Source organism: Pseudopipra pipra, chromosome 1 (genome assembly GCF_036250125.1).
Source record: "Pseudopipra pipra isolate bDixPip1 chromosome 1, bDixPip1.hap1, whole genome shotgun sequence".
In the NCBI taxonomy this organism is placed as follows: Eukaryota; Metazoa; Chordata; class Aves; order Passeriformes; family Pipridae; genus Pseudopipra; species Pseudopipra pipra.
The window spans coordinates 71,029,158-71,173,336 of NC_087549.1; the positions used below are offsets into that span (position 1 = coordinate 71,029,158).

The 144,179-nt window shown below is 39.6% G+C and overlaps 1 protein-coding gene across 3 annotated transcripts; it reads right to left on the reverse strand.

Moving 5' to 3' along the window:
- Nucleotides 1-18,895: 18,895 nt before the first annotated feature.
- Nucleotides 18,896-99,550, reverse strand: VWC2 (von Willebrand factor C domain containing 2). Of its 3 annotated transcripts, none has more exons than XM_064660745.1 (4): nucleotides 99,531-99,550; nucleotides 78,080-78,861; nucleotides 71,334-71,463; nucleotides 18,896-19,363 (listed from the first exon to the last, which is right to left on the reverse strand). In XM_064660745.1, exons 2-4 carry the CDS (start codon nucleotides 78,791-78,793, stop codon nucleotides 19,212-19,214), a joined length of 996 nt encoding a protein of 331 aa, XP_064516815.1. In that variant the 5' UTR covers nucleotides 78,794-78,861; nucleotides 99,531-99,550; the 3' UTR covers nucleotides 18,896-19,211. The 3 variants fall into 3 exon arrangements, with proteins under 3 accessions (XP_064516815.1, XP_064516807.1, XP_064516796.1); XM_064660737.1 differs by lacking the exon at nucleotides 99,531-99,550 and adding an exon at nucleotides 79,980-80,087; XM_064660726.1 differs by lacking the exon at nucleotides 99,531-99,550 and adding an exon at nucleotides 79,635-79,742.
- Nucleotides 99,551-144,179: the final 44,629 nt, after the last annotated feature.

Genomic DNA, 144,179 nt, shown 5'->3' on the forward strand with positions numbered 1-144,179 from the left:
ATTCCCTCAGGTGCTGTCACTGATCACCACAGAGAAGAGATCAGTGCCTGTTCCTCTGCTTCCCCTCACAAGGAAGTTGTAGACTGCAATGAGGTCTCCCCTCAGTCTCCTCTTCTCCAGGCTGAACAGACCAAGTGACCTCAGCTGCTCCTCATACGGCTTCCCCTCAAGGTCCTTCACCATCTGTGTTGCCCTCCTTTGGACACTCTCTAAGAGCTTAATATCTTTCTCATACTGTGGTGCCCAAAATTGCACACAATATTCAAGGTGAGGCCGCTCCAGTGCAGAGCAGAACGGGACAATCCCCTCCCTTGACCAGCTGAGGATAACCCCAGGACACAGCTGGCCCTCCTGGCTGCCAGGGCACTGCTGACTCATATTCAGCTTGCCGTCGACCATATTAAATCATAAAAAGTAATTCACATCACAAACCTGCTCACTTGTCTTAGTAAACTGGCTGCAGAGAAATATCATGGAAAAAATACTAGATTTCAGAGAAGGGTGAATAGCTCAGTCACTTTAAAATTTTTGCTTTAAAGCTAACAGTCTGTATGTGAACACAAACTCATCTGAGTAGGCGCTATTCATTTACGTAATCCCATGGAGCAAGGCGTTTTAAGTGTGGTTTCTTTTACAAAACTAGGGGGAAAAAAACACCTAAACCATCAACTTAACAGGCTCTTGATTTCATGATCCAAAAGGAGATTCTTTGCACACAGACGTAACATTGAAATAATTAATGGTTATCATGTAAAAATTCTGTTCTTTTTTGATATATGAAGCATTCATTGTTAAAGGTAGGATAAATCTCCATAATAAAGTCAGTGACTCAGTCCAACAGAAGAACCCTTTTCTGTTGCTGCTGTTGTACTTGGAAGAAATATTTGTCAACAGATCTCTTCACTGGATTTCCAAGCTTTGTCTTCTGCAGAATAGCAAAGTTGTCTGTGATATATCTTAAGGGTGTTCCAGCCATCCAGTCAACTAATAAGTGTAATTGCTTTTGGCCCACACAGAGCATTTGCATATGTCAAAGATCAGAACTACAGTTCTTAAATCTATGCTGTTTTTCTGGCAATATTAATCTATATATTAACTATTCCAGCATACAGTAGAAAAAGACATCTAGTTCACAGACTAAAAACCTTTTCATCATCCAAAAAATGAAAGATAGTGTACCATTAATGTGAGGGCCTAGGCCGATATGGAATCCCAAACCATTCTTGTCAAAGAATTCGTACTTTCAGTCTTTTAATAGTGCTCTTTTTTTAACAGCACTTGAATTATTTTTTTAAACACAGTCATATTTCTGACAAAATTAATTAAAAACTTGAATAGTTTCTTGTAGAACAAAGTTGTCCTATGACCTTCTGCTAAGCACGTAAAAAGATGCACTTCAATCGTGTTATTATCCTCAATATCTTTCTTAAAATCACATACCAGGAAAATCAGTATGCATCTACAGTAATATGTTGGTTTGGATAAGAATGTGACTTTGAAGTGAATTGCTTGATTGTACCCACTTACCACATTTTGTTTGGATCATGGTCTATTTCTTGAGTGCACAAACTGGATTCATTTCGAATGAAGCTGATTTGCTTCCAGAAATACGTGTACAGTCTGTAAAACTAGATTAGAACTGGTTTGAAGTAAAAACCCTAAGATGTGTGTAGTATAGGTCTTTCACTGATTTTTTTCAGTCTAAAAATATGCTACTTTTGCACCACACTAATTGTCTAAGCTTGCACTGTTTACATAAAAGTTATAAATTATTTGGAATATTTAAAGTTCTGATGTTGTGGGGGTTTCTTTTGTCTGAAAATGGAAACAAAAATCCTTTGTCTAAATATTTAATCAAAGTGAGTATTTTACCTTGAAATACATTATAATTGACTCTAATACAGCGATTCCCAAGATTTTCTTAGACAGCAAGATGGGCTGCATATTATTATTTGAGAAACCCACACCTATATTGTTACTGCCTGAAGACTTTTCAGGTCAAGAAGGGACTCATCATGTAACCCACACAGAGATTACATGGAAAGACTGTTTGGCTCATGTTCAGTGCCTAGCTCTGACCTTAAGCAGTGCTTTACTTTCTCTTTAAAAACCTAGCTTAAGAGCCATGCTTATGATTTGTTCTTTGAAGTAGGATCCTACTTCCTCTCTGCCTTGAACTGAGAAGTAATGTTAAGACTTTGGCCACCGTAACAATGCATATCTTTCCATTCAGAAGGGTTATTTTACAGTCTTAAACACATGAGTCTCACTTTGGCATATTATATAATATTTTGAAGGTCCATTATAAAATACTTGCTTAACTTGAACTTCCTGTCTTGCCTAGTTTGATGTTTACTCCATGTTAAAACACAAGTGGCAGCTGATTCATGAAGCAGTTCTGAAGGTTGTTAGTCTGTTTGGCTTTATAAAAGTATAAAAGGATATTATTTGCTCACTTTGACCTTTTTTTCTGGGATTTTTTTTTTTTTTTTGAGTGGAGTCTGCCTTTTCCCCCACTGTTTGCAGTTTCCAGTGCAACCTGATAGAGCCCTCATAATAAAGTATCTTACTTATGGTAAGTTATCAGTCCACAAAAGTGTGGTCTTGTTGCCTTGCAAAGGTTTTATTTCTTAAATACGTGTTGCTATTTTTAAACAGATAGGCTTATTTAGAATTTAATTTGCAGACATAAGGACATTCTGTCTTTCTTGGAAATTGTTTTTAATATTAGTTACTAACAGGCAGGTCATTTAATGTCATTTACAAGGCCTCAAATGAAACTCAGTGGCTGACTGAGAAACTTACGATACAGTTCATTTTATAAAAGGAAGATAAAACATTATTAAATGTAAGAAATTGAATAGGCAGTAATCCTTAATAACATTAAAATAGTATAATTTTAAACAATTATTCTTTATGAGATTAATTTTAGCATAACCATATGGATTTATTTCACACAGTGTTTTTACAGAACATATAATACATGCAGAATTTAATGATATAATATTTGTAGCTTATTCTTTCCAGTTCTGATTACATTTTCTACTGTCAGATGGTAGAAAATCTTTGATAAAGTGAAAGATTGTAAAGGCAACATCATTTATTCATTACTAGGTTTTCTTTTTCCTTTAAAGTCTATTTTGTTCTTGGGGAGATGTAGGCATGAGTTTCCATCACCTTCAGCAGGAACTATGTCTGTTCTTGAACTTAAAATGCACACCAGTGCATTCAGAAACATGGTAAAGTACAATAGCTTAAGTTAACCTCTGACATAAATTAATTTTACTTTGGCATGGTAGCCTTCATTCAGAACAACCATGACTTTTATCAGCTAGCTTCCTTCACAGAACTGGAAAGGAAAAGGTTCTTTTGAAACAATTTTAATGGAAAATTTTCAGCAGAGCAGACTCATGTCCTTCAATAAGGATTAAATTTGGATACTAGCATAAAAAATTCAAGTTTCATACATATATACAAAAAAGTCTGGAATATTCAGCATCGAGGTAGAGGATCTAATGAGATGTCTTAATTGGGTACCATATTCTGGGTGCTCTGCTTCTTCTTTCAGCTAGTTTGGTTTCTGTTCCTTTGTCCTTTCTTCCTTGCTGCCCCTTCTCATTTCTGACACCTGTTCTTCAGTCTTTTACTCCTCTTTTCTATTTAACATTGTGTTCTTTTATCTTCAGCTTTGGATAAATAGAGTGGTTATTATGAATTACTAGAAACATGCACTTCATGGTATATTGGGTTATTTGTAAAGATGCCCAGGTCTGCATTTAGTTTCACAGTAAAGGTGAAATAGCTGATCCATCCATAAAAGCAAATTTCACACCTATATGGAGGCTCTTTCAGTTGCTTCTGCTCAGAGACGGAATTCCTGTTCATCTTCTATTAGTTCATCTTCTATTGATCTCTGGGCAAGTGGATTTGATTTGTAAGCCCTTTAAAATACTTTTTTGGTAGTTGGTTAAAAATACATAACATACTACTGTAATTGGCCATAAAGTGTGAGATGAAATATTGTGTCACATATTAAAGGGTATTTTGTATGCTTCTTAACCTTGGAGTTCATATTCCTGACCCCATTACTGTAATCTTCTGCTGGTTTAAAAATTAAAAAAATACAATAACAAAGAGTAAGACTTACCTATGGATATAAATAAGCATGTTGAATTGTAAAACTCTCCTTAGTGTTTCCAACAGGCCCAACGTGTGCTATTTTATCATTAAAAATTCTCTGTGTGTACAAAGTGTTTTTCTATACATTAAGGATTTAAATTGGCAATTTTATTTTCAAACACACAAATACTTTTCTCCTTTTGACTTCATATATGTTCCTCATCATCTTCCACATTTTTTCTCACACCTTATTCTGATCTTAAAAATTGCTGTAAGTTCCCAACCTGGTATCAAACAGCCCCCTGCAGCAGTTCTCATAAGACTTCTTCTGAGGAAGCACTGCTTTCGACACTAAGGAAAATTGTTTCTGAACTTTGTGAGTGTCTATTACTTAAGTCCATCTGCCATCAGTAAAAATGCAGAGAAGAGGTCTACAGAATTTAAGTTTTCAGGTAAAAATCTGCCTTGTTTTAAAAGAATGATTAGAAATGACCACGAATAATAGTTAATAGTATTTGCTGCTTATATGCAGAAGGTATTGTAAGAGCTTAATAATAAAGTTTCTTGACTGTAAAAGCGATATGTGAAATTCATGACAATAGCAAAAGCATAGTCTACTCAAGAGTTCATATTTGACATTATTTCAAAGAACTTTAGAACATTTTATGGCTGTGGATAGATCAAGATGTTTTTAATTTTGATCGTAAACCATTATAATGTCCCTTGTTGCACAGTAACATAGGAAGGAAAGTGATACAGTGCATTCTTTAATTCCCCTGATAACCTTCATCTAGCCACCTACAACAGGTGTAGAAACCACTCCACAGATGTGCCTTGGTCTTTATACAAAGCTTCTTAATTACAGACTAAGGCTGGATGTCTGATTTTCAAAAAGTTAAATGAGATGAACCTCAATACTTTTCCTTCTTTAAGTGGCAACAGTAGAAGAGGAAGATTTCATAATTTTCCATTTCTTTAAAACAAAAGGAGCCTGAAGGAGACCTGGGTGAAACTGAGTTGCCAGAACTATTGAGTTAACTTGATTTAAAGCAAACAGTTAGGTGGATTGGGAAGAGGTCACCCAATTATGAGATATTTAAGTGTGATTATTTATTGTAATAATTATAAAACTTCATACCTGATTTTAGGTAAATGATTTTATGTTTATACATAAATGAAGACCCTACAGTGTCTTAGGATCTTATCCTCCTTTCATAAAGTTTAGTTATTAAAAAATACATTTTCACCTTAGCATGAATTTGTTTTCATAAAATATTTCCATTCCTAGTTTTTCACTAAAGGCATTAACTGTGGAAGTCAGAAAGCTCAGTGTCATGTTAATCCAAAGGAGATATTTTTTTTCTTGAGACTTGTTCTCAAAACATTCATTCTGAATACTGAGACCATATGAAAAGTCTCAACTCAATTATGTTGTGAGTCCTGAAGGAACCTGTAAAACAGTCCCAATATATATTCAGTTTACTTGAAGTGCTTTGTTATTAAAAGAAATATCTAAAACCCAAAGAGGTGCTATTTATAATTGTTGAGATGAATGTACATAAGAACATCTGCAATATTTTCTTGAACTTTGTTTCTAAATTTGTGAGAAAAGCTCATGATCAAAGTTCATCTTTTCCATACAGACAAGGGGATCAAGTAAAGAGAGGATGAATAAATTTGGTTTTGCCAATTTGTGTGTGTACTGAACCTTGTAGCCTATTAAAGGCTTTTTTTTTGCTTTTTCCTTTTAGCTTTCTCTCTATATAATTAATCCCTTTATACAAAAAAGCACTGTCCGGATATGAAGCACCGGTACCTTTTACTGTTAGACTGTCAGATTGCTAATGAGTCTATTTTTGTTACGTATTTGATGTATTTTAGTCAGCTCAAAGTCACATTTTTAAATTGAACTGTTATGACATAAACCCTTTAATATTCCAGGGGGAGCCACTGTATAAAAAACAGTTGAAAATTCGTGAGAAAATAAAGCATTTCTAAAAACAAACATTGTCTTTGGCTAGGGAGATAGAGCAGATATGATGGAATAGAGCGTCCTAACATTTCTGTGATTCTGTGCTGCAGGTTCTGCACTGATTGAAAGGAATGGTTTTCCTATCTAGGATTGTATTTGCGCAACTCTAAGTAAGGGTATTAGTCTTCCATGATTATATTTGATAAATCATCATCATCATCATCATCCCTGTATTTAGCTTCAGGAGACTTCTGGCATTATTTTTCTATTGAACAGAAATATTTAATATAAATGGAAAGTACATCTGAAATGTAAGTGCACCTAAATAAAAACACCTACAGTAGATGGGAAAGCTGCGAGTCTATTGATGGGGGGCTACAGATGCCTAATGTAGGCAAAATTGCCATGGATTAGTGTTTAAAGTTCTATTTGTATAATCCTGAACACTTTCAGAGTTGATTGCTGCTATCCCAGGAATATCCAGGGAATATCCATGGAGTGAATGCTCTAATATATCCATATTATGGTGGTAAGCGGCAAATTCATTTATCACACAAAGTATTAAATACTGTGACAATGGTTTTTGCTCTGATTGAACTCAGTACTTTGCTATTTAACTTTATAAAACTGTTATGCCAGATGGTTTTGGGACAAGCCTGCCAAGTTAAGAAGTTAAGAAGTACTAGATCAGGTTAGTACCTGCGTAGAACTTTCGTAAGACCTTGCTGATTTAGATTTTAAGCCAGACCCTAAATTTCTATGCCTGATTCAAATTAAAACCAATCAGACTGAGTTCAGATCTTTAGATAGCAGTGGGTGGGTTTTTTTATAATTAGCATAAAAAATCTGTAATCTGACAAGGTATGTTTCAAGTGCTCTTTTGAAGTGTGACAAACAAGACAATTATTTTTGTTCTTAAATTTTTAAAGAAGGGCATGATAATGCAATGCTTTGATCTGATTGCAAGCTCAAATCCTGCATTCCGAATCCGAGTAAAGTAAGAATAATAGATAAAATAGCTCTGCAAAATAAAGCTAAATTTGTAAATATTTGTAACCCATTTAGAATAAAAAAAGGGGGAAGTGAATTCTGGTAATTTTATTTCTTTCAATCCTCATGTTAAAACAAGCCTTAGATGCTAAGGAGTAAATTGGTGTTTTAAAGAGCGGTTTTGCCAGACTGTATGTCATCCAAGAAGAGGTTATTCATACGATTCTCAAATACTGAGCCTGAAATCTCAAAGGAACAATGGAAGACAAGACATGGAGAATAAATCTTTGCTTAAGCTTTTTACAGACATGATTCCCTACAGACCTAAAATAGTCAAAGAAAACACTAAATTACATATTGAACGACAGTTTACAGAATGGAATATGCTATGGGAAGAAATAATACGGAAGAAAATAGAGACAAAAATTGCAGGACATGAAAAATGTTTCCAAATGTGATTTTTTTATTTATTTTGTTGTCTTCACCTGAAGATACTTAAATATTTTGGCCTATGCCTTTCAGCAAAAGTGACAAATATCTGAAAGGGATATATATATAAATAACAACTTTATTATATTTATTTGAATACAGAATACTATTGTAGACGATTTCAAGGAAAGATACATGAAAATCAAGTTTAGAAAAGCAGGCTTTCTTAAGGATGATTTGCTTTGTATGGACTGCAGTTTTATTTTGGGCTTTTCCTCAGAATATTTTACTCCATACTAAACTAATTTGTATTTCTTTTTTCTTCAAAACGCAACTTTCACATCAGCCCTGGTGGCTGTTTAACATAAGCAGTAAAAAATAGTATTGTTTTCTTAGCTTTCATGCTCCATTACCTCCTGCACTAGTCAGGAACACTACATAGCCCTATACCAGTGTCAACCCTAAAAGCTGATTCCTGTTCAGCTGGGATCACAACAGACACCTTGTTGGCATATACAGGGCAAGCTTTCACATCTGAGGCACCCAAGAATCTGAAACTGTCAGTCCTAAAACTTGACTGATGACTACTTCCCATAGTTGATATCATTCCGTCATGACGCTCAAAATTACACTCTTTTTCCTAGTTGACCTCCTGGTAAAAACAGTAATTTCCTTTCCCAGAATTCAAAACGCATTTCTTATCACCCTCTGCTTATCATTTTACCTCAAGGCAAGATTTGAGTTTCAATTATTCCTGACTAATGTACCTTCCGTAATCTTTAAAACCTCAGAAGACTACACAAGACTCCCAAGGAAATAGAACTCTGAACTACATACGCTCACCATTGGAAAGCAAACCTCTATCTTATATGTCCTGCTTTGGTTTTGATATTCCTACACAGGGGTCACTAGAATTTAACATGGTATTTCAGATGAGCCCTTACCAGAGCCTTTTACATCATTAGTGTTTTTCTTTTGGTCCTAAGAACCTCCTTCTCAAGTGATGGAACAGTACATGCTTCCCCTTTCCATTGTGACTGTTCATTCTCACAGCCCTTTTTAATAAACAAATATACAGGCCCTTCTCATTCTTCTGTTTCTACCTGCCTATTTACATGTTGCCCTTATTCACAGCTTCTCACATGTCTATTGTCAGCACAGTTCATTGGGATTTTTTCCTGATAATCTTGTACATGGAAATATTTAGTAAAGTCTGTCTAAAAGCAAGCTCATGAGCAATCCCTTTAGCAAGTTCTCTCTTATTTCCCTTCTAAGCATCATTCGGTACTCTTTTTTAAATTTCATTCTAATCACAGTCTTTTTTACTTTATTAAATTTGGATGTCCTACCATACCAGGTGTTTTCAAATTAATTACTTTTACATAATTTAAAAAACACATCAGATTGTATTACTTTACGCTTCCCTGCATGTTTTCAGCATTCCTTCATTCATGAAATCTTTACATAGTACAGAAGTCTGATAAGCTGTTCTGTGGTTCCTTGGGTTATTTTTTACTTTTCTGAAAATTTATAATGCATTTTTTACCAGTCACAGGCTATCATTACAGATACGTTGCAAACTTCAGATTATCATCTGTGTAACCCTTTCATGGACCAGTTCTATTTTGGAACATGCAAACAGATGTTACTTAGACTTCCTAAAGTACATTAAACTTTGAAAAGTGCATCTGTTTCTAGTCTTTGGGTCTTGATAAGCATATGACAGAATGCAAGAGGTTATGGAGTACGCCCAAGAGCATGGAGAAATAAAAAAACCTATGCATACTGTCTGCAGGTTTCATAAACAAGTTTACTCTTTTTTTTTTTTACTTTTTATACAGCAAATTAGCAGGATGTTCAGTTAGACCTGTTCTCTTTCCTTTATTATTTTTAGAATATCTAGTTTCATTCAGTGTTCTAGCAGTTCTGTTCCTTGATGCTGTTGTGCAGTGCTCTGTGAGCAATGCATCATTCATTTCACACTGCCATCCCACAATATCTGCTCTCTGCACTAGGTATAAGCCTTTACGTACTGCATTATCTGCCAATCTAAATCTCTGTATCACGACTTGCATTCATTTTCTTCCCCACACATCAGTCTCATGCTCTTCTGTATCAAAATCTATCCTGACTTATTTTTCCACCTCTGCCTTTATTTTAAAATGGCAGTAAATACTGAGCTATTGTCTCAACTTCTACTCCCATTTTCTAGTCTAGATCTCTTTCTGAATTAGTCAGTTAAACATGTTATCCTGATTAGTCACTCTGCGCTGTATCTATCTTTTGAAAAATCTTTTTTGCAAGAAACATGGGTGGTAAAACATATCAAAATTTTGTTCATCAGGTACTAGATAAGCCTTGGGCACAACCCTTTACTGAGTGATTTTTTAGAGGCAATGTCTTAAATACATGGAATTACTGATGATTAGTCATTCCATTTAGTCTTTTGCCTCTGTAAAGAAGCCTTGAATAAACAGAATTGATGAGTGCAAACATCTTAGAAATGATTTCATATGAATTCGTATTAACTTAAATGTTTTTTTTGTTTTTAAAGCCCTGTTTTATGTTAAAAGCATGCTATTCCAGAATAAGTTAATTGAATATTTTGGTAACGTGTTTGATCCACCATTAAATTTTACTCAGCACGGGGAATGGAGTCACTGTCAGGTCATCAAAACTTTTAAATATAAATTATATGCTTTATAAATATATATATATATATTTAATCATATGCAGCTGTGAGATTAATACAGTACAAAATGTCATGTTTCTCAGTGCTTCTCTGGAGAGACAATTTGATATTATACCCTATAGTAACTTTCTGAAATATTTTTATTCTGCAGAGCTTGATTTCTGTGGTATTTTTAGTAGACTAGATACTGAATAGTCAGTTCTAATTTGGTTTTCTTCAGTTCTTTCTCACAGTATGGCGATTATTTATATTACAGAAGCATAAAAACTTCAAAGTTCAAAAGGAAATACATTATTCAAAAGAATTTTGAAATAGTCTTAAAAATCATAAGAAAGTGCAAAATACTAGTTATCTTATAGGACACAAGAACAAATTAAGACGTTGCGTCCATTTCAGTTTGTGAGAGTGATATGACAAATATGTAAAACATGTTGTAAAGATAAGAGTATTTTGCTAACATGTTTTTACACTAAAATTGAAGATAGAGAAACAGGAGTTTTCCATTAGTGAAAAGATTGAAACAATTAAAGTTTAACAGTTGAAGAAACTTTCCAGCAGCTGGCTAAATACATTACAGGTCCCTACTTCAGATTCCTTTCTCTTTTTCATTTTTCTGCTAGACAGCAATGCTTCTGACAAATAGACTTTTTATCCCATTTTAAGAGAAGTCTACTGTGCTCCAATGAAATAAACTGAAAATTCTGAATGATTTACTAAAAATGTGTGCCTATAATCTTCAATAAAGAGGGTATAATTATTCCTCTGGTACACAAGACGATGGATTTTCCAAACAGAAATTTTGAAAAATGTCTTTAGGTACCTGTAAAGCTTTCTCTTTCCCATAATGCCATCCTGGTCTGCCTGTACTAATGTACAGAAAAAGGCAAAGTTTTGACATCACCTGCAGAGAATTCCTTCTCTCTTACATTTCACAACCTCTAAAACTTCCTTCAGTCAACAGCAGTGGCAAAAAAATGGTGAGCTAATAACAGCCACTGAGGATCCAGTAACTGTGCCAGCCCCAACAAATGAAGATAAACCAAACCAAATACTGAAAATCCTGCTGAAGATTTGTGCAGCAGTGACTAAGAAGTCATTATTAAGACAGGCAAACCCCAGTAACAAGGTAAATACCGATTCTGCAAAAGGAAGGATGGTCTTAATTACCTTTGCTTACTGAATACTAGTGCTGTTAATTAAAGATCTATCCTAAAGAAAGGCTGTCATTGCCAACTTGAAGTATGATTCAGGATAGTCATAACCAAGTAGCTCAAATCCTGCTTTTTTTCTGCCAAGAGCATAACGCTGCTAGTCTTTTCATCCTGCAAGTGACAGTTCAGACTTCATCAAACGACATAACATGATCCAAGAGGAAACAAGGTATTACATTCAGAACACTTGTTCCGATCATGCACTGGTTTCTGGTTTGGTGTATTATTCTTGCACTACTTCTTAATAATTAACAAAGCTTAGATTTCAGCTTTATTTTGTCTTGTATTACTTATACAAGGAGCCATAGAAGTGTATTTAAAACATTACTGCATATAGGTCATATTAAAATATAACTGATGGACATGTCCCCTGTATGTAAACGGAGTGAAAAGTGTTGAAAAGTATAGTGTACAAAACAGATGATGTAAAAAATATATACAACTTTTTCATCAACTCAGATTGGTGAAAAAATCCTCTTTTTCAAACAGATAAAGATGCATTCTACACATTTCAAATGTAACTTTTTTTGTTAATGTCCCTTATTTTCCACATTTAGTTGTATGCAGTAAAATGGAATTTACCGTATTTGGTGTGACAGCAGTTTCATATATGGAGAAAAAAAGTGCTAACATCTGAGGGATTTGCAATAGCTCTTATGTATGTTCATGTATTAATATTTTTAAAATGTGTACAGTTTGTTTACATAAACAGAATACATATGTTTTTATGTGTTTTATCATCATGTTGGTAAAATGTTTTAGGTCATACCACTTAGGACTACTTAATTCTTAAGGTCTTGAATACCTGCTAGGTTAATACCAACAGACAAGTACTTGAATCACAAAACTATTTGAATACAAAAGTAGAGGCATTTTGCATTCTTAGTCCTTGGCTGATAAATCTCAGCTTCTCTCCACATGGGCTGATGTAAGGTCTATACAGTAATTTTCAGCTACCTGTCCGTTCAGTTGTTAGTTAAGAGGATTATAGTGTAACAGTTTATGATGTACATCCAGCGCTGAAAGGTCATGTAGCCTCAGATGCAAAAACATTCTAAAAACTTTCTTTCAAGATTATTTATCATATCACTACTGACTGGTTGGTAACTTCTTCCCAAAAAATGTTAAATTCCACTTGGGTCAGTCATCTGTCCATCTTTAAGATACACCATATTGAGTATAAGACTTCTGCTCTTACCTGAAGAAAACAAGCAGTCACATAAAATATCATACGATACAATCTTTACTTTCGTAAGACTGCTGAGAATTACTAAGTGGTTGGCTCAATGCATTCCTTGTCATTCACTAACAACTGTATTTAAGTTGGTATTCACTAATGGACTTCTGTTTAAAATCCTATTTGTTTTGTATTTGCAAATTGCTCAGTTTTTAATAAATATTACAGACTTTATACTCTTTTTCCACTGAGCTCTTTTTTTCTATCTAGTTCATGCATAACAAAGACCTAGATGCGAAGGCCATTTTTACCTCTTTGTCGTATCTGGAAAATGAGGGTGGTAGGTATTTGTTTTATCAAGCACAAATATGGACCACAGATGTAAATATGTATGTTCTTCAGAAACTCTACTCTGAAAAAAAAAGACTAAAAATAAATATTTTTATTTAAACACAACTAAGAAATAATTTCTCAGTATGATGTATTATCTTAAGATACTATGCTGTAAGTTTCCCACCAATATCCTGTTAACATAATAGAACCTGAAGCTCCAAATATATTATATTTTGATTTGAAGGACACAAAACTGAAAACAGTACCTTTGAAAGTAAATACTAAGACTGTATTATTTGCCTTTCCAGTTTAAATAAAGTAATTTGTATATAAAACATATGTAACTGAGGCACTTGGAAAAAAATGGAAAGCAAGCATTTTTAGCATTCTACAGAGTGACACTTTATTGCTCATACATTAGTATAAACAGTGTAACTAGCACAATATATAAAGTAGCTCTTTTTACGAAATACCATTTGAAAATAGCTCTTTTTATGAAATGTCATTTGAAAATAAATAGCTGGTAAAGAACATGTTACAAAATGTTTAGCAGTTACAAAATTGAACTCTCTTTTATTGTAATCCTTAGAATGACTAAAGGCCACCTATTCCTTATTTTCTTGTAGTAACTAGAACTGAACAGACCACTGGGGCACTACATCAGGCTGAAGCACTGCATGTCTATGTTATCTCCATGACTTCCCACTCACAACAGCACTAAATAAGTTAGCATTCATTTGAATTATCAATGGCTAAAGAGAGAGCATAGTATGCAGTATTGCTTTTGTGAAAATATAGACTTTGTTCAAAAAATATAATAAATAATATCAGCACATGGACCTTACTGTGGCATGGATAGCAAATTAATTTGAGAACTACCCTCTGAAAGGGATGCAGCTTTTTAAGGAAATAGCCATTTAAGTTAAGCAGCATTTTGACATTTTTATAATTTGCTTTCCTTTATATCATAAATGGAAAGCTCTGGTTGGCAGACAATTTCATCAATTAAAGGCATTTAAGGAATTGTATCTATATTCTGAGGGAGAATAAAGCTGATGTATTTTTCACTGGGGTATTATAAACACCAGAACATTGACTTTCTTCTCCATTTATCCATTTACGGATTTTAGCAGCGTATAGAAACAGTGGGTTTTGGTCCTCTTGATAGGTGAAGTTCACTTTGATTCAGAAAGTTCGCATACCCTCTAAGGCTTACTGGAAAAATTTAAGCGGTTATAAAGGTTTGTCTTTAATTCTGCCTACTACGAACAAAAGCACTTTACACCAGGATTTCACTGACTGCAGTCAAGTACAAAAACTTTATTATACGTGCAATCTGTGGAAGAAATCCTGATTTCAGTCAAAAGTATTAACCTGAGCTTCTGAATTCCTCTTGATTTATGCTGGCTTGGCCAAGAAAAGAATTCTTATTTGTCAATGCGTACATGCTGTATATATACAAATAGACACCTCTTGTTAAAATATTTTAGGTTTACTTCCTCGTATGGTTGGAACTAGAAGAAATAAATTTGTGTACAAAACCACGGATAAAAGTTTTCCTTGTTTATCTATTCCCAGAACAGGGACATGTTAAACTTGCTTTCATTTTGTCATGTTACATTTGGTATGTGTTTGCTGTTTTTCTGCATTGTGTGTGAAGTGATATTTGCATTCCAATTTTCACCACTTTTCATAAATTCACCTCTTCTCCACATGGTAAAATCTATGAAACACTCAGCATACTCCATTTTTGCAGATGGTCCTGCAGTTTGCTTGAAGTCTGCAGCAGGGTTCTAAATCCCGCTGGAAGGAGTATGCTTACCATTTTAGGTGATATTTTCCCCTTTCTGCCAAAGAAATGTGAACTAGGCTATTTTCCTAAGTTCTACTAAACTGACAAGACTACTGACAAATGTAAGTGGTAAATGCAGCATTTACAATCAATAGATTACACATATTCACCAAGATTAACCTGATATTCCATTGATATAGTCTATATTCTACATAACTTGATATACTAGTGGTATAATCTATCTGTTCTTTTCCACAATAACTTTAATTATGCTGTGTATTTGTTAAAAGCGGTGATCTTTTTAAATGCAGGAAACTGTTAAGTGTTACAGAAGGAGCACTACCAGTAGCTCATAGCCCCAAGTGAACCTAACAAGAACAACGTAACAAATATTTCTGGTAAGTTGAGAATTGATTGTTTTCAAACATCAGCTTTTGCGATACTAATTATGTCAGTGTTTTCCTATTACTGGTTAATTAACATTCCATATCAGTATTTCCAGTTCTCTGTAACTGATAATTGACATACTGTTTTTCTTTTTTTGAACATTCCTATTGTAACACTCACTTCATCTGTCTCTAATATATTCTCTTTTTCCTCTTTTCCTTTTTAAATCTCATGTAGGTACTTAAGTGAATATCAGCACTTCCATTTCTGTGGCTTAAATGAGTACTATAAAGAATCCTATTGCATACTAACTGTGCAATTTTATAATGACCTGAAACCATCCAGAACATAATCTCTTCAGGCACCTGCTGACACACCAAGAATTAATTTGTCTTGATTTCAACTGGGAAATACGCAGAAACAAGTGAAGCAGAAGCAGAAATTTCATATTCATGCCAATGTAGCTACATGAGAACATCTGAGAAGAATATGCAATATCCAAGCAACAGACCCTCAAATACAAAATTATTCATGAGCTATCAGTGTGTCTGGAAATACAGCTTTAATAGACACAACCCACCTGCGAAGCTGAAGAAGTCCTCATGTGCAGGATGCATAATCCCGTCTGCACTGAAGCAAAAACCAGCTGAGCACCTAGGCTTCAGCAGGGAAGACAATATTCCCTGGAGTTTGGTTCACTGGAAATGATGCAGATAGCTTTCCTCTTACTTCTGAGGTTACATTTGAACAGGTATATTACAAAACCGAAGTGTGACATTTAGATCAGTACATGTGGCCACCACAGCAGTTCCAGGGTTGTTTTCTGTTTTGAGATTAAATTAATTTAAAGGTGAATGGTTTCCAGCTGCATTCCATAATGGCTAATTTTAAATCTTTTAATTTCCACATTTTCATTATCTACTCCTGTAAAGAAAAAAATTTAAGCCTGTGTATGTGAAGTGACATTACACAGCAGGCCAGAAATCTCAGCTGCCCAGCTCCATTGCCAAAGGCCCACATGGTGCTTGGGGCAGTTACCAGCTGTAGTTTGGCTCTCAGGGTCTTCTGGCATGTTTGCCTCTGTGCTGGGGTCACTGGCAGTACCACTGTGTGATGGGACTCTTTGTAGCAGGCAATACGGTGATATCTGGGGCTTAGATCTGTGACCATGCTGAAACATGCCACTGTTTTGGCTACTGCTGAACAGTGTGTGCTGAACAGTGTCAAGGTCTTCTCTGCTTCTCACTCATCTCCTGTGAGTAGAATGGGGGGTGCGTAAGAGCTTGGGAGGGGACACAGCCCGGCAGGTGACCTGAACCAACTGAACAAAGAGATACTCCATGCCATACAGTCCCTGCTCAGCAGTAAAATGGAGAGGAGTGAGGTTGAGTTAAAGCTGGGAATTGGCTGTCCACTGCTTTGCTCGCAGGAGGTGGTGAGTGATGGCCGTTGTGCCATTTCTTTTGGTTTGTTTTCTCTTTTTTCTTTCACTTCTCTCTTTATTACATTATTTTCACCTTGACCCATGAGCTTTCTTGCTTTTACTCTTCCTTTTTTTTTCCCCGTCCCACTGTGGCTATGGGAGGCTGTATGGTGCTTAGTTCCCTACTAGGGTTATCCCAAAGCACACTGTGTGCCAACTGGGGTTGGTTCCACAACTGGGCAAGGCTAGTGGGATCTGCCCAGGAAGAGTCACTTAGACTCACTCCATTTCAGGGATAACCAAAGAGCTCCTGTGTGGTAAAACTACACCAAAGCTGGATGTGGCCAGTGATCTAAGCATAAAGAAGGTGAAAAGCTTGTTATAACTTCTACTTCACTACATTAAAACAAACAAACAAAAAACCTAAAAAGACATGAAGTTCGTTTCTCCAAAAGAAAGACAATTATATCTCAAAATATAATCTCTCAAAGAAATCACCACAGCACTGGGTGTCAAGATGAACAAGCCCAGGAAGTGTCATACAAAACGGAAAGGAACAACCTATTACTACAGTAAAAATGTAATGTAACAATGTAAAAACAACATAAACATGTTGGTACTAGGACTAAGAGACACAAAAATATTTTGGAAAAAATGTGCAATAGAAAATATTTACAAAAGCTACACCAGAAAACCATACTAAAATACATTCTAAGTTTGCACTCACTATTTCAACAAAGATAGAAGTCTCCAGAAGAACAGAAATTCAAGCCCTAGGTATATGGCTTAACAAGAACCTCCAGTGAAGGAGAAGCAAACTGTGACTAGCCTAAGGTAAGATTTCAATGAACTTGAATATTATGGCCATACACTGAAAAGACAAAAATTCTGAGTTTCTCACAATTTCACTGAAAAAGCATGTGTCGCTTAGACACCAAGCAGCCTATTTGAAAAGGCAATTCCACACGGTCCACCTTCTCTGCTCAAGTTGCACAGCTCCTTCCTGCATGGGTATACTTCCACTTGTCTCAAGGAGTCATGCATGGAAGACCACTGGCACTCATGGCACTTCCTCAGAGCTGCGCAGATACTTGATTTCAGTAAGCAGAGGCCCATGAAGCATGGGCCTGACTGATTTAGGGGCTAGCTTTCTCTTGTATGACTCCTGACTCTTATGAAATAGATAGGTATACTTAAAAATTTATTACGATTTTTAGACAAAACATACTTCCTTTACTCCCAAACAATGCCCAGTGATAGACAGAAACATGCTCAAAATACAGACATGATGTGATAACTGGGATCCACTGATGTCACTGGGAAAAGTCCCATGGTGTTCAGGAGTACTAGAGAACCATACTTTGTATGTATGAAAACCTAGTAACCAGGTTACACCATGGGAATAAGTAGTAAAGGGTAGGTGGGAATTTAAGCAAGTCATCTGATTTTAGATATTGATTCATCAAGTCTTCCCTCCATCAGATGCTTAAAAGTAAAGCTACATTTAAGCATTTTCTTGAGCCATTGCCTTAATGGCTACTCAAAGCAGATGTAACGTTGGAGTTGGTGATAAACTAAACTAAAACCACAATGAATTTCAGCAAAGGCTGTTGGTGGTTTAAGCACGGAGATGTGATTCACCTCACATGTAGTCAGACTCAGATTCCATAATAAAAGTCCTCTGATGGATTCAAAGACCTAATTCTAAACCTTTCTCCTCAGTACAAACCCTTCTCCTACCCACAAATTAACAATGTGGCCACATCAGTGAAGGCTTGTTTGGCTGCTGTAGCCTTTCCAAGCTGCACTTCCCCAAGTCCATTATGCATCACATTAACAATGCTGTGTGGTTACTTACCATCATTTTCACCAGCTATGTGATGCGATATGGTTTATATCACAGAGAGATTTGCCCCGCTGATAAATTCTTTATCTTGAAGTTAATATTAAGAATTGAATTTGTCTGATTAATTTTTTATAACAACTGCTATGAGAGACCAGTTTTGTATTAGCCACTGCTCCAAGTTATCTTGGCTGTGGAGTAGGAGGCAGGAGCATCAGTAGAATTAAGAGATGGAGCTGACCCACCTCTACAATACAACACATTTATATTCATAAATAAACACACTTTCTCAGAAAGCATAGTCTACTCTATTTTTTTTCAAAAGTGCGAATGTCAAAGTCTTGTCATATGCTGGCTCTTTCCTGCCCCACTAAACCCAAAATACGCAACAGCAAAAAAACCCAAAACAAAACCAAAAAAAAAGGCAAGAAAACCCACATATGGTGAAACTAGAATAGAAATGTAATGTTTTAGTCATGGCGCATGTATACAACAGGAGAGGCAATGATACAGTACTTCAATCTCCATTGTCTATATAAAACATTTATTTTTAAGCTCTATAATGATATTATAGAAATACATAGAATATTTTATTGAGTGTATTTTAGTGTACTCACTGTGAAAATAACACATTTAAGACAGGTATTCTTATGTCCAAACATTTTAAATATATGCACTTCTTTGCTTGCAGTATTATGTTACTTTGAAAAACAAAATATTAGTGTTTTATTCTTTGCTCCTTTCCAGAATCTTCTCATTCAGATTTTCCTGGGTCATCTAGGGTGCTCACTGCTGTGAGATATTTTATAAAAACCACGAAAAGTACGTAGACTTGTAGAATTCCTATATTTGCTTGCATTCATGTCTAGTGCACATCGCTTGCCTTTCAATCCTCCACGTGCCTTCTTCGTAAGTACAGTGACATATAGTGCATTCATCAGTTTTCACCTCCCGGCCTGCTGGAATGACAAGGGTTTCTGCAAAGCAGTTTGGGCCTAAAAGAAGGAAAGAGATCATTATGCGATACCAGTAGCACACTGTAATCCAGCCTAGTGCAGTTTTGGCCGGAACACAGAAAACCTAATGCAAAGCGAGGAACACTGGGCACATTAAACAAACACAAGCATCGTGCACAAGGCACAAAAGCAGCAAAGAATGGTAGGACGCTGCCCTTCGAAGTGGCTGGATGTTTTTGGTACAGACCGTCCTGCCCTCCATGGCAAGGTGCAATAAAGCCTTTCTGTGAAACATGCAACTGTGACAGAGACCTGGACAGACACTGACGGCTCAGATCAATACAGGTTTGAGCTACAGAAAATGACAGGTACTGATAATGCAACAGTGCTGCTGTAAGCTACTAGAGAGATGATTATAAATGTTATTAGCTTTTTCCCAGTGGAAACAAGTGCTTTAGTTTGTGTAGTAATCAAAGTATCAGATTAGTTTATTTTCCATTTCATGAGAATATAGTCATTTTCCAACAGAGTGGAATAGCTCCAGCCTCTTCTCAATGAAGACACTTTTCATGTAAAAAAGAAATATTCAATTTTATGTAAGTCACATACAAACACCTATTTTCACAGTACACTGAAATAACTTCATTTCCAACGATGAGGCAGGAGAAAATCCACCAGCGCAATGTTCACAAGACAAATCTGATCCATTTCAATAGACATCCTCAAATCTCTCTCCTGCAGAAAGCTGCAACGGCTGCATTTTCTACATTTCTGTTAAAAAAGAAGTTTATTTCTGCCTTGAAAACCCACACGCACTTGTAGAGCAGCACTAAACCCTCCAACCATCTGTCTAAACACTCTCATGTCCTCAGTGGAACCTGGTCCTTCCACTCAATAAGCACACACAGCAGCTGCTCAGGCAGAGCCTCGCCACTCAACAGCAATTCAGTACCACTGTCCATCAGGGCAGGATGTGTAGCAGGGGCCAGCATACATAGATCTGATACTGTTGAAATTCTTAAAGGCTATGGCCGTGCAAAACACTTACTGACTGCCAACCTGTGTGCCACACAAGTAAATACATGCCACATGGGCTCAGTTTTCCCTTGCTGGGGGTCTGTTCTTAAGACCTATGTCAAAGAGCACGACTACTACTTCTACAGAAATGTATGCTTCACATTTTAAAGCACAAACCAAATAGTTTTAATAAACACCCTGAGAATTAGAAGCCAAATGGGCCATAATGAAGGCCCTTCCTCACTGAAGAGAAACCCTCTAGAAGAGCCCTGCAAGACTTGCAGAAATTTTCTTCCTCAGGTTGCATCCATTAATACCCTGAATATTTAAGCCCATACTTTGTTTTCACAGGAGCACAGCATCATAGAATCATTAAGGTTGGAAAAAACCTCTAAGGTCCCTGAATTCAACTGTTAACCCAGCACCATCATGTTCTCCACTAAACTATGTCCTCAAGTGCCACATTCATGTGCCTTTTGAGCACTTCCAGGGATAGTAATTCCACCATTTCCCTGGCAGCCTATTCCAATTTTAGGATTGACTGTTGACAGTTATCTCTAACATGTGGCTTCTTGCATAGTTTTGGGTGGCTTCTTGCCCATTCAAGGCTTCAGATGCAGAATGGATAGTAAAATACAGCATATCTCATGTAAAATTGACTGCTTTACTACCCTAATGTTGCTGTGATACTTCTGTGTTTTCAGTCACCTCAGTCTGTCCATGCAAAGTAATCTTGGGCTGGACAACACAGGAATAAGGACTTTGGGGTGGAAGCCATGCTCCTGGGTCCCACTGTACACTGGGAGATGCCCCAGCTTTCAGTCAAGATAAAGCAGTGTTAACTATGCTGTCCTCAGTGGAACTTTGTTTAAAACACTTGAATGCTAATCTATATAATTCTGTTTCAGTGAAATATAGTATTCTTCTTACACCTTAAAAAAGTTTCATCCCAAGATAAGTTCACCTACTCTTTAGGTAAAGATACCTGAATGTTTTGCCTGCTGGCCTGTAACGGCCCTATGAATTACAAAGCTATATGATATAAAGAGTTAAAAAAGTTAAAATACTAAAAGCAGAATCTACTTTCCATGGAGAATTTGTACGAAACCTGCAAGACCACTTGAAATTTAAACACTATGTAAAAGGCACCAGAGAAACAAAAGCAATGTCAATCCCCTATGAAGGATTTATTTCATTCTGGAAAAGTAAATGTTACAGGCTATACTTGGTTATAAAAGCCAACCAGGCAATGAAGTAAAAATGGTGCAAAACCCATAATATAATTCACTAGGATTTATAATGCAAATGCCTCCAGTCACAATTAGCAACACCTTAATGCCATGTGTGACGAGTCCTTCTTACATCAGAAAGTTATTAAATGTAAAGATAGAAGTTACAGACCTCAACTGTTAAACTACTTAATATGGGGGAAAGTCATTGCTTGGGTAAACCTACAGAAGAGCAATACCCATTTACTTGAGAAAGGGACCCAACAAAAATAAATGACAACAACAAATGTTTTTTCAGTATCATGAAACTTTTCTGTAGAAAATTGCCTATTTTCTGGTTCTGCATTTGCATCCATACTTACTGCAACTTCAAACCTTATAATACTTAAACTGGCAATAGTCAACCGGCATCCTTGCCCTCACCTTTTTCTTTGCAATATCACGTGTGCACAATATTGTGGTTAATGTTACAGAAAAGGTCATCAATAAAAAGGCTGAACTGACTGTATTACTGCAATATCATGCACATAAATGTCAGTATAATATAGTGTCCAAACACAGGGATATAATTCCACAACTCTGCTTTTATAATTTCTCCAAAGCCTCTGACTTCTAGGGAAAAAACCCTCTGAGCTTCACCCAAAACTCTCATTACTCTCATTCAATTTTCAAGCTGTATGAGCTAGTTCTGGCTCTTGATTTCCTGTGGCTGCCTCCACACCAAGCAGGCAATTCTCATCCCTATCCATTTCCTTTTCCTCTGAGGAGCAGTCACAGAACCCAGACTTACATGGCTGGACTGGCCCAAAGCAACCAGCCTGCAGAGACGGGGTATATGCGGGACAGCAGCAGTGGGCCCTCGGTGCAGGGCTGCCCTGGATGCACTTGAGCCCCCAGCAGCCCTTCCCTGGGGATCTTCTGCCAGGGACAGTGATGATGAAGCCTCTAATGGTCCTCTGCCTGCCTAAAAGGACAGTGGGGAAACTGAGAAATTGAAGATTTTGAGCAGACAGGGGGAGGGTCACGATATACGGCAGACACACAAAAACTGGTGTTGAGAACTCAGGAGTGCCATTTCCTCAGTCTCAGGCTTAGCAGAGGGAGGCAGAAGAACATTTCACAGAATCACAGAATATTCTGAGTCGGAAGGGACCCTCAAGGATGATCTTGTCAACCTCTTAAGTGATTGGCCTGTACAGAGATCGAAACCATGACCTTGGTGTTATTAGCACCATGCTCTAATCAACTGAGTTTCCTCCACATTCAGAGTGGCCAAGCTACCCTGAAGGCATGGCAGTTGCTGAAACTACTGCTTAATGCTGGGCAGTTTATACTGGTTTGGCAAAAATGTCAGATTTCCATCAAAAAAGGTGAGCCATTGTCAAGTTTTTAAGTTTGTGAAATTACCTGACAGCACATGTAAAGCATTTCAAAGTAAATTGGGGCTGTTCTTAATCCCAAAGCAGCGGTGGGCTTTCTTACTAGATGCTGCTGCTGCAGCAGTAGTGAATTTCTTCTCCTTGGTCTACAAAGGAGGCTGCCTGATTTCTAAACTCCTCTTGGCAACACCACTACTCTGCCCAACTTCAGCACCTGGTACTCGTTCAGTGCAGCACTGGCTGTATAGTATAACCCCCCTGGGCCCCATCCCCAACTGTATATACTTATATAGCTTTAAGTCAGTCAATGGCGCTGCATATCTTCACAGCAGATGAAGATTCTGCTATATCACTTAAATCTGGCAGAAAATTCAGTATGACGTATTGTATCAATTCTGAGTGCAGCTTGAAATCAACCACGACATTGTTTGTTTTCCCCAAGTATACAGCTGGTGCTGTCAGACTCCACTTGAGCCGTACCATGCTGGTATCAGCACAGATTTCTTTCCCAGGGTGAAGGCACAGTTGCTGCCATCATAGCGATGTCTCAAAGCAACAAGTTCAGTACAAATCTTCAGTTCTCACACTGAGCACCCAACTGGCATGAAGCTCTTGGCTTCCACGCATCTCAAATGGTGAATCCTAGCTTCCTAGAAATCCTAGAAACATTTATACTGGGATCTAAGAAACTAGGAAGGCAGATTTCGAGGTCTATTCATTGAGAGATTATAATGGGATCCTCATCTCTGAAACAGTAAAAACCTAAAGTTTTCAAAATATTATTGGGTAAATGCTGCTATTGTTTTTTGTTTTTTTAAATCCTTACACTGGTCCTATGAAAAGTTTCCAATTACTTATATTATGCTTCAGTGTTGACAAAGGCAACAATCTAATTAAAATGCAAATTTGGTTCTCTTAGAAGAGAACAGCTAATGCCAATTCTCAGGAGAGAATGCCCAAGCCAGTCACCTGCAGAAGCAACAGCACCTGTAACCTTGACAACCTCGGAAGTGGCTCTCTGAAACTCCTCCCCTTATTCCTTTCCTTCCACAAAACCACAGCTGTACAGCACGGAGCTGTTCCTTTTTCCTCTTCTGCTTGACCTTGCTTTTGTATGGGCACATGTTCCAATCAGTTAAAAAATATGAGATACAGCAATTTTGTAAACCATGATTTAAGCTACTGTTTTCATCGTGTGTTAAACAAAATTACAAAGAAATGGACAAAGAAATCTGTTCAACTGCAAGTTGATGTGTTTGCCCAGAGTCATGACAAGATTTTTGCCAATTAGAACTATAGTGACAACCTCTGTAATACAACACTTTGATGTGAGACTACTTTGGGCTCTGGTTTGCGCTGAAATTCTTCACGGATGCCCTTTTAGCAGCTCCTTGCAGCAGGTGAACAGGCCACTTACTTCTAAGGTACCTTACAGCAGCTCCATCTACCCTAACGGTTTTCTAGCATGCATCACTGTGGTATTGGAGCACTTTATAAATTATATAACTTAGACATTTAGCTTATCCCCCTTTCTTAATTTAGATTTTTTTCAATTTGCATGGAGATATTTCCAATGGTTACAACACGAAAGTTTACAACTTGGAAGCCTTGAGAACCATGACATTACTCTAGAAGCAGCTGTGCTGCATGAGATCAGACATCCACCTGCAGCAGCCAGGAAGTATATGGGGACAGAGCGAGTACACGTATCCAACTTCCAGCACTTTCTGAATCAGACACTTCGTAAATGGCTCCTGCTTGCTGAGTTAATGGAGTTAATGGATGGAGTTAATTGATTTATGATTAACTTCTCCAACATCCTGCTAAACCCAGATAAAGAGCATTTGGTGGCAAGGAAGCCCACGGCTCTTGTGTGCAGGGTAGGACAGTTTTCTGTTGTTGTCCACCCACTACCTAAACCTGGTATTCCCAAATCTTCATAGTGGAAGAGGCAGTAACAACCATCCCCACCTTTATCATGCTGTTTGTGAGCTGACTGTCCTGTAGCATGCTTCCTTTCCCTCCCATCACCTGCAGCCCGAGGAGGCCAGTTCTGTACCCTCTCTGTCCCTGCTACCTCCACAGGTCTCTCCCAGTTCTGCTACCTCCTTTTGGGACTGTGAGGACCAAACCTTGCACACCACACACAAGCTGTAGAAACAGCATGGACTTGTACAGTAGCACAGTGATAGTCCCTGTTTTGTTTCTCATTTTTCTCTTACTTCCTGACATTTGCCTTTCTGTTGTGACCACTGCTGAAAAAGTTGAGCTTATGCTTTCATTCCTTATGAATTTTATACTAGATAGAAATCTTATAGAAACAAACATATCATTGCACTCAAGTAAAATCTGCTGCTGCCTTTCTGTGTTACAGAGAAGTTTTCCTTTTCAGAAATGCTACTTGATAGTCTTCCACGTACAGCAAGAGCGTTTCTGTTGCTCAGTAATTTCAGGAACATCGTGGGGAAAGCAAAGCCTTCCCTTCCACCTCAGATCTTTCTTCTTTCTGCTGTTTTGAGGCTTCCTCCAGATCTATTGTAGACGCCACAGAGACTAATGAAACACTGACTTGGAAGATGCAGAACTAGATACCTGCTTGCATTTCAAGCTGTCTGCTGCTGCAGATGATCCAGTATGCCACAGTACAAAACCAAGGACTCTTCAGAAGAGAGGGAGCTAAGTGCTGAACCATGGATAGATGTTGGCTGTGCGTATCTCCCAGCACACTGGGACATAAAGTCCTTCTCACCTGCTAAGATATTTTATATGAGTTTCAAAACGTGCTAATGCAGCATGATGAGACATTAAAATAAGTCTTTTGTGCCACGCAGCACCGCAGCAGCAATATTTTTGAGACACGGGCATTATCTCCCTCATTCCTCTCAAATATAATCACTTTCTCCAGAGATGGCATCAGTACCTACTTTGTGTCCTTCTGATCTCTAATCTCTTCTAAGGAGTCTGTATCTCCCTTGCTTGATTTTGTTTCACTCTCACGAGGAGATATGTTTTATATATATGTATGTGTGTGTGTGTATATATATATACACATATATATATACACACACATATATATACGCACATTTATAAAAAATACATCTATCTCCCCTGAAACATCAACGCAGAAAATAAAGCACAAAAAGCAGCAGGCAAAAGTAGTCTGTGACCAGGATTACAGCACACTCTCATTCTTTCACAAAAATAAGTTCATCACCCCTGGTGCTGTCATGATTCTGACTACCAATCCAGTGCAACCTTTTACTTGCCTAAGTACCTTCGGATGCTATTGAACCAAGTTCGAAAGAGAGTTTTCAATTACACAAGAAGGATTCAGGTAGATCCAATTTTAAATGCAATCTGAGACCCTGAAAACCCAAGTACTATTTTCATAGTTTATCAATGCTTTAAGATACTGGCAGCCAGAGAACGATGGCAGATACCCTACAGACTTCCAGTAAGTGTGTGTGTGTGTGTGCATGTGCATGTGTGTGTATGTGTGTGTGTATATATATATATATATGACAAGGAGAAGAAAAATCCATTTTGTGATTCTTCCTAGCTGCTATGGGAAGTACAAAAAGGCAGTGTATGCAATGTGCAACCTTTCATCAAAGCACCATTTTTTTTTCATGCTAGACAGAGCTTTGGTGCTTTTAAGAATAATAAAACCTCTCCCTCTAGTAGCGTCACACTTTGTTAGTTGCACAGGTAACGGATAGATTGGAAGAAACAATTAAATCTAATTAATTTTGCCACCTAATTTAGAAGGACGTGTACAGCAGCATCTCCTGTGAGTGGACAGACAGAAGAAAGCCCAGTAAATATCTCCTGTAACTAAATGGGGTGATCATGTCATCAGTGGCACTGCTATGACAAAGTGGGTATCAAAACTCTGGCACTTGCTGTAGTCTTTGTGTGCGCGCACGTGTGTGCACGTGCTTTAATACAGAAGATAAAATCAGCTATAAAATACTTAAGAGCTGGGTTTTAATGTTGTGGTTATGAGACTCACGAGCCCTGTTTAGGATCACATTCTGTTGTCTTACTTTTCCATTTATCATGTGTGACAGCACTGTTGACGAACACTTCATTCTGGCCCCAGTCCTAGAAACTGGAGTAGTGTCCAAAAAGTCCCACAGAACATGAAACAAAGCCAGCACAGCCCCTGGTCTGATCTTTTTCACCACTGCTTCTTATCAGTTCTAATTCTTCATCTACTTTCAGTTTGTGGTGATGTTAGTATCCCTGGAATACAATGCCAAATGCTACCAAAACCAGGGCTGCACAGTTTTGCACAGGTAGAAATGGTTTACAGGAAGGGAACAGTCCATCATCCTACCACTGCTGCTGTCTCCTTAGTTTTTCAGGTGTATTCAGAGAGCAGAATTTAGGTATCTGCTGTTTGTGTACTGAACAAAAAGAAGCAGAGAAACACTGAACACTGCACAATCCAATACTGCAAACAGAAAGCCTTGGAGCATAAAAGTGCCCAATTAAAACATGAGGCTTCAGTGTCATAAAAATAAACTACATCAAACAACTTCCTTTATCGGAGAAAATACAGAAAGACTCGATTAGGCTACTTAAAATGATTTTCAAAGGTCCTACAATTTGTAAGGGACATTGCATTCCATCCAGAAATGGCACCAATTAGACATGAGCTGAACATTGTGTGTATCTTACAGAAAATTATGTAAACACTTAGAAGCCAGCAACCCGTGCATCGATTTTGCGCTCAGCTTGCTTGCAGATCAGTCACCACCCAGATAATTAGGAAATTAGAGACACTGAGCTTGAATGCATTGGGAAAAATCATGTCAGATGCCTCAGATAACACAGAATCACAGAATTGTTTAGGTTGGAAAAGATCTCTAAAATCATGAAGTCTGTATGTTAACCCAGCATTGTCAAGTTCACCGCTAAATCCGTGTCCCTCAGTGCCACATCCACGCACCTACTGAACACTGTCAGGCATGGTGACTCTACCACTTCCCTGGGCAGCCTGTTCCAATGCCTGACCACCCTTCTAGTGAAGAAATTTTTCCTAATATCCAATCTAAATCTCCCCTGACACAACTTGAGGCCATTTCCTCTCATTCTGTCGCTTGTTACTTGGGAGAAGAGTCCATCTTGCACTTGGCTACAACCTCCTTTCTGTTAGAGAGCAGTAAGGTCTCCCCTGAGACTCCTCCAGGCTAAACAACCCCAGCTCCTTCAGCTGCACTTGATCCCCCTGTCAAGGTCATCGATAAAGATACTGAACAGGACTGGCCCCTGAGTCCTGGGGAACACCACAGGTGACCAGTCACCAATTGTATGTAACTCCATTCACCATCATTCTGTGTCCAGCCATCCAGCTTATTTTTTTACTGAGCAAAGAGTGCACTGGTCCAAGCCATCAGCACCCCATTTCTCCAGGACAGTGCTGTGGAAGAAACAGAAATCTTCAAGGGCCGGAGCTCCTCACCCTGCTTACCACTGGCCCTGCCTGCTGGGAGCACGTTTTCATTGATGTTATGCTTACAGAAAGCTGCCTACCTGTGCTCCCCCCAGCTCTCTTTCTGCTCCCCCCTGCACTGTCCAGGCTAGACAGTGAACCAGTCTGGACTAAAGCCAGCCTGGAAGAGAGGTCTGGGACGTGACCTGTGGTGTAGCACCCTGCAGAGATGCTCGCAGTGGAGCAGAGCCCAGGGACTACATGGGAGTCACAGTACACAACAAAAGCATTGGCTACTTGGAAATTACCTCTGAAACCCAGAGAGGGCAGTCACATCTAAGAAAACAAACCAAATCATCGCTTAATTTTCCCTCTGTTACAGAAACTGCAGAAGCATTGCCAGGCATTGTGAGGACTGGCAACAGTGATGGGACATTGTGTGGGTTGCAGCAGGGTAAGATGCCTGTCTGCCCCAGCACTCGTAGCATAGGAGCTTAAAGTCCTGCTGTTGAGGTTAACGGGGCTAATCCTTGCCTTTATCAAGCTGTTTATTCATCCCAGTCACCCTGCTGGGCTTGGCAGGGTTACTGGGAGCCTGGTGAAAGACTTGCTCAGTACTAAGACGTCTTCTTTGCATTGGGAAACATCGGCTTACTCTTCAGACTAAGCCAGCCGCTGAAATGCCTTTGTCGAAAGATCCTCAACAAGTTATCCTAAAAACTGTTAAGCAAATTTAAATAGACTCTGCTCTTCCACAAGCACATGCTACAGGCCGGTAATTTAATGCCTCAGAGATTTGCTGCAAACACTGTAACTAAAAGCATATTTTAATTAGCAAAAACACTGTACACTGGTGGGCTGTAGCATCTATCACGCAGCAGGATTTTATATGTCCTGAAACACAGACTAAATGCAGGATAAATGCATGAAGGAAAAGATTTAGAGAATTATTTTTGGAAAATCCCTAAAAACTTCAACTAAATCAAAAGCTAAAGTGGTACCAAAGTACAGTATAATGCTGCTTTAGCAAAGAAGTGAATCTAAATCAGTATATTTTTCCAGTCACTATAAAACATTGGGTAGTGAGAATATGGTACGTGAGGATGGACAGTGGCTACCTACTACTACAAGAAATCATTCAATCAAACCAACGAAACATTACCAGTCAAGCATCAGCAATTATTTTAGAATAAATACATTGAATACAGTTAAACCAGGGGTTATCTTTCTTATTGAGTACGACTTATATCAAAATTCTGAATGTAGCATCATTCAAGCCCAGACAGACTGTCACAGCAGATAGTGACAACTCTCCCAATTAAACAGCCCTCTTGCTTATGAGGGCTTGGTTTGGCTTTTTTGTTGTTATTTTGGAGTTTGTGTCATCATTACTGATCCTTTGGTTTTTTTTTTTGTTTTAGTTATGATTTTAGGTGCTTGCCTACACAGACAGATTTCTAGCCCCTATTCACTAGAGTTGGTTTGCTCTAGTTGTAGTTGTACAGATGTACCTAACATGTCTCTCTAGGTAATCTGCTGCTGCACCAACCTAGAAAAAGGCATCATCACAGAAGGAGCTGCATTTTGGGGTCTCAGACACCTGTGTAACCCTCTCATACAGACAAGCTGTGAGCAACACTGACAGCTGCGGAAAGAGGGAACAGAGATTAAGATTTTTAAAGGAAATCAAGTTTGTGGAGTAACAGAAAAAATAATAACGTAATAAATGGTCCATCACATCTAAGCTGCTCAGCTTCGTACTTGAACACTTTGGTCCTGTGGCAGTTTCTGGACCGTATCTGTGATTTTGTGCTCATTTTATCCATTTCCTTTAAGTTACAAAAGGTAAGTACCTGGCCAAGACCAATCCCAGCACAACTGTTATTTAAAACATTAAAAAAAAACCCTGTCCCACAAAGGACTTTCTTTAATGTATACTGAAAACTGATCATCTTCCTTCCCCCGTCTACCTTTCTTATTAAGAATGTTTCCAATAACCTTCTTCCTAAAACCAGAACAATGGTACTCTTTTCTTACAGGAATAGAAGTGACAGGGATCTGTGCCAAAGTATGAATTGTAATTTTCAGCATGTCATGCATCGTTTTAAAATACAATGAATTCTAACAACATCCTTTGCTGTGCATTCTTAGCTCCACTGACTGAAGTAAAAAGCTGTCCTTGTAAAAAAACAAGTGTAATGCATGGGAATCATAATGGAAAAATAAAGAACCTGTTTACTCACCAGCCCTAATGAATGATCACTATCTTTACGTGTGAAAATTTACAAAATATACAGTTATAATTGCTAGTTGTTTTAATGTGGTTCTATTATATGTGAATATACCTGTAAAGAACTGAGTTAACTTTTCCTGAGAAAAACACTCCTTAACAGCTTTAAGATGCACCTAAGTTACTCCACAACAGAGAAAAATCACTATTTTTATGAGCAAAAGAGAGGTTATGCTTTGTCCTCCATGCTGCTCAATCAATAATTCTACCTTTTTATCCCCTTTAATGATTTTCCCCTGGTGGTTATGAAACACAGCCCTGAGACAGATTGCTTTAGAGAGACTGTGTTTTGTACCCGTGGAGAAAGAGAAAGCCAAAGAGAAAATAATAGAAAAATGTCGCTGTGAGAGCACGCTCTTCTTGGCCCTGGTACCCCAAGCAGGGTACCCTGAGGAACCCTGTTTCCATGGCCGGCCAGGATGTGACCTTGGATAAGTTTGGCATTGGCCCCTGTTGCAGCACACTCCTCCTGGACAGATACAGTCCTGGGCATAGGACCCAACCCTGACACCTGAAAACAAGGGATCTGGTCCAAGCCAGCCATCTGCGGATCCCATGTAAAGGAGGGAAAGGAAGAGGCACCTCTGGTGTAAGTCCTTGTACATCCTGCAGACAGATGCTGCCACAGTGGCTCACTAGTCTGGTCTGCAGGCTTCTCCCTTCACCAGCACACAGGCACCCTCCTCATGTTTCAACCCCATTTCTGACATTGGCTCATAGTGTAATTTTCTTACCTTATCAGGGTCTTGTGCAGAAATAAAGACTGAGATGCTAAAACAACACAGCCAATTACACCAAAGAAATACTCAGGATAGGAAGGGGTGCATCAAATAATAGTTATTATTCTGTTGATCAGAAACTGTCAACAAGTCAGGGTTGCAAATTTGAGACACCATTCCTGAGGAGACTTCACATACTTCACTTAGGACCATGTCTAAATCCAGCTGTTTAGAAATGAACCGGGTACTATGTAATCTAAATATATTAAGTTGCAACATGAAAATCCATCACTGTCAGAAGTTAATTTCCTCTTGCTTCTGTTTGCATCACCCTCACACAATTTATGAATCAAAAACTGGCCAAGAGAGATGCTTTGGAGTAGGAAGAGTGGGAAATCAGAAGATGGAAGGGTGATTCATTGAGAAGGAAAAAGAGTAGGAAGCCACTGGTGTTAGAAGAAATGAAGTTAGTGGGATTTCAAGCAGAAAAGAAAAAGGCAGGCAATCAGGCACGGTGGCTGGCAAAATTAACTCGAGGAATCATTTTTGTGTAGATGGAAAGGCAGGTGATTTGAAGTGAGAGACATGAATCTTCATTCAATGCAAAGATTGCCTCTGTGAGTTATACAAATTCTTTCATCCAAGAGAACTGAAGCAGCATAGAAATTTCATGTCACTCACAGGGGCAGACACAAAGGATACACACTACCAAAATAAATTTTCCATGTAATATCGCTCAACTTCTTCACTTTTGGTGTCTGAATCAGCATTTATTTTCCCACGTGCTGCAGAGCAAAGACCATCATTTGATAGCACAGTGTGCTTCTCCCATAATGTTATTAGTGCACATGCTTTCTTCCCATTACACAGGCGTGTGAAACTGGGCAGAGCACAGCAAAGAGCACAACCTGCTTAGGGCAGCCAGATCTGCAGGTACATAGATTTATGTTGGCTGGGTCAAGGTCTAGTGAAAGAAAAAAGTAAAGTAAGGATGACAAGCTGAATGTTCCATTCAATATTCTCACTGCAACTTGGTAAGAGGTATCAATGGATATAGTCTGCCTATTTCGTCACCAACCCTAATGACACAGGGTGGGCTGTTTTGGCTAGGAAGATTCCACAGTTCATCCCAGTCAGATGGCAGGATATGAAAAACACCAGGGCTCATGCAGAGACCTCTGTTTTTAGTCAATGCAAACTCACAATCTAAGCAGCCAAAATCTGTATAATGGTTGCCTGCTCATCTAAGAAAGAAGAGACAGGATATTCCGTGTCAGGAGCTGAACTATTTAAATGTCCTACCACTAAGCCAAAGCACTAAGCATGTGAGGAGGCAGGCACTACCAACATCACTGAAGTTCCTCTTCACAGGAGCAGCCATCAAGCTCCTGCAAAGATGCACGAGGAAAAGTAAGAAATCAGATCGGGCCTTTCATTAAATTAATAGTCCAGAAAACTCTGTCCTGAAAAAAGTCAAACTGGCTTCCAGAAATTGCCCCAAGATGGTGAAGGTGGCACCAGGAAACTGGGCTGCTTCCTGGAACTTTCTTATCCTTTTTTTTTGCCCAACACAGACCTCTAGAGCAGTTACTGGAGCATGAAAACTAGTCTTTGTATTTACAGTAATAGAATTATTGTAAACCTATTCTTAAATATTTCCACATATTATATGCTTCTGCTTGTAAAATTATCTCCAAAGGCAATTATTATGGAAATAAAAATTCTGGGGAAAAACAGCTGGTGCTTTTATGTTTATCTGAAAGCTATGTTTGTTTTTTCCTAGGCAAAACCAGAGCCTTATGAAATGGTAAATGATTCCCAGGACACTTTGAACTGATTTTCTTAAAACTCAAATTACTACACTAGAAAAAGTGTAGTAAAATAATACAAAAGTGGCAAAACTAAAAATTAAATTATACTTTTATAATGAAGTTATTACTCCAAAATGTCCTACAACCAACAATTAAACACTTGATGTATGATTACAGTGACACTATTCAATCTGTCTTTGGGGTATTCTTCTACTCTATGGTGATAAAAATGATCACTGCTCACCTGCCACATACATAGCATAAGCATAAAGAAGATCTGGCAAGTTGGTGTTGAATGTAAGTTATTAGGTTAGTTATTAGTTATTGGTTATGTCCCTAGAAGACAAAACTAAATTAAATTGAGAAGCTCTTAATTACAGAGTAAATCAAAGTGTTGTAAAACGTGGGACTCAGAGATGTGGAAATGGGATGTTTCCTGCAGAACTGATGTCCTAGTGAAGGAGGAATATCAGCCCAAGAGGAAGAAACCACCAACTCCTCTAATTCTTTCCCTTTTGCAAGGGGAGGTTCATTCCTGTCTTGTTCTGGGGCTTAATTTGCAAACACTCTCATTGCACTTGATACCAGAACCACTAGTAGCACAATATGTACTTGCAAAGTCTACAACCACTAATGGATTAGTAATTTCTTTTCTCATTCTTTATTCCAAGTCTGTGTGTAATTTATGCACGTGCAATTCAAATCCTTGTATTCATCATGGCTGGGCTTCGCGAACGAAGATTTGGGAAGGCTCTATCCACATTTGCTACAGGCGCGCTGGTGGCTTATGAGGCCAATCCGTGACAGACATATCCGATTGCAAAAGGCACAGCAGAAAGACTCCTTAGATGGTGTATTCTGCAATACACGGTTCTTTCTGCGTTGCCTTTTTTCCTCGAGGGTGATCCTGCGTGCTTTCTCAAAGGCATCAGCTGCGTTATAGATGGTGTGTCTCCAGGCCTCCCGATTTGAGGCCAGAGTAGACCAGTTATGGTGATCAATATGGCCAAGGCTGAGATGTTGTTTCAGGGAGTCCTTGTATCTTTTCTTCGGGGCTCCTCTCATGCGGCAGCCAGTGGCAAGTTCACCGTAAAGCAAGATCTTAGGGAGGCGGTGGTCCTTCATCCTGGAGACATGACCTGCCCAACGCAGCTGTGTTCTCATCAGCATGGCCTCAATACTTGTGATAGCTGCTTGCTCTAGAACAGATGTGTTGGTGACATAGTCTGACCAGTGGATGTTTAGAATTGTACGGAGGCAGCGTTGATGGAAGCGTTCTAAGAGACGCAGGTGGTGGCGGTAGATGACCCATGATTCAGATCCATATAAGAGAGTAGACAACACTATGGCTTTGTAAACACTGATCTTGGTGCTTTTCTTCAAGTGTTTATTACGCCATACTCTTTTATGGAGTTTTCCAAAAGCACTATATGCCTTTGCTAATCTGTTGTCTATCTCTCCGTCAATCTTACCGTCTGAGGAGATGAGGCTACCGAGGTAATTAAACTGTTGGACTGATTTGAGCTCTGATTGACCAATGGTGATGTGGGGATGATGGGGGACATCCTGAGGTGCAGGCTGATGGAGGACCTCTGTCTTCTTTAAGCTGACTTCCAGCCCAAAGAGCTCAGCAGCATCTGCAAAGCAGGATGTTAAACGCTGCAGAGCTGCTTCTGTGTGGGCAACAAGGGCGGCGTCATCAGCATAAAGCAGCTCCCGGACAAGATGGTTTAAGGTCTTAGTGTGGGCCTTCAGTCGCCTTAGATTGAATAGACTTCCATCAGTACGGTATCGAATGTAGATACCGTCCTGATCATTGAGGTCTGCTGTGGCCCTTTGGAGCATCATGCTAAAGAAGACGGTGAATAGGGTAGGAGCGAGAACGCAGCCTTGTTTCACACCATTCTTAATTAAAAAGGGCTCAGAAAGTGTGTTGCCATATCTGACTTGGCCATGCTGATCCTCATGGAGTGAGATGATCATTTTGAGGAATTTAGGGGGACAACCTAAACGTTCCAAAATCTGCCACAGACCTCTTCTGCTCACAGTGTCAAAAGCCTTAGTGAGGTCGACAAAGGTTACATAAAGACCTTTGTTCTGTTCCCTACACTTCTCTTGCAGTTGTCTGAGGACAAATACCATGTCTGTGGTGCTCCTGTTGGCTCTGAAACCACACTGACTTTCAGGAAGGATACCTTCTGCTATAGTGGGTATTAGTCTGTTCAAGAGTATTCTTGCCAGGATTTTGCCAGCAATGGAGAGCAGAGTAATACCACGATAGTTTGAGCAGTCAGATTTAATTCCTTTCTTCTTATACAAGGTGATGATGACTGCATCACGAAGGTCAGATGGTAGTTCGCCGAGTTCCCAACAGCGCACCACGAACTCATGGAATTTGGTGTGGAGTGCAGGGCCCCCATGTTTCCAGATTTCAGGTGGAATTCCATCAATCCCAGCTGCCTTGCCAATTTTCACCTGCTGTATGGCCTTGAGGGTTTCTCCTAAAGTGGGGGCAGTATCCAATTCATACTTTACTGGTTGTTGTGTGATGGACTGAATTGCTGAGTCTTGGACTGTGCGGTTGGCACTGAAAAGAGTCTGAAAGTGTTCAGACCATCGATACAGAATGGAGGTTTTATCTGTCAGAAGTGTTTGACCATCAGCGCTGAGTAGAGGGCTTTGTACCTGGTATGTAGGCCCGTATGCTGTTTTCAAGGCCTCATAGAAGCCTTTGTGATCACCTGTATCTGCGCATAATTGAGTTTTTTCAGCTAGGTCAATCCACCATTTGTTCTGGATGTCACGGAGTTTCTGTTGGAGCTTGCTGCATGCGAGACGAAAGGCTGCTTTTCTTGCGTGACAGGATGGCAGTGCAAGGTGTGCTTGGTGGGCGGTTCTCTTCTTCCTCAACAAGTCTTGGATTTCTTGGTTGTTTTCGTCAAACCAATCCTTGTTCTTCTTGAGGGAGAACCCTAAGGATTCTTCGGAGGATTGCAGGATGCTGTTTTTAATATGATGCCAGATTGTTTCAGGAGAGGAATCTGCAGAATTTTTGGGAATGTTATCGAGCTTAGTTTGAAGGTTTGCCTGGAAACTGTCTCTTACTGTGGCTGATTGGAGATTGTTAACTTGGAGTTTTCTCCTTGGGATGCTGCCCCTTTTTGGTTTGATTTTGATTTTGAAATTGAGTTTACAGCGCACCAGCCGATGGTCTGTTTGGCATTCTGCGCTGGGCATCACGCGGGTATGGTGGACATCGCGGACATCTCTCCGTCGCACCAGGACATAATCGATGAGGTGCCAATGCTTAGAACGGGGGTGCATCCAGGTTGTCTTCAGACTATCTTTCTGCTGAAAGATAGTATTAGTGATGGTGAGTTGTTGCTCTGCACAGAATTCTAGCAGAAGTCGACCATTATCATTGCAGTTTCCAACACCATGCTTGCCTAATACACCTTTCCAAGCTTCAAAATTCTTGCCTACTCTGGCGTTGAAATCACCAAGGATAATGATCTTATCGTCTGCAGGGACCTTTTGGGTAAGGAGGCGCAGGTCAGTGTAAAATTTATCTTTTTCAGCAGGGTCAGCTTGGAGAGTTGGGGCGTATATACTAAAGATGACAACATGTTGCTTGTTGTTTAGTGGAAGGCGTAGGGAGATAATGCGGTCAGAGTGACCTGTCGGCAGATTTTCGAGTTTAGGAACAATAGAGTTTTTGATCATGAAGCCGACTCCTGAGAGGTGTTTTTCGGTTCTGGGCTTGCCTGACCAAAAGAGTGTGTAACCGGCACCATGTTCTCTGAGGCTGCCTTCTTCATGAAGGCGAACTTCACTGAGAGCGGCAATGTCGATGTTGAGACGAGCCAGCTCATGGGCAATTAGGGCAGACCGACGCTCAGGACGTCCGCTATCTGCAGAATCGAGCATGGTTCTGATGTTCCAACATGCTAGAGTTAGTTTAGGTACACCTTTGGAGGCAGGTGCGTGCCTTTGACTTTTCTTTGTGCGACCGCATTGGAGGAAGATGCCCGTTGGTCTGCGGTTAACCAACCGGGTGAAAGTGGAGATGAGCTTTGTTTAGGCCACCTTTTCTAGGCCCCTCTCCGAGTGGAGCAAGCAGTGCTGTCCTTGGAAAGGCTGCTTGGTCGTTCAGGGTGCTGCCTCAAGAGACTGTCATCTCCGGTCAGTCTCAAATGACCAATATCCTGAACCGCCTGCATGCAGGGTTGAGTCTGCGGCTCCCAGTGCATCTTTCACCTGCCGTTTCGACCCTCGCCCGTCGCTACAGGACTTTTTGCATGTGGGTAAAGCCTTCAAGCCTGCGCAATGGATTTTTTAGGTGAGATGCAGTATGCGCGGAACTGAACCCACCCTTTAGTCCTGAGGTTCATCTGCCAGGGCCGAGCGAGCTTGGACGGTGGCAGTGAGGTCCTCAGGATGTAGGTTTGATTAGAGTGACCTTCTCTTAGATGGATGGCCTTACAGGGCTAAGCGAGCTCCATCTGCCCGGGTTTGGGATTAGAGTTGTCCTTCTCCTAGGATGACTGCCAGAAGGCTAATGAGCTCATCCTACCCACAGATTTATTGTATCTGACCCTGTAGTTTTGACCTGTCTGGCATGGGCGACCCTACCAAAGGCATGTACCATCGCCAGCGTAGCTCGCAACCACATAGGGGTATACAGGTTGCATTCTTACTATTAAAAACGATTAGGCCAAGTCTTACACTACCTAGTTTTCTGCCATCTGTCTATATACAATCCCAGGGAAGCACCCGGGATCAGCCCTTTGTCCTGACCAACCTTACAGGATGTAACAGATAAATCCAGGACATACCAAACCTGGGCAGTAGCCACGGGTGAACCAAAAACAAACAAACGAGCGAAACTGTTCTGGCCACCGTACCCATCTAGGGCTCGAGGCCCTCTCTAGGCCCCAGCCCGACCGAGATCTCCAAGCCCCAGAGGAAACTATTATCCACTCTGAACTTGTCCTCCCCCCACCGTGTTTCCTCATATCTTCCCACGCACTACTTACCTGACCACCCTCCAGTCCGAGGACCCCCACAGCCTCCTCGTTACCCCCCCTCCCCAAACCAGACCGGCAAACCTCTGTGTATTCCGAGGCTTCAATTCTCCTTTCTCTCCTTTCGCACGAGGGCACAAGGTCACGCCGGCGAAGCTCCCTCTCTCCTTTCCCGCTGGGGGGGGAGGGGACCGGGTGCGGCCCCGCGCGGGACCCCGGGGCGGCCCCGCGCGGGACCCCGGGGCGGCCCCGCGCGGGACCCCGGGGCGGCCCCGCGCGGGACCCCGGGGCGGCCCCGCGCGGGACCCCGGGGCGGCCCCGCGCGGGACCCCGGGGCGGCCCCGCGCGGGACCCCGGGGCGGCCCCGCGCGGGACCCCGGGGCGGCCCCGCGCGGGACCCCGGGGCGGCCCCGCGCGGGACCCCGGGGCGGCCCCGCGCGGGACCCCGGGGCGGCCCCGCGCGGGACCCCGGGGCGGCCCCGCGCGGGACCCCGGGGCGGCCCCGCGCGGGACCCCGGGGCGGCCCCGCGCGGGACCCCGGGGCGGCCCCGCGCGGGACCCCGGGGCGGCCCCGCGCGGGACCCCGGGGCGGCCCCGCGCGGGACCCCGGGGCGGCCCCGCGCGGGACCCCGGGGCGGCCCCGCGCGGGACCCCGGGGCGGCCCCGCGCGGGACCCCGGGGCGGCCCCGCGCGGGACCCCGGGGCGGCCCCGCGCGGGACCCCGGGGCGGCCCCGCGCGGGACCCCGGGGCGGCCCCGCGCGGGACCCCGGGGCGGCCCCGCGCGGGACCCCGGGGCGGCCCCGCGCGGGACCCCGGGGCGGCCCCGCGCGGGACCCCGGGGCGGCCCCGCGCGGGACCCCGGGGCGGCCCCGCGCGGGACCCCGGGGCGGCCCCGCGCGGGACCCCGGGGCGGCCCCGCGCGGGACCCCGGGGCGGCCCCGCGCGGGACCCCGGGGCGGCCCCGAGGCCGCGCGAGAACCGCGGGAGCGACCCCGAGGCCGCGCGAGAACCGCGGGAGCGACCCCGCGGCCGCGCGAGAACCGCGGGAGCGACCCCGCGGCCGCGCGAGAACCGCGGGAGCGACCCCGCGGCCGCGCGAGAACCGCGGGAGCGACCCCGCGGCCGCGCGAGAACCGCGGGAGCGACCCCGCGGCCGCGCGAGAACCGCGGGAGCGACCCCGCGGCCGCGCGAGAACCGCGGGAGCGACCCCGCGGCCGCGCGAGAACCGCGGGAGCGACCCCGCGGCCGCGCGAGAACCGCGGGAGCGACCCCGCGGCCGCGCGAGAACCGCGGGAGCGACCCCGCGGCCGCGCGAGAACCGCGGGAGCGACCCCGCGGCCGCGCGAGAACCGCGGGAGCGACCCCGCGGCCGCGCGAGAACCGCGGGAGCGACCCCGCGGCCGCGCGAGAACCGCGGGAGCGACCCCGCGGCCGCGCGAGAACCGCGGGAGCGACCCCGCGGCCGCGCGAGAACCGCGGGAGCGACCCCGCGGCCGCGCGAGAACCGCGGGAGCGACCCCGCGGCCGCGCGAGAACCGCGGGAGCGACCCCGCGGCCGCGCGAGAACCGCGGGAGCGACCCCGCGGCCGCGCGAGAACCGCGGGAGCGACCCCGCGGCCGCGCGAGAACCGCGGGAGCGACCCCGCGGCCGCGCGAGAACCGCGGGAGCGACCCCGCGGCCGCGCGAGAACCGCGGGAGCGACCCCGCGGCCCAATCCTTGTATTAACATGCATAAAAATGGATTCTGTAAAGAATCTTAGTAGAACAAAAGCTTTGGATGAGTTTTTAAGAGAGGAGAGAGAACTGGTCAAGATAGGAGTTTTAAGTAGTCTCATTTCCGATAGTAAATGCACAAACACTGGAGGACAAAAGATCCAGTCCACAAACAGCGAACCGCTTAGGAGTCATATGGTATCTTCACTGATTTCCCTTCCTTCCTATTTGTACCTTTTCTTGTTTATTGCATTGTAAACTTTTGAGTGCTGAGGTTGTTTGTTGCAAATTTTTTTGCACAGGACCTTGCAAGTTAGAACCCCAATGCTCATTTATTACGATAATTATGATCAATATTTTTCTTTCTATAGAACCATATAGGGCTTCGCCTGACAGTCCAAATACTAAATGTCAGTTACTTGACATCGCTACTAAACTATAAAGTAACAAACAGCACTGAACAGTAAGGAAAAGATAAACACAAATGAGTTCTCTCAAAGGGGTGTTAGAGATGAAGCAAACAGCATGAAGAGCTTTTAGGGCTGTAACATTAGTAACGCAAACAAACTCACACATGTTACAAGGTGGTTCTGCAACAGAGTTGTGACAGAGTGACAGAGTTGTGCAAGTATCTGTATCCCTCCAACACTCCCTCCAACACTAAAAAGACACTAAAAAGTAAGAGTGGCTGCCTTTCCAGTCTCTTCCCATCAGCAAGCCTCATTCCCTCCAGCAGGTCAGCTGCTCCTCTCTGCACCTTCTCTACGTCCACTGCAGCAGAGCCCAGGTCTTCATAGTGCTCATGTGTGATCGATGGGGAAAAATGGCATTTTCTATCTTATTATCCTTCTTGATTATGGACAGTAGTTCTGATTACAAGTAATACTTCACTGACTTTGTTGTCTGCCACCGCATGTGGAGCTGAGGATTTCGGAGACCTCTCTGTGACCACTCCTGATCTGCAACCACTGCTTCCTGCTCTAGCACAGTGACATTGTCTACACTATTTACTCTTGTGTAGACAAGATTAAATACTCTGTGTGTATCACCATACATGGAATTCCATTTTGCGAGCTAGTTTTGGAGATGTTTGCTACTGGCAGAGCATCTTGACTATCTGAGAGAGCTTCATACCATCCAAAATCATGGAAATCAACTGCATACTCCCTGTTACCAGTTCAGTGATGAAGACGCTGACTCCTCCAAGAATCAACGCGAGAACACCTTGGACCCCACGCTCCTTGCATTTTGTTTTATTGGAATTCTTTTCCATGAATATATCTAACCATTTTTCAAATCCATGCAAACTCTTAACAGCCAGAGGAAACTATGGGAACGCCTTCCAGAGTCACACCTTGCCATGTATGAAAAAGAACCTATGTCCCTTTGCTTGCTTTGAGCCTTCACCTAATAATTTCATTGGTCTAGACTGGTTATTTTAATGTAAGAGACACCAAAGCAGTTATTCAGAAGATGAACAGATGCAGTTCTCAATAATAAGGAACTTCCCCTTTTATGATGCCTTCCAGTCAAGGATTTCAAACAACATTTTGGGAATTACATGCTGTAGGATCAGCCAGGGGTTCACTTTCTTAAGCACAAGATCAGAAAATATTTTTAACACATTTTCACCCACATACTTTGAAAAAGGGAAAATCACCAAAGTCCTTCAGATGAAATTGCAGTACAGAGCTCCTAGCCAATTTTTGAATATACTCTATCTAAAGTATATGTAGAAAGAATGTCCCTGGTATTATTATTTTACAGGCTAAAAAGGGAGAATTTTATTTTTAAACTGCAATCACAAACAAACACCACCCCCCCAAAAAAAAAAAACAAACAAACCCACAAACAAAAAAAAACCCAACCAAAACTCACAGTAGTTTTTAAGGGGAAGTCTTGACCATAACACCATGAATAAGACCATGTAAATGCTTTAAAATAGACTAAAGCACTTTGGAATGGAAACTTTTATATAGAATTTGTATCATTCCAGCCAAATTACATCAAGGAATAACATACATCAAGGAGTCTCTTCCCTCATGCATGATTGTCAGCTGATTTCTACTGTACTAGGAACACACTTACAGGTAAAAACATCCAGTAGTAGGGCAAAATAATCCAGTTGCAAAGACAAGATTCCATGAGGGAATCATAGGCAAATAGAAGCAACATCTCTTCAAAATGCCAGCAATAGAAAACCACAGTAAAAATACATCTTCATCTTTGGCTAGTGCTGCAAACACCAGAACTTTCAAAGGATACTGGAACTAAGTCAAAATACCTTAATTATGGTTAAATAATCAAACTGATAAATTTAGATTCTAGATTTTAAGCCTTGGCATGTTGTGTCATTTCTTCTCTGGGCATGAAGTCTTACCAAATATAACACCTCTACACCTGTAGTTATTAGACTCATATTTCATCTAGTTACGGCATATTTATTCTTATTGAATAAAATCGTGTTCAAAAGTTACAACTGAACGCAGATGCTGAGAAGTCAGAAAGGAGAAAACTCTTAAAATAGGATAAAATGACAGATATAATGGAAGGCAGGAAGAAAAACTTTGCTTTTTATCTCTTTGGCACTTCCCTTCCTTAGATGAAACTTCTAAGAGCTGCACTCAGTCACTTATTTTTTCCCAATAACTAATTTATCGCAAGTTCTTCCTGCAGACGACACTGCTTTTAAAAGACCATTTCTAACACAGGTTTGTGATTAAAAGACAGGTTCCACTTCCAGGCTGTTAAAAAGTGAGAAAAAACACCTAAAGGAGAGGGCTAGCCTGCCTAGCCGTATCTGAGCACATTTGGCTCCCATTATGGTCAGACCTTTTATGTCTTTTTTACTTACTTGTTGTCTTTCTGTTAAAAGAAAGATTTTAAGAAAAGTTTCCACCCTCACCACATTTATTTCCCCCCCTTAAGATGCTCTTCTGCCCTGTGTTCTGTCTTCAAATGTGAGCTCTGTGAAAAGATTGCAGGAAGATTGTGCAGGGCATTCAACCATATACACTTAGGAGAAGAGAGCACCTTGATCACACTGCAACAGAGAAGGAATGGGGATGGTAAATAAAGTGTGGAAAAATAAAGTGAAGAAATGCAAGAAACAAGCAAGCAAGGTTTCTATGCAGGAACGTGCAAGTCAGCATGTTAGGGAAACAAGGCCCAAGGCATTAAAAATATTTCAAAAGAGCTCAAGCAAGTTAAACAGAACTTGAAAGCACACTTTCTTCCTGCAGCTATCAGGGCATAAGCATCTCACATCTAAACGAGTTTTGTCAAATCTATCCTATTGCTAAGTCCATATGTGTAGCAATCCCCATCATCACCCTTAGCACATTACTTTTCTTGTTACCTAAGTCCCTAAGCTTCCACATACACACAAGAAGTAACATCTGTAAGGAATTTTCCTACCTTTTAATATCTGGGTTCTATAAAATAAAATTACTGTAAGCAAAGAGCTCCAAGTTTTCAATCAATTTAATTTTCTGTCTTCACCTCTAGTCTTTCTGTCTCTTCCTGATCCAGTTAGATTTACCTTGTTTTCTTTATTCTCCTTAACCCCTTCTGATTTCTGAGACAGTTGCAGGACCTCATATGTTGTGCAGTAACATCACTTCATGCTGCCTGTTCAAGCACACACAGTAGAACTGACCAGAAAGGTGCACTGTATCATATTCTCACAGACAGGCACTGCAAGTATACTGGGCTGCACATTCACTTCAGGAATACCACCACATCCTGGTGAGGGATGCTTTCTCACTGCTTTCTCATTGTGGATGCTGCAGTTTTCATTTCATCAAAAATTTCCATGTTTCTAATTTAGGCTATATATTGGCTTCATTTGATAGCACTGAGGTAATACAGAGCTTCTTCATATAGTTTCTTTTCTATCATTAACATTTTCTTTTAAAGACTTACCCAATATGTAGCATATTGAATACCTTAAAAAAGTTTTAATCATTCATTTTTCTCCATCCAATATGCTGTGTCACTTCACAGTTGTGGAAGTCCCTCACTGTATGACTTTTTGCCCTAGGTTGCTAATTTAGGCACTAAATGCTGATGACCACCCACATTTTTGCTCACAGGTTTTTCTTCTGCATTTCAAAAGACTTTTCTAAACCCTCCAAAACCTAGAGATTCCCCACAGGTTTTAAGGAAAAAAAGTTGCACATGCAACTCCAAAACAGAACTTTGATGTCACATTGCTGAAAACGGCTGTCTTCATGAACCCATGTGCACACTCATACAAACTCCAAAGAAGTTCAGTGAACTGAGGAGGACTCAAACCTCCTTTCCCAGAAAGAATGACACTGAGGAAACACAGTGAATAATTATGAGTATTTCGGCATTGCTAATCTATGTTCTCAGTATATTATAAATATATTTATTTGGATGTTCCCTAGTTCATGCTTTTAGAGTAAATGATACTTGCAGAAATCATAGACCAAGCAAACTGTAAAGCACTTTTCAGAGGATTAATAGCAGCCTGTGAACTTTTAAGGAGGGGACAGACACCTGTCATCTTCTAATAGATATACTTCAAGTTTCTTTTGGCATAGATTTAATGCCCATAAGAAAGCAAAATGTACAATCAGTACGTCAGTCAGAGATCCAACACCTCATGGCTCAAGCAGCCTGTCCTCCTGCTGACCGTGGTGCAGCATGAGCAGCGCTGACGATTCCAAAGACCAAACAAGATGTCAGACTCAGGATGAATCTGCACATTCAGCCAAATAGGACCCAGGACAGATGGAGGGAAGGGGTTTTTTAACAAATGTGGGAAGAAGGAGAGAACAGAACAAACTGTCTTCCCATCAAAGTTTATTCACTAAAATGTTATATATGGCTATAATAATTCAAAATCTGATCAACTGCAAATAGGAACACATACTGCTTGGTATAATAATTTCTTTATGCATTTGAGACTTGCATTTGCAATGAACATAGCAAGTCAACAAAATTCTACCAGGGCTTTGCATTGGTAAGAACATACTGGAGTCATATTCAAACATGCCACTCAGAAGAAAGATTACTCTCCTCCCCTCTAACTTCTGTTTAATAAATCTAACTAAACTAAATTACTTTTAGATAGTACACATAACTTCTATTGTTCATTCTGTGTTCAGGTGGCATGCAGACAGACACATATGCTCAAATTACTCGGAAATTTAATACTACTTATCTGTGCAATACAAAATGAAGCACCTATGCACACAAACACAGACAGAGGACCAGCATGGACAGCCACTGAAAAGCAAGAACAGCTGCTTAAATGAAAATCATACAAAATATAATCCATCTATCGGAGACCCTAATCATGATACAATGTACTACTGTATAATAAAACTTTTTCTCCTATAATTCACATTCAAGTAAGAAAAAACAGATGAGGGAAGAGATTTTCATTCTCACAATTTTAAACTTAAGAAAGTTTTAAAATCTTTATTCCAAAGTCATGAGAAAACTCTGTGGCAAAGCAGAAGTTTGTATGAGCATGTTTACCAGTGTTCCCAGCATGTGAAAAATGAGCCAGATCCATGGTTGTTATACACCAGATTATCTTGATGGACTCTGAAGTACAAGCTTGAATGACTTGCATTAACAGGGCCTTGCTGAGAATGCAGACCAGTGCTCTTTTGCTGCATAGTAGTTAACAATATGATTATTAATGAGGGCAAGAATTTAAGTATTTTCTTTTGAAGGCAAGTTTAAACTTTCAGCATGTAGCCAGTACCTTTGCAAATGGAAAAGAAGCAAAGCTAACTGTGTCCAGCCTGAGGGAGATAAAACTACTAGGTGCAGAGATGCCTAACTGGTACAGGGAGTGCATCACAGACACACAGCCTGGCACAGCAGGAAATGTCCAATGCAGAGATACTTCTTCTGTGTTATGAGATAATTTGGGGAGAACAATTGAATCAGGATTTGAAATGGATCGGTGTGAGAGACACTGTGGCCAGGTCGGTGATAAAAAACACTTCTGGAACACCTCCTGAAATGGACTCTAACGTAAGTCTGCATGAGATCCAGCTTCAAACTCTTTAGGGACCCACATGCATCAAGAATGTTTTCCACTCCTTCCCAGTGACTACTGCCCCTGAAAAGAAAGAGCCAGACTGGGACTCACGGTACGCACATGACAAGATGAATCTGAATTAAAAAATGGAAACATGCAGGAGCCCCAGATACCTCTCCCAGAGCAAAGGGGTAGTTGATGACACAGAGACTACACATACACCAGCTTCTGCACTTCTCTCATCTTTCTGCACAGCCCAGAAGAACAGCACAGGACAAACACTGAGCCTTCAAAATCATCGTAGTCTTGGTGAAGCTTTCTGACAATTTGGACAATCCACAGAAACAAGCACAGCTTGCAAGTTGACTAACCTCAGCCCTGACCTCAGTAGCTGCAGACAGGATTTGCAAAGAATTCTTCCACCATCTACAGCTGACAATTCTCATCATGTAATCATCTGAGATGTTTGTCTCACTAGTACTTATAAGTTTGAAGATAGTAAACCTCTGAGACCCTGCTTTTATTATTAATTTTCTGCAAAAAAAAAAAAAATATTTTTTTAAGAAACTTCCCAAAAATCACTCTCCTCTTCCTATCAAAGCTTTACACTGCCTGCAGAAATAACATTAATTCTATAAAGACGAATGGAAGTTTAGGGGAAAAGCAGTCATCACTCAGAACTTAATCACTGGACATGGTGGCCTAGCATTCCTTTCTCAGTTCCTGTTCTCTCCGTAGGTGATGCAAGTAGGCACAGATGCCAAATCATTTTAGCAGCTGACTATAAACAAAGTCTTTTGAAAATATGTTTGTTTGAAGGATTAAAAGAGAAAGATTCTTTGAAGGATTAGAAGATGAACAGTAGGAAATCTGAAACAGTGTCACATCCCTTAAGCTGCATGAGTCCAGGTACGGGCCAGGGACTTTTAAAACTTGAGGGAAGTTTTACCCAGCTAGAGGTGTAATTAAACACAGCTGGAGAGCACACTTAAAAAGTGCCTCAAGGACTGCTCTTGGATGTGTGAGTTTTGTCCATCTTGATCACAACATGGAGCTCGTCCAAGCACTTTCAGGAAAACACAACCAGGGATCAGTCTGCTCCTCAGGCCCAGCTGGCACTCTTCGGTCTCCCCAGCGTGCCAGCTTGTAACTGCTCAAATTGCTGCTCTGTGTTGGATCGTGCTCTCACAACAGCAATAGACAGAACAGACAGATGAAGTTCCTTGCAAAAACAAAAAATCAGTCACAGAATTATTTAGTTCCCATCTGGTATTTCAACACTATCATCCACAGATACTTATATTAAACTTTTTTTATAATTGATTTTAATAAGACTGTCTCTAGTATGCATATATATATATATATGTCATATATATATGAGATAGATAGATAGATATATACAGGTGTGTGCCATCAGTAAGAATGTATTCATCACTCCTAGGTTAGCACTGTGAGGTGGTCATCAAGGCCAAACCAGAACCTACAAACAGGCACAATCCAGAAAACAAACGAAGCATTTATGTTCACAGGCTGTAACAAGTTGAAATTTCTGATTACAGCTCAATGGCTAAAACAGACTGGTGGAGGACACCTACCCTATTGGAAGCACAGACTGAAATATATTTACCATGTATTATGGCAGCCTTGCAGTGGCATTTTCTGTTCAGGAAAGCTAGAAGAGAGACCAATTAAAGCAATTACAGAATATGTACCAGGGGACATCTACTAATGGGACTAAGTTGTGATCCTGCCATTAACTTGTTGTAAGTAGATGATTTTATACACAACTTTCACCTTCTTCTGGTCAATGAGGTACTGTAATTACACCAAAACCCACTACCCCTGGAGGAGTACGTTTTTCAAAACTATGTGTATGCACACATATACGTGTGTATACACACACAGACATATAAAACTGTATGTTGTGTGTAGTATATAGTACATTATTGTAGAATGTACTGTACATATAATTATTATATATTATGCCATATCTATACACTGTAGAAAGTGTAAAGAGAAAGACAGTATTCTACTTCATATTATAAATCAGAGAAAAAATTATACGCATATGGATAAATATTAGAATATAATGGCAAACAGAAGATTGCCAATGACAATAATTTCTGCTTTTACAAGACCTGGATTTCCTCTACCATGCTGCTTTAGAAACAACTCATTTTTTTTTCTAACTTTAAAGAGGCATTCAGGTTGCAGGGACATGCACATGCTCTAGTTGCCCTTTAACTACCTGCAGAAGAGCAACACCAGACTCTGTGGGAAGGGTGCTCTGGCCATCAGCTCAGCTTGGTTCACTTAAAAGCCGTCTTGAAGAGAGCTCAGCTCTGTCACCATTCACCTGTCCACTGTGCAAGCTAGGAGTAAACAGCTTTGGTTCATCTGGCATGAAAACTCAGTGCAAAGGAAAGCACAAAAAGACTGACAAAGTCTTTGTTCTGCAAGATGAAATTTAAAGCAATAGCCTTAATCATGAATCATTGTTTGTTTCTTTTAAAAAACCAACACTATGCTATCCAGAAAACACCACAACAGAGCTCAGCCTCCCTTGCTAAACAAAATGAATGAGTGCACAAGCACAGACTTCTTTTCCCACATAGCTAGTATAGTCCTCTCTCACCCACACTGTGACAGGTACCTCTGTTTTGACAGTAGAACAAAATAACTGGAAAAAAATACTGGAACAAAAAACAACTGCACACAAGGGACCAGGATGACAATTCAGATTAGCTCGTTCTTAGTTCTTTAGCCACTTCTCTTGAACCTTTGCCTAAAACAGAAACTGCAGCTGTTTAAAGGAGTAGCAAATCTACTGGTTCAAGAGAATATCTTAAAGGCCTGATTGAGGCTCAGGACTTTCTTAGGCTGTCATGCCAGGAAGTCAGGAGCAGCAGTGGAATCTGATGCCTGCAATGAATAGAGCCACTTGCTCCTCAAAACTCAAAACCAGGGATAAACTACTTCAGAGTATTATTAATATTGGGCACGTAATTATGGGCAATTATTACAGAGATGATATCTGTAATATCATCTGTCCAGAATCACTATCATCCCCAAAAGATTATTAGCAGAGTCCGTGTTCATCTTACACTAATTATATAATATCCATTTTAATTCCCTCCTCCACTTTTAAGAAAGTAACTAGAAACTCTAATAATCAAATTAAGAAAATAAAAAGTAGTGCAACTGTGACAGCATACTGTATAGCAAAACATCAGTGTGTGGTTCCTGACCTCTGAAAGACTCAAAACTATTCACTGATGTTGAAAACACCTTAAATACGACCTTCATGCAGGATTTGAACATAATAATGCCATTCAAAGAAAACTGCAATGAAAGACATAATTACTCACAGGCTTCCAATTTTAATGCTTTGTATTGTAACAGGAATAGGGTATGATTAAAGGGTGCCTGGCCAATGGAATTTCATATGCTGTGCCTATTTCTTACATTAGCTTTTACCAAATTGTAGAACTGAAATCATTAATTTAAAACCCTAAAATATCGACATGATATGTTTACTACCAAGTCTTAAAAATAATTGGATCATTATCATTAAAAGCTCCTTAACTGACTGCAACTTGAAAGTGCTGGCAATGGTGGAGATACGATGTATAAAATGAGCATGTTTTTAATCTCATTTTTAATGCTATGTGATCTAAACAACCAAGACATCAAAGACTGCACACTTTCTAATGGGGGGGGTTCAGTTTAATGACATCCAGTTTTCCATTGCACTTTCCTTTTTTTGTCCTACTCCTTTCAATTTTCCCATTTATTTTAAATTACATTAAACCTACAGCAAAGAACACAGGTACAATCCTAAATGCCTGGTTGCATGATTCCCACAGTGGCAACCCTCAGTTCAGCGCAGCCAGCACCACCTCTCTCAGAGGTCACTTTATTTCCTTTTCAAATAATCATCAGCTTCACAGCACAGGCAAACGAATCAACATATCTTCTAATTATCAGTAATCCAAAGACGACTTGTAGAGTAAACGAACTACAACTCTGATGAACCAACTCTCCACTGCTGGTTTTGTCCTTATTTCCACTGCTTAGCAGAGCTGTCACTGACTGTATGATGGCACATCTGACTATCACACTGGCTCATACTAATATATATCCTTTAAACAGCATAGATGATCCACTTCTATCATGTACCCTCTGCAGTCACATTAGATAATCTCTCCATTTCTCCACTGCCAGTTGTTTCACGCTACATGAGCTGCTGAGACTGAGGTTTACCCTGTTTTGCTTGCTGGGACATCTGGAAGCCAGAAGAGGAGGTAGCACCAATCCACATGTGAGGAGCTTAAGGGAAAGGGGTTTCTGCCCCTTTGTGGATGAGCAGGAGCCTGAAAAGTCCAGAAAACTGCTGGTCAAACATAGGAAAAACACAGAGAGGCCTGAATGTCTTGGAGAAGACTGGGCAGCACCACAGATAACCTGAAGCACTGCTGGAAGGAAAGGTGGAGGGAACTCTCCCCAGTTAAACCTTTCCAAGCCATACACATCTCATCTTGGGAGACACAGAGACACTGTGGACATCTCCTACGGTCGGACACACTCCAAATCAGCTGTTGACACAGAGGTCAACAGCTCAGTAGAGAGTTAAACTCACAAGCTGCAGAGGGGAAAAAGATTCTGAATAGCTCAGCATCTTGAACACCTTCTGCACTGAGAAGTACTGGGTTACAGAGCATCTTCACACCATGATGGTGCGTGCACAAACTCACCCTCTTCCTTCTCCTGTTCTCCTTATGCTTGCACAATTATTTATTTAAGATCTGAGTTGTTCAAAGCAGGGACCATCTGCTTTCTCACCTCACAGCTGCTTTTCAGTTAAAAAAACCCTATAAAATAACCCAACTCTGTCTTTACTGTTAAGCAGATGTAACATAGTTACATGGGTTACTTCATTTTTTTTTCTGTGGTGAAATTCAACTGTTGATGTTTATTACAGGTAGCAACAGAAGACCTTGTCCTAGATCAGGATCCTGCTGAAATGCTGTTGTCTGATCTGTCTTGGTGTTTTCTTCTTTGGTTTTTTGTGTTAAGTTTGCTTGTTTGTTTCCTTTTTCTCCAGAGATACAGTTAGAAAACAGTGTATACTAATTTCAATCTGTTAGGACTGCATGACCACAAGCCGTGCAACACAGCCAAATGAGACTGGGTAACTCAAAGAGCTCTGCCATTGTACCTATGTGTCTATATCCAGGACAAGGAATTCCTTCCTTGTAGTTGTGCTAAATAAAATCTGTAAAATTGTTGCAATGGCAATCTGAATTCTCCCGTCCTGCACAACTGCATGTAGCAGAAGCCCATAGGAAACATTTGTAAGAGAAGACACAAATCAACGCCTGCACTGTCTATTTTGAAAACCCTATAAACAGGCAATGACCCAAATGTAACTTGGCTACGGTACAAACCAGTGAGTCTGAAGGTTGGCAATTAAAATTATCCTAACCCAAGAAAACCACCAGAGAGACACTTCACCTTCATTCAGATGTAAATCCTTATCTAAAAATGCATCTTATGCTTTTTTTTTCAAATGAACTAGGCAACATGGCAATCTATTCATGGCACTAATAAATGCCTGTACACATATTCTTAATAAACAGATTGAACATGGAAGTGAAAAGCTCCCCATTTACTTAAACATTTACACCTTCTTTGTGGTTTAATGAAAGCAATTAAAGAAACTGAAGTCAGGGTTAAAAAAGTAACCTTATTAAACTGGAACAAACATGCTTATGAATAATAATTAATTACTTTTAAAGGTGTTCTGAAGGTTCCTTGCTTCCTTCAATGGCCAGCCTTCCAGATTAACGACTGACACTATTTTCTATCTTTTCAATACTTTCAAACTTCACTTTGGCACTGGATTATCAACAAAGTGTACTGAATTGTTCCATTCGCAAATAATAATAATGATCAGATTTTTTTCCATCCATACTTGATACACATCCTTCAGTGCTAGCCAAATTCCCTATGTTTTGTGCATATATAAAAGATGTGTCACAGTGAGAAAACCACCCTGTGTACAGAATAGGCAATTGATAGTTTCAGAAGTGATAGTTTGGGGACTGTGGCATTAAGAGTTGTATTAATGAAAATAACAACACACTCCTTATAAGAAATGTGCATTTAGACTGCATACTTGTAAAGCAGAGATTTAATTTTTATTCTCCACTCATATATTACTTACTAACTAATGTAGTCCTGGTTCACAGATTCAGACTCTACAGTGCTATTGCCAACATAAGCCAATTGCTAAAGTAGTGAAAGCCGTCCCAAGACTAGGAGTTTCCCTAAGTAAGAGATTTTTTTTTGATCATGTGGTTTGAGGACGGTGGCACTGAGAGGCTGAGGTACACTGCTTCATCTGGTCAAGAAACCTATGCTAGAAATCCTTTTTGAGTTACTTAGGCAAGTAAACATAAAAACACCCAAAGGCAGCTGAGAGGGAGTCATTTTATCCAAGCAACGAATTCATTACCACTGCCAAAAAAGTCCCATGAGCTACAGGTATCACCAGACATTGGAAATACTTGTTTCAGAACCTCCTGTTTGAAACAGAAGGCATGTCCTTAAAATGAAAGTGGAAGAAAAAGCAAATCATTCCCCAAACCTCAACTGTTTTTCCAGCTGACACCAGCTTTGATGATAAAAAACAGAACTGGGCATCATGGTCTTCCCTCAAACAACAAAGCACACTGATTTCATGGACTTATAGAGGATGCGATGCCCTTGGGTCCCCATTCCCTGAGTTACTCATGCTCAGGATGCTTATCCTAGACACTGAAAATCTGAGAGTCCCTAAAGTACATAACACAGAATTTGTGTATGATGCTGACCTTAGAACAAAGGAGAACCTTCTCCTCTTTCCTTCCCTTTCTGAAAAAACTAAAAACAATTTCCTTGTGATTTTTGTGCTTGCAAAAGACGAAATGGTATCTTTACAACCTAAAGCAGTGAAGTCTTTTGCCAACAATGAAAAGCATCTTATCTGTTCACCCAGAGAAAACTCAGAAGTAAAATCATTCAACCTTTCCTTAAGTTCCTCTGTTGTTCACAATTAATTCCAAGGTCATGAAAAACCATTATGACTAAAGGCAATAACTAATTAAAAAAACCAAACCAACAACAAAAAAACCTTATGAGTTTTCAGTGCCTCTACTGACTATACTGACTACAGATCTCTACCACCACATTCCCCCTTTTTTTTAATTAGCATTTAGCTGTGCCAAGGTCCCTCTTTGCTTCATATATTAAAAAAAATAAAAATAAAAATAAAAAAAATCTCCTGCCAAAGCAACAGAACCGTGCTTTGATGAAAGCCACACTGTCAGACGCACCTAAAATCTCAATGAGCTCATCAGTAAAATGGCTGCTTAGCTCCTACTGTAGGAGGAAAGTATTAAGACGCTGATGGATGACTTTGTTGAGGATGATTAAAACAATGAAATAAATCTGATGCTTGCAGGAGTGCAGAATGGACTCAGGGAAGACAGAGACCCATGTACCACACAGTTTGCTCCCGTCTGCCTTGCAGGGTTATAGCCAGTCAAGCAGGTGCAGGCAGGGTCTGTGCAGAATATATGGCCACCATGGCTCTGCTTTCCATGTCTCACACTCCCTAATTCTTCACTTGACAAACATTTGGACTTGACCATGCGGCTGGGTATATTCTTCTCCCCCAAACACAGATAACAACATACATCAGACTGCAGTAAAAGTGCATCTTGCCTACCCTGCTATGGGTGCATAACCTTTTTTTAACTGTGTGTGTCTGATTCTCCTTCTCTTATCTTCCTTGACTCCTTTTCCACTTTCTTCCCCTTTATTCTTCTCTCTCATTTTTTTCTCATTCCCATACCATCCATCTCCTTTCCTTAAATCACTTAAGTGGTATTTGAACTAAGACACTGGCAAAATTAAAGACCAGCTTAGATGATCAAGAAATATCCACAAGAGACCAATGTACCAAAGCAAATTTATCAGGAAAGGAAACAGTATTGCTTTGTTCCATATTGCCAAGGTATCACACACTTTTTCTATCTATTTTCCAACAAATGAATGGTAAGTTTTTTGTTGAAACATTTCACTTTTCAATGATATCAGAAAAAGTGCCCATGTTTTCACTGCAGCACCAGAAGGGAGGGGTTTACTCTCTCTACAAGTCTGCATGTTTAAGAGGACATAACAAGGGCCGGCACACTTTTATTTTATTCATTTATGAAATTGTTCTAAACAGAGGTGGGAAAAAGAAAAAAGAGGTAACATTTTTTCTTTGAGATTTCCCTCCTTTATTACAGAGTTTCAAAACCTCTACATATCAGCACATTCCTGGGAAACAATAATATTTTGTTTCCTTTTATCATTCTAGTGCATGTAATCTTTATCACAGTTTGGCACGGCTTTGCTCTGTGCCTCCCCGAATATGTATAGTTCATACCAGTGGGAAAATGGCTAGTGACAGAATTCAAGCTGCAAACCTGATAGCTACAGACCTATTGCAATAACGCCAGTGGTCTCAAAGCTCAGAGAGAAAATATGCAAACTGCACACCTGTTTGTGGTTAAACAAAGAAAATTGGATTTTTATCAGTTTCACTGCCACCTTCTATATAGCACTGTTTTGTCAAGAGTCACTAATGAAAGAGCTTAGCAGCAGATAAAGAAAATAGTTTTGACTGAATTCTTAGATTTATCTAAAACATTTTCCAGTCAGAATTATATTACATTCTTTTCAGAGCTGAAATAGGATTACGAAGCAAGGAAATGGATGTCTTAAAATATATATCTGTATTATTGCATATGACTGAGTGGTTTTATTAATAAAGAAGTCTCTAAAGATTTCAGTTTTGCACATATTCTTGGTGAAGGTTTAAATATACTGACAGTCAGAATCTATATTAATTTTGGCTGACATTTTAAATGGATGCCCTAGGAAAAACTGAGGGGTTTAGTAGTTCATATGCCAAGACAATACCCAAGACTTAACACGTAATTTCCTTTTTTGGCCATGTCTTGTGTGTACATGACCGATGTGCTTGGTACTTGCTCCACAAGCATTCTTCTCCAACACTAGTTCTATGTGTTACAGAGGCACTGTGTGGCTAAACTGCACTGGAGATGGCTGGGCTGGCTATATATTGTACTTGTGGAGGTCCGTATAAAGACTTAAAACAGACAATGCTAGCTGTAAGGTGTTGCAGCTTGAAGAACTGGGGGTCCTTCTGAGAAGTCCACCGAATGTTTCAGTGGTATGAGAAGAATAAAAGAAACTTCTGAAAAATTGAAAAGAAGTTCTGAACCAACACACAGCTTTTACCCGTGCCCTGAGACCATTAAAAGAATGTGTTAAAAAAAAAAACCAAACAAACCAAAAACGGGATGGAAAAGAGAGTCCCAATAGCAGAGTACTAGATTAAGCTCTCCCCATAAAACTGGAGATGCAAACTCTTTCCCAGAATCACATCTAAGGCTATCCTGGGCAACGCAACTGCCAGCAGATACCTTTCTGTTCATCCGAGGAGTCACAGCTGAATAAATAACGTGCTAACCACATCACTTCTTTGTGTACACAAACTGCAGGAAACTTGTGTGCCTCAAGCGCACTTGCCAGATGGGATAATTAGGTTCAGACAAATCACTGACCTTCCTAATAAAAACAACCCAGAACTAGAGGCTGACTGAATAAATCTATGTCATGTTATCAAATTCCTAAACAATGCATGGAAACCCATCTATACTGACTCATTCAACAGCTTGGTATTCCTGCAGATGCAACTCATTAGGGCAGAAATTACTGGGTTTGGGGTACTCTTAAGTATTTCTTGAATTTTCTTTATGGAAAATGGGCACTGAAATTTCACTGCTGGGAACTACTCAGTTGTCTTTCTATGAAAATGATGAAAGCACATACATATGCATATATGCTAAGCTATTCTCTCTTTAATTATCATTAAGACTGGTTTGTCACACTAAAACAATTCTGGAGATGTCAGGCTTTGAAACAGCACAAAATAAAAATGCCATTTCTTCCATAAATGGAAGGCATGACAGCCATTAAATAACACCATTTTAGCTGGAATTAGAAAGGTAAATATAATAAAAAAATCCAACGGTTGAAAATAAATTCATTATTTTAGAGTTTCAAAGTCCATATGAGACACCACGCTCTCCCTGTAATCTAGGAGGTTTCCATCCCTTCTAATCAATTCTGTTTTTCCTTCCTTGACGTGTACCACAATGTTCAAACCCATACTGATGAACAATCACATTCACACAAGGCTACTGTTATTTTCCAGGTGTTGTCATATCATATAATTCTCTTCCATGTCCTAAACCAGACAGGATTAGACACAGTGCCAATTATTGCTAAGCACAATCTGCTATGAACAAAGCACAGATCACAACTCCAAAGACAAGCAATTTTGCAAGTTCACAAGCAGAAGATAACTGCAACTCCTCAAGCGTCCCATCACACCCATGAAGATTAAGGCTGCCTCAGTGGGCTCCAGCAACTGGCAGCATCTTTTCTTGTAGACCCGTGGCCTGGCATTCTCATGCAGCCAAAAATTTAATTTATGCAGATTTCTATGAGCAAACGTTACATACCTCAACACAGACAGGCAGCTCCACTTGGCCATGCACTGGATGCTCGTGAATGAATAGATCCATCTTTCTGTTTGAGACTTAGATCTACATATGCTACTTCCACAAGGAAAAATTAGGCACCAAAGGCTAGTCCTTATTTTAATAAAACACATATCTTCCAAAAATAAAAATAACTAAATATTCTAATTCAACTCAGAGCAAGATCTGCCTTTTACAAACAGTGCTTCTTTGGCTGGAGTATTCAAAGGTGATTGAAGGGACTTACACCAAAGTTACAGGCAAGGCTTTGGTGAGCAAGTTTTATGTCTCCGATTCCATGCAAGATGCACTCGTACACATGGACACCCCTTCCTATATATTCAGCGGCTGATTTACAAAAAACAGTGAATCACAACAGAATCGTAACAGTATCTGTATATCTAAATTCTGATCCCAACCCTCAACTAAAAATTGTGTTAACAGCTATTCAATATGAACTCTGCTAAAGAAATAACCCACAAATTTGAAAAGAAAATCAGATTTTTAATTATAAAGCAGGCCAGTAAGCAAGGAGGGGAAAACAAGACAACAGATCAAATCATCCTGTCATGTATCTGGAGCTAAATCAGCAGTAAATCTATCAAAACAAGAGGTAACAAGGATGTAACAAGTGACCCAATGCAACTATTTAAGCTCCATATCTTACTCATTGTATGCAAGTCCCACCTGTGTCACAGCCTGAACCTATCAACAATTCACTACATAGTAAGAAGAGATGTGACCTTATAATTACTTTAATGCTAACTTCTAGTGACTGATGTGAATTTACCTTTCTATGGGCCTGCCCATTTGGGAATGCATCTTCAGGCTTCTTTATAATTACAGAGCTTTCTCTTGTATTTTCAATCCACAGCTACCCTCACTGCAACAAGCATGCAGCCAAGGAGGGACCTCCAACTCACGTGGATTAGCTACAGTCATAGGTGAATTATGGGTGATTCACCACAATCTGTAGAAATGTTATGATTAAATCCAAACCTTTGTTTTCACTTATTAAAAAAAGGAAAAGGCAACAAAAAAGAAATACAAATACTAGGTTTCAAGCCTCCTAACTGTAACAAATGCATTACAGTATAAGCTAGGCACATCTAATGACAACTGCCCACATCTTCAGGCAGCCAATCAAAATGTCATCTTTCATCTCAGGGACCGTAATATCAAGGCAACCTCTTATCCTCTAATGCTCTGCAGCAAAAGCTGCCCTGCAGCTTGAGCAGTACTCTTGAAGCTTTCTCTGAAAAACAAGCGTGCAATGATCTGTGGGCCCATGGGAGCAGGTATTTCGCCCACACACACGGTGATATAGTCCAGATGGAAGGATAAGAATGTTACAGAGAGTTACCAACCACCTCAGGAAAGTAGGAAGGAAATTACAGCTGCCAGTCCACTGGCAGCCCACCTTACTGTCTTTGCATGCACAATCATAGAACAGTCTGTGTTGGAAGGGACCTTTAAAGCTCACCTAGCCCAATCCCCCTGCCACGGACACAGGCATCTTCAACTAGAGCAGGCTGCTCACTGCCCCATCCAACCGGACCTTGAATGCTTCCAGTAATGAAGAATCAACAACTTCTCTAGGCAACCTGTTCTAGAGTTTTATCACCTTCACCGCAAAAATTTTTTTCCTTATATCTAGTCTAAAACTATCCTCTTTTAGTTTAAAACCATTACCCCTGTCCTATCACAACAGGCCCTACTAAAAATTTGTCCCCAATGTCTGGGAGGCAAGGTAAGAGGGTGATGGCCACAGCCCACTGCCATGTAAGTGTTTTGAGATAGTCTGAAAAGTGGGAATGGCTTTCACTAAAAATGGTGTTTGATGACCTCTGTACCATATGTATATATATATATACACATGTAAATATATACACACATACTTATGTGTGTGTGTATACGCACACATATTTAAAGAACATGCTTAGCCAGGAGGTTAGAAATCTGCCAGGTGGACCTCAAAGGGTGAGAACCTCCTTTGGAGCTGATCCCAGGTTGGGGTAAACATAAGTGGGCTTTATGTCATCTGAATCCATAAAGTTCCCTTTCGCATTGTCCAGATGTTGCAACCCATGTATGTCATTCCACTGACATGACCAGGGTCAAGGGAGATTTCCACCTACTTTCAACTGTTAGGCCTTGTACTGGCTCTGGCTGAGCTGGAGTTCATTTTGCCACAGCAGCCCTCACAGTGGTAGTTAGAAGGATGTTGATAACACACCAGTGTTTTGGCTACTGCTAAGCTCAGCATCAGCACTGCAATATTCCTTCCTCAATCGAGGGCAAGATTCTGAGAGGGGGACACAAGTAGGCCAGCTGACCCAAACTGACCAAAGGGATATTCCATACCATATGGTGTCAGCTCAGATATAAAAACTAAGGCAAGGAAGGCAGGCATTTACTGTCTCCAATGGCTGCCTGCTGAGGAACCGTCACGTGTGCTGAAGCCCTGCCTCTTGGAGGTGGCCGAAGTAGAACGGGAAGTAGAGAATAAACCTTGTTATCTTTTGCTTTGCTTTTGCACACACAAGCTTTTGCTTTGCCTCTGCTTTAACAAACTGCCCTATCCCAGCCCACGAGCTATTTTCCATCTTACTTGCTCCCCCATCTGGCTGGGAAGGGGAGTGTTAGAGCAGCTGGATGGGCACCTGGCATCCAGCCAAGGTCAACCCACCACAGCCCTGAATATTTTTATCTGGTAGCAGTGCTCAAAACCAGAGTCCAGAAAATTTCTGCCTTCCCCAAATCATGCTTTCAGGTCCATAAAAGTTTCCAGACTGCTTCCCCACTTAGCTGATACCACAGGGATTTTTATGGAAGCGTCTTCTGGTGTACAGCCATAGCCAGGTGACAGCACAGACAACAGTACAGCCAGGGAGAGAGCATCAGAGCCCTGAGGGAGTGTGCACTGCAGAAGACCTCGGAGCCAAAGCCTAATCAGTCATACCTAGGCACAAATACAAACCCCATGTATTTAAAGATAATTGACTTGACTCTCTAGTCATTTTGACTGGAAAGAATCACCTGTCACAACAAACTTAACTAAGAAGGGTGAAGATTAAACACTCAGCTGATGTAAAATTAAAAAGTCCTCTCCTACTGACAAATACATCACCTGCTCATAATGAAAACTGCACAACGGTTAAAACTTCTCTGCTGAACAAGCTGCCAGCAAAAAAATCCAAGGAAGTGTTTATTTTTTCAGCACCACAGGCATATAAACAGTACACTCATTGAACACCTGCTCGCCAGCAAGCCTGGCAGCCTTCGGCAGCAAACCTGGACCTTGCTTCTCCCAACACTTGGACCTGATAATTCTTCCATGTCTTAGCAGCTTATCTAATCACACCAAAACATGACAGCCACGCGAGAAGGAAAACATACCTTATTCAAACACACCGAAATCAAAACCCAACTTGCAGGTTTAATGTTTAGGCTACAAACAAGGTAAATGAGGTTTCCTCATGTATTCCAGGTTATGTATGAGTGCTTAGAGATCTGCATGTATAATTAGATTTAATTATCTAAGGAAGTGGAGGGGGGCAGGAAGAGAGAGAGGAGAGGGGGAGAGAGAGAGAAAGGGGCGAGGGGGGTCAGAGGCTAAATAATGAATGCAGAATTGCCTATAAGCTGTCATCATCACCACCCAGCTTGGACATCAGCATGAAATGTTCTTAAAAACAATCATTCGCTCATGTTAGTAGCTGCCAAACCTCCATCTAATCCGTTCATTAACAATATATCAGGTTAGCATGCTGTCATGGCAGGAAAATAATTAGTTTTCCATTGTGGGGTGGCACATTCTCTATTACATTGACATAACAAATAACTCCATAAACTGCTATAATTTATTTGCTTCTGAGCCTTTTTTTTTTCTCAATTAGTTCTTCAGTAGATTGTATTAAACACACACGAACTACAAATACAGAGTCCTTTGACAATCTCAGAAATCTTAAGATGGCATGGATAGCTACTACACAAGCAGTTTATGAGTGACCTGCCTTTAGGTCATTTAAATAAAGGTTTGATAGAAAAGCTGAAAGCAAACCATGCCAAAAGGCATCCTCATTAGGTCTCATCTCCATCATCTATATGTACTGAGTAATGTGCTATTGTGGCCCAGGACACAACACAGTGATTGTGCAATGGTTGTGTCAGAAAAGGATTGCTGCTGTTTTAAAATCTCTTCATTAGTCTGTCTTCTTGCCTTAAAAAGAAAGTATAAGTACTTCCAGGATGGGTTTGGCTGGACTAAAGTGAACACAGACTAGTTGCTTTTCTGCAAAGGGCTTTAAAAAGAGGCAGTTCAAAAAGTAAACTCTAGGATGTGGACAGTAGAAAACAACAATATTACGTTTCTGCTCTTGTGAAAATGAACAGCTTTCTACAAGGCTCTATGGCATGTCACTCTAGGCTGTTTTGCTGTAGCTAGGTTAAGATAGTTTATTCCTCCTCACAAAGATATGATCTTTATTTTAATCCTAGGAAACTGTGTACCAGCACTATCTTCTGCTATGTGTTCATGGGTTAATTACATGGTGCATTAAAAACGCTATGTATGATGCTTTTTGATTTTCTTGCTGCTCTCTTGACTTTGCAATGTGAGCACAGGGAAGATTTTCATTGGTACTATCCCTCTCCCCTGGTACGACAGTTTATCGCATGATTTTTAATTCATGTCCTATCACTACTAGAGACCTCATCTGTTCTCACAGGGAAACACTGAGCTTTCTTGCTGCTCTTTCTGTACTTCTGCAACCTCCTCTTGCTGAGTGCTCAGCAAATATGGAAGATTATACAAACCAGGTGGGAGGAACCAGTCTTTATATAATAGTGTACTTTTAATAAATGCAAGCCTTTCTTAACGAAGCCTGACAGATGCTTACATACAACATTTCACAGTGATACTTAATTAAACCCACTTAGTAGAAATCTTAACAAAAGGTCATCAAAATACCCAAGCAATTTTCTTCACTACCTGACATACAGTTTTACTGAACTTCATTTACCATTGTGCTGCCTTGTTGCTTGGTTTCATAAGAAATTATTAATGGTCACTACTTCTGCTTCCTCTTCTGTCTTTAACAGGACTCATTAACTGTGTATCTCCCCCAAAACTGCCCAGTTTAACCAGTGATTTCCCTTTTGAATTCAAAATGCTCGAGAAGCATCATATTATCAGAAAGGAATAGAAACTATTTTGGAGCACAGCAAGTAACACCTTTACTTTTTTCTGGAAAAGCAATTAACACCACACTTCAGTGAAACTACCTTTGAGAAAGGAGATAACACTGCAAGTATTTAAAACACAGGAAACACAAAAGCAATTGCTTGGATACAGATCTTCTTTATTCAATGCTATTCACCAAATAAAAAAAAACAAAGAAAAAAATTAAATCACATGTTGGGTGAGCACACAATGAAGATACTTATCCATGGCTAATAAACAGTGTGTGACTTGCTGCTTCAAAGTACTTAAAAGAAAGTGGTCAGTAACCAACGTGCAATAGCAGTGTGTTGCAATGTGAGAAGAAATGATGTAGGAGAAAAACCACTCATCATCTACAAGACTGTAAGGTAAGCTGAATTTATGCATGCAGTTTTTTAATGGGCCTCTATCCAAGGGCTATGGGCACAGAAATAAGCAAACAGAGGTGAAGACTCAGCAAAAGAACAGGGCATTTAGAAGAAAGTGATGTTTACCAGTAGGAAGTCATTCCTCTAATGAAAATTTAATGAGCACTAGTGTAGGCAGCAAAAAAAAAAAAAAAAAAAAAAAAATACAGAGCTTTCCCAAATGAAAACAGCAATCAAAGTTTCTGATTGCCTATCAGCTTTCAAATGTTAATCATTATGGTAACTGTGCTGGGGAAGGTAAGGAATTACTTATACTGTGATATTTTCTATCTGCGGTTGTGTTTTTTGTTGTTTTTTTTAATCACTGATGCTGTACAGCTGAACATGTTCAAGGAAGCAAACCTGCATGGATAATTATCCCCATGGAAGCAATCCAAAGGTTCACAAAGTAAAAGCTCCTTCCACCTTAAAGATCAAGGTTTTAAATTAGGAAAGTACTTAAGTCTCCAGCTGATAAAGATGTTTGACCTGCTGGGCAAAGGTAATCGCCAGGGACTTAATTTGGGACTCTCACAGCACACAATGTAGGGGAGATCCCCACAGCAGTAGTCTGAAACATTAAAATACTACTTAGAGCAAGAAAGACAAGCACTGCAATTTTATGAATATTAATAAAAAATATCAGAAGCTTTTAGCCTCTCCCTTAAGAACCCATCACTGCTTTTCCTCCAGAACCCTTTTCCAAACACTGGCAGAGCCGTCCAAGTCAGCCCATGGTCAAACTGATGTCAGGAAAGGAAACAGGTTTTCCTGTTCTTCATCAGATCTTGACTTATTTACAAATACAGCTCAAACAGGATGAAGAAAACTTCTGAGACTGCTGCCATGCTCATGCAAGACCTACAACAAACTCTAAAAAAAGAGGAGTCACATCAAGACAAACCTTGTATTAGCAATCCCTCACTGCTTGGAAATGCTATTGCGATTGCAAAGCACAACCATAGAAAAGCAAAGTGTTAAGGAAATGAAGTTTAACGAAATCAGCTAATTCCCTGCTTCTATCAATCAGTAAGTCACTCAGACCAATTCACATCTTCCTTAATGCCTAAACCTCAACCTCCTATGAAAAAAATAAGCAGAGAAAATTACACTGCACTTATAAGTAAAAGGAGATTTTGATTATATAATTTATCACCAGAGGGCAACTGTTATTATATCAGAGAGATATAGTAACAACATTTTAATATAAGCCTCCATCTCCCCTCAAAGCCAAGCAAACTCTTGGATGCCTCACTTAACATAATGAAATACTAATGAAAAAATGCAAAAGAATATAAACCAACACACACAAGGTATCTTTCTTTATTGCTCCTTTTGATCACACTGCAAAATACTAATCAGCCATGTAGTCCTATTACTGCATCACTGTAGCACCTAGCTAGTAAATAGTTTCTATTTACAAACAGGATTATCTGCAAAGAACACAACTAAGAGCTCACATGGACATTGACAGTGATCAGCTAACACTGGATAATGAATTAACCTATGGTAATTCAATCTGGAGCAAGACAGAGTTTAAGAATCCAAGAACTCACAATTAATCAAACAGTATAGCATTCTACTGATAGGGAATATTACTCCAAGCATGTAGCACATAGCAAGATGCACACAAGTGTTTCAGACCTTGGAATCCTACCTGCCTCCCAAATGTGTGCTACAATTTCAGCTAGTGACAGATACAAAATTAAAATAGACATCCAATAGCAGAATGAGGGAGCAAAATTAACACTGAAAATATTTTCTGTAATCAACAGCAAAAAAAGAAATACTGTGTGTAGGGAAAAAAGCAACTCCTTTAATGTTTCCTGAACTTTCCTCAAACAGCAAAGAGCAAGTGCTGTGAGCAATGCGTGGAGCAGGAGGGGGCCATAATGTGAGATCTGAGATCCATTTTTTCTTTTAACATCTTAACTATCTCTACACATGTGGGTATATAAATGTGCAATATAAACTCGGAAAATTCTTATATGAAGAACTTAAAAATACAAAACAAACAAGGGAACAAAAACCCAAAACAACTGATGACTTCATTTTGGAGAGCACAGGCTAGCTGCTTCACTAGAAAACAAGCACATCTACAAACGCATCTCTATGTAACAGAGAAGGTGTCAGGAAAGACAAATCAAGCCATAGCACACTGTTTACTCCAATATACTGGTGGATATTAGCACAAAGGCACTTTCCTGTCTGAACCAGAATGAGCATCCTATGCAGGATGGCAAATATGTGAAACTCTTGTGATGAGCGGTACAGGATACATCAGATATTTTTTTTTAAATACATGGAAGCTGCTAGGAAGGTTATTTTTCTCCTCCCATCCCAGGATTTGAGTGTTTCTTTTTTTTATATCAGCACAGTAAGCATATTCATCTTTCTGCTTCTGAGGCTGATGCAAAACATCTTTTAAGAACCCTGGTAGCTGTGACACACACAATCTTTGACCACCATGGGGAACTGGCTGCTTGTTTCCCACACTCACCTGGAACCATCACTATTAAACAACTGTTGGGGCACATCATCATTCAACTTTTGCTTCAACCCACAGTAAGGTAACACCCCCTGCTAGCAGTTGCCATGAAAGTGACCGATACAACAGAATTTAGCTGTGACATATGAGTTGAGCCTGAAGTAGCAGGTAAGAGATGAAAAACTGACTGCTGAAGAAATGCTTTTCAGGCTCACTGTAGCAGTCTGTAATGATAAAATATAGCAAAGTGAGTTCTGAAAACCTTATAGGATACACTGCTTTTTTATTTTAATAGGCTCTTCTACATCTTCCTACTTAAGTATAAAGTACCACTTTAAATACCAAGGTTACTATAACTTCTGATTGTCCTCATGTCTGAGCAAAATCATGGGACATGATAATTCAGGGACACTTACTGCTGCTTTTTGACAGCAGAATTCCCAACTGAGAGCATTCTGGCCTCTTTGTAAAAAAAAATAATTCACACTTTATATACAGGTGTACACACGATAAATATGCATACACTATATAAATTGATTTATCCTTGTAATTGATCTAGGCTCAGTATAACTGGATACTTCTGCCATATCTTCAGACAGATCCTTCTCATCTTCTGATAGGTTTCTATATTGAGGAAAATAATCATATACCCTGAAAGCCCACGTAACTTGTACATTAACTTCTACATTCCCTTAGAGGAAATAACAACACCTACCACCATTTAGCCAGCTGAACATGAAAACACAAACTCAACGGTGGCTTATATATCCATGTGCTTGCATGCACATATATGTTATTATGTTGGAAACAATAAGGCCTCTCTGGTTTTGACACAAGTTTTGCTCAGCCCACTTTGCCGTGGTCATCCATGCACATTTAAACAGGTTCAGATCTAAGTGAAAAAAATGGCACAAGAATAAAATTCTGAGATTTCTGGACAGGAAGCATAGACAAATTATGTAGCAATCAACTTTCCCACAGTAGGGAGAGAAAATGGGAGAGGTGAGCAAAGAGATGAAATGAGTTTAAAGGAATTTCTTGAATTAAGACAACACAGACCAAACTTCCTCTCAACTTCATCAACAGCAGAAATCAAGAACAAAAACTACTGCAACGAGTTTACCAACTTAACCTACCAGATTTGGAAGCCATTTTAAATGTCCAATGCAGCTAAAAAGAAGCAAGTCTGTTATTTGTTTTCAATAAATGGCTGCCAAAATATCTGCTACAGTTTTTCAACCTACCTGCATATTCACTGGGCAATTTTAATCACATACAGCTGTTCATGCAACTTTAATGGTATTTTTCCCCCCTGAAACATTCATTCCCCCTAAAACATTAATATTTCCTGGTTAAGAGTCCCATATTATAAATAATTTTGTGAAATACAGTCTATTACAGTGGGAAATCTATATAGAAGTTTTAGCAAAGCAACTCATGGACACAGAAACATGAAACAAATGTTACCCTGCATACACATGTATTCAAATATCTGAACTACACATTACAAGGAAATAAAAACACGGTGCAGACAGTGTGGGTTGGAAATGGTATCAGTTTGAAATGATTTCTTCTTTATTAGGTTATTGCTTTTTAATGTACATTCTATCAATCTATCTTTTTAATAAATTAAATACTTATCAACTAGAATTTACAATCATTTTATGATACTTACATTTTGTATTACATCATGACCATTTGATTTGATCCCCTCCTTATAATGTAGGCTTAAGAACCACTCTCAGGCTTTAAAACCTCCGAGTCTTCTATATATAAATTAGCTGTCAAAGCATGACTGAAAAAGGCATTTAAAATGAAAAGAGAAAGAGGCACTGATTGCTTAAATTTCAAAGCAGCTACATTCCTGATGTTTGCAACAGTCCTTCCTTGAACATACCTGAACTTGACCTCTACCTAGACAGCATGATGATACTTTCTTTATTGCTGAGATTAACGCATATATTGTCAAGGGAATATCATATTTTATTTAAACACTCTGCAAAAGGACATTAAATTTTACAGGTCAGATTCTCCATGGTGCTTGAGCAAAGCTGGGGCTGCAGGGAAGAGCAAACAGCCAGCTCACATGAGAGCTGCTAAGGTGCTGCTTCCCTTTATCTGTCCAGAATAAACATCCTCATCCTTGTTATGGCAAGAGAGGTCTCTCAGTCCAACACAACGTCTCTCCACACGGATTTTAGAGGAATGACTGTTTAGAGGGCCAACAGTACTGCCTCGACCAGCAACATTTTTTAACAGACCTGAGTTCTACAGTAAGACAAACAATTGTACAAACAGTAGAGAACAGGACAGCTCTGTCAGTGGTTATCAGGGTTCTACCCCCTTGAGAGCTCCTTCCCACAGACACAGGTCTCACTCACTTCTCATTCAGAAGCACTCTCAAGTCACCTTGTGCCTAAACATTGTAACTGTACATAAAGGTACCAAAGTACTAAAGTTTCAGTGAGTCAACCTCACAGCTCAGGTATACAAAACCATGACCACTCACTGTCCCTGGCCACATCACGTTAGACCTGCACCTTACTAGCAGCAGTCATTGCAACCAAATAGTGCATGTATTTCAACCGTAACTATGGACCCAAATATGAAATGAGGTACTGACTCATCCCACCTAAGACACTTGAGATGACTGCAACCAGAGTAAAGTCTCCCTCTTGCACAGACAGTGAGAACAGACAAGACATCTGCAGATGTTACAGCCCTGAGAACACACTAGTGCCCTTGGGCATCGGCGTTTTTATTTTCAACTGCGCAGCTACAAGCCTTTGCTGAAAGGAGAAGCCCAGCTCTCCCTGGTGTAGACAGAGAAGCAACACTGACACACAGATAGATAAATGCTAGAAAGGACACAGGATCCACTTGATCTTATTTGGGGCAATCTTTCAGCCATATAATGAAATAAAAATCTCTTGGGGACCTTAGATCAAAATGTTTTTGGTCTACCAGTGATGTCTCTCCCTCCAGGCTCCATGTGGGTTGCGAGTTTAATCTCATCTTCCTGCAAAAACAAGATTGGGGTCACCCTTGATTCCATCGGCTGCTCCACAGCTGTGGGCTTCAGGTAAAGCAGCATTCAGCTTGTATGTCTATTAGGGCTCTACTGATGGAAACAGAAGTGGAACACACAACCAAGGTAATCTAACCTAGAGCAACGTAATTCGCTACCAGTATTTCCCTCCACCCCCTTCCACTGCTCCAAATGCATGAGTGACAAGAGCCCCGCCTTTTCCCAATGAAAGGGCAATTGTATTCCTATTATCTTTACCCTGAACCCTGTACGAACTGTGGAAATGTCTGTACCTGATTCTAAGCTTATTGATATCTCTGTGAGCAGGGATGGCTTCCAAAGAACAAACTACAATGCTAATACGGTAAAGTAGGATGGAGATCTGAACTGGGCACTTGTTACTTAATGCAATTTTCTGAAGTTAGATTTAACTTCCTGGACGTTTTTTCTGATGGTGCTGATTCAAAAGCATGAAGCTCAACATGTTAATACACATGAGAAGGAAGCCTCTCCTCCATTCCCCTCTGTCCTCACTCTGCTTCCTTGCATGGCATTATATAAGACAAAGACAAAACAGCTCCCTTAATGCAGTGACTTAAGACATAAAAAGCAGGAAAATTCCCCCCATCCCTAGATTTTCCTAGTGGTGTCACCTTTTATCCCTTCTATATACTACTTTTCAGAGCAAATATTTCTTTAAAGTACTCCCTGTCCCTGCCCACGAAGAAGAAAATAACATCTTCAGCTATGGAAGTATCTACCTTCCCTTTTGAGAGTCAGGATGTGATATAGAAGATCATTAAATCCTACATATACAACTATTCTTTACTCCACAAGTTTACCACTCTCTACTTACATTCAAAGTAAGTCGTGTAAGCCTGATGTGCAGTTACATATCTGTCCCTCCTCATAAGGGTTGCCAGTAATTTTGTGAAAACAGGTTGGAGAAGTCAACTACACACCCTCCTTCCCACCAGAGGTAAGGTACCGTGTCTCACACCTGTCAAGACGCTGAATTCAGTTATTTCTAATAATCGCAACCTTTCACTAGATTTCCTCCACAATTCTTAATCAGGCATTTGTATGTGGTCTTACCACTGACAGAGGTAGTTGCTCAGCTCTCACTGTTGGTTCACTGCCAGCAATCCACAGACCAGGCAAGTTGGCAAGGTGGTGTATGTTAAGAAGTGGTAGGAAAGGGACGGAAATCAGAGTTTGACTGTGTGCATTTTTAACATAAAAATGTTAGTAGAGAACCCAAACTTCACCTCCCATCTCTTCTTGCTCTACCAAGGCTGAGATGCAGATCATGACAGCAGTTACCTGACTTGTATGCTTTCCACGGCTCCACCTTTCCCACCATTCATCCCTGAGCTCCCTGTCCATCACCCAAAGCTCTTTTTGGATCACTAACATGATGTCACCACTGCAATGATCAACCCAGAAGCACAGCACGATGATTGTTTCCCCAGTTCACATTCACAGCACAGTTGTTCCAGCAGGCTTGAAAATGAGAGGATGAGGCAAGGTAGGTTACCCTGCTCAGTAGGTTTTTTCTCCAATCTAATTAAAAACATTCAGAAATTCACTGAAGTTCCTTGAGAACTGCACGTCCCATGCTTTAATATTAGCTCTAAAAGCAAACAACCCATTTTTTTTTAAAGGCACTTCCCAGGTGGAGAGGTTTCCACAGAAGTTTCTATACTATACCAAAGCTGCTGAACCAGAAAAATTGATCTGCTTCTGAACTATCTTGGTTTTGTTGTTATTGCTAATGTTTTTTTTTCTTCATCTAAAAGCTAACAAGGAAAGCCACTGTTGGTTCTCTGACATGCAGAGAAGTGACAGTACAGCTCACTGGAAACAGGCAGCTTTGGTCACCTTGGTCTGAAACTGGGTCAGAGATGCCAGCTCATGGTAATACCCGAGGAATATGCAAGTAATATTAGGGATTCAGAGGCTGAGGACAAGACAACCCTTTTCTTGCAGGCAGAATTCAGGTAATACAGCTTTAACAGTCTGAGAAAGGCAGCTTCCTCACAACAAAACATATGTTTTGCGCGCAATTTTTCAAAAAGGTCTTATTTCTGGGAAAAGTGTCAGGGAATCTATGCAAACAGGCAAGCCCCACACTGCTCCACCATCTTAACCCAAAAGCAAGCCACCACCAGGAGATTGCTACTGCTGTGCATTACGTTGATGCTTGTGGGAGAATGTGCACCGATGGAAAGTCAATCCAGCTCCAAATAGCATTAAGACTACTGGACAAACTCAGTAGGAAAGACTACAGACAGCTAATGCTTTATGCTTGTTACTCCGTCCCTGATACTGAAAACAGACCTTTTGCCTGCTGAGAGTCACTTCAACCTGGGGAACTGCAGCAGAGTATGGCACACACAAAAAGCTTGTGAGCATGTCACAAAGATTCTTACCATCAAACATGTGCTAAAGGATCCTTCAGACTGGCTAGCTATCACATCACCAGCCTCCAAATTCAGACTTTCTCAGGAACTGTCCCTAAATGCCTCAAAAAATGCCTGTCCTCATCTCCAAAAACACAGCGCCCTTAAGCTGTACAGCCGAGAACAAATTCCTTCAGGGTTGTAACAACCAATTAAGGGATGCCAAGCAATTACTTTTATATCCATACAAATGACACTCCTCCAATGCAATTAACTATCCCTTATCATCTACTCTTGAATTTGTGGAAATCATATGCCAAACACTCTCTCCTCCCCCAACTTTTCCACAATTTTAATCAGTTTGTTTTAGCCAATGTAATGAAACCTACCTATTCAAGAGAAATAACAGATGTCTGTACATTATCTGAATATTTTTAAATGTCTTTTTTAATTTTAAATATAATTTCATTTGAGATTTTGCAGCTTTCATTTCTATTAATAAATTATCATTTCTTCTTTATAACTGATGAGCTAGTATGTCATGTAATTTTTTTCCTCTAAATAGACCAAGACTTTGATCTAATGCAAGCTCTTGCTGGGAGTAGAGAGACTTTCTGTCTAATTTAGTTATGAAAAATATTCAATTAAACTCGGGAGTTTAATTCATTTAGTTATGAAAATTAAATGAGCTCAATAAGGTACATTTGATTTGCCTTGAGAAAAAAAAAACACAAAAGAAAAAGAAGGAGGGAAGAATCTCCAAAAGGGGAACAAATAAGAATTCTAAACAAAAGTAACTTTTCCTGCTCATGTTGAAAGGTGGATAACATGACGAACCTGAGTTCCATTCTGTGTGCCTACATAAAACATAGCCACAACGAGTTCATGTAAAATTTATATCCACAAGACACATGAATAGATGATATTAACATCCTAATTGTCTCCTGGGTAACAAAAATCCCTTAGGTCATAACTGAGTCCATTCCAGTCAAGGGAAGATCTGAGTCCTCGTATCAGGAAGACACCATCCCCACACAATTCTTCTCCATCTCCATTCAAGGAAAAACATTCAAATTATTTTTCAAAACCAGAACAGAATAACATGGATCTCTCCAACAGAAGCCTCCTTCCAGTTTTCCAGCCATTACTTACCATTTTTGCAGATAGGACAGCACTGATCAGGCTCATACACCGGATCCACGCACTCGGTCTGGGGACAGGCTGAAACAGTGCACAGCACTTCACCATTGGCTTCACAGCGACACTTTTCACACGGAGAAACCTGAAACACAAATCCAGTCACCTTTTAACTCCTTCTCTTAATGCACTCCTCCTCATCTGCGCTGTTTCCTTCACATCTTTTTCCTCCCCACTTTAAAACAAATGGGTTTTGTGGTCTGAATAATGCAAATAGCAAGACTGGGCTCCTGCAAAATTAGAGAACCACAGCAGAAAAAGATCTATGCTCTGAACTTATGCACCAAATGGGAAAGTCAAAGAGATCTTGAAAATAAGAACACTGCAGATTTTTAATACAAATAAAACCAAAATTTCCCGACTGCATTTCTAATGAACCTCCAGAAAATTAAGCTCATAGTCTAGTTTATTTCTATTAGAGGTTCAAAAAATAAATTAGAAAAAATATTATAAAAAAAGTTTTGCTAAATGAAGTACGAAGCTTCTTTTAACAAAAATTAAATCTTTTTTCCAGGTTTTAAAGCATTTTAGTAGGAGGAAGTTGTATTTTATTTAAAATTATATTTTTCAAAGAGAAGGCAGGAAAAAATATCCTTTTTGAATTCAGGTATTTCCCACAGGTTAATTGTATTTGGGCTATTCTAATACTTGTAACTTTCTGAAAAGAAATTGCTATTCAAAGAAAGGGGTGAAGTAAAATACAGGTAATCCTTTTTACCCAGTGAAATGTTACTGGTTTTAAAGAACTCTTACAGCATAGGAATACCACAAGATAATTACTTGAGTGACCTACTTCAAAGAAATTAATTCCAAACAAAACAGTATCAAGGCTCTATTTAGTAAAAAATGGTCTTTCAATTCCCTATATTTGCCACATGTACGATTCCAGCTGTCCTCTTCAGCATTCCTGACCAGGCACAGCATATTGGATTGCTGACGTTCTCATACCACACAAGCAGCTGGAGGCAGAGGGAAGCAAGGATGCTGAAGAGCAATAAATGGTGTACTGTAAACCTCATTGCTGTACTCTGTAAAACCACATGGGCATCCATGCTCAGATGAAACACAGGATGAAAATGCAGCTGAATGTTATTATTAGTGATCCTCTAAATCTATAATCTGTGCAGATTACTGGTTTACTTAAGGAGGAGGTTGTTCTTTTCATAGACCCTTTTTCCTTCCAGATTCCAGCTGATGCAAACAACCACCCATTGCATTTCTCCAATAAAAGCAGAAAAAACTCTTGAATATAAAAAAAAAGGAAAGAAAACAATTATTCTCTGTGAAGAATCACCCAGATGTCTAACTTGCAGATCATCTGCTTCTTCTCCCTAATTTTTAGGCAGCCCATGACATTTTTTCCTCAAATCCATTCTCTGCTTGTTTGCCTCTCACATCCTTCTCACTTCCAAAGTTCAAACATGCTGATGCTTGCACAGCATCATCTCCAACTAAATGCTCATTCATGCTTTGCTACTTCCCTTACCACCTGCCAGGGCTGTCATTTGCTTATGCACTCGCATATCTTTCATGCACTCCCCTCTGCTCAGAAAGCTTAAATAGGGTCTCTTGCTGTGTTGCTTTCTGCTTTTATTACTATTATTTATTTTGGGCTTCCTTTGCTAGCTACTCACTTTGTGTTTTCTCTTTGCTTTACACTCTACCAAGGATGACACCACAACACACATTTATAAAATCCTACAAGGAGTCTGACAGCCCAGTACTGCAGATCTTTACTAAAGACTTCAGGACAAGAACTTTGTCCTGTAATTGTTTGTAAACTGCCACAATCACTTCCAGAGCTAAAGTGTAAACGGATGAGGAGGTTTCTGATCCAGTGCTCAGAGTTGAAAGGTTCAAGTATTCAAGGTAATCAACTGCAGTGCATGTGAAGTTTTGAGTGCCAGCAAACTTGAGCTCCTAAGTATTGCCAAGTCAGTAATAAGAAGCATTCCTTATGGAGTTATATCCAGAAACAATACTTACTAAATTATGAAAACATGCCATTTAGGGAGGATTGATTTTTATTTTTTTGGATTATTTTTAAGGAATCCTACTTGATAAAAGACACCAGACCTCAATTCCAAGGATCTGGGTCAACAAGGCAAACCTGTACTTTCGAACAGTTTTAACGCTTTTTGCCATGACTTGGAAAAGATGCAAATTTGTCAACCTGCAAAGTTCAATGAGACCAGTAACTGCAGCAACAGATATTTCTTCTCCCAGGACACTGCTTAGTAGCTATGCCATTCAGTATTAAAAGTGGTGTAAAAACTAGCGTATCTCATCGGGAAACAAGGCAGCACACAGATGTTATTCCTAAAGTCTCTCATCTGTAAAATTTAAACATATTCTAATTAAATAGCTTTACTAGAATTCCAAATTTGACAGAAGCCTAAAATTCTTAGAAAAAGAAGCAATTAATTGTAGCACTTAAAATATTATTAAATAACAAAACCGATCTAAGCTTTATTTAATAAGGATGACTCATGATACACATTTCTGTCCTACACAGCACATACACCTGAAGACTACATCTTTCACGAACATTGTTCATGTGATACTGCAGTAATGAATACACTTCCAGCCTAACAGATCATGAGATTTCAGGGCAATACTTACAGTATGCCCTTGGTAAGTACTGTAATCTCTACAACCCAGCAATACAAGTAATGGTAGCACCAATAAGGAAGGTCTCCACATGCTTATTTCTACAAAACTCTTTTCAGGCATATAAATAAACAACAGTGGCTGCTAAAATGGTATCAGTGTCAACAGTTATCTGTTCACCTTTGGACAAAACAACAGTGTATTGCTTTTTATACATCATCAGGATGCAGCAGGAACTGTAGAAAACCCCCACTCCTTTCCACACCTTAATGGCAGCTTAATACTTGGAGACAAAATCATCACTAGAGAGAAAGACAGTAAGACAGTGTGTATATGTAACAGCAGCTAAATAAATCAGAATGAGAAGACACATTTGGTCTTTCATTTCCTCTCTTCTACTCATACAACCTAAGTGCATTCCCTGCAGCACAGTTCCTAGTGGCAGTCAATGCAACCAGCATCCCATTTGTTCATCTGGGAAACGACCAGCCTGGCAGCAGTCATGCTCAGCACATATGACACAACCAGGCCAGACTGGATATAATATCACGTATCAACCTCTCTCTGAGGACTAACAATACGACATCTCTGTGGTCTGCAGATTATTAACTCTAAAGCAACTGTAGTTGCAAGAAGACAAGAGGCACAGAAGTCATATGCATTCACCAGGCAGGCAGCCATAAAACCTGTAGATAATAGAGTACAGATGGCAAAAAAAAAAATAACCTCTTAAGAACTGTTTAAAGGGAAGTTTATTAGCAGAGGTATAAACGGAGTTGCATACATTGCAAAAGAGCAAACTATTGTGTAAACTGGTAAATTTCCCACTGGTAGCAGTGAAGAAAACTGTAGCTCAGTAAGGGTAGTAGGTTTATCCAGCAACTCAGTGTAAATTGTCATAATTAAGAAGTGACAAATCATTTTGTACTCATTGAAGTGCTACTGCAAAGTAATTTGAGCTTTCCCCTTTCTTTTTCCACAAGTCTAACTTCAAATAAAAAACCAAAAAGACATCAAAACTAAACCAACAAAAAGGCTGGAAAAAAACATATACAATCTTTACGTGGTTCCTTGAGACTTGAAAATATCTAAATTAGAAAAAAAAAATCATAATCTACAACTTTCTTTTGTGCTAAAATTTTTATTCATACTTTTTTGCCACTTACACAACTCAAGAGAATATGAATGGGGTTACACTGACAATAATAAACATACCAGCCCTTCTTTTACTTCTCTGTGCCTTCTAAATACCACAGATCTTTCAAAATCCATTTGGGTTTGTTGACTTTCAGATTTCCAGGTAACTCACCCACTAAGAAGTACAACTTGTGGAAGCAAGGAAATTCTAAAAGACAAATGAAGCAGCAACTTTCAAATATGTAGGTCTTTCCTAAACATTTCACTTCTGAAGATAATTTACGGCCCTTGTAAGGCCATGACTTTTTACATCAGCCTGCATTTTCAAATCTTACTTTAATAATGAAAAATGTCTAGTGGACAATGTGCTCAGAAACCTTCAGTTTCAAGTGCAGAACTTTATCCTCACTGCATTTCACCAACTAAAGCTTTTGCTACCAGTCCCACTGATTTGGACGCTGTGATTCCTCTGCCATTTTGCCTCACGATATCCACAGGGGACCAGACTGGTGCTGATGGAAACAGCTTTACGAGACCTGATCCTTCCCCCTCACCCAAGCTGTGTTTTCTGCTGATATCCATGTCCTTTTTGAAAACAGAAAAACGCATACATACATGTGCACACAAGCAAAGCCTGTAGGACTGACTGTGAATCAAAGAAATGTATCAAACCTCCCATTCCCTGGCATACTCAGTTTCTGGCTCCAGTCAGGGCAATTTTTTGTCACATCAGGCCATATAGCAATTTTATATAAGCAAACTCCCAAACTTTTATGCATAATTACACATCTATAGAGAAATGCTTTGCAAATAATGTCACTTCAAAGTTAGAAGGTCATCTTTTTCTTCCTTCAGTGATGTCTGGTGTTCTTTGGCACAAACAGTAGGTACAGACACAGAGAAAAATCAGATCACTATCCATTTATGACTCCTTCCGCAACCTTAAGCAAGAGATAGCATATTAGTAACCATCAGCTTTAAATTCACAAAATGACCTCTGAAACTGTGTGCAATTGCTTGCATTTTGCAATTGCTTTCACTGAGCAGCAGCAAACTGACTACATCTGTACCTTATGTCACCAGGCAATCCCTCTGATCGGAGTGGCCTGGGCAAACAGCTGCATTTACAATTTGTGCTCACAATACTGAAACAACACTGAAGCTCAACTAAAAACCAAGATCCTCACACATGAAAATAATCAGGCTGCAGTTCCACTGCCTGTGTCAATAACTTTCCTTGCTCATCCTGACCAGACATCCCTTCTCACTTGTGCTCCCAAAGCTGGCTAAAACAAGCAATAAGGGAATCGATGTGTCATTTGAGGAAGGTATGAAGACAAGGACTGAAAGGTGAATGGGGTTAAAAAGCTAAAAGCCAAAGTATTTTCAGAACATTTCTGTAAATGTTACGTTACTGTTCAGCACTCCCTTCTTACCAAGGCTGCCAGCCATGTCCAAATGTACCAGGGAGCACTAACACAGTATTTTAAGCTTGCTTCACAGTCATTAACACACCACCACAATATAAAAAGGCTAGGAAATGGAACTCTGTAGAAGAGCGTGAATGAAAGGTGGTCAGAAGGCTTTAAAACTCTGACCTACAGAGAATGTGTGAAGAACCTTCATGTTCTGGCCACCCCTCAACAATTAAGTTTGTTGGAAAAGGAAGGATCTCACAACCCATCTCTGAAAAGGTCACACCAACTAGCTGCTGTTAAAGTAGCTGCTCCCTCTTAAGCAGAAAACTGCCACCCTGAAGTTGAATGCAGTCCTTGAGGGTGATATGGAAAAAGGGAGGATGACACAATGTTTTCTGCCATGTTTTGAAATTCACTAGTGCTCTACACATCACTGACTAAAGAGAGCAACGGGAAATACTGTGATTTATTCCAAAGAAAGCAGTTCTGCTCCTTTATTTATTTGTTTTTCCATACGTTGAAGAACATGGGAAAGACATTATGAACCAAATTTAAGTTTCCATGAACATGCAAATACCACAGAGAGCAGAGTGGCAACTTTAAAGCCTTCACAAATACATTTTCTCCATCCTGAAAAGGGGCTCAGCTTCCAGAACCTTGAACTGGATTTTGTAGTCCTCTCAACATATTCAGCACAAAAATCTCTGGTGTGTTCAGAAATGGGGTTTGGACCAGCCCTGTATCTAACAGTCATTCATAAGCAAATTCATGTGTCTGTCTGAGAGTCTGCTCACAGATCTCAATCACAATAAAATGCTAAACGAAAAAAGGTAAGCAATCAGAAAACTGGCCTCAACTCCAGAACTTTCAAGCGCACTGTCATAAGTTGCATTTTCACTGATAATGACCTTGCACAATAATGCTAAAAAGGCCATAGTCTAAGAGGATTTCCCTAAACATAAGGCTTTTCAAGTCCTTTTTTAAACTATCACTGTAATTCAGACTGCAAACCACGCTCTTATTAAAAGAAGGCCCACAGTCATTCTCAGAAAGCAAACATTACACAACCTTGGCAGCACCATTTAAACAGTTAAAAAGGAAAAGACAAATGACTTTTACAAAAAAAAGGCATCATCACAGAATGATTACTAGAAATAGAAGTCAGCCCATAAAACCCTGCTCAATCCCTGCAAGGTAGAAGTTTAACAGTTAACAGTTAAATAAGGAAACAAATGTATTGCCAAAAATTTTCATAAAATTTGTAACAGCACTGAGTAGGATCCTTCCAAGTAGCATTTTTTACTGTAAATACCAAAGGAATTAATAAAGATCAGCCCCCTCATTTAAAAATATTAGTGTCAGAGAGTAGAAAAGGTCATGTTTAAGGGGAATATTTTACAGCACTGCAGAAGTAATATTAACACAAAAATGAAAAAGGGAAGGGGCAGGACCCAGAACACCCTCTGAGAAAGCAGTTAAAGAACATAATATCACTTCAAACAAGAGAAGAATTCATAAAACTACTTTTCACCTTACCATGAACTCCTCTAGGGTCTGATAGTTTTTGCCTCGGAACTCGCAGTAGTTCTTCCTCTCCTTGCACTGCGGGCAGCACTGCGTGGTGTCCACATGGATGCAGCGAGGGTGGAGTCTGGGGCACTCGGGCTGGATACACAGCGGGCCCTCCTCCGTGCAGAGGCAGGGGCAGGCAGAGGGGCCCGGCGCAAACTTCTCCCCAATGGCATAGACGAAGCCGCTCTCGTCCACGCAGCCTTTCCCACGGTAGTCAGGATAGGCGTACTCCTCCGGAGGCTCGGGAGTGACACTCGCAACAGATGCTGGGAGAGACGAGTCTTCAGCCACCTGAGGTTCCTCGGGAGCAGCATCCCTTTGCTCTTGCACTTGAATGCTCCCAGATTTACTGCTTGTCCCCTGGCTGTTCCAAGCCTGCTTTTGCTTAGTCCATGACTCCTTGTTCGAGTAGTTCCTGTTTCCTTTGCTCTTCCAGTCCCTGCTACCCTCCTCCCTCCCGCTCCTGCCGATCTCATTCATTTTCCCTGGGCCTGTCTGGCTGTCCCTGGTAGACGTGTGATCCCTCTTTTCCTGGCTCGCCTTTATCTCCTGTTTGTCTTGAGCCTTGGCTAGTTTTTGTACGGGTATGGTGGAGCTACAGAGGGCAACCATGAGGCAGCAGGTTACAAGAAGAGAACTAGAGAGAGCTCCAATTGCCATTGCAGTAGAGCTGGGCATCACCTACTGCATCCCACAGGGGACACTGCACTCACATCGGAGGGAAGCGCCTCACAGATCCACGGTCCCTAGGAAAAAAAGAATTAGGAATACTTCAGCTTCTGCACTTCTTCCCCCCCCGCACCTCGCCTCCACTGATGCAACATCTCAAACAATATGCAACCTGCCTCGGTAGTTTATGCAAAAGGCAAACAACAGCCTGGTGCTGCATCCCTCCTCCTCCTCCCCCGCTCTGCCGAGTCTTATAAATAGCAGGGCTCTTGGACACGGACCGGGCGTCTTCGGCTCCGAGAGAGCACCACGCAGAACTCTGGAGAGTCAGCATTTGCAAAGGCAGGTGCAGGCAAAACCAGGCGCACTGGGGGGTTATTTTACCTTTCAAATGGCAACACGTGAAGACGACGGACGCCCAATGAATTAAACGGAGCGCCCCATAACTTAGCAGTGTCCGGAACAGAAATTACCCAATTGAGTGCTATTCCCTGACTGCACGCACGATGATTTTCATTAATCTCTTATTCAGCCTGAAGTATCCTGGTTTGGGTTTCGTTTAAATACCTACCACTGAGCACATTTCTCACAGACAACTAAAACCAAGCATACTAAAGCGAGTAGAGACAAAACACCTCCCTTCCGAACTACCCAAACCAGCACACACCCCCCTCTTCCTCCCCGTGTCTGAAAGGCAAGGCAGAGCTGCTCCGAGTTTCCGCAGCACAGGCTCATTTAACCCACATCCTCCAGGAGTTCGGCAGCGCTCCCGACTCCTCTCCCTGAAACGCTGCACGCGAAATCGAAAAAAAAAAAAACCAAAAAAAACAAACCACACCAAAATACATACACTACTCCGGCCACGACCAGCATTGCCGCTCCAGCCTCCCGGCACGGCCCCACCTCCGCGGTACCGCTCCCCAAAGCCATGTCAAAGCCTCCCTCTCTGCCCGCCCGCCCGCCTCCCCGGCCCTCGGCGGCGGCACCGCGGGGCACCGTGCTCCGCCCGCCCGCCAGCGCTGCCCGGCCCGGCCCCCGCAGGGGACCCGGGGTACCGCGACGCTCGCCCAAAGTTTCCGGAGGGCCGGGCAGCGCCGCCCAACCCGCTGCCGGTGGGGCTGGGAGGGAGCCGGGCCAGCCCCGTCCCCAGACCGGCCGCCTCCCCCGTGGCCCGGCGCGGCCCCTGCCTCCCTACCTGCGCTAGCGCCGGGCTCAGCCCCGCCGGCGGCTCGGGGCGGCCAGCCTCGCCCCGCGCCCGGCTCCCATGGCGGGGCCGCGGGCGCGGGCGGGCGGCAGCGGCGGCGGCTTGTTGCTGGCCGCTCGCCTCGGCGGACCTGCCCAGCCCGCAGCGCGGCGCGGCGGCCACAGCCGGTCCGGCCCCGCCGCGCCGGGGACGGGCTCTGCCGCGAGCCCCGCTGCTCTCACATGGCGGCCGTGCGCCCCCGTCCCCGGGGGCGGCGGGGCAGGACGGGGCGCTCCCTGCCTCCCTCCCTCCCTCTCTGCCAGCCGCCAGTGCGGGCCGGGAGCAGTGCGCGGCGCGGGGAGGGCACTCGGCGCTCGCCGGGGGGCGGCAGCGCAGCGCCCCTTCCCGCCCCTGCCGCCGCCGGGGCCCCACCGCGGCTGTCGGGAGGGAAAGCGGGGCAAGGCGGGCTCGTGTGGGGTCGGCCCCGCACGCCGGCGGGCGAAACTTTTGGCGGTGTTAGGGGCGCCAGTTCGGGCTGCGCGGTGCGGCGGGGGTGGGCGCTCTCCTCGCCGTGAGGGGCGAGCCCCCGCTGCCGAGGCCCGGCTGGCGGCGCTGCGCGGGCGGCTGAGCGGAGCTGGGTCGGGACAGGTGAGCTGTGCCCGCCTGTCACCGCCCGCGCCGCCGCATCACCGTCACACAGGACTCTGCTGTAGCGCTGTCCTGCTTAGCCTGTTCTAGTAGCGAAGTGGTACGGGGTTTACTAGTTGAAATACTTACTTACGCTTTCGGATGGCCGATGGACACTTCTGTAATTAATATAGTTGCATTTTTCTCCTTAATACTTTTTGATACCAAAAGAGAAAAAAAAAAAGGGACAGAATGGTCTGTTATGAAGATGGCTCCTGAAACTCTGTTGGGACAGAAACGCAAAAGAATACCTAGAGGTGCTTTTATTCAGGATCTGAGCAAGGGCTTGGAACGCAAAAGGTTATTTATTTATGTAGTTATTTATTTTTAAGCCACATTAGATGACATATCAGTATAATCTTCTCTGAGTTTTGCTTTACAGATGTTCCATAGTAGTCCCAGCTGCGCTAACCCTCTGCTGCAGTAGCTCTTCAGCAGCTGGCTGTGCCCTACTCATGACTACGGCTGGATTTCCCAATGTACTTAGCACTATAACTGAAATTTTTAGCCTAGGTAAAATTTTCAGGGTGTTTTTTGTTTGGTTGGTTGGTTTTGATTTTGGGGGTGTTTTTTTGTGTTTTTTTTTTTTTTTTCTTTAGAATGGTAGCACTGCAATATCAGTACTCAGGAGAGCAATGAAAATCTGCTCGATACTAATGTTTCACTGTTAAGTACCTTCATGAGCGCCTGTTATTTGTGCAAACCCAGACACTTAAATTCCTCCACAGGAGGATGCAGGTGCTAAACTCTTTTGGCTGCTGGGTTGTTGATATTAAAAATTATGAGTCCTGTCTAGTTTTCAAAAATATTTCTATTGACACCACCTCATATCTTCCAGTCAGATGTTCATCAGCTAAATAATGTTTTAATTATCTGAAACTTTAAAATACAAGACTAAAGTTTTGAAGGATATGAAGTAAAACTTTTCTATACGGTGCACTAATAAAATGAAATTCCATATTGCTATGGGATTTCTAGACAAAGTCTTAAGGAGTTAAGATAGACATTTTTCATTACTTAACTGTTAATAATCATTAAGAAGTACTTGCCTTCAAATTATCATCTTGTTACCTCTGAATAAAGAATTGAATCTTTGCCTTGTCTAAATCCAGTAATTTTATGCCTTATATAGCTTAAACCCTGACAGGGGGTGAGCAGCCAGTACACCACATCACTAATTCCAGAAGAACAACTTGAATGACGGACCTTATGCTGAGTTCACAAGCCTGTGAGCTTTGCTGTCAAACAGCAGCTTGTTGTGGCTAGACCAAGGCAGAAGGAAATAGGGACCTCGTGAAGGCAATGCTATGTCTGCGATAAAGAGCAGAGAGAAGCCAATTTATGGTTCTAGCATTTTCATGTGTTCCCAGGTGAAACTCTGGTACCAAATCTGAGACCTTCTGCATCCAGGACCCTCTTTGTAGGAACTCTACATCTCCCATCCGTAGTTACATAGCACACAGATCAGCTGAGGCTGAAGGTTCAAGGTGCTGCTCTGTAACAAGAAGGGCAAAGCCTCAGAGCGTTTTTGTAACCACAAACTGCAGCTCATCCTAGACTGCTGGGCAAAGTAAGAAGTAAATATCCTCATTTAGTTTTCTAAAAGATTTCTTATTGGACTTCAGCCTCTGTTTATTTAGATTTGTAGGTATATTAAGTGATGCATTGTACCTGACATTAAGACCCTTGCAGAACTGACACCTGACCACTTCATTAATATCATAGTATCAAATTGCAATATTTTATAGTCCAAGTGGATAAACAGCAGATAGGTAAAAAATGTTTGATTTTCATCTTCAGTGTGAATTCTGAACTAGAGGGAGAGAGAATAATGAAAATCTGTTACCTGAAGGCAGCTGCTAGTGAGATTATACTTCTCGTGTAATGTGAGGTCCTGAAGTCCTGTTTATGCACAGGGCAAATATGGCATAAAAACACAGCTCCAAGTTTCACCACTCTGCTCTCCCCCTAGTCAATAGTAGAAAGGACAACTGTGTGTCTGAGTGAGAATCAAATTCTGCATCCTGTTCAAGACTCTTTCCCTTCTGCTGGGTCTTATCTGCATGATGAGAACTTTGTATTAGCTAAATAAGAGCTGCTGTGTACACAAAATAGTATACACAGGGTTTAGCTTATTTTTACTAGGAATTAGCCTAATTTTACTAGGAAGCAGTTGAATGGAAAACAAAAAGGAACTCAGTAGCTGAAATAAAAATGGTTCTGGTGAGGAATAGCTTAAGTTGAATTGGCGTGTTGACCATTATTGTCAGGCCAGGCTCAAGACAGTGAGAGTGGACATCCATGCTGAAAATAGCTGGCTATTAGTCAGAAATACTTAATTAAACATCTAGTCCATGAGATTAGGGGGACTAAAGTTTTGATGAATATCTTTTAAGAGTGACCTTGGTGTGAACAACAAGCACTCAAATGTAGGATTTTTTACCACATTAAAATTGATTGTCTGACTGATTGATTACAACATAAACTCAAAACCTCACAGCTAGGCTGACACTTGATCTGGACATCTAAGAGCACTGAAGACAACCACTTTTAGCCTAACATATGGATAAACTGAGTTCTGGGATGCACATACTCTTCTCAGTGTAGGCAGGCAGCCCCCACACACGAGGGAATCACCTAACATGCATCCCTTCCCATGATCTCATGCAGGGATCGTATCCTATCTTTCCTGTTTTATTAAAAGAAGTGTCCCCTGCCTTCAGTGAGGAGACAGGGAGGGAAAAGAGGAGGAAGCCCCATGGGACCCTGCAAAGCTGGGCAGGGCAGGGGGAACAGAAGAGGAGCCGCAGTGCAATTAGGGAGTGGGCAGGGGTATTTAGAAAACCCCGCATAACTAAGATTTGCTTTGGTGTATCTGCCGAGTATCTGCAGAGTCCAGGGACAGGACAGGGTGTGATTAAGGTGAGCAGTGCCGCAGGAGATGTGTGCTGCATGTGCCCATGTTGGTGCATTACCCCTGAAATTCTGTAAGGTGAGGGGGGGAGATGTCCCCAAAGCATGACTCCTCTGGGAAAAGGTGCCTTTTTATTTTGCTTCATGTCATTATTCCTTCTGAAAGGAAGAGAGTTGTTATATGAAAGGTATTTTTATTGTTGTGCTAAAGTGGCAGTTGTTCAGGCAGGTTCATATCACAGCCTTCAAAAGGTAGCAATTTGTGCAGTAGTATTAGTCCAGCCATATAAAATAAGACCTTCAAATAACAGTCAGTCTGAAGACAGAGACAAAGTTGAAGTACATATTACTCTAACAAATCGTGTATTTGAAAGGCTCAATTATAAATAAGCAGTTTAAACAACTCTTAAAAGAAAGGAAAAAATAATAAAAGCAAGCCTCCATAACTATTTTTAAACTAGGTTAGCTTTTATCTTTTTTATTTTTACTTATTTCTTCTGTTTTCTTTATGCCGCTTGTCAAAGGACACTGAAGATGTTTTACAGTTCCCTTTTTTTCACTTATCTGATGCCTCTTTAGTTGACTGATAAGTAATTATTGAAGAAATATTACACAGTATTACACAAGCTGTAGTTACAGTTGTCTTCATTAATTATTTTTAAATTATTTAGTTTTTCACAAATGCTGATATAACATTTTTTTTCCTTTGCATGTGTGAAAACAAAACTTAAAAAACCTTCTGTCATTTAGAGTTTAGGATCTTCAGTACAAGGACTCTCTTTACACTTCTGTAAATCACAGTTTGCATGCTGGGAAATAAAAAATGATTTTTAAGTTTTGCTTATTCCTTGTAATACAAAAAAAGATCTCTGTAGACCAAGGGGAGATTTGAACTTTAGAAGTCATAACGTTGTGAAACATCTTTTAAAACATATATTTGCTGCTACTGATTTATGTTCTAGGAACTCCCCCTTTAGCTTATGATTTGTCTTATTATTAAGCAAAATATAAATATAATGCTGTGCTGCTTTTGACTTCTGGGTGGAGTCAATTTTCTTCACAGTAGCTGCTATGGGACTGTGTTTTGGATTTGTGCTGAAAACAGTGTTGATTATTCAGGGAAGTTTTCCTCCTAGCTGAGCAACGCTTACACAGAGCCAAGACCTTTTCTAGTCCTAACCCCACCCCGCCAGTGAGGAGGCATGGGGTGCACAAGAAGTTGGGAGGGGACACAGTCGGGTCAGCTGATCCCAACTGACCCAAGGGATATTCCATTTTATATGGCATCATGCTCAGCATGTAAAGCTGGGAGAAGAATAAGGTAGGGAGAGGATTTGGAGTGATGACATTTGTCTTCCTCAGTCACCATTATGTGATGGAGTCCTGCTTTTCTGGGGACAGCTGAACACCTGCCTGCCCACTGGAAGTGGTGAATCAAGTCCTTGTTTTGCTTTGCTTGTGCATGCTGCTTTTGCTTTACCTATTGAACTGTCTTTATCTCAACCCATGAGTTTTATCATTTTTACTCTTCTGATTCTTTTCCTCATCCCACCAGGGAAGAGTGAACAAGTGACTGTGTGGGGTTGAACTGACATCTGGAGGTAAATCACGACAAATAGAAATAAAATACTTAATTTAATGTAAAATATCCTAATTAAAGGTATCCATAATGACACTTGTTTCAAAATGTTGGAAAGAAGACTGGGTTTGTTAAAAATAACTCTGAAATAACTCTCTCTTTGACAAGATCAATTTCTCTGTCCTGCAAGCTCTGCAGAGACTCTGATGGACATATTTACCACAGTAACCATTTCCTTCTAGCTCCATGAAAGAGAGAGGGAAGTACAGGTTGCTTTTTTGTATATGAGATGTCTACAATTTCTACCACTTTTAATCACTTTTCTATTCTTACATGCCTGTGGCATCTCTAATGGTGGTTTTGCTAGAAAAATGTTATTACCATCTTAATCATAACGAATAATACTAAAAAGTGCACAGTGAAACCTTTGGAGAGTGAGGAGGATTCAATTCAGGACTTGTACATATGGGCTCATTCTGAGGAAAAAATAATTTTCTATTCACAATGCAGTATTTTGCGTTTGTAATTACAGGACATGAGAGACATTCATAAATGAATTTTGGTGCCCCTATTTTACTACAATTTCAGTAGCCTGGTGAAAATGGATGTTAATCACAGCTTACCAGGTTTTTTGATATTTGTGCCTTTTTGCTCAAAAAGAGGTAAGAAAACATTTTTGCAGGTACATAGACATGGACATGCACAAATAACATGAAACATTTAAATACACAATCTTTTGTGTAAACAAGTCTTAATACTACACCTTGCTCTTCCCTTTTGCAAAGCCAAGGGATGGACTACCAATTTGTTTAGTTTGTCATTGTGATGGAAAAGTGAACAAAGTATTTCTTAAGCTTGTGTTTAGCTCTCTTCACATAGAATCTGAAATTCAGTTGAAAGTACAGATCGGTATTACTTTCTCTTTTATTACTTATAATTACATTTGTGTTTTATATATTTATAATATTTAAGTTCCTCTAGATACATTTTTGCTTACATTAAAATTTTTTAATAAAGGTGATATCAACTATCAAAAGATTTATTAAAAAAATTTGGTTCCTGTGTTGTTCTGCATTTTAAGTTAATAGATCTCATCCTTCCACTGCTCTTTAATATTACTGAAGAAAAAACAACCCCATAAAACCAAAACCCCAGTATTGATCTCTCTTCAGTTCTCACAGGATTTCTTCACTTTTATTGTATTAAAAATTAACCTAAACTTAATGAATAAATGGAATTGAAGAAGAAAAATTCTTGTGTACCTTACAGGAAGATAGGGAAAAGTAAAAGTTATTATTGGCAAAATTGATTCAGCACTATAATTCACAGCAATATTTACTTTCATCCTCTAACTTTCTTTAAAACTTCAATAACAGAAATTGTACTGTTTAGTATTTGTTTTCCTTTAAATTATTTGAAAAACAACATATGTATGTGAAATAAAAGTGTTTTAAACCACATTGTTCTTATTCAAATACCTTGTTAATGTTATTAGTGTGGAGTAAAAACATTTATTGTATGGTTGATAATTATAAACTCTTGTCTTCTACAAAGACAACTCCTTAAAAAATAGTAAAATTAAGTTTGCTACGTCAAGAATGGAAAGGTAAGGAATTCACAGTATCTGTGTAAAAGCCTGTCTTCTTCCCACAATTTATAGAATTAGAGTATAATCCCCAGGCATCTGATCCTGTAATATTAAAAACAAAAAACCCAGACCAAAACCAACTGTCTGCAGACTCAGAGAACCATCTTGCCTCTTAAGAGATATTCTTCAAAAGTTGGTGAGCATAAACCCCTAGATAGAAAGCCCTTAGAGATATGCTCTCCAGAACACATCTTCAAACTTTTCCTATTCTTTACTTTCTTTTTCTCTCATTATTACTATCCAGTTGGTAAAAATTGAAGCTTTTGCAATGACACTTCCTGCATAATGCATGCACATCTGATCCTGCAGCCCTCCCTACTTTTTGAACCTGCTGGCTAAGTTCAACCAAACTTGATGAAGGAATTGAATTCTGAAAGTTTCACAGAAAGAGGTGGATGAATAGTGAAGAGCAACCTCATAGTTGTCCCTGAAGATGTGCCGTGACCTCGTACCTTATTAACCACCAGTGACTCTGCATGAGATAGTACTCATATAAGTGCCCAGGCTACACTAGGCTTGTAGAGTGGGGGTAACAGATTAAAAAAAGCACCGATATATAAGAAAATTCTGCTAATTGTGATGTTCGAATGCTTTTGCTTTCCTGTCATTACCCTTCCCTACACTACTGTAGAAGTCCCTATCCCCCTTATCAGGTGCCTGTGATACAGTACCAGGTAAATGATGTATTATTTTGTTTGTCTTCTTAAAATAAAGGCCCGGTGAGGCCTTTAAAATAATTCATATACGTTTGATAGAGTCATCATTTTAAAAACTGAGCAAATTATGATTTGTAACATATTGAAAGTTTCATGAATTACAGAATCCCAAGTGGTCTGTCTTTAGATCTAATTACTGGAGATGATTACATTCAGGACCTTCTGCAATCACAGAGGCTGATGATAGAGTTTTCTCTCTAATGAAAAAGTTACGTGGCTCAGAAATCATGATTTAGGTTTCAGGCTGTCAGAGCAGAGCAAAAAAAGTCAGAGTAGACAATCTTCAGGCTAGAACTTCCGTTGGGAAACAGAGAAGGATTATTTTGCTGTGTTTGCACACAGGACCGAGACACCACAGATGCAACTGGGGGCCCACTGCACAAATTGGCTGGTATCCCTAGAGATGCATATCCTTCAGTGACCAGGAAAGAAGGGAAAGGAGAGCAGAAACGAGTTGCCTGAAGTCATACAGAAGGTCAGTCACTGGACTGAGAAGTTTGTGTAAACCTCATGATTCTCTCTCACCTTCTCTTTTCAATGCACCATTTACTAGTCCGTGTTGACTCTATTCTCTAGTAGAATATTGGCTGCACTGTTGCATAGCTGGCATACTAAGTCCCTCATATATGTACAAAAATTTAGGTGTTCATTTGTGCAAAACACTTGGAGCCTTGTTCGCTTGTTACCACCAAGTCTTGATGTACTGATGTCCTTAGGTTGACAGTAGCAAGCAGGGTACTCAAGCACCATGGTACAAGGTTTAACATGAAAAAAATAGAGGTATTCTGTAATTGTGATAACAAATGCCAGCTGGTCATGCCAGTTGAGTTTACTGTTTGTTGGAAGAAGAGAAGAGGGAACAACTCAATGTCCCTTGCTACTCACAGTACTAGTTGAGAGTTATTACAGAGAGGGCCTAGTAAGTAATTGACTTTTCAGATTAGGTCCTTGCAAAATCAATGAAGAAAGTGGCAGCCTAGATGCTCACAAAAACTCCCCTGTGACACTAGTGACAGTGAATCAGGGACCAAACACCATACAGAGCTACAAATTTTCTCCCTCTCCTGCCTGAGGACATTTAGCCCCATAGTCCTACCTTCTTTAATCACCAGGCTACTGGCAACTGATGTCTCACTTAATACTGTTTTGCTTTATATGTAGGAAATATTTTCTTGGAGAGGAGACCAAGACTCAGTCTTCACCACTGTCAACGCAAACAACTTCAGCAAGAAAAGGTAAGCAAACCTTACCTAATGCTGGTCTACAGCTTTGCTCAGAGCTTAGAAGCAGATTGGATTCAAGCTGTGATCTTAGAGGTCTTTTCCAAACTTTATGATTCTATGTGTTTTCTTCTAATAGGTCTATGAAATCTAACCATAACCAGAACATATTCTCTAAACACGACCCAAATAAACAGGGCCCTGTGCCCTAAGGTGTCAGTCCCTACTGCTGCAAAGCCTGTTCTTCTGCTTGGTTTTAGAACAAAAACTATAGACCAAGAACTGACAAAAACTCTGGCTAAAAAAAAGAAAAAAAAGAGAAGTTGCATCTTGCTCTAAGGTAAAATGGTTGTTGGAGACATATAAGGATATTAAATTGAATCAGCCATAAATTGGTTTGCCTGAATCAACCATCCTTATCTTGGTAATCCTCACAGTGTTAAACTCTTGCCTTCAAAGGCTTTCAAAATGCATCCTGCCTTCTACCATTATTAAAATTAAAGCAGATTTAACATGATTACTGTTTCCTAAAGCAGATCCAGGCTGCTGAACCAATGTGGTAATTTCATAGGAAGCTAAAAGCTATACCTCAGCTTCTCCCTAAGAGTAGCAGCAGCAGTACTGAAGAAGAAAAATCAGTGTATCTGGTACCTTCAAGTCTCAGGAAGGACTTGGCTAGCTAGGACTTTTCACAGTCCTAACTGGCCAAGCAAATGACTACAATAACAAGGAGCTTGTTTGTCAAAGGTCCTCAGTCTACTCAATCCTCAGAGTGACAGCCTGCTCGTTTCACCAGCTGTTTGATTTCTGAAACTTAGGCAATTACAATTCTTTTTGCCTCATGTCACCTTTTGCCTTCCTTTTCTTACAAGGTTTCACTTAAATTTCTTTTTACAACAGATTCAAAAACAAGTATTTATGTGCACATTTACAGTTTTCATGTACAATTGGAAGGAATTCTTGATGTTTTATTCAAAAAAGTAGCTTCTGTTTTACACCAGTAACTTCCACATAAAAAACATTCAAAGAATTGGGAACCTAAGTAATTCCCTAGTGCTAAAGCTATCATACCATTCATATTGTGCCTTATACTCTGTTTGAGTTTAATTTTCCTTCAGTATCTGTTGGAAATCAATCACTTCCAATTGTGAGGGTTGTTTTGTTTTGTTTGGTTTGGGGCTTGTGTTTTTTGGTTGGTTGTGTTTTTAAATTAAGGAGAGTAACGATTGATATGAGTTGTAGCCACAATAGTAGATGCCCTTGCCACTACTCCATCAAACACTGGCTCGGGCCTTTGGAGAGATCCTTACATAGCAGCTTGCAACCACCCTAAGCAGTCATATTTCTCTCTGTAAATTAAATTTCTTTAAAAAGTCTCATTTTATCCTGAGGCTGAAATTCTGTTCCAGTAAATTCTGATCTACAGAGACATCTACTTCCCATTGAAGCTGATGAGAGCTGCAGGTGACCGGTGCCTCTATAGCTCAGACCCCTAGGCTGGATTTCTCCCAGAGTATGAATATGTTATTAATAAGAGCTAGCTATCTTTAGCTAAAAGCCTGGTGAAAAACACTGTTATGCTTTTCACAAAAGTGAGATGGTTGATTACGGCACAAACTTCCAGCTCTCCTTCTCAAAAGTTTTTGCTTGAGTTTATTTTAAAATTATTTTTTTTTTCAAGCGAAGCCTTAAGTAAGAAGTAAACATAGGAACAGGCTATCAGAACTTTTCTACTTTTTCAATTGAACAGAACTGAATGAGATAAGGGGAAAAAAAACCCCAAAACAAACCTTCTTCAATCTCCAATGCTTTTTTTCTCAGTTGGGATTAATTTTTCTTTAGAAAAATAGAGGTTATAACTGGTTTTGGAAAAAGAAAATATCAAGCACACCTGAGGTTTTAAACAAACAGTTTCTGCTGTTAAACAAATCCATGGTGAATTGTAGATGGAAGAAAAATCCCTGAAGCAGAGGCAAATAATCCAGTAGTAGTTCACCGGATCTGTATCTAGGCTCTTGCTTTGGTACTAATGGGATTTCTTTGATAGGTTGACTCAGGCTTTTGATAGAAGCAAGATTTAGTGAGAATATGTTCACAGCTTCCTTTGCTGCCGTAGCTCATATACTTAGTTTCCAGGTTTCGTGTTTACATTGCTTTTTAGAGTCTCTGCACAGATCACAACTGTAATTTAATTTCTGTGCTCTTTTGTGCTGCAGTGTTCAGATTATCCAAGAAAGAGCATCTCTGCTTTGACGTGTACCTGACAGAGATTAATTTGCCAGGAAGTTGGGTTCAAACTAAAGAATAACTTTTTTCCCTTATTCTTAGCAACTCAAGATTACCAAACACACCATAGGATAAAAGAAGATGTGTGGATATATATGTTACTCTTTTTACTTGCCAGCTGGTGGCTGGATGATCAAGAGTTATTGAATTATTAGAAATGTTTTCTTATTTGGCTGTTGAACTATGGAAAATGGGTTCCCCAATTCTTCTTTATCTTAAATAGAGGTTTCAGTAGGTGATTCAGGAAGAAACCTGCATCACATAATCCATTAAGTTCTTGTCTAGGGGAGAGAAATTGAGTGTCATGCTGGTGTGAGGACCCCTCAGTTCCCAGGGTTAATTGATACAATTGCTGAAAAGGACTGTCAAAGCCAAACAGTCAATTATATCAAGCCTGCAGGAGCCTGATGACAAGCCTCAGGTCAAATCTCCCAGCACAGATACATGCCATATTTTGTCAACTGCGTTGATGCTGCATCAAGGAAAGAAGTAGTAATGCCAGCAAAGCTGGAGTGCTTTGCCCAACTTCCTGGAGCATCACAACTTGGATTTTTCATACTCAGAATAGAACTATCATAAGGAAATAATTAATTATTTCACCTCTAGTGATCTAAGAAGAATTTGGGAAATAGACCTTAAAATATTATCCCAGAATTGCATATTTTAAACATTAGAACAAAACAAAAAACCCCAAACCCCACAAAAACTGAAACAAAAATCCTCTTCTTTCTTCTGATCTCTTCTGTCTTCACACAGTAAAGCCTCACTGGTTTGCTTTCTCTGTTTACAGTTTTGTTTGAGATCATCACAACATGAAAAGTAGAATATGAAAGGATGTGTTCAGGAGGGACAATACATCTGAGAAAGATTTCTGCAGTGTTTCTTTATTGCTGACATATAAAAAGTAAAGTGATTTTCAATTCTTTTTAAGAAATAGTTGGATCGTGATCAAATTAAATAATTCCTATTAAATGTATTCGATGGTGAAGGGCTGAATGACATTCCAGAACATCTGATTTTCATTCCCAAAAGCCATACTTCGATAACACTCTCAGTGCTGCATTTTCATATTGCCCAGACCCGCATCTATAATTTATAGATACCAACATCTCTCTCCAAATCAAGGATTATTTGCTTAGGTGTGGAGAAAGAGATACAAAGATCACCCAATGGGGCTGACTCACTCACAGCTTCTAAGGGCAGTAAAGACTAAACATAAAGATTTCCTGCATCCTGTGCAATTGCCCCAACCCCTATGTAATAGTTATTCTACTACTACCCAAATACCCCATGAAGCAGCTACACTTCCATGACTGCATTCACTCTGACTCAATCAATCAGAACTGTTTGAGAGAAACATCTTGTTAAAAAGTCTCCATCCAGCAGAGTGCAGAACTCGTGTCAGACTTCATTTGTAGCAGAAAAGAATCTCTTCAGTTTCTTGTTTTCACTTCTAGCTCAAGATTGACCTTTTATCCTTCACTGTTCTTCTTTAACTTAGTTGCAATATTGGTTTTATTGAGCTGCTTCAGCAGATTTACTCCTGTGTGTGTATAAAATAAAGTAAGAATAGAATGAATCCTCCCTCTTTTATACCATACACCCTTCTGCACAGTATGCAAAATGTAGGTAACAACCCAAGCGTGCATATATGTTCTTGGTACCGACCATAAGAGGATTATGCAGTGTATTCTATTCCTTGAGTCCTCTCACTGGAGAGTAAAATATTTTAGTTTTGCAAAGGAAATAGAAAGCTAGGCATCTTTTTGGAGCAAAATACATGAGAAGCTCTGGGAGGAAATGAGGCCATAACAGACAAACTAAATGAATTTTTCTTATCTGTTCACTGTGAAAGAATCTTTCTTCACAGGGGTGCATCAGAGGTTGTGTCTTTGTTTCAGAACAAAGTTGATATAAAGTACAGGAAATATTTCTCAGAATTCAGCCAAGAGTTCCAGCCTAATACCTAACTTTAACATCAATGTGCAGTTTCTCTCATCAGCCTTCGTATCAGAAGATTGTAATGTGAACTCTAAGGGTTTCATGGAGTCCCACAGATAGCACTTACCAGAAAAGCCTGACATACTGTGAAAATCTGTAGAAGAAAATCTGACTAATGTACAGGCTAAAACAATACTGAAGAATAAAAGTAGGAGGCATATAAAAAAGTAATATACTATGGGAGAGTCAGGCAGGATATTTATGCCTCACAAATCTGTTAGCATTGTTTGAGGAAACTGAGAAGGGTGTAGATTGATGTGATCCAGCTGATAACAGTAATCTGGAGGGGAGAAGTCTTTTAAAAGTCTTTCCCAAAAGACTTTAACTGCCATGGGTAAAAGGGAAGGCATTTTCATGAACTAATAATGGACTAAAGCATAGGGAAAAAAAAAGGCAATAAAGCATTAGTTTTCACAGTGGAAAGAAATAGATATTTGTGCTGGGATGTGTTCTCTCTATTGCATTCAGAAATGATCTAGAAAAGGGATTGGATAGGAAGAAAGTAGTCAGAAGGGTAAAAACAGAAGCTGATTGAAAGCCATTGGACAGGATGTCTTATAAAGAAAAAAATCACCAATAAAATAGCAGATAAAATTCTGCATCAGTAAAGCAAAGTAAATCATGAGGGAAAAAAAAGAAAAAGAAAAAGAATTCCAGCTAGTCCCTAATCATGAGCTGCAGAGTAACTGCTACCACTTAGGAAACAGATTTTTTAATTATAATAAGTAGATTTAAGACAATATTATCTTGATGCTAATCAAAGAGAGACTAAGATGTTAGGCATTCTTTTGAAAAGTGTAGAGCACTGTCATACCTACAGTTTTGATTCCCATCATCTCCTAATGAATGCAGTTGGCTGAGGAAAGGAACAGAAAAATGTGACAAGGATAAACCAAGAACTCAACCAACAAGGAGAGACTGTATATACCAGGAGTCCTCAACCTATAAAGGAACTTATGAGAACATGGTAGTCCAGAGAGACATGAAGAAGTATCAGCAAAAAAGTCTTTACAACAAATATAAACCATCAGAACAGAGGTCTAAGATTTCTTATTGAATTCTAGGAATTCCAGAAGAATTTAGATATGACATTTGTAGCAGTTAAGTAGTGTTGGCTGTATACCACTTATATTGGCCTTGATGTCTGAGAAATAGAAGATACTTTTAGAATGAAAGTTACCTATTTTTAAAGGGCATCCAAAAGTACTTGTGGATCAGCAATTTTGATATTTCTAACATGAAAATTATATGAGACCATAATAGATACATGATTGTATAAAGAGATGGAAAATGTGTTATAATGAGGAATAAATCATGCCTCACAAATTTCCTAAAATTCTCCAAAAAAAAGTCTATGGAAATATTGGAAAGAATGATCCAGCTAGATAAGTGGACTAAATTGCAGTTTTCCATAAAAATTTAGACAAAGTTCTTCACCAGAAGATACTAAGAAATAACCTAGTGTGATACAGAAGAAAGATCTGCTCATGTGTAGAAAACTAGCTAAAAGGAAGGAAACAGCACAGGCAGACAGGAGTGGCAGCATTCCCTAGGGCCAGATAATTTTTTTTTTCACCATAATATGAGAGATCTGTAGAAGAGGTGAAAAAAGGAGTGACTAAGTTTCATATAATGTGACAAGCAACATTAAAACAAAGGGCAAACAACTGATGGACTCAACATGAGGTATATTATCACTTAGGAAAGACTCCTGAGGCACTGTTAGTAGGTATTCAAAATCTACTCTACAAAACTCACTAGCAGTCAAAAGAAAGAAAAAGAAATGTAAGGAACTGTTAGGATGAAACAGGAAACAAATACAGACTATCATTATGATACAGCATAAATTGATATCCCAAATGTTACTATGGTACCCAAAAGTATCATAAGGACAAAATTGTATTTAGAGTTATTGAATGATTTATATTTCAGATAAAATAAACATCAAAGGCCACAAAAATTTAACAGAGAAATTACTTTTGGGCACAGGGAACAAGGGGAAGCAGAAATCTGTTGGATAACCTGGGCAAATTAAAGGGCTAGGCAATCACCAACCATATGAAGTGCAACAAGGGCAAGTATACTTGGCACGAGACAACCCTGGGTGTACCTACAGACCGGGGAGCAAGAGGCTGGAGAGCAGCGGTACAGAAAGGAACCTGGGAGTCCTGGTCAGTGGCAAGTTGAATATGAGTCAGCAGTGCCCTGGCAGCCACGAGGGCCAACTGTGTCCTGGGGGGGCATCAGGCAAAGCATCATCAGCTGGTTGAGGGAGGGGATTGTTCCACTCTGCTCTGCACTGGAGCAGCCTCACCTTGAATATTGTGTGCAGTTTGGGCATTGCAATATAAGAAAGATATAAAGCTATTGGAGAGCGTCCGAAGGAGGGCAACAAAGATAGTGAAGGGCCTAGAGGGGAAGGTGGCTGAGGTCACTTGGTCTGTTCACCCTGGAGGAGACTGAGGGGAGACCTCATTGCAGTCTTCATCATTCTCACAAGTGGAAGCAGAGGGGCAGAAAATGATCTCTTCACTCTTGTGACCAGTGGCAGTACTTGAGGGAATGGCAGGAAGCTGAGTCAGGGCAGGTTTAGGTTGGATATCAAGAAAAGGTTTTTCACGTAGAGAGTGGTCAGGCACTGGAACAGGCTCCCCAGGGAAGTGGTCACAGCACCAAGCCTGTCTGAGTGCAAGAAGCATTTGGACAACACTTTCAGGCACATGGTGTGATTCTTGGGATGTCCTGTGCAGGGCCAGGATTTGGACTTCGATGATCCTTGTGGGTTCCTTCCAACTCAACATATTGTATGATTCTATGATTCTGTGAACTGTGAAACTATATGAGGAAGGAGTTCAGGGAACAATTTTTCAGCATTTGTTGTGCTATAGAAAGTAGGGGTACCCAATGAAAAGTAAACAAGTTATAATCAAACCAAAACCCCTGATTTTTAATATTATACATACTTAAATGGTGGTTTGTTTTTTTTTTTTTTTTTTGGTCAGAGTATTGACTTCAAAGAAGAGTTAAAATTATGAAAGAAATGTCAAAAACTATTAAATAGGATGGTCCAATGCAACTTCTGGTTTAAAGTGTCTCTAAACTGCAGACTGCCAAGAGCAAGAGTCAACACCATGAAAATTTTATTCCATTTTTGGCCTGTTTTTACACTTTTTCCCTAGCAATCTCTTATATGCTACTATAAGAGAGAATAAAACAAAACTACAAATGGACCTCTGGCAGTTTTGTTAGGTAAACCTATCTTGTGGGTTTGGGGATTACATGTAGCCTCTCATTTGCTATATGTATTTATTTTTAAATTTTATTTATTAACATATTTTCTTCAGTTTTCACAGATTCAATGCAACTGGCTGCCAGTTTAATTTAAAATAAAAAACCAGCAACTTGTCTCTACTTGATATTGCTTCCTTCTCACAACATTGAACTTTAGGATTTTACTCAATTTTTTTACAGAATGATAGCTCTAGACCAACGTTCTCTAAAAGAACACTGGCAACTTATATTAAATAGTTTTAATTCCCTCTAACTATTCCCCATTGTCCAACACATTTTCTGAGATCCCAGAAAACACCATTTCTTTTCTCATTGATTTTTTCTTTAGTATAAAACAAAGCATTGATTTTCTCCCTTCTGTCTTGTGTTTCTAATGATACGTAAATTAACATGGTTCGTTCGTATGCCACCTTACCAGGACTCCTTGTCACACCAGCATCACCAATAATAGAATGTAGGACCCTCCACTTAATCAGCAACCTGATAAATGCTGCAACAGTTGGCAAGAGCAATGGTTGGATTTGTATTCCTCTGTGCCCTTGGGCAAGACACTTAATCTAGCCTACCTTTTAATTCTATGAGTACAGCACAGGGAAACTGTTTATCTATCCCATACATGTTTGAGGATGATTCAGATCCATTAGTGAATGTTACATGTACTCAAATACCTCTCGCAGAGGCACAATACACAGTCCCATTATTTGGATTCAGAAGAATGAACATATCACAGTTTCACTGGCACAACCTGTCTCGTCACTGCAGTAATCAATATGTTCTTGAAGCTGTACTATTCATCCTCTCTGGCACTTTGCAGGAGCTATTCATCACTAAATAAAATTTGATTTTACAGAATAAGCATGATTCTTAAACTCTTGAAAAGAATTTGTTACCACCTGTTTTGCTTCTTACAAATTTCTTGCAGGTTCCTTGCTCTGTAATAGCTGTTAAATAGACCAACATTGCCATTATGCCTTGCAGAATTGTTAGATATACTGATGTAATGCCTCTTTGCCTAACATTTCTGTGACTCCCCAAAACAAAGTAATGCTTAACTAGCATTTATTCAATTGCTCCATTGTCTTTACCTCTTGAGGCACCTTGGGGTTTTTGAAGGGGTTTTTGTTTGTTTTATTTGGCTTTTTTTCCACTTCCATAATGTAAGGTCATGCTGATGTATTCAGATGCAGAGCAGGCCTAAAGAACACAAATGTGAGGGGTTTTGCAACAGTTGTAAAGAGTACCCATGGCTCGGGCATTTGGCAATAAAATAAGGACCTTTTATATCTCAGGACAATGTTCCTCAGACTAACAACTCAGAACTGAGAGGTGAAAGAGGTGTTCCCAATAATCGAAGTGCTATTTCTTCCAATATACACCTTGCCAAAAGAAAACATCTGAAGAGCTGGATTTACCTCCAGCCAGTGCCAGACCCTGAATGAAGACCTAGGGCTATAGTATTTGTTCATTCAGCACAACGCAAAACCACATAGTAAGCGCACTAAGAAATAGAATCTGTTGACCATGGCATTGGAGATCTCCCATTTAAAAAACTAGTTTCCTTGCTGAAGGAAGACAGGTGTAGAACTACATGGTCTAGTTATAACAGCACTTGGAAATACATCAGCAAACAGGACCTCTGTCAAGCACCTGAAACGGTTACTAAGCAAAATGCCAGGACCAGATTTTACAGACCAGGCTCCAATAGGTAACTTACTTGAAATTGTCTGTTCTTAAAGTTAAATGTTTTTAGAGCTGTTTTTTCCTTATGCTTATGTTGTGCTATTCTACTGTGGCTGATGTTCATAAGCGTAGCGGTGAGAAAAGGATCCCATTTGTATGGATGAGATATGAAGAGAATCAAATGCTCTGTGTGATAGAAGAAAGCTTGCTAATGTATTTCTTTCATTGAATTCTGTGTCAATTCAGAAAGGAAAATATTTAAGTGGGTATAAGTAAACCACATCCAGAAGTCAATGTTCGAAGCAGACTGATCCATTCATGCAAAGTTGCAATGCAACACGTTGTACATCCAGGTAGTAGTTTGTTTGTACTGTTCAAGGACAGCTTTGCCAGTAAAATTGAGCATCAGAAGAAATGAACACCACATAGTAGAAAAATACAGCATAAGTGAATCATTCATACTTGTCAGAATGTGCTGATTGTGTGGATTGTCTCCTGAGCCTGAAATGTGTTCTTAAAGAAATGAAAAGAAGTCTTCAATGCTGCACTCTGATTGACAGACAGCCATTATCTTTTTTTTCCAAGCAATAAAAAAAAAAATGCTTAGAGCTCACTAGCCACAAGTACTTTAATTAAACAACTAATGAAAAAGGGCAGGCCTAAAAGTGAAAGAATCTCACTTACAGGCAAGTGTTGCAGAGAGATGTGTGATCTTCAGGGATACCTGCCATGCACAAAGGAGTGAGCAGCATGTAGTGAAATTCTTCTCGGGATGAGAACCATCCAATTGGAAAACTGTTTATTTTTTGAATTGCTTATGGCTGATACTGAACTGGGAAACTTTTACAGACCTCTTAATTTTTCATGAGTTTCTTTTTTTTCAAACCCATGAAAAAAAAAACTATTGATAAACTGTTGTGAAACAGTTTGGAGATTAAATAAACCACCATTCACATAAACCATCACTAACATTAACTGGTCTCTTTAATTATAGTGCTAGAAAAGATAGTAGGGACTCAACTGGCACCAAAAGTGTAACAGCCTTCACATTTTGCACACCTCAGGTTCACCCAGTCAGAAGCACAGGGGGAGCCGTGTAGTGACATGTTGATCTGTTATGCAGATTAAAAAGATTTTTCCATATTAGTCTTAAATGTTGTACCAAGACTAAATTCCTGTCAATATTTAATTAAAGGCAAGCCGTATATGACTGCTTCGTTAATGGGCCATGAAGCACCTCTTACAAGTGACTCTGGCTGCTGTGCATAAGCCTTACATTTCAAATGTTTGTAGCTACATAGAAAGCAGCTGTGTTGATGGAAATCTCTCAGCTATAAGCAGTGAAACTGTTTGAAAATATACCACCTTGTGCCTGCAATGAACAAAGAAACAGATCTTTACCTGTTTGCAGTAGCAAATAAACCATATCTCAGGATAGTAGTGTATAACCTAGGTAGAGAGTTGTGGGTATAATATTACAATGACAGAGGAAAAAATGCAGATGAGTAAAGAAAATAATATTCCACATGTCAGCAAGCTTACCTAGGGAAGTCTCAGTCCTGGGAGTGGAGGCGGTTCAGGCTAAGTGATCTCCTCTGATCTCTCCCAAGCAAGAAGAGTTTTCCCCATTCATACTATGGGTAAACAACACACAATCACAAATTCAGTCTGTTTAAAATTGAAAACAGTCAATTCATTTAAAATGAATGAAATCCACTTGGAACAAACTTCTCAGGCTAAAGTGAGAGAATGATGTAACAGAGAGAAAGGATCAGATTAACATGGTAGAGCTTAGTAATAAAGTGAGGAAGCCAGCTGCTGGGAAGGCAGCCTGTGAAAAAGGAAAGGATCAACACTTTTTCATCTGAAGAAAAAAAAAAAAAAGTTATGTAACACACTGCAGCAGTTTTGATTTTTTCCTCTTCCTGGCCAGAAAATCTCTATGGGGAGAAAAAAAAAAAAAATCATAGTGAGCTTCATTCTGCTGTCCACAGGTAGGCAGACCAACAGGGCTCTGAAACTGAGATCAGGTCATTAAAATAAGGCATAAATACTTGTGCATTTCAGTCTGGCTTGGAGGCTGGGAATGTTTGAAGTCCATTCACCTCCCTGAGGCTGTCCCATCTAAACCAGATTCACCCTAAAACTCTCTATAATCTTTGATACCTGTCTCTCAAGTCCTGCAATTATCATTTCCACGTTTAAGCTTGCAAGAAGTACTCAAAGAGCAATTTCATGACTGCTGTCTGCTGTGCATGGTCAGAAAAGTCCCCCTGTTGCTATTGTCAGGGACTTTTGAACATCTTCATACCTTTTTTCACTTTGATTTTGTGTAAAGAGGTCAGAGCAAAGCTGCAGATTAGCATGGGAGTTCTAACAGAATGGTGTCTCCTTGAATTAGGTAGAGTGCATGTATTTGCATTAATGTTCAGTATAAAAGGCACACATCTTGCTATGTGAATGTGTTTGCAAAATCAAATAACTTCCATCTGACTGACAAACTCTATCCCAAAGAAAGTGCTCTGAATAATCCATTACATAAAAGGAAACAAAAGTGAAGCATATAAAAAGCAATGTAGTTAAAGCTTGTTCATTTAACAGACATTGGAACAAGAGCAGACATCTAATACTCTAGCTTTATATCCAGGCAAAGGCATTTGTGCTTTAATGGCAGTAAACAATTTCGGGATGCTTTTGAAATGTCATTGATCTTGGTTTGTAGTCCTCAGAACTGCAGCTGTCTTTTACTGCCTAGCTGGTGCTGGGAACTTGACTTAATTCATTTACATTTTCATTTCAGGTGCCCACCCTGCAAATTCACTGGGTAGAAATTGTGTTCTATGCGTGGAACAAGAAGTTACAGCCATTTGAAGGCTTGAAGCAGACTAACCAAGTACTAAGTATTTTCCTCCAATACTGGGGTCAAAAATTTGCATAATAGTGGGACTTATCAGTTATTGAGTTTTAGCTTAATGACAATGGATTTTACAATACAGTACTTCCCACTTATGGTAACCTTAGAAGTCCCTTGGGAGGAAATGCTTATTTTCCTGATGTTTGTGATGAGTTTTCAGTCAGAGAGTTTGGAAGAAAAGCAGAAATGAAATAATTACCAAAGTTAATTTAGGTAGACAATAATTTTATTCTCTCTTATTATTTGAAGACTTCTGCTCTCTTAATACAGCATGCAACAGCAGGGCTAGTGATCTTTAATGGATGGTCTGATCTATACTTATTGCAGCAAAAACAAAGCTCCCCTTCACTTCTGCAGTGCACAGGCACATGAAGTAATACTACTTTCTTTACTTAACTTGCTAAAATTTCTAGCTATCAAGTAGAAAATCCCTGGATTTTCAATTGTTTGTCTATACTTCTTGCCTTCTGAAGTCTGAAAATATAACAATTTCAGCCACTGGTGGGTGAGAGGTGGAAAGGCAAGTATTTTCTTATGCTAAAAACAAAAATTGTGCCCTTTTTTTGATCAGTGTCACAGACAAATTGTGGCTTGAAGCCACAATTGTGGCCTCATAAAAGTGAACATTTTTATTTCTACCGAAGACCATTTTTTGCCTTGAGAATTAGGAGTTTGTGAGAATTGCTTGCTAATGTTGCACAACAAATCAATAGAGCATCTTCTGCAGCACATTTTGAAAGCATACGGCTAGCTATGACTTCCAAAAAGATGATGATGGTTTTTAGTACCCAAATCCAAGTGCAGTCTTCCCAAATGGAATATCCAACTCCTTCAGCTTTTTTTGAAGGTACTCTTCCCATGCTAGACTTGCCTGTGTTCTGTGCTGCTCCTCTGCTCATTACAGCTGACATAGCCCAAGAATAAGAATTGGATTTTTCAAAGCCATATGCTCATTTCCTGAAATCTCAGGGAAATGGGAGGACTTGGGGACTGTGTGTGCAAACCAAAACAATGTTGGTCTCCTCCCCATGTCCAAAAAAACCCCCAAACAGCCCAGCACTTCAGGCCGTATGCAGCATATGAGTTGGCATATAATCTTGCTTGGCAAGATTTCTATGGATGCTACCTAAAATAAAACTGAAAAAACAAGCACAGCCTCAGCAGGCAAAGTCTTACACACAGTCTGGTTGCACAATCTGCTGTAGAGGAATATATACCCCAAAGAAATTCTTAAACATGTATTCACTTTCAGCGTTTTTCAGTTCATCTTCCTCTCTGAAACAGAAATTAACCCTGTGTAATCTTGTTCTCTACAGAGAAATTAATCTAGATTTGCTTTTACTCCCCCCCTCCCCAGGAAATTTGCCACACAAAACCTGCAGAAGGATAGCAAAGGAAGCCTTGCTTTGTGGAAAACATTGCTCTCCTGATGTCTAGCCAAAGGTTTGTTAAACTGAAGCACTGACAACTTATTTTGCTTGTCAGCAGGGCTCTGAAGTCACTGATGGAGAAGCTGTGTTTACCTCTTTTTGCTCTGCTGGGCAGAGCACTGCTCTGTGGTGTAGTTCACACAGCTTTTGGTGTAGAGTGCATCTCCCTCTTCCTGCATGTTGCAGGACAGCCTGGCTGCAATGTGTGGCAGAGACCTAAATTTCTCCTCTGCTGTCATCACAGCTGGGTTATCAGACTTGCTCTTCCAGGAATCCCAGTTTGTCTTTATATTTTTAGTTTATCTTTGGTACTAAACAGGCAGACTGGCCAGCATCTCCACAGTGGTCCCTGAGGAGCTGAAAGGTGCCAACAATTTCCTCGTGTGTCTTGGGCCTAGAGGAGCAGAGAAAAGCACTGCTTAGCTCCTGGCTCCCAGCATAGCAAAGAACATGCACAATGAAATCAGAAGACGTGCTTATATAGGGCACATGCAAAAATTCAGTTAACGAAAACACCGTAAGAAGCAAAGTTTTGCCTTTTTTATACAAGGAAAGAAAAAAAATTTTTTTGTAAAAAAATTTACCTTTTCCTTCTCGTAAATCAAAACTTGATCTAATCTGTATGGGTCTTAGTCTAGAGAGAAGTCCTGCCCTCTAGAAAATGTGGCTGTTATCGTTTACTTTGGCTGAACACCAGGTATCCACTGGGCCTGCGCCCAAGTCCCTCCAGAGGAAGAGCGGGGGAGGAAAGGAAAAAAATTACTAGAATCAGAACTGCTAAGAATTTATATTACACGAAGATAGGAAAGACTATAAGCAATATGTATACAAAGAAGAGCTAAAAATAAAGATACTTTCCAAACAACCAATGCTTTCTTCCTGAAACCACCTCGCTTCACAACCGGAAGAGAAAAAAAAGTTGATTTCTTTCCCCTCTGTGTCTTTTAAGGAGTAAATTCTACACCCTATCAGAACTGTTAGTAAAATTACAGGTATCCCCACAAGAACTGGCCAAATTGCCATGTTTTTGTTATATGTTCCTGACTTAGCGAAAACAAACAGATAAGTGAGGCAGTTGTTTTATAAACAATTTTTCTTGGCAGTTTTTCCAGCTGTTTGAATAGCTGGGCTGACATAACATGGTATGGAATATCTTATTGGCAGAATACACATCAAATGACTTATCCTCTTTCTGTTTTTCCCTCTCAGGGAGTATAGCAAACCCATTACAGTGGCTCATTTGGCCAGGGTAAATTAGGCACAAGATGATTTGCATTCTCCAAGTGCTGAAATGCTTTGGCCTCCATTTCACGTAACTAGAATATTCTCTCATGTTTGGAAAACCAAATGCTATGTTTTGCTCTTGTTTGTGCTTTCAAATTTAATATGCTCATGCTATTTGAACTGAAAACACTATGTTATTCCTGAATTTCCATATTAAAAATCTGCACATATAATAGAGTTTTCTACATACATAAATATTATGAATACATGCATTAGAGACACACATATATAAAATTTTTAAGATTAATTATTAAGATCCTTTCTTTAGTCACACAGAACATTCTTTCTCTAGTGAGTGCTTTTGTGGAAAAAAAAGTTTTGAATAACACAAGTGAATAAATATGTCCCAATTTCAGACTAACGTAAGACTTGAAAATTATTTTATTCAAAACTAGCTACGTTGTAGCTGTATTTATGTATGTAGATTGAGATCTGTGTAATCTGTTTTAGAAAACATTAATTGTGATTGTACCTGTATTCCATCAATTACTATCGGCACACTGAGATAGATGACATTTTAGGTGGTGAAAGTAAGCACACTACAGTTACATTTTTCCCCTGGTACAGCATATGGAAGCAAATCTCTTTCAGGACTTCCCAGTCATATTTCACCCAAATCCAAAAGTTTGTTTAAATTTCCTGGAGACAATGGACTTTGCCCAGTTCTACAGCTTGTGCTCTCAGACTTTACTAGAAATTAGGAATAAAGGATTTCTTGCATCTTGGAAGATGCAAGCTCAGAGTACACATATATTTCCCAACTCTGTTCAGCAGTGTTCAGTATATGAATCATAGAATCATTACCGTTGGAAAAGACCTCTAATATCGAGTCCAGGTGTTACAACACCACTGTGTTCACCACTAAACCATGTCCTCAAGTGCCACATCCACAAGACTGGATCCCTTTCAGGGATGGTGATTCCATCATGGCTACTTCCCAGGGTAGCCTGTTCCAGAGCCTGACCACTCTTTTGGTGGAGAAATTTTTCCTAATATCTAATCTAAACCTCCCCTGGTGCATCTTGAGGCTATGTCCTATACCTTGAACATAGTATTCCTTTAACTGTCCCTGACTTACATTTCCCCTTCCCTTCCACAGATTCTTACAGCTGCTCTTGTGGTTCCCAGGCAATAAAGAAATTACAGCTCTGCATCCAAGGAAGGAAGTTTCCTCTCATGGGACTTCCTACTCAGGAAACACAGCTAGCTGATATTTCTATCATTTCTGTCATTAGACATCCCACATATAGCATGCCTCACTGCAAAGGTGTGTACCATAGGTCTTAGGGTTTAGGAAGGCTTAAGTTGAGACTTAAAAATGCTGATAGTTAGCTAGTCCTGCCTGGTGACCTCAGGGAGCAATTTTGCAAGCATTCAAAAGATGAAAAGGACATTTATAGATGTTTGGTCTGTAACTGTCACTGGGGCGATCTGGTGAAGAACACAAAGCTATCAGTTATATTTTTCTTATTTCTTCATTTTGTGATGGCAGTCATATGAACAAATGGTTGATTCTGCATAGCAATTGTGTGTAATAGAAAAAGATACTGATATTAACTGAGGCCACTGATCTGTTAGTTCACCTGGAGGAAACTGATGAAAGCTCATCATATGTCATTATCTATGGCAGTAGTCAATAGTCATTAAATAGTTTCTAATGGCTATTGACAGAAGGAATACAAAGAGAAGACAAATTCAAACACAATAAGCTATTAATTTTCAAGGGCTATGGTATTATCAAGACCTTTAAGTGAATGACAAAAAATAGCTCTAATTGATAACTCCAAATATATAATACTTTATTTATTTGGAGGCTGAGAAGCTTTATATATACACACTAAAAGGGTAACTCAACACTAAAGACCAAAACAAAGGTGGTGAGTTGCTGCGGGATGCACTGGCATAAGGCTGGCAGGGCTCTGTAATTCTGATCTTTATGCATAAGCCTCAGCTCTTGGGGTATGCAGCTTGGATGCTCTGAGCTGCATGAGCTCTTTTTCTGTCATCCCAGGGCTGTATGTCCTTCTTCACCAGCCCCCACCTTGTTCTGTTCCCTCTCTTGTCATTCTTCCTGAGCTGGAAGTGAGCTGTACTGCCATAACACAGAGCAACCTCTTCACTTGGGCCTAGCCTGCAAGGAATGAGGGAAGGAAAGAGATTGATCCTGATAATGCTGCAAATCAGGGAAGCAAGCCAAGGTTTAAAGCAACAGCTGTCATGGCTGACCTGCCAGCCCAGGGCAACCATCTGTGACTGACCAGCTGCCACATACCCTGAGAACATGAACACAAAAACATGCTTCCCTACTTTTGCTATACTGTCTCTTTCTCTTTTGTGTCTGTTTTGTCAAGTAGGAGAAAATTACTTCTGTTCTCACAGAACTCAAAAAGTCAACAATGCAACTTTCTTTTCAGCTTTATTTTACAGCCTAGGAGGCTGTCTGTCAGACCCTTTGGGCCAAAGGGGCTTGTGTAGGCTTCAGTAGTTGGTCTTGCATTACTCCTCAGCCCAGTTTCAGAATTCACTGTGACTTGATTTTGCTTTTGTTTTTCTTGTGATGTACTTTAAATATTTCCAAAAGGGATATGTGTTTTCTAACATCTTCTGATGGAAAAAGTAAATTGAAAAATTTATACTCAAAGGCTGAGTCTTGTTGATTAATATTTTAGAAAAGCAGGATTTCACAATTTTAGGTCTCTACATCTTGTTTTTTGTCTTTGAAATTAATTCCTAATTAGTTTCTAGAGTGTCAAAGAACAATCTGTTATGGAAAATGCAGCCTCAACTTGCAGAAACACAGGAACTACTTATATGAAAAATAAACCACACCACTTACCATAAACAATTTCAGCAGCAATTAACTTCTTCCCTTAATTAGCAGCAATTAACTTTGCAGTTTGACTTTCAATAGGTAAATGTCTTCTTGCCATTTCATTTCTCTTTTGGCTTGTCTGATGATGTCTGCTGACATGTCTCCATCAACAGGTAATTGCTGCACAGCTACTCAGGAAAGGAGAGTTTCTTGCAAAGTTTTTTGCATTAGTATAAAGGAGATGCAAAACCATAGTATGATGTGTGTGCGGGTAGGAAAGGTACGAAACCTTTGATTTCTTACCTCTAAGCAACTTAGCAGTGTGTTCCACTGGCCTCTTGTGTTCTCCAGGACCACAGTAGTCTGTTCTCCAGACTTCAGGTGCTTTCTGGGAAAACAGTCTCCAGGCCCTTGGGAAAAAGATTAGTCCAGCACTCATACTTTCTTTCTTCTTTAGCAGTAGGGAAGACTGTCCCTGAATGTTGGGACAAAGAGGTGATGGTATTGTGTGTTATTGCACAGAGGCATTGGCCTCACATCATTTCTCCCTTAGTGATACAAGACCAAGGCTGGAGTGCAGGAGGAACTGCTGGCAGTATCTTTCCTGCCAGAAATGGGATCCCCGTTTTACACTTCATGTATATGCCTAACTGTCACAGGAGGAATTCTCAGTAGAAACCTTAGGCAAATGAAGGTTTTCATTATTTTTTTTCAAGCTCAGAATTCCTCTTTCCAGTATCAGAGAACACAGTGATTTCCTTCTCTTTGAAGAGTCAGTTTATCTGGAGTTTTAGGTGAATAGTTTAAAGCAGCTGTGTGGTTGCTCTTCCCTTTTTGGCTAACATCAAGCAGCAACAAGTCCTGCATAGAAGGGTTTGCTGAAGCTCAATAGCACATCACTTTATTTCATGGCTTTTGTTCTTCTTTCCCTCTTTTTTTTTTCCCCCCAATAAGCAGAGATAGTATAAAAAATGTGTGAAGAACTGATATCAGTGTAAACTGTGGGGATTAATATATCTTCACTACTGAAAGTATCCATGAAAACTTTTTTTAAATTTTTTGCTAACAGGTGTGTAGTTAGTGCTTGTGTGCTCTTCTGCAGAAAACATGCTATGCTATCAAAAGAAAATCGAAGGGGTTTGCCAGTTGCCTTGCTCCTCTCCAAATGGTGCCAGCCTTTCTCCTGCTGCTGGTCTCAGGGGACCATACCCACAAGGCAGTGCTGTGTCACACAGGTAGGGTGGCAGACACAAGCATCATCCTCCACCCTCAGAGGTCCTGCCCTATACAGTCTCATCCTCATTTTTCCTCCATTAAGCTCCTTCTCAATCAAAAGGCAGTAGGTGTTTAAGAAGTTAAAGGCCTGCAGTATTATCATGGCTGGGCTTCGCGAACAAAGATTTGGGAAAGGTCTCTACCCACGTTTGTCACAAACACGCTGGTGGCTAAAAAGGCCAATACGAGACAGGCACGTCCGATTGCAAAAGGCACAGCAGAAAGACTCCTTAGGTGGTAAATTCTGCAAGGCACGATTCTTTCTGCGTTGTCTTTTCTCCTCAAGAGTGATCCTGCGTGCTTTCTCAAAGGCATCAGCTGCGTTATAGATGGTGTGTCTCCAGACCTCCCGGTTGGAGGCCAGAGTAGAACAGTTATGATGATCAATATGGCCAAGGCTGAGATGTTGTTTCAGGGAGTCCTTGTATCTCCTCTTTGAGGCTCCTCTCATGCGGCAGCCGGTGGCAAGTTCACCATAAAGCAAGATCTTAGGGAGGCGGTGGTCCTTCATCCTGGAGACGTGCCCTGCCCAGCGTGGCTGTGTTCTCAGCAACATGGCCTCAATGCTTGTGACTGCTGCTTGTTTTAGAACAGACAAGTTAGTCACATAATCTGACCAGTGGATGTTTAGGATTGTACGGAGACAGCGTTGATGGAAGCATTAGGCCTCCAGTATTATTAATGTGGAAAAGCCCATGACACATTCAAAGGAATTCCTCTTGCCTATGGAAATGTTTTATGGCTAGCAGAGAGCAGAGACTGGATTCCCTAGAAATGTAGCCTTCTTGTAGTACCGTTGGTTCAGCCTTTATGCTTCGCAATCATGATTAAATAGAAGTAGAGATCCAGACACTCCAGATCCATTTCTGAAACTTTTATTTGGTTCTAGTATCATTTCAGACTTTGCTTTTTCCAGTGTTTTTATACTACCTGTGGCAAACTGATAAAATAGCTATAAAATGACAACATCTATGTTTGCCAGATAGGACACCAAAGCCATCTAATCTGGTTTTATGGTCAAGAGCTCTTTTGAACTAAAGTTGCCCAAGTAGGGCATCTCTCATGCTGACATCTCCAACAGCTGTACTGAGAGGACCTCACCTGGAGTTAAGACACCTCGATTTTGGTCCAGGCAGATTTGACTGATCCTGACTATTTTTTATCATAGAAGGATTAATGAATTATTTGATAATGATTTTTATGACCAGGACAAAACTTACAGTGTATTAATCACATTATTAATGAAGTTATTGACACAACTTTTAGATGAATTTGATATTAATTACTTATGTTACTTCTTTTTTTCCTGTTCATTGCAAATAAACTATTTCTAGAGGACCATGGTGACTCAGAAGATTCTGCTTTTGGTTTATCTTAATTTTCATATTTTCATAATTCTGGGTGTACTCTGACAAACCTTACCCAAGGCAGTTTGCACTCTGTACCACAGATAGATTTCCTTCCTAGTCAGACTGTTTTTCAAACTTTAATGTTTATGCATTCGAAAGGAGACTGAATTAAAATAAAAAATATAAATAAAAAGAATTTTTTTGATAAAGCCTTAATAGAAAGCTGAGACAATGTAAAACAAATGAGGACTGTTAGAAATGAATTATTAGCATAGCAAGCTGAAAAATTACTCGGCTAGTATGTGGGGGACATGGTTTCAAATACCTGCTTATTTCATTTTCCCGGTGACTGTTCATGTTAAAGCAGTAATAGAAATGGCATTAGGGATTGATTAATAAGACATCTGAGAGGGTGAGAGCTCACATTCAACTCTCTGGTTTTAAAATATAAATTCCCTTTTCCTTTTATTCCACACCTTGAATTAAAACAAATTCTTTAACAAAAAACATTGCCTATAAGCTGGAATTGTTTTTCTTAATTAAATGAAAACGTTGAAATAAGTAGCCTACAGCTCTATCTTCCCTAAAATCTGTGTTTAAGCATTTGCATCCTTTATTGTACATGTTTTTAACATTTATGACAATATTTTGGCCCAGTATCCGTGCTGGTTACACCTATGTAGAGGGGCCATAACCAGTTTCTTTTCTCTGGTGGTTTTGATAGAAACTTAAGAATTTTAAAGTTCTGTGAAAACTGAAGATAGGAGACACTGTATTATATTTGGAGTAACTGCATTGTAAGCGTTTTTTGAAAATCTGAGAATTCAGCATATCATCAAGGTAGAACACATAAGGAAAAAATACAGCCATAATCATCTAGATAATAAAATCAATGTGTTCTGACAAGAGGAATGCCTCACAGCACTATATTTGTTAGAAGTACCAGCTAAAGCCATTTGCATACCTTCTGAATACAAGTGATCTAATTGTTGTAAAGTGGTGATAGAAATATGCCTGGAAGGATACTTAGCATTCTTTACAGGATTTAATCAAGATATAAGCATTTAACAGAGAAGGTTTCTTCGTAAATACTGCATAATACTCACATGCAAATATTGATATTTTCTCAAATATCATGTTCTACGTATATTATCTTCAAGGCCTTCAGAAGCTACTGTTATTCCAAAACATACCATTTTTCTTTGTGGGAATGCATGAATAGGATTTTCTTCTTCTTGCCTGAGAGTCATGATCATAGCATTGGTAATTTCAGGAAACTGTGAATACACTTCATGCACTAAAATTGGATATGTGTTTATGTAAGTGTTTGGCACGTACAAATAAGCAAGACATACTGTTTTATCACAGGATTCACTGGAAATTGCTAACTATTATCCAAGGACACTGTCAAACTGAACTTATATTCATTTCTGTAATTTTCTTTTGATAGAAATTCAGGCCTGTACTGTTCTGCCAACAATTTCTAAAAGCATATAACTTGTAGAAGTAGCTCATAGCTGTAGAAGAACACAAGAACCCTAGGGAAGACATGGATATGTATTAAAATGAGATGAACATGTTCCTGCACATTTACTATTTATTAGACATCTGTATAGCAAACAATTTAATTGATCTGTTCAGAAAAATATTTATAGAGTGTGAGAGTGAGCTGGGACACTCAGCTCTCAGGCTCAGGTGCAAGGCTTCATTTAAATTTTATTTAATACAGAGGCATTCTTTTGTAGCTTCATAAATAACCTCTATTAAACATATGCTTTCCCTCTTTTGTTAATTATTACAATTTTGAGGCTGTCTTCTGTGCCTGAAGTTTTTGCTCTAGAATTCATGGCTCCCATACTCCCTCGTGCTGGGATTATGCTGTTTCACTGTGCAGCCATGATGAGCAGAACTATTAATAGCTCTCTCCCTTGTGCTGCACTTACTGGGCAGCTTGTGAACAGCCAGAAGAAGTGCAGCAACTCAGTGAACAGCCAGAAGTAGTGCAGCAACCCAGCACTACACGTCCTTCTGCTACAGCCTTTTACCATTCCTCTGTTACTCAACATACTTAATTACGCAGCGCATTTACTGTGCTCTTCCACATACCTGGTGGGGCCTCAAAAGAAGAGGCCCGCCACTCTGAAAACACCTGTGGAAATTCAAAGCCCCACTCTAACATTTTAGTTGCTATACCTACCTGTAGCAAAATGCTTATTTTACAAAAGAATTATTTTCTTTTTCTTGCCTGCAACTGGGGCTGTTTCCAGGTATAGTCAGAACTGGCAATAAGCTCTCAGGAGCAGCTAAACACCCAGGACCTTGTTCTTCCTGCAACTCAGACACCCTGCAAAGCCAGAGCCACTCCTGCTTTACTCAGGTAAGGGACAGAAGCAGAGATGGGGAATAAAATGGCAGCCTTCCTCTAGTGCTTCCTAGCAGCAATCACAACCCATCTCAGACCCTCACGTTGATAGGAGACAGAGAAGGCTCATCTGCTCTGGAGTTCCCTGGAACCTTACTGTCCAGAGCAGTCTTGGCCTGCTGCCGTAGGACCCCTTGGCTTTGGTCATCCTGCCCAGCCCATCCTCTTTCTCCTCATGTGATGGTTGAATCTGCCCTGTAACTAGAATCCTATGTTGCCTACCTGCTTGAAAACACCTGAGCTATATCTGCTGCTGACCTGGCTCTTTCTGGGTCTTCCATTTTTGTTGTGCCAGCTCTGGCTTTGCAGGCCAATGTACACCCATTTGTCTCAAGCCAAAACATCATGTCCCACACACACTGAGAGCTAAAATACATGTTTTCAGTCTTTCCTTGAGTGAACCTCAGCATGCAGCCTGCTGGTGCTTTAGTGCCAGAAAAGAGAGTTTACAAATCACTTTTTGATGTATTCAAAGTCCTACACCATCCACCAAGACACAGGCAGAAATTGTTAATGCCAGGTCTCAATGCAGGCAGTAAATGGTTCTGTGTTTTTGATTTACAAATGTGAGAAATGAGGCACCAGTGAATCGAACCAAACCAGACACCTTTTATAACTTATTTTGAATTAATATCCTTCTCTTCTTCCCCTCCTACTCATGTTAGGTTCTTACTGCTGTTCATTTACAATGTTCAGCATCTAATAAATGTGAGTAGCTTCAGAAAAAGAGCTGATACTGCTCACTGTTCTCCACTTTGGGGAGAGAAGGGGATTTTGTGTGCGGGACTGGGTGGGAAAATTCAGGGATGGTTTCAAGACTGTTAATAATTTCTTTCCTATTCTTATTCAAAGCCTTTCTATTCACTAGGGAAATATTCAATTAGGAAGCTCCTATGGAGTAGAGGGGGAACCCAGCAGGCGAGGAGTCAAAATTTCTGCAATCAGCACTGATAAAGGACTGTTATTTTGACAAATGGGATAAAAATAAAAAGCATAAAAGGCTGCAGCAGGAGGCCTGAAACAGACGCTGAGCGCTCTCCTTACTCAGTGAGGATGTGTTTGCCATGGTAAGTCATGCATGATGGTCTGAGGTGATATTCTCTTATTTGTTACTGCTTTTTTCTTATTAGCAGTTACTGTAGTTTGCAATATGTTAATGTTCTGTGAGTGAAATGCTTTCAAGACTTTGAGTGCAGCATTTTGATTCATTTCACAGGCCTTCTGTGTTGGAAGAGTGACAAATGGCTCTGTTTATGTTTCAATGTCTGCTCAGGTCTAAAAGAGAGTACAAACCAGATAGAGAAGGTGTAGGCTCAGTTCAGCACACGTTGACAAATGTTTCATAGGACTGATCTTTCTTTGTCTGATGCATCAGGGGTCTACAGGACATCATATCTGACATTTGATTCTCTACTCTCTACTGTATTTCAGAGCATGTAGGATGGCAAACAGGCTGCCCAAAGCTGTTTCCTGTGGCTCATTGAAGCATGGTGACTGGGGAAGCACACTTCTGGAATGTTATAAGGCTGCACTCAGCAAGATCATCACTTTGCAGCATTGGCCCTGCAACATGTAAACCTAGCAACAGAAGAGGAATTGTACATGCCCTCAGAGTTTTTGTAAACCAACTCAAACTAACACTGCATACATACAGAGAGCAATGGAGAAAAGCCAGGAGGGTGGATGTAGTGAGCTACATCTGAGACATTTGCAGCTATTAGCATGCTGAAGTAAATTGGATTAATTTCTCAGCCATAAGTTCTCAAAAGTTGAGTCTGGATAATTAAATAAAATGCAGTCCCATCTTTACCCAGCTTTTTTAGCAAGGCCATATACTTCTAATGCTTAGGACATCAGAGTATCCTATAGCTGCATTTCTTGCTTCACTTGTGCTGTGCTGTGATGTCTGATAAACCTATTCGGCTCTCATTGTTGAGGTTTGTTATCTGTAAAGCAGGATTAAAATACTTGCTACCATCCCCTGAAGCACATGATGGATGTATGCACCTCAGGATGGAGACAATGATGAATTGTCTTTGTGAGCCAATTTAGAACTGAAAAAGCTTCACGTGGACTTACTATGCTCACTAACATCAGAGTAGTATCAATACAAGCAAAGACTGTCCTAATCTGCAGAATCAAATTGTTTGGAAAACACTAGATTTTTCCAGTCAATGTGAATGCCTATTAAAACTTCCCACATACATTTTAATCCTAAAGAAGTTAGTGACATGTTGATACTAGTCTACCTAGCAGACTGTGATACAATATTCATTACAAAGTGATCAAAACCAATCATACAGATATAATCTACTGAGGAGACAAAAGCCCTGAAAAACAGTCAGAGATTAGCAGCTCTGCTATATATGGAGTATGATGATGACAAAAGCCAGCTAATTATTGCAGTTATGCCTCAATAATTTATAAAGTCGTCCATTTCCCTAAAAGATCTATAGATCTCTTTTGACTCCTCAAGGGAAGAACAGATGTATCAGAAATAAGTGTCTAGATTCTCCACAAAGGGATTCAAATGCATGTTTAATACAGACCTCAAGTCCTTTGAGAGAGTAACTGAAAATTTAGATGGCTGTTTCAATGAGCATCCTGAATTTCAGGGTATGTCTCTAGGCTCCAAAAGGCTGACTATGAAAACAGAATCTTTTGTGTCTCAAAATAGTTTTCCCTAATCCACTAATAAGGCATAGACAAAAATGATAATACCATATCATACAAATGTGGCCTGAAATTTTCAGATCTGTTTAGTGTTTAAATATCCAGATATTTAAGTCTGACCTTTCAGAAGGTCCTTTTTCCCTGAAAATGTCTATCCTTATTCTATTCTTCACATCAAATTATAAATAGGTTTTTTGTTTGTTTTTTAACTAAAGGAAATCACAAACTGTTTCAAAGGGTAATGCAAAGATAAGCCAGTCTATAACATCTCTAGGTTTAATATGATTACACAATTTCACTTCATACTAATCAGTCATTTTTGCTATCTTGGAAAGCAGGCAAGAATGTTCACTGAGCAGTTACCTGCCTCAGCTTTTAGGAGAATATTGAAACAATTAAAACCATATACCAGTGTAATATGTGTGCAGACATTCAGGTGAATGCAGTTTGGGAGCTTAAAGTGTTATAAAACCCCAAGAGGCAAAGGCATTAGATTTCAACAGTGTTTATCAGCAAGTTGCTTCCAGGCTCCACCTGGTGCCAGATTAGACTTTTTTTGTCTCATGCCACTTGTGTGCAGTGGGCTGATAACTGTACCTGCATATGATACTCCAAAGAGACATCAAGGATGCAAAGAATGAGCATTTACATCATTTTCTATGTGTAGTTAAGGCCCTTTGCAATGGCATATGGTTTGTCATGGTACTTGCCCCCTCCAGCCGCTCTACCTCAACTGGAAGGAACCCCTTCTCTCCAGAAGGGAATCTCTTTCCCCAGCCCCCGTCAATGACATAAGGTGGTATAGAATAACCTCCGGGTCCTAGGCATGCCCCTTCCTGGCTATTGCAAAGAGTAACCCTGTCCTGGCCAGAGCCAGGGCAGATGGAAATCTTTCTATACTCTCATGGAAGCCTCCTCTTCCTTTCCCACAGCAGGGAGTAAGAAATAAACTTCCTCTTTCAGTTGTTATGTCTAAGGTGTTACAAGAAAAAATACCTTTTTATCCTCTATGCTAAGAATACTGTATTTACATGAGAGAAAATAAGAATTTTAATTGTAAGTCTATTTTCCTACAACATCTAAGAGTATGTACATTATTTGTTGCTCAAAGAATTCAAGTGACAAAAAAGTTGTCATGATGGCTATGAGGAAGAGTATAAACTACTGAGATATGTGTGATGGGTGCAAGAATTTATGCTAACAAACAAAATATAGAGAGCCAGACAGCTTGAAAATTCAAAATTCTTAGCAAATGCAGCAATACATCCTGTTAGTAAAAGAACTCACTAAGAAAAGGACTTCAGGTTAGGGAAAGCACCCTGAGGTGAAATGAACATCCACAGATTTCCCTTTTTTTCAGCTCTGCTACAGCTCTCCTTTGATAATTTATTCCCACCCAATCTCTAGCACATTGTGTCCAGTCATCCATACAAACAGACATAGATCAAACAAAAACCTATAATAAATTAATCACGCCATTTCTCCTGTCTCCAAGGAAGAAGAAAGGGGAGTAGCTGTTACCTCTATTTCAAAACACTTGGGTGACAGCCACATAAGTATTTCAAGGTAAATAAGTGAAGTGCAGCTTCATTAAAGGAATGAAATTCTATTGAAGTGCATGGGTGTGGTCCAGAATTTTGACTGCACACTGGGCAGTTTTATTCAAAGTTTGCTATAAGGAGCTTTTGCTGCAGCTAGCACAGGTATGCTTACACATTACTTCTTTTCTATCACAGTTAGCTGTCTCCTTTCTACCAAACACCATTAATAGCGTTGATGTTCCACCGTTAAAAGGGGGTAAGTTGCTGGTCCCGAAGGATGTCATGCCACCCCGTACTCTGAAAACCAGCCTAGAGAAACAGAAAATGCAATTAGCACAAACACAAAATAAAGTAACTTATGTTTTTAGCATTATCACACTGAAAAAAACCCAAAACCAAAACAGCAAAAACCAAATGAACACCAGTGAGAAAGGCAATTATAAAAGACCCCAAACAATATTTGTCGCAAATATTCAACTGAACAAATTTTTCAACGCAGCACTAATGAGGGGATCATTGTGGTCAGGGTTGTACCTTCACCTGGTTCTCAGGCATGCAAAAGCTGACTGTTTGACAACTGCAGCCTACTTAGCCCCTGCAGAGGAAGCATGAACACCTCATTATCAGAGATGGGAGATTTGCAAGAGGGAATCTTGGAGGGGATACACGTAATTAGACAAGACTCTTCTCTCTCTCCATCATCAGAAAGTGAGAATGGACTCAAGAATTTCTACCACAGACAATGTGTTCTGAATGAAAAGCGCCTAATGTGTATTTTATTGTGGTATTTTCTTCAAGAAATGAATGTGAAAGCCATTGTTGGCAGCCAGTCCTGCCTGTGCAGCCATTGCATAATCAAGGCCAGAAACCCTAGGGACCTGACAGTCAGTGACGTTCACAAAATCCCACTGTTTCACTGCAATTTACAGAGGATTTTTGTTACTTTTGCTCTGATTACTTTCCTAAGAAAAATCCCCTATAATTTTTCCATTGTTCATTATCTTGCTGTTTATTTTTTTCTAAACTTGGTTTAGAAAGTAGACATTAATTTTAAATAATTCAATTACTCCTATTGCTGTGCAGTTTGCCTTAAACTCCGTTTTTATGCCCAGAGCTATGCTCAGGGCAAGAGAAAACTTCTAATTATTTGGACAGTTTTGCTCTTTAATTATAGAAGATCTTTGGCTAGAATGACATTTTCAAGTAACGAGGAGAGGCTTGTTAGAGAAAGATAACAAAAACCCCCACAAAAGCCAAAAGCCTTAAATCTTTATGTATTCCTTGTTCTGATATAATGCTACCCATTATGATAGTGTTGAAGTAGATTAAAAGCCTGGGAGGTGGGAGGGAGAATAGATAACGTGGTGTATTAGAGAGTGTGAGAAGTACAGCTGCTGTCAATACTGATTTTTCTATTCTCTGAGCTCAGTGTCAGGATATCCTACGAACTGTTCTCAGTTTGTTTAATGTCCTTGAAGGTTTGGCTAAATCATTAAAAAATAGAACCACAGAGATCTGTGAAAATGGGATGGTGACTAACATTTTACATATCAGCTCCTCTCTCTTGTTTCTCATGCAAGGGTGCTTGCATTTCCCAGGAAAATTCCCTGCTAACTTACAGTCTCCATCTGTTTAGCTGGCATTTGGTCATCCTTCTCTTCTTCTTCCTCTTCCGCTCTTCAGTTTAACTCCCAGTGGCCTGCCATTGTCCATTCTGCTCCACCTTTGTAGTGCCCTGCCTACTCTAACTTCCTTTGTACCAGGTCCATTCCAGGTCCTTTGCTCTTCCTCACAGTGTGTTTCGCAGGATGACAACACTGTGCCCTAAAAAATCATTCATTCCTTTTTCAATACAGGTGTAGGAAGTACTCCCAGCCTAAGCTTAGCACTTCCAGCATCACATCATCATCCTGCTTCTTAAACTGAAGATAGCACTGGAGAGAGAATCTCATCCTATGAAACAATGAATTCTTTCATCAACTTCAGAATGAGTCAGCTTTACTGGAAACACTCCCTCCACATTGCAGCTTGCAGCAGCAACTCCCCCCAGGTTAACTGTGTGCTGCTGGGAATGTGGCAGCAGCTTCTGGCACTTGGGAAGGTTTTCAGGCAGAAGTAGTATCACACAAACACACACAGGTGTGATGTGGAAGCTTCCAAGCCACAGCAGCTTTGGCAACAAGCCTAATGCCAGTTTTCGTGACATTGTGGGCACTAGTTGCAAGAAAAGGACCAAGAGGCATGGAGCACATATCTCGGAAAAGATAATATGATGATGATTTCTGACATGAAAGAATCATTAAGCCCAGTCACCACAGAAATATGAGCATATTCTGCCACAAAACATATTCACATTAAGGAAACAAATATTCCACTCATTGGATTAAGTAGAGTGCAATTGAATATTGCTAGATTCTACCAATTGTGAAGTGTTTAACATTCTCGAAGTGCTTACGCATGCTGAAGGCTGCATTGCAACACATAGTCACAGCTCTGAAGACAATGTTAAAGTGGCTGCATAGCTTTGGAGCTACTACCTCCATGAGCTCAATAATTTCTTACTGTGTACCATTTTGTGCAGGTTTGTGAGAACCGGGTCTGTGAGTCCAGCAGCTCACTGCATTCAGTACAGCTGCTATGAGCGTTGTGCTGCTGCACCCACTGCTGAGATGTTCCTGAGAGGCATGTGCCTACCTTTACAATCTGGACAGGATGATGTTAATTACATCTGCTATCTAGGAGATGCACTCCCCCACACTGCCCCTTGGGGTTTTGCTTACAATCTCTTTGTGGCTGATGTTCCTCAAATTATAATCTCCATCTCTGAATCAAAGACTGTTATCAGTTCAGAGAGAGTCTCTGTAACTTCCCTTTCCCCACAGATATATCCTTTTCTCATCTAGAAACTTTTCCTCCCAGATCTTGCACACTTACCCTCCTAATCACTTGTTGACTTTGTTGTCTCTACCCAGAGACTGCACTGATGGCCAAATACATCACTTTGCTGACATTAAACATGGATGGAATTTTTCCCAATTACATATAATGAATCCTTTACTGCTGTTTCTGCCACAGCGTATGCTACCAGCTGATTATATTAAACATAGGCAATCACCAAACAAGTAGAGTAGAGGCAGCAGTTCTCCAGAGGCTGCCCTCAGAGCCTTCTGCTGACTGTTAAATTCCAAGGGTAAATAATAATTAACTGAAAGTATTTAATGCAATAAAACTGCTGCATATGGTACCGTTTCATATCTGCATAAGCATCCTGCAATGGATCTTGCATTCTTCTCCTGGCACAGTGATCAATACGTAGTCCAGAGATCAAATCATCTATGTTTTCTTCTAGTTTAATGCTTCAATTTTAAAGGAAAAGTTTTTAAAGATTTCTGCTGCATTATTAATAAATTAACACAGAAATAAATGAATTTAGATGAAACCAAGCAAAGCCGATATCGTACATAAAACTATAAATGTGGTCAAACAGGTTGTCTTCTCACCCCAAACTTAGCTCAGGAATTTAGTTCTTATCCTTAATGGTAGATCAGGTCTTTCCACTAATTTTTCAACTGAGATCTTGTCGTTTGTAAATCCAAGATAATCTCCTAAACAGAGACTAAGAAAAGGAATAGAGAATGAGATAAAGTGAGGAAATAAGACTCAAAATTAAAGAAATTTTATAACTATTTCTCTCCTCTATTGTTCCCCTCATCATCAGATGGAGAAGAGATAGTAAGAGATGTGTGCAAGGGAAGAAGAGAAGAGGATAGTTTCTTTACTCCTACAGCCAAATCAGTACTTGCTGGTACAGCTCCTTGGGGATTACAACTCGATCAACTTCTCTGTTGCTTCTTTAGAGTCAGCTTTTGCCAAACTGCTGTGCTATTTTTCCATGTTGCTGTTCTCCATAAAATCCTCACACTTTCATTTCTCGTAGAGCTGATTTTGGAAAATCATGACTCAGCCAAAATGCTTTAGAAAATTAAAAATTAAGGACCTTGAAGTATTTTGACTAAGTCAAACAGGTTGTTATGGAGGACCCTTTAAATAAAAATCCTGCCCCCAGCATAGCATACCCCATCCTCTTCTCCCCCCTATACTCCCCCCACCCATTTTACTGTCATTCACAGAACTGAAAACTTATACAGGTTATTAAGAGAGACATTAAACATTGTTGGCCTCAATATTTATCCTTTTGTAACAGGGCACCAGCTGAATTTTGTGACACTAATGAACATGCTTTGAGCCTAATGGTCCAGCCGATTTTCCATCCACCTATTGTCCACTTCTTCACTCAAAAATTCATCACTTGGGCTTTAGGGATACTATGAAAGACCACGGTCTTCATAAAGTCAAGGTATACACTATCTAGGCGGTTTTTCTATATTGCTCCTGGGCAGTCTGCCTGTTTCCACCTTCTGTGTACTTCCATTTTGTGTAACAGTTCCCTATTTCAAACCTAATAGGTTCTTGTGGAGAAAAGATGAGTTAACACCATGCCAAAGAGATTACATTAGTCTCATAAAGCATAATAGAAGCACTCATACATTTCTCATGGAGCTAGAGGTACTACAGTTCCATTTATAGGACTGAAGGGAAGCCAATGTCTCTTGAACTACTGGAAGAGTAGTGAGACTTGAATTTCAACACTTGATATGGATATCTTGTTGCAGAAAGACTGTATACCGATTTTATGTATCATATGAGTTTATATATCATATCTAAGTCTGGGTGTTAAGCTACTTTTAGGGAGTATGACTTCTTAAAATATTCTTTCAGCTTTCTCTGCTTTGCTTCAGGGTCCTTTAATCAGCCCCACTTGGTTGGTGCATGGCAGATCTGCTAGCTAGACATTCAACTGGCTTATGGAGACCCAGAGCAAGAAGGGGCAGAGATAGTGCACCAGAAGCCAGACAGTGGGGGAGCACAAGGCACCAAGTGAAGACTGCTTAAATCTCAAGACACAGCATGTTTTGCTCTGGAGTTCTCCATAAGCTCACTTATGGAGACTACTGCTGGAACACTGAACTTAGACTTTTATCTCATACATAGTCCTAGCAAAGAGAAAGCTCAAGAACTGGAGCCAGTGCTATAGCAGTAGGCTTGAAGTATTTGGAGAGAGTCAATATCCAAATGGAAGGGACGGTGAAAGGTTTAAAAAGGATCCCAAAAGCAGACTGTGAGAGATGAAGGCCAAGACCTAGCTGTTTATTAAGTTCATATAAGATCTAGAATTATTCCTGTGGAAGATTTCAGGAGATTCCAGAACACCAAAACAAGAGCACTTTATTGGCAGCTTAAGATGTGATCAAAATGTAGGGAAGAGTTTTCTGTTAGCAGCTAATGAACTGGCACTGTGAAGCACCCACGGGAAAGAAAGACACGATGAAAAGTGGAAAAGAACAATTCACTTCTTAGAGCATTTATGTAGTATTGTTCCTTGTTGGCAGCCATGAAGGGTAAGAACCTGAAACTGCATGTCAAAGTGAGTCACAAGAATGCAAAGACAGTTTTCCTACTGCCTTTTACAAGCAGACAGTGTATGGAGGTAGAGCTTCCTTACAGAAATGTAACTCATTTTTATAGAAAAGAGAAAGGCTGACAAGCTCATGAAAAGACCTGTGAGCTTACAGAGGTTAATGAGCTTAAATCAGTGTTGCCATTGAGATCCTCTTTAGATTTTCTTTTGGCTTTCCCAGTGCTCTCTGGTTCTGTAAAGGCCATGGAAGACCAATCTCTCTTTGAGGGATATAAAAGTATAAACAAGGTCAAGTGCAGAGAAGTGCAATGTATTTATTTTGTTATTCCCTGAAATACAGATGGGAATGAATTCTGTTTCACCTCAAACATTTCAGCAGTGCTAATTTAAAACACAAAACCATTCAATCATATCCAGAGAGACTTAAGAAAGATCATGACTTGCATTAAGGAGTTAATCAACTGTAAGAATAACTATAGGGTCAGAATTACGTGCATCAATTTTAGACTCCACATTTACCATCATCAAGAAGTAAAATTGCATATTAGAAAACATTAATCTGTTCATTTAATTTAATAAGGAACCGGTGGTCCTTACACGTTCTCCTGACACACTGTTAAATTTCACCCATTAATATGATTACTTTACATATATAACCAGGCAGCCCTGTAATGCAGTATTGCCAGTACTTTGTAATGAGTTTACAGGGACTCAGGACTGAGGCTTGTCGTACCTGTCTTGTTGGAAGGTTTCTTGACCTGCCTGTAGCTTTGTTTTACTTGCTTTAGCCCTGACAACAATTTTCCTCATTGACCAGGTGTTTATGGTTAATTCGTTTTAGTTTTGTTTTCCTTCCTCTGTTACAGCCATAGTTTTATATAGATAGCAATAACGAGCAGTTAGTCTATGCCGAATGAGATATTTACGACTCTGCAGTGAAATTCCCTTTCTCAGTTTACATCCTTTCCTGGTGATTGTTTCATAATGCATGGATCCTTGGGATTCTTCGTTAACAGCAACATCTGGTATAAAGGCATTTTAAGAGCCTTGTTTTTCTGAATATGAAATCTCTATCACAAGCATGTTGAGTGGGAAGGGATTTTTTTATTGTTGAAATAAGCAAATTTTAATTATAATCATAATCATATATTCTGGCTATAATATGAAGCAAAGGACCAAATTCAGAATCCTGAATGTTTGTAGAGAGGCTCTATTAAATCTCCTAGAGAACATTTACATGAGAGCGTGTTTTTCTGTTAAATTAATATTGATCATGTTCAAGTGTAGAATTAAGTGGATAATTCTTTCCCATGCTTGTACTGCTCCCATCTATACAAAGCAATTTGATAATCATATTCTAAGAATGAAAGCAAATGATACATACAAGCAGTATGGGATCAATTTAAGGTTCAGCTATGGGCACTTCATTCTCTTTCCCAATCTGTAGTGCTTCAAATGAGGGGCATGTGTGGAAGTGCTTTCTGCTCATCATCAATGAAATACCAATGGCTATTTTATAATCACAATACTTCTAAAGGTTCAGTTCGTGGGGTCAATATAGGAACTCTCTGTCTCCTCAGCTTCATTCATACTCTAAAGCATTTTGCAGGACTACATTTCAGGAGATCACTTCTACTAGATCCAATGTGTCTGCATGCTGACAGACAGACGCAAACTGTAAGCATGGATAGCTTAAACTAGGGCTAGAATCACAAAATTATCAATGTCAGAAGGTACCTCAAAGGTATAACATCTAAGGTCAAACACTGATTTTGCATGACACCTCCTATTTGAGGACTGAAAAGTGCTCACTGATTGTAACCTTGCAGCACCACAGAATATCTTACTTTGCTGTAGTTTAGGAGAACATGCTAATATTCTGCAGCCGTGAGTAATTTGTTTCTTTTTAAGTTACTTTATGTGCTTCTGTGAACAGAAACATTGATTCAAACTGAATGAGAAATGAAGATTTCCTTTTTTTTTTTTTTTTTTGGACCCAGCCTCACTCCTTTTGAGTATCGATGGTTCTGTATGCATTTACTGTGCTACCTGCTCTTCTTTTCAGTGTGGGTGTATTAAAAAGAAAAAAGAGTGTGCAGTGCAATACAGATAGTATAGAATACTAACTTTTGAACTAGACCCATAGATATAAACATAACCATTTCTATAACTGGAAAAATTACTTACTTTCGTTGGTTCCGTGCTATAATTTCATCAATAATAAAGTAACTATGAGAGAGGGAAGTACTTATGTACATGTGTATGTAGAGACAATCAGGAACATTGGTTTAATGTGCTGTAAATGAAGAATGAAAATTATGAAAAGACACATAAGATGTTACTACTATGGTTTTGCAGAAACAAATGAAAGTAATGGTTGGACTGGATGATCTCAGAGGTCTTTTCCAACCTAAAGAATTCTATGATTCTATTAAACACTGACCACAATATGTAGCACATTAAATCTATAATGAGGCCTTCTCATGTTGTTTGGGTTTTGGAAAAGACCTATTAAATTTTGTGTGTGTATTCCCATGCATCCTAGACAATAAATCATTCAAACATAGCACCAGAACTAGAAAAAATTTAACTCACCAGGGATTTTCATGTGTAGTAAACAGATGTTTTTCTTTGTTCTTACATACCACCAAAGTAGGAAATGAAGTGAGAACTTTTTAATGAATGGAACAGTACAATTTTATACTTCTGCAGGGTTCTTGAAATTATGTTTTTCTAAAATCATGGCACCAAAAAACCTCAAAAATTGGAGAGAGGAATGGGATTATGATTTAGAAAAGGAACAGATATTCAAACTCCAAAAATGTTTTTCAAAGAAACATGTCTGTAATTTGAAAAGGCTTTAAAGCTAAAATTCTATTATGCTTATTTTGAGAAGAATAAACACAGTGGAAAGAGGCAGTGTTATCTTAAAATAGAGTCCCAAATACATTAGGACACATAATTGTAATTTTTTTCATGAAGATTTACAGTAACATTAGCTGTGCTTCTGCAGACCCTCCCTTTACTGGGACTGTTAAATTTTATATTTGGTTTACCATGAAACAAAACTGACATGGTCAGAAATCACTTAAATTAATGAAATTACATAGAGCACTGTCTTCTGGGTCACAAGCAAAACCAGTGTGCTACATCAAAATTTCCATTTTATTTCTGCACAAGAGAAATTGTTTCTTGGCTAAGTGCTGTTTGTTTTCGTATTAGGTGGATCAGTACAAGGAAACAAACTTAGTCACATCTCTGAGGCACTGGAATCAATGCAGAACACAACATAGGCCATGGAAATAGATGTCTGTCTTTCAAAGGTTCAGGTTTAAATCTGGCAGAGGCTAGTGCCTAAAGAAGCTGTCACAGCCATCGTGTCCGGCAGCTCCTTCTCTGTGTTCCTATGTGCCGGGTCTGGCATTCATGTAGCCACACTGCAATCTTCTCCAGGAACCACTGCTCATCCTGAACAAGCTTCCCCCTGCTTAGCTTTCACTTTATACCATTTTAACCAGCTCATGCTGAAGCCACACGAAGATTAGCTGCAGCACAAAGGCAAGAGTAGAAATTACCTTTCCAGCAGCAGCACAAGCATATGCTAGATTAAACTGACTGTGGAATTTAAATCAATTCTTCTGACACTTCCCAGTTATTTGTAATGTCTTAATAAATATATAATCCTCCATTAAAAAAGACAATAACTAGGCCTATTGTAAGGTAGTAAGTATAACTCTGCCAACTAAGATTCCTACTTATATATGTTTTGAAAATCAAGATTTAGACTAGGTTCAGAAAGAAATTTACATTGGATTTCAGAAAAAACTCCACCCTGGTTATAGAGTCTGTTACTAGAAGATTTACAAAGTAGCCTTTTCCTGTGCCTTTTGCACTGGAAAAATACAGGTCATATTTGTATCTAGTACTGCCCATGTTGCCGGCTTTCTTTTCTACATCCTTCTGACTGGTTATATTGTATATATTACAGCAACAAAGTAACAAACCCAAGCACTATCAGTATTGTATTAGGACAATAAATGAGAACCTGCCAGATCAAGACAAAACTTGGCAATTAGATCCAAGCCAACCTGGTGACCCCTACTAAACTGAAAGAGAAAATACTAAGGAGATACAGTCAATAGAAGAAAGAATCGTTATCAAACACATCTCATTTAATGCTACTATTTTGTATAGCACCAACAGAGTTCAATCACAAATATTCAGCCACCAGGCTATGATTAGACTGTAAGTGCTTCTACAGAGTTTGCTAAGTAGTTACTTCTTTAGAATGATATAGTTTATGTCCTTATTTTTAACTTACAGGAAGTCACGTTGAGGCCGGTGGGCAGTGAAATATAGGCCCTCCACAGGCAGAATCATGGGCTAAAATTGAATTTGCTTTAACTCAAGAAATTATACACAAAATAAAATAAAGAGCAAACATCCAACCCCTCTGAGAAGAACAGTGATACACATACAGGTCAGAAGGACAGTCCCTCCTACCTCCAAGAAAGGCTTCAGGGTAACAGAGGCCAAGCAATGCTTGGGGAAAAGCTCTTCCTCAAATTCACTCCAAATACATTGGAGTACCAAAGCACTCAAACCACCCCAGAGAAAAACTAATCCTTTTCCAAAACATCCAAGCAACTTCATGGAGACATAAGTAGTTAACAGCATTTGGAGGCAAGAACCAAGAAAAAACAACCAACAACAGCAGAAGTCCAAACATTTAGTGGATACGGAGAAAAGAAATCACAGACTCCACCACTGAATTGTGAGAATATATAACAGCTCCCTGGGAGCTGCAGCTAGTTGGCTCTTCCAAGCTTAAAGACCTTGCAAATATAACTAAAAGAAGAGGTGGAAAAGAAAGAGTCAGTGGTGATATGTCAAAGGAAAGTGAGTCCTCTTTTATAAGCACTGTTGTGGAGAGAGTTTGGTATACTATTACTGTGAAATCTACGAGATCTCTTTGTTTTAACATGGGTTGTTCTTGTGCACTGTCTAGTAGGAGAGATAGTTTGAGTTGCATCAAATTCAAAGCAGCTTTGAAAATCTATTTCAGATTTCTTCATGTAATTTAAAATAATATTGTACACATACTTACATAGTTTGGACCAGATTTCTGTGCTGTTCTCCTTCAATTCATGTAAATATACACAGACCAACTCTAAACTATTAGCTATGATTTTGCAGCAAACAGAGATGAGTGTTGATTACTCACCTGAAAGCCCACTCAGATTTTACAAAAGGATTTCATAAATGATACAAAGTCCTACAATTCGATCACTGAACTGCTGACTTCACCTGTGCTATACTGAGCAAAAGTGATCTATCTCTGTCCACTTTACAGGATTACTACTATCGCCCTTGCTTGGTAGAGTGCTCAAGGGAAGTGTGTGACCAGGATTGTGCTTTTAGGCATACTCATTAAAAAAACATATTTCTAACAAACTGTGTTAAGGAAATGTCGCTGTTGTTGGTTTTCCTGCAGGTGTTTACGGTTACTATTTTCAGTAATCTAATTTCAATGAGCTCAATCAGTGCATTCACATTTTTAAGAGCTGTCTCTTTGTAAAATTTGGTTTTATATAATTAAAAAACCCCTTAAATTGGATTACCAAAATAAAGTAGGCAGATGGGTTTAAAACTTGGTATTCATGGAGTATACCAAAAAAATTCCTGAAGCTTTCAAGGAAATTTAGACTTCCATCCTGCAACAGTTTTGCATGTGGGGCAGGAAGTGTCTAATCAAATTCAAGGCATTATTTCATAACATCACCCTAAGAAACAATAAAAGAGTTCAAGTGTGGTACTCATTGTTATATGAAAACACAATGTAAATAGTTGCTGGCAGGAATGTATATGAGCTACAATGGCATGAGTATTAGCATGCTACACACAAGCCATCCTTGCTTTCCTCTTGAGCACTATCTGTCCTAATAATTTTCAGATAATGTAGATCTTTATTAAAAATGTTTTGTTTTGCTTTTCTAACTTGGTAAACTCATAAGCAACACAACATTTACATCTTAAAGAGGAAGCTCTACTAGGTGAAGGTTCTGTTTGAATAATTGCATTCATTTTAAGAACTCTGTTGGGATTGGAAATGCTTCATCCTTTACATTACTTAGTCAATGCAACAATTTTTTTTAATCTATTTTTCATGGTTAAGAACAGTGATGCTTTTTATTTAGATGGCTGACCATTTTGCAATGTGTTCCATAGATTAGGAAAGCATTCTTTACTATTTGCATGTCGCACTGTGTGTCCGTCTCGTTATTTCAGGGGCACACAAATGACCATAGAAGTGCCAAACATTGTAAATGCTACACTCTGCAAAACAACATAATGACTGCAACCACATTGAAAATCCTTTTTGATCTGAAGAATGTCAGTGAGAATGTGCTCTGTTATGACAGTGCAGGATGCATTCTGATCTCACTGGAGAGAAACATATTTTAAAATGGACTATTAGAAAGCTTGTAAAAAAGGAAAAGTACCTACTTAGTGAAGCAAATGAAAACACTGCTATTGATTTAATTAAAACTGAAGTGGACCCTCTTTACCCATTATCAGTTTGTACTAGACACTATTGTTTGCCTCAAATACTACTGCAAACCACAAGTACTTTCATTGGGATCTCTATAGGACTATTTATGTTGTGCAATAATCTACTCCACATGAAAAAAGGCATCAGAACTACCTTGATCATTTGATCAAAGGCTGTGTACACTTAGGGACCTTCACAGAAGTTCTGGAATAAAGAATTTTTCATATTGTTTTGAACCCAGTGACTGAAATTCAGGACTTCTTAGAACTTTGCAAACACTAATTACCAAAATGCCTTTTCATCCTTCCTGAAAAAACAGACAAGAACTCATTGTTCCATAGCGTGGAACAGAAAACAAAGCAAAAGAGGGCCATAACTTTTTACTTATATAAAGGGATTAAAAGTACGCTGTTCTTAAAAACTTAGACAGAAAGCAAACAGAACTGTTGGGGAATTGGTATTTCTATAGTAATCTGTACAAGTTACATAAAATAAGCACATATAGGCTGGCTGCATTAACCTGGAATGTACAGTCATGTTACTATAGCAGATCTGACTATGGCAACCCAGCATCTCTTTCTGGCATCAGAGATTTCATAGACTTCTCAATAAAGGTCTTACAACAATGGTGTTCATCTAATAGTGCTGAAAACAGCAGTTGTGTACCTTAGTGGCTGCTGTGATGATCAACACTTTAAAGGGATAAACGCTCCTAGTTAACCTGATCATTACATTAGGGAAGAATAGTTGATTCAATGTCTTGCTAGCAATTTATGAGAGCTGTGGAGCTAAATCTTTCTTACGTCTAACTATGCTACATCACGCCTACCTCCCAGGTACAACTGATAACTCAGTGGTTTTTGCATGCCTGCCTTAAATACTGTGATGCAGTGGGGCAAGAAGCCTATGTTTGATGCCTCATAAAAGTCTACTTCTTATCTACTTCTAGAATTCTGCAGCTTTTGTTTTCTCCAGCTACAGATAAGAATATTTAAGGTTTTTTTTAAAATCAGACCCAAATAGCACGCTGAAAATCTGAGACAGATGTAAAAATTTGAGGCTTCTTTGGAAAATATACAACAAAATGACATATTACAATTCTGGACCAGAGAACGGGTTAGTACACAATATGTTGTATTATCTTTTTTCCGAGATAATAAACAATACCCAGAGAATACAAGTGCAAAGATACGTGTGTGTGTGTGTGCATGTGTGTGTTTGTGTCTGTGTATGTATATTTTGATCTATGTACCCCCTGCTAGGTCACTAAAGATGACTCAAGTGTTTGACTTTCTTATTTCCTTCTTTTTTCTTGATGACTATTTTGTCTAAATCCCTGTATTCACTATTCTGTTCTCTGTCTGAAAACAATCCTTCTGATTTATTTTAAGATCCAGTATTTTTAATACAAATTCTTTGATCAGTTTCACTTTCCATGGGCAGTTGTTCCTGGAAATCAACAGAGATACAATTAACATATGAGAAATACCCCAGAATACTTCCTTCTTTTTCTGCATTGCAAACAGGGCATTTAGTGGTTATTTTTGGAAATTTTCATTTATCTGGGATCAGAATAGAATGTGGGAATAATAGGAGAGAATAATTTGGGTGAGAAAAATTTGAATACAAAAAAGACCTAAGCTAAAAAGGGAAAGGGATTTGTAAACTTTGGGGTTTCATTATTCTGAAAATTTCATTTTATTGTTTGGTAAACTATTCTATGTCATTTACTGAGAAAACATGCTGGTAGGTGGTCGTGGGATGTTTCTCACATTATGTTGAATTTACAGTTATAATTTTTAGAATGACTATTTAAAGACAGAAAACAAGTGAAATACTAAAATATTGAAAAACATTTTTTTTCTGGAAAAATCAAGTTATGTTTCTGCTTTCCCAAGAATGATTACAAGAGAGCAGAGACAGTTTCACAGTTCAGTGACAAGTCTCTGGTACTAAAGTTTAGCTGATATTTTAGGAGATGATTCTGAAATCCTGCCGTAATCAGTAAAGGAGAAATCTGCTTTAACGTTATAATAGTTTTATCTTTGGAAGTATTTCTCAAAAATATCTTCAAAATTAAAAGAATAGCATTCTAAATCTGATTCTGAAAGACATATTCATTTATAAATTTAAATGTCCATTTAAAATGAGAATAACATCATCATGACTTTGCTTATTATCCTACTAAACTGATCTCAGTTATCTTTTGAGAATGAGTTGAACAAACAGTAATATTTTCATATACTTACTACGCATTTCAGACAATTCATACCTTCTGTGGAAGTAGCAGAACTCGAAAATAAATTCTTCTCCTAGAACGCTTCCATCAACGCTGTCTCCGTTCAATCCTAAACATCCACTGGTCAGATTATGTGACCAATACACCTGTTCTAGAACAAGCAGCAGTCACAAGTATTGAGGCCACGTTACTGAGAACACAGCTGTGCTGGGCAGGGCACGTGTCCAGGATGAAGGACCACCGCCCCCCTAAGATCCTGCTTTATGGTGAACTTACCACCGGCTGCTGCATGAGAGGAGCCCCGAAGAAAAGATACAAGGACTCCCTGAAACAACATCTCAGCCTTGGCCATATTGATCACCATAAGTGGTCTACTCCGGCCTCCAATCGGGAGATCTGGGGACACACCATCTATAACACTGCTGATGCTTTTGAGAAAGCACACTAGATCACTCTCGAGGAGAAAAGACAACACAGAAAGAATCGTGCCTTGCAGAAAATACCACCTAAGGAGTCTTTCTGCTGTGCCTTTTGCAACCAGACATGCCTGTCTCGTATTGTCCTTTTCAGCCACAAACGCGCTTGCAACAAACGTGGGTAGAGCCCTTCCCAAATCTTCATTTGCGAAGCCCAGCCATGATGATGACTACACATTTCAGACAATTCATATCTTCTGTGGAAGTAGCAGAACTCGAAAATAAATTCTTAGCAAACCTATAGCTTCTAGTAAGCTCTTTGTCTGATATCATATATAAAATTCCAGGAAGAAACAAAGTTTCAGTAAGGAGGAATTCTTACACAAATTTCTTTTCACTCTACCTGCACAAGCATATGATTCCTACTCACATGGAATTGCAGGATGAAGGTAAATACATGTGTACGTATCTATATAACTGTAGCTATATTTTTCTACCTATGTTTATCTCTCTCTTTATACACACACCCCCACCCCCTCTTTTTTACAATGGGGGCTGTCAAACACTGGAACAGATTAACTGGAGAGGTGGTGGAGTCTCTGTGGAGATATTTATAATATGGCTGGACATGGTCCTGGAAAACCTGCTCTAGCTGACCCTGCTTGAGTAGGGGACTTGACTGATGATTCCAAAAGTCTGTTCAACCTAAACTATTCTGCGATTCTCTGTGTTATATATTAATAGATATCTTGTATGAATCAACGTGCCAAATTACTCAATCTTGATGTCATAATGTCACTTCATAAAACAGTTTTCTGTATGCCACACACCTTATTGCTTTTTTCTGAACACTCTTTGTTTCTTTATCCTTTTCAGGATCAGCTCTGAGAAGAGTGTTCCATTGATTTCCAATGTGATATTTGTGTGCTTTATATCCTGTTCATTATCCATTGTACCAAGTTTGCTTTCTTTAATTGATGCTGTGAAGTGCAGAGTTTTCTTCAGCTTGATCTTCTGCAATGATAATTACTATTTATTCTTTCTGTGGGTCTTTACATGTAGCTATCTTAAAGCAATTTACCTGTCTTAAACAGCAGCTTTGCCAATTTGTATTTCGAACTAGAAGGAAAAAGAAGTGAAATGATTTTTCATCATGTTGGTGGCACATCTCTAGAGCATGTCAGGATCTTTTATTTTAAGCTAAATGTTTGCTTGTGTTTGCTTCTGCCTCCATCAAAAAGCAGGACAAATCTTAGAAACATACAGTTAAAGTGTGACTTCTTTTATACGATATTTTATCCTGATGTTCTTGTCCTCAGGCAGAAATTCATGGATCTCAGTTTCAGAAAGTCTAGACCTGTGTGGTTTGATTGTCTACTTATCAGGCAAGGACAGGAGAGATTCTGGTTAACAAAACTTTGATGCCAAGCAAAGGCATCATTACATAAATGAAAAATGCTTCTTGATACCGCAAAGGTGACATTCTTAACAGCACTGAAAGTGTCAACAGAGATTTCACATACTAATTGAGGGCAGCATGACCCTACAACAGGAAAATTTCTTTGCAATCAAATTATACAGGAGGTTAGTACATGCTTAGCTTTGAGCTCTTGCACTCTTTTTCCATTGGTACAAGAGTTGCTTTGTGAATCTGATACTGGCCTCAGACTTCTTTTCTAAAATCATTACTCAGGGCCTGTTTTAAAGACTAATCACCTCTGAAGCTATACCAGGAAGGAGGAATATATTCAAATTGATGCTAAAAAGAGTATAAACACCCATGTGTATACATTGGCTCTAATGGTGAAATAATGGAATCTTATAATATCATTTATTCTGCAGAAGCCTTGTTGCCTAATGGACTGATTCTGCTCTGATGTCAAGTGCAACATAGACATTAACAACAGCTATAGAAACCCCTCCTACAGGGTAGAATTGCACTGTAAATCTTACTCTTTTCTGTTCTGCAAAAAGCTGTACTTATTTTTCTAAACCATTTCTAACATCAGTAAAGTGGTTTGAACATCTCCTGCAAAACAATAAAACTTAATCACTTTTGTATAGATTCACTGAACGGTTGAACTAAAAAGTACAGAATTGTTCATCTTAGCACCTAATCTTCAGCTAGTAAGGATGATATGGATACTATAAGTTTACATAAGTTTAGAGTGATTTAACAATATTATAAAAAATTCCATCAAAGGTTATTAAACAGACAGTTAAGGTGTCTAGCTGACGAAATCCCTAAGCATAAATATTTGAAGGCTGCAGAGTATTTTCAATAAATATCACTGCTTACTTGTCCTAAATTCCTATACTTAATCTCATGTATCTTTTATTGACCATGGTCTTAGCTGTTCAGCTCAACAGACCTTTGGTGTGATCAATTCTTATATTAGGAAAAAGGTATTGACAGTTTTCAAAAAAAAGATTTGAATTTCCATGTTTTCTTCTTCAAACAAAACAATAAGAGCGTTTCAAATAGTGGAAATCTGAAGGTATGTCTATTCCAAGTAATGCCAGACAGAACAAGACCTGATCTAGTAAACTTGCTAGCACAGTGCCCTCTCAGGACTAATTAGTCTTCTTCTGTTGTGAATTAAAGCCATAACATCAATACTACTCATTAGGAATACCTAAATGCTGTTATATTGATAGACCATTCTCAGATTAACCACCTGATCCAACTCATAGTAAAAGTTTTAGTCTTTGAAGAATATTTAGAGATTTAAGGCCTAAGTCTGTATCTAGCAGGTTAGTTGAAATCATGGTTACCAGGCATGAAAAATAAAGTGTCTAGGATATAATGAAGTAGAATAAAACCAGCATGGTTTTTGCAAAGGAAAACATAATTTATTACTTTTTTTTCTTTGAACATATCTATAAACTGATAGATGAAAAAAAAAAAGGTTGACATGATCCTGAGTAAGATTCTGAAAATGAAACAGACCAAAAGGACCAGCTATATCCTGGGGTGCATCAAGCACTGCATTGCTAGCTGGTCGAGGGAGCTGATTATCTCAATCTACACTGCACTGGACCAGCCTCACCTCAAGTATTATGTGCAGTTTTGGGTGCCTCAGTATAAGAAGGACATCAAGCTATTAGAATGTGTCCAGAGGACAAACCAAGGTCTCACAGGTGAGACTTACAAGGAACTGCTGAAGTCACTTGGTTTGTTCAGCTTGGAGGAGGCTCAGGGTGACTCCTTGCAGTCCACAACTTCCTCAAGGATGGCAGCAAAGGGTCAAACCCTGATCTTCTCTCCCTGGTGACCAATGATAGGACCCAAGAAAATGGAATGAAGCTCAGGGGAAGTTCAGATGTGACCTTATGAAAAGATTCTTCACTGTGAGGGTGGTCAGTCACTGGAACAGGCTCCCCAGGAAGGGGTCATGGCACCAAGTCTGTCAGAGTTCAGTAAGTGTCTGGATGATGCTCATTGTCATATCTTTTAGTTTTAGGCAGTCCAGCAAGGAGTAGGGAGTTGAACTTGATGATCCTTATTGGTGCCCTCCAACTTGAGATGGTCTATGATTCCATGAAACAAAATAATCTCAAACAGAATGGCAGAATTGTCATGAAGAAAAGGCCAAAGAGCACAAGTAAATGACCAGCTAAAAACCAAACAAAAACAACAAACTGAACACAGCAAACACTTTACTGCACTCAAACTTTTATTGTTTAATACCTATCAGTAGTTTTGAAAGAACTGTAGGACAGTAGTGGCTCTCCTTATTAAAGTTTGCAGATATTACTAAGTCACTTAAGTCAGGAAAGGTCACAGAGGTTGAAAGAAACTTTGGAGAGGCTTAATTCAAGTAGCTTGCTCATTAATATAATAAATATTTGATTTCTTGTTGAAAATGAAAGTTCACACTTTTCCAGCATCTTGGAGGGCTCTAAATTTATGGAAGTAACTCCTAGAGCAGACCTAAAGTGCTGTAGATTTCTTGATATTCAGCTGTAGTTGTGAGTCTAACAAGAAATTAGGTTACATGAAGACTAATAGGGTATTAACATTGCCATATGATGACTTTCTATAATTAATATTGCCTCATTTGGAGTTAGTTACCAGGCCTCGCTTTTGCTGTGGGGATAGGTGATCAGGTGATGGTAATGAGCAGAGGTGGCCAAAAGTACAGTGCTCCCAGGCATCTTCTCTTCCTCCCTAGGTTCTAGACTAAATAAGGCCCAGTTCTGAGGTTGATCAGAGGACCCACTAAACTGAAATCCCAGGCCATGGATCTGTAGATGATATCCCTTTGGCCAGATACAGCAGAGTTAAGTAGCCCAAAAAGGTGTCTATATCTATACCCAAAAGGGTATCTCTCTGTCTATATATGCCGCTACAGGAGCAATGGTTCATGATATGGATCCAAGCAATAAAGTAGAAACTGGAGGCTGGCTACCTAGAAGGCAATTTTGCAGAACAAGACCTTGGTGTTCTGACAGGCAGCAAGCTGGGCAGGAATCAGCAGTGCTCTTTCACATGGAAGATGACAGGTAGCAGGTTGAGGGAAGAGATCTTCCTCCTTTGCTTGGTACTTGTGAGACTAGCTTGGTGGGCTAAAGAAAAGGTAAGGTCAGCAAGGTAAGTAATGCTGTTTACTTTGACTTTAGTAAGAGATACCAGAGGACATGGCTGATTTCTTGCTGGTGCTCAGATGCAGTCTGGTACTGTTTTAATTTTTAGTACAAGTGAGATCATTCAGAATGTCTGACCTCAAGTAAACCTAAAGAAAATTTCAGTAGGAACGTATTACCAAGTACTGAACTTGTGCAAATAGATGTTTTTCCTAGAATCGCAGCCTGACAAAATCTGATTTGATTATTTTACCACTCTCTCTAGGTTTATGTTCATGCCAGCTTCAAAAGCACATCTTCCAAAGCATGGAGTTGCTCATCTTCTTCAAAGAAACAGCTAAGGAAATCTTAAACTTTGACAGAACTTTCACAATGGACAAACTACTTTCAATAAATTAATTAAAAAAACCACAAACCAACTTAATGCTATCACAACAAGTTTTCATTTTAAATAGTTACTATGCTCATTATAAGCAATTCAGAAGAGGTTACATGATGAAATGTGTTTGAAGTTACTGGTGGGGGTTTTTTTCAATAGTAAGTCTAGCTGCCTAATTTATTCAGTGCCTGAATCTTATTCCTAGCAATGGAAAAACTTCATCAGTTATAAGACAATTTTTGAAAGCTTAGCTGAGCTGTATATTATCTATAGAATGCCCTTGGAAACTTAACTTGCTAAATAAGCAGAATTGGAATGAATAATTATTTTTAATATAATAAGGTAAAACATAAACAAACAAATAAACTGAAAAGGGATTTATACTGCACTTGAGGGATTTGACCAAATAATGACAGGGAGGAACTGAAGTATTTGTACTATTCGGGGAAGAATTGGATTTAACTAACTCACATAAAGCATTTGCAATTTTCTGTGAGTGACTTTCAAGTCTGTAGTACGCTTGACTGCATCTTACTGGATTTTGTGCTTAAAATGTTTTACTAACAGTCCACTGAGGTGTGAAAGTACAATAAGTTCTTACTGTGGGAGGAAAGGTGCATTTCTTAGGAGTACAGCTGAACTAAAAATAGATTGCTATTTCTCCCACATGAAATACGCTACTCCATACAACAGGGTCAAATTCATTTGTAGGTACTAAGGTCCTATCAATGTTCCTTCTTATCGGCTGTGTTAAGCCTTTATCCCAAATATAGTTGATAAAAGAAATCACAAAAACTTCTACCTCCTACTGTCAGATATATTTTAAGGAATAGTTTTGTATAAGGTTTAATACACAATCTAAAATAAATAAACAGATAATCAACAACTATAGCTTTTGTATATTTCTATTTTTTCTAGTTTGCACCTCACTTTGAGTACTGATCATCTTCTGAGGTATGGCTTCATAATTACGATTATAAATTCTTTCCTTCTTTTTGTTTGTACGCAATTGCTTTTCAGGCTTTATTCAAATTTAGGCAAATAGTACTGTGCCTAAGGAATACTCCACCAAATATTCTGCCTTTGTTTAAGTCCATGAAAGATTTCGTGGCTTGTTGACAAATAAATGATGCTGGATTGCACAGGATTCTCAAATCTCAGGTTTTTTTACGTATTTTGACTTTGAATGAAAAAGCGTTGAAAAATCATGTTATTTCATTTTAGCAGAAGATGTGGCTCTCTCTTGTCCAGGTGGTGCTCTGAGGCCTGTGGAAATGTACTGGTTTAAAACAAAAACTTCTACAGAACACGAGCATAAACAAAGCCTAAATCTGTCACAATACTGCAAGATGACAACCAGCTAAGGAGAGGTAAATAAATAAATCATATTCAAATTTGCAAACTACCAACAATAACAATAACAAAAACATTTCTGCAACAGTCAGTTAATAGATTTGCATGAAACAAGTGATCAAATGTCTTCTTCGCATATTTGTGGTGATGAAGCCACAGCCATAGCATGGCGAGGTGGCCTTTATGTGCTCCACTTCAGACTAAATTGTAGCTAAAATGATGTGTGTTTATTTATGCAAAAGATCTATAGGATATACATGCAGAAGGTGATGCCAACCACAAGTCATCATCTGTGTTGATATACACATTGACTATTTTTTTACTACTTTTGATTGTTAGATTAATGAGGTCATATTTATGTCCTTGTAATCAAAACTTATCAGCAGAACTTTTCTTGTTCTAATGTTATTTTTTATAACTTGGTTACTAGTTATAAAGGGAGAAATTATTGCCATTTTTAGCCATCACACAGTCTGACAGACAGCAGCCATTAGGGCCTAAATCTATATTCAAGTGTGCTGCTGTTGCTGAGAGCAGAACTTGACCTTTTCAAAGAATATCTGTGTGGTTTTCTTTGTCTTGTCTTAGTTTAAAAGTGGAAGAGGAGAACAGGAGCATACTGAACACTTGCCAGCATGATGGTGTAATTTTGGATATTCAGAGAAAGTATCCAGACTTGAGAATAATAAAATTACATTTGAGTTATCAAATAGATTGCTTAGACTGCATGCAATAATTCTGTACAAAAACTTAATATGAAAGTATGCTAACATTAGGATAGTTTCAGGGAAATGTTTCTACAAAGTGTAGTCACATAGCCACGCATGTAGCTAGCATGTGAATGAAAGAAAAAAGTCCAGTCTTAGGTTAATCAAAGGTTTGTTGCCAAATTTTGGGAACTGTAAACACAGAAAAAGAGCCAGGTTTAGAAAGGAGACATTGTTTATTCAGTGCAGGGTGCAAGGTGGAAACTTTCCTCAAATCAAGCACACCAGGGAGTAAAAAGCAAAAGAATTTAGACATTGAAATTTACATAAACCCGCCTATCTAATGCATAGTTACCACCTACCTAAAGCATGATCATTTAGCTTGTGCAGCCTTATGCAATACTTTTTACTGGGCCTGCGTGGGCCTCCTGGGAGGTCTCTGGTGGTCTTCTGGGAAGGTGCCCCCTACTCAGTTTCAACCAAAGCTCAGTTTAGCACACACTGAACACAAGATTGTGTACCAAATAAAATGGGATCTGCAGCTCCAGCACCAGGTGTTCTTAAACCATTGTCAAGCAGAATACAAAAGCTTTCCATTAAGCATTAAGTAACATCTGCTTAAAATACCTGATGATATCTATTTGCATTCAAAAGACGAGTTAAAGGTGAGAACGCTGCCATCAGCTTCCATCTACAACAGAGATCAAAGGAAGGGACAGAATTCTGCTTAAAGACATCAAGATGAATCAAAAAAATACACAGATCATAGTGGGATTCATGCAAAAAGCAGATATGTTGAACAGAACAATCATCTCTTTTACCTACTTACATACTGGTGAGCTGTTAAAGAATAAAGTAATAAACAGTGAACATTCTTGTTTGTTTGTTTGTTGTGGTGTGGGTTTTGTGGTTGGTTTTGTTTTTTGTTTGTTTTCACTTTTAATTACCTAGAACTTTTGATCACTTCCTCAGAATTCAAGAACTTTCTTTAGTTTGATCAATTTTGGTGAGGACTAGATGTTAAAGCAGAGGAGAATCCTTTCCTTCTCCTAACTTGGAGAAAATCCCATTCAAGTGTCATGTCTCTAAATTGAGAAGAATCCAGTTCACTCCTTCAGTTTTCCAGTTTTCTTTATTTTTCTCTTTTGTTATCTATTTGTTATCCTCCCTCTGAGAAGGTGATTCATGATTTTATAGATCAATACTACAAACTGATCATCTAATTAAAATTCTGGCAACAGATAAGAAAATTAGTATTTTAAGTAAAAGGCTTCTATTTTTACTGTGATAGTGGCTCAGAGAATCTCTCTGTGCTCTTTGGGTTCTATAGTCCTTCAAGTACCCTAAATTATAAGAAAATATTTTAGAAATCAGCAGGAGAATTTAGGTTTACTGAAAGATTGAATGAACCTTAGAGTCATGCTTGTGCTTTGGATTTATCCAAAAGGGAAAAATCCAGTTGTTGAATGGCCATCAGAAAGCGCCTTCATTGTTATTACGGCCACAAATATTCATATTTTTTCTGCTTCTCTCTCTCTCAGAGACCATTATTATTTCATATTATGGGCAACAAGGACGGTGAAGGCTCTGGAGGGGAAGATATATAAGAAATGGCTGAGGTTACTTGGTTTCTTCAGCCTGGAGAAGACTGAGGGGAGTCCTCGTTGCAGTTTTCAACATTTTCATGAGGGGAAGCTGAGTGGCAGGTACCGATCTCTTCACTCTTGTGAACAGTGAGAGGACTCGAGGAAATGGCAGGAAGCTGAGTCAGGGGAGGTTTAGGTTGGATGTAAGGAAAAGGTTTTTTCCCAAGAGGGTGGTTGAACACTGGAACAGGCTCCTCAGGGAAGTAGTTACAGCACAAAGCCTGACAGAACCTAAGAAGTGTTTGGACAATGCTTTCAGACATATGGTGTGATTCTAGGGGATGGTCCTGTGCAGGGCCAGGAATTGGATCCAATGATCATGATTGGTCCCTTCCAACTCAGCATCTTCTGTGAGTCTATGATTCTATCAGTTTACATTTGGACTAGACTTCATATGTGCTGATCTAAACTCACTTAATGGCTTTGCCAAACTTGTTCTAGATTACTGATTCTATGAGTGACAGGAGACTTTACACCACTTTGGGGTTTTGATAGAGCAAACGTGCTACCTGTAGAAGAACTTGTGGCCCTTAGGGAAAAAGTAGCTGTGTCGTGACTTATATCTATGGAGGGCATTAATGAAAGTGAGACATGTATAATAGTACAATTTTTTACAAGCCTACTTTGTGTGATAAAAAAAAACCTCTGGAAGAACACACCTGACAAACAAACCTCAAATGAAATTCTGAGCATGTGGAGTAAAGTATAATCCATTCTAAATTCCCTTGGCTTCTCTTCTCCATTAATTTGCAGTTGCTGTAACCACACATTCCTGTTTATGCTCTGCTTCTATGGAGCAGGCATATGGGATTATTTCACTGGAGCTGAGTTTAAAAATACATTAACATCTTAGGTCTTGAGGTATATTGTATCAAGAATTTTCCAGTTAACCTGTGGGTCACATAAAAAGCCTACAATTTCTGTCCGCTGAGAAATGCATTATTCAAGTTGCATATCCCTTCCAGAAATGCTGCAAGGCTTAATTAATTAGTGATTATTAACTGTTTGGGGTTTTCAGATAAAGAGTACTGTATAATTACTTAGATTTACCATTGTGTTTATTGATGGTAAACAGGTTTTCCCCCTTTCTTATGGGAGAGGGAACATACATAATGATTACAACTTGAATTTCTGACTATGAAGGTGGGGATTTTCCTTGCCTCTTTTTCATTTTCTTCTACCTAACTTCAACTTTAAAATTCTCTTTTTCTTCACTAGAGAATGAAAGATTTGATTTACAGGACAAGCAAGAGGTCAGGCCCAGCCAAGATTGGTTTAGGAAAGGCAGTTTCTGCTTGACTAACCTGATCTTTTATGACCAGGTGACCCACCTGGTGGATGAGGAAAAAGCTGTGGATGTAGTCTACCTGACTTCAGAAAAGCCTTTGATATTGTCTCCCAGAGAGAAAAATGGCTTGGACAGATGCACTGTTTGGTGGGCTAAAAACTGGCTGGACGACCAGGCCCAGAAAGTGGTGGTGAATACCGTATCCAGTTGGCAGCCAGTCACTAGCAGTGTTCCCCAAGGATGAGTACTGGGGCAAGTCCTGTTTAATATCTTTATCCATGATCAAGATCAGGGTATCAAGTGTATTAAGTTTGCGGATAACACCACATTGGGCAGGAGGCTTGATCTGCACATTTTTTCCAAAGGTTTGATGCATGAACTAGCATGCATTATTCTGCTAATTGCAGATGCTGTGGATAATAATATTTATATGATTTCAAAGTGGATGGTCAAGTTAATGAAAAAAATCCACTGAGGATTATTAAATATAAAACCACCATCTTTGGATAAAAAATTAACTTCAAATTGTTGGAGGTTGGGAGAATATCAGCATGTCATTTGCCTAATCTTATACTCTTCTCTAAGTGTTTGGTCTTGGGTGCTGTTACAGACAACTGCTGGATGGCCACAAACTTCTACTGGATATAGCTATTCTTCTGGCCTTATAGCAGACTCCATATAGTTACTTACCTTGCTACAGGAGAGAAGAGCTTAAGTCTAGCGCTCAGCATTGTTTAGGAAATCTGTTCCAACAGGTTTTCAACACAAATTTTAAGCTACTTGAACTGCCTGCCCCTAGCTCAACCCAAACAGAATTATTCCTAAAATGGCACCTCACCCACTCCTCACTGCTTTCTTTGCTTAAAGGGAATGAGGTCAGTTTAATTTGCTGGGCTCCACCTTGCATAATGCTGTGTAAGCAGGTTTTGTGAAGTACTGTGCCACAGCTAGAAGTGGATATAAAATAACAATATTTCATTGTTAGTTCCCAGAGAAGATATACTTGAAGTCTGGAAGAAGAAAATTTGAAAATCAATGTGCCATTTAATTGCTTTTATTTCCTCAAATGACTGACCAATGAAAAAACCATTTTGTTTTTAATGTGGGTTTTGGTGAAACATATCCTCAAACAGAAAGAAAGAAAAATCACAGACCTTTAATTTTCACTCCCTCTGGCTTTGTATTGCTCTGGAACTACTAAGTCTTGTAGCATTCAAATTGTCAAAGTGTTTGTATGAAATGTAAGATTTGAAATCCCTTAAGTAGTTGTAAATCAAAGCTGTGCCATAATTTACAGTACATTTATTTAAGAAAATTGTATTTATATAGTATCTTTTAACTCCAATGATATAATAGTATTTTAAAAACTGGATTCACTTCCACCAGCATTGAGATTCAGTCATCTCCGAGAGGTTAAGAAGCTGGAAAAATGCGACTTGAGTTATCACAGGAGCAAACTAACCTACTGGCTAATACTGTTAAGGCAAATTTCCTCATGAGAGCAACTGTCACATCATTTTCTTCTGCCAAGAATGTGGGTTTTTTTCAGTATTTTGGCTCTTTTTCTTTCCTTATGTGATCATATCATATCATATCATCTGTGTTATTTATCTACATCAGATAAAGTGATGAACAGAAATCTCCTTCCAAGCAAGTGAATTTGCCAAACTGTTTTGTGATCTAGTGGCAAAGGAGAGTCTTGGAGAGACGTATGCCCCAGTTATGTGCATCTCCTACTCCTTCCTCCTGCTGGATTATTCTGAGCTTCCCTATTTGAGGATCTGCCCTTTGCACATGCAGAAACTGAAATCCATGTCCCATTCCTGTCACTTCTTTTATCTTTGGGGTAAACAGCGTCAGATGATATAACACACAGACCAAACTGCCCCTTTTTATAACATCAATTAAATGATATAAATATAAACACAGACCAAGCAATTGGAATGCTTGTACTAAAGAACAGGGTAGACATGTCAAGCAGTTCATTCGTCTTATCCTTTGATGTGAAAAAATAAAGTAGTTTTAAAGAATGAACTGTGGTTAAAATGAAATGAAACTTAAGTTTACCAGATCTGAATAGCCATGTAAGTCCACTTATTTAGATATCCTCAGTCATCAACAGATTTATATAAGCTGTACAACAGGAGACATTATATTGGAAATTAAAGCGTTTCAATATTTAAAAAAAAAAAAAAAATCTTTCAAAAGATGTTACGAACAGCATGAAGGGAATTTGCCTTGCTAAATTCAGCATGTTTCAAGAATAATAGCGCAAATATTTTTTCATCTGTTAAAGTTGGTGTTAAAGAAAGGTATATAATTACCTGATACTTGTCATTCAATATTTGTTTTTCTCCTGTTTAAGATATTTCCGTCTCTCTAATAGGAGAAAAAACAAACTATCAGATTTAAAGGATCACACCATACATTACAATTAGTGGAAATACAATATACAAATAATTCACAGACATAGCTTGTACGAAATGTATAACAAATGCAGCAACAGAAATCTGTGATTTTTTTCCTTGTTTTAGCAATTCATCTAGTATTAAAGGTGACAAAATTACTCATATGCAATGGACTGCCAGAAAGGTTGTTAGCTCAAAACCTGTGGGCAGGTATCATTTCAAAGGTTGTCTATAATTAATATGATTGTAGGAAAATTTTGGATAAAATGTAAGATAGTGCAAGCCCATTTCTTGAATGGAGGTAATTATACATACTCTAGGGTTTTGATCTGATTTCCATGCATACACATCTGCATAATACTAAACTAAAAATCACGCTTGTGTCCTGATAGTGATAGGGGATTGTATGCAGAGCTGTTGAAAATTTGCTTTATGAAGAGGCCATTAATACATTAGGAGATATTTAACACAACGGCTGAGAGATGACTTTCAAACATTTACTTAGATTGGAGCACCAATCGATGGAGACTCTCCAACTAAACCTTGTTTTGCTTGGTGTTTAGCAATATAAGTTTGCTTGGCATTCCTCAGTTGGGACTGAAGGACTCTGGATGTGACTGTTTCCTGTATTTGAGTGACCAATGTTTGTATGTTCTACAGAATCCTTTTCTGGGTCTTCTCTAGGTTAGATCTTGTGACTTCTGCATCTTTCACATCATTTTGACAGCTTCAGTAATTACACTCCTGCATCCAGCCTTTGAGTGCCAATGATGAGCACTGCCTGCAATGACTGCAGAGGCTGTGGCAGCCTGCCTTCTCCAAAGTTATATCTAAGGCTTCTGTCTTATCCCTACAGCTTCTCAGGTTAAAGTAAAATTTTAACAGATGAATGACTTTGTTCCTGCTCCTCCTGCACAGTGAGTGGTACCTTGCTGACTCTTGAACTTTTAGACCAGTCTGCAAACAACTAGGGCTGTTTACTACTGCAAACAATATCTGCTTACTATTTTAAGCAACCTTATATGCCATATAACATCTCTTCTGCCTTGTCTTGTATGGTTCAGTCTGTCTCTTAGAATAAATGGAAATAAAATAACTAAGTTCAGATACTTTCCCACTTCAAATGACCATGAATTAATGCAATCTTCTAGTGGAAGCCATCCCTGCCCATGGTAGGGGAATTGGAACTAGATGGTCTGTAACGTCCCTTCTAACTCAAACCATTCTGTGATTCTGCAGGTATTTTCTGCAGAAAAATTTCTGTTAAAAGTGAAATTCTTTTTCTCAGCACTTACACTCTCAGGTATTTTCTTCTAGTACTTTTGGCATGTAATTCCTCCTTGAGATAGATAAATTTTCCAATAACAGACATTTCTTAAAAAATATTAATCCAGAGATTAACTCTTTGCAGTTAAGATTGCTATATCATCTGTAGT

Coding starts and splice junctions, on each gene's coding strand:
- VWC2 (XM_064660745.1), bottom strand. CDS start 78,793: ATGCCCAGCTCTACTGCAATGGCAATTGGAGCTCTCTCTAGTTCTCTT. Junction 71,464..78,079: donor AGACCCTAGAGGAGTTCATG/GTAAGGTGAAAA, acceptor TTTGTGTTTCAG/GTTTCTCCGTGTGAAAAGTG. Junction 19,364..71,333: donor CTGTCCTATCTGCAAAAATG/GTAAGTAATGGC, acceptor TCCTTCTTTTAG/GCCCAAACTGCTTTGCAGAA.